This window comes from Apodemus sylvaticus, chromosome 23 (assembly GCF_947179515.1).
Source record: "Apodemus sylvaticus chromosome 23, mApoSyl1.1, whole genome shotgun sequence".
Taxonomy (NCBI): domain Eukaryota; kingdom Metazoa; phylum Chordata; class Mammalia; order Rodentia; family Muridae; genus Apodemus; species Apodemus sylvaticus.
In genome coordinates, this window is record NC_067494.1 from 24,489,269 (window position 1) to 24,633,447 (window position 144,179).

Sequence of the window (144,179 nt, forward strand, 5' to 3'; positions counted from 1 at the left end):
CTCAAGGAGCTAAAGGGGTTTGCAACGCCATAGGAGGAACAACAATATGAGCCACCCAGTACTCCCAGAGCTCCCAGGGTCAACCAAAGAGTACCCATGGCTCCAAACGCATAGGCAGCAGAGAATGGCCTTATTGGACATGAAAGGGAGGAGAGGCCTCTGGTCCTGGAAAGGCTCAATGCAGCAATGTAGGTGAATACCAGGACAGGGAAGTGGGAGGGGAGGTTGATTGGGAAACAGGGGGAGTGGAAGATGGCTTATGGGATTTTCCAGGGGGTGGTACCAAAAAAAGGGACACCATTTGAAATGTAAATAAAGAATATATTTAATAAAAAATAAAATAAATAAAAAAGATTAATATATTTATTTCCTTCATATCTCCTGTTTTAAGGAGGACATTTGAATAATAAGACATATCCCATATGCTCAATAAAAGTAAGAATGTTCACTCTACTTCAGACTGTTTTGCACCCTTCAGTTGATTTACTATTGTTCTTTGTACTTCATAGGTAAGTTTTGGGCTAATTTACCTTATTATCATCTTTTGGCAGTAAGAACTGTTTTTACTTGGTCTTTGCCATTGATATCTTTATAGGAAACCATTTTCATAAAATGTATAGGAAAGTTTTATAAAACATTTTATAAACATGTTTTTCTTACAAACATAAATGGATAAATTTTTACAAAATATCTCACAATTGTATTCTCTTGGACTCTAAATTCTTAGGATTCATAATTAATCTATGTATATACCCTTTTAGTTTTGAGGTCATATAAAAATATTACAGGATATATGCATGCATTTTACAGCATTTCATATATTTCTGCATACATGAAACTAAAAGAACAACTAAGACATATGTGAATGAGTCTTGTAATCTTTCCTATGTGTCTATTATCATCTTAATATTCTTCTTGGACCAAAGATTCTTTGGTCCTAGGTGATGATTCTACTGATTGCAGTGGATGGGCCTTAAAAGATTTGTAAGATGCTCAAAATTTACTTAAACTCTGTACACATTGTATGATATCATGGTAAATAGACCTGCAGCTTGCTTGAAGTTTGCATTCAGATGTAGACAGTCACAACTGAATGGCAATGGAGTAGAGGAGCATTCAATTTACAACGTGGAATCTGCTTCCATATTCCAAGTTGTCCACATGGCAGAACAATCTTCTCTAAGTTACTACCTACAGCTGAGACTCAATTCCCTAACTTATAAAATAAAGAAAACAAGAACTGCTTCAAAGGAGTCTTTTCCATGAAGTTAATGGAAGCTAAAGACCGGGTTTGCATTTCATTAATGTATTACCATTCTCATTTAATTTGTGGAATTGTGTCATCTCCGGAATCAAGATTCCCCCCGAATTTGAGCATCTATGTAACCTAAAAAATTGGCCCTATCTTTTATTCTTTTAAGAGTTTATTTGATTACATATAAAAGTCTGGTAATAAATCTAAAAAACAGCAAACACTTGATTACTATCTGTTATCATTCATATTATCAAATGCTGTAATTTGTTTACATTTATTTTTCAACTGCTGTGTCCAAATGATTACTTAATACCTTTAGTGTGGGTTAGGGATGTTTAAAGGGAAGCTTAATGTTGTAGAAAGTCACCTTAATTCATTTAGAAGGAAAGATGGCATGAATAAAGTCAAGTATTAGACATTTGATATGGGCTTAAGAAATGGGTAGCTTTTGGAGTTCAATAAAGACAATACTTTTATTTTGCTTACAAATGGAAAGATGTTTATTTGGAGAAAACCATGATATCATGCAGAGAAAAAAATTGCCTGAGATCCCATACACTTGTAAGCTGGCGATGCAAGAGCAAACGGTCATCAGAATTAAACAAATCTTATTATCTTTGCAGAACCAGTCAATTTGTAAGGAATTTAAGTGTTTACAGAAATTGTCATGCAAACATATAAGTAACAGTATTGAAATTTGGAGCATATTATATTTGTTTTACATATACAGGGAGAGTCACATTCATATATCAATTTATAATTCATAATTAAATACCATCATACTTTCCAGTACAATATCTAGAAATTACAAACCTTTCATAAATTATAATTATACAAAAGAACAATAAATATTCATGAGCAATGATTAAGCTCAACTTTGAGAATTTTTTCAAATTAAGATATATACATACATATATATACTAATTATGGATAAAATTTACTCAGTAGAATGATGTAATTTATATTTCAAATAATGGGAGTTTGATTATTACCGCTCACTAAATTACAGAGTTGTTATGGAAATGTTCTCTATGATTTAAGATAAAAGAAATCTAAAGTAAATATGCCATATTTGCTTGTTAAAACACCTTAAATCTCAAGGGAATTTGTAAACCAATATTAGCAGGAGATATATGTGAGTTATCTGCTTACAGTATAGACATGTATGGCGTAACGTAAAATTCTTTCTATTCAGACAAAAGTATTTGCTTTGCACTTGAGTCAATCATGAGCTCCCCCGATTAATTAGCTAGGAAGCCGTATAAATGTGGAGATGATTTAGTTCTGTTTTGCTCAATAATAATGAAAAATTTCGAAAATGGTATTTTCCAAGAATGAATTAGATGGTCTCCAATCACAATGCTATTTCTTGCTTTGTGCTATGTCCGTTGAGCAGAACAGAATTGGTCACCACATTCTTTGTGTTGCTTTTCAAGGAAGTCATTCTTACAGCTGAAGAGCTGAGGAGGTAACTGGTAGACCTCTCGGGGTAGGACTTTCGCCCGCAACAGAGCTGGCTGTTGAAGTGCTTCCGGAAGCTTTCGCTGAGCAGGTAAAGGGCAAAGGGATTGACACAGGAATTGCTGAAACTCAGAACCCGGGCCACTAAGGTGACAATCATGTGCCCGAGAGAAGGATCTATCTCCTTGTAGTTGAAAGACCTATACAAGTAGAGGACGTGGTTGGGAAACCAGCAAAAGACGAAGCAGCCCACAAACACCAGAACAATCTTAGCCAGGCGTTTCCGTGTCTCCATCTGTGAAGAGCAGAGACACCCACTGGTCAGAAGGAAATGGAGTCAGCTGCAGCCATAACTCATATCACAAAAGCAAGAAGGTTTATCAGGGCGTGAGGTGAGCCCAAACACAAGAATTGTTCCCTTACCTCATCGCCTCATCAAAGTGATTGTTCTAAGAGCTTGATCAGGACAATTTGGTTACCACATCATATTCTTCTGAATCTACTTACTACTTGTACAAGATCAGATGATAAATTATAAATGACTATCTTCATGTCAAAACAGTAATCTTAATAAATGCCTTAAATGTTTCCCTTTTACTTAAGATAGAACAATATTAGCAAAATCATAAACAAAATGCACTCAAGTGTATATATTTTCCAAATATCAGGGTATTTAAACATGACCTGTTGAAACAGGACTGATGTTTACTCTAGATATCAATATCTGTTTATCTGCTCTGCCCCTCTTTCATACAAGTACATAATAAAAAAGCAAACAAACAAATAGACATGGAGATTTAGGCTCCTAACCCACAAAATATTTTTTTCTGGGACTGGAAGATGGCTCAGTGACTAAAGTCATATGCTGTCAAACCTGACAAACTGAGTTAATACCTATGACCCACGTGGTAGATGAAGAACTCCCAAAATCTGACCTCAAATTGTTACAAATGCAAACACACACACACACACAAACACACACACACACACTGGCATAAATGCACATGCATGTTTATACACACACAGATAGATGATAGATATGTAAATGAATGGATAGCTATATATATATATAGATCATACATATATAAACAGATACATACATGCATATATACACAGATACATAGATACACAGATAGATACATAGATAGGTGATAGGTAGGTAGATAGATAGATAAAGATAGACAAAATAATTTTTAACTTCTAAAAAGTATCAACTAGTAACATAAACTGGATTATATTTTAGGTTTTTAAAATAATTCATATTAAATTAATTCATATTATGCTTACTGTTTTGTAAGAAAGTCCTAAGGGATGTAATAAGTAGCATTCAAAGTCAGACATTTAATTGATTTTAACCTAAGACCTAGAACACAGGATTTAGATCTTATTTCCCATTTTCTTAAATGGTTAAATGTAACAGTGTGAGTGGGGACAGTATATCAGAAGACACTGATAGCAGTCACCACATTCTCTGAGATGAGGCCATTAGTCAGCACCCAGAATACTCCAGAAAGAACTAGAAAGTCTGAAATCCAGCGCGAGTGTAGCTGACACTAAGGAATAGAGTACCGCGGTACTGATGGGGCATTCCGGTGGGCTGAGTGGGACAAACTGACCATTTCAAGATGTCTGAGTATGGTGCTTAGAATGCAGAGGGTGTCCTCTCTAGATGACCAGCATTGCTGTAAGACTTCCATGGCAGTCTGAAGCCAGAGATTCAACTTCCGGGAAGCTTTCAGATGGTGTCTTGGCAAGTGCCAAGAGCCAGTTACCCAATCGGGGCTTATAAATCTCCAAAGAGAAATTTGCAAAAAATAAGATAGTACTGATGATTAAAAACAGAAAAAGAAAGCTGTGGGTATGCAAAGAACTCAACTTAAAAGAAATTAAAAAAAAAAACAAATATCAAATATCCCATTGTAATACAAATTGGATTACAGAACTCTGAGTAAAGTATCTAGTTACATAAAGGGCACAATGAACCTACAGGATTGAGATTTGGTTTCCAGGATTCCAGATATATGGGTAACAAATCATTCATTGATCTGAAACATTGAGCCACTATCTGAGTCTTTAAAATGAATGTCGACTCTTCATGATGACAGTTCTTATTTAATGAAGGATATTCTGCACCATGGCAACCTCAACCATCCTGATCAGTGATCCTCCACCTTCTGATCAGTGGCTCACAGCTCCATTCTTACTCCATCGAACCCACCTCTAACATTTTGGTAATCTTGGACTAAATTTGTTTGCCTTCAAATTGGCAGCAAGTGCCCATCACCTCTCTGTAACCTTTGTAATTTCAGGAGCTCTGACCCATTGGATTTTTCTTTCTAGGAATATAGCAATATACAAGGAACTTTCACAACAAAACATTTGTTCACTTTTGCTTTCACACAAATAGCATTAACCAAAATCATTAGTGCATGCTCTTTAACAACAACAACAACAATAACAACAACAACAAATGTAGCTAATCTTCATGTTACCAATTTTCAACTCCTTTGTGTTCTTTATGGGAAAGGTTGCAGTTACAATAGGCCAAGGGTCCCAACCACTAGCTACCTTTGGCTTTGCATTCATTCTCTCTCCTTCTCTGCAGTTTCTAGAGCTTCCTCGTCTGCTACCCACTCAAGCCCCATGATCAGTCCTTGGCACTGCCCCATGGTCATTAAAGAGACACACTACTTTGCTCTTCCTGATGCCCTTACAGGGATACTAGAAGAAGATTTCTTCTTTACACTTAAAATGTGAAATTTTCAGAATGATGATCTTGAACTTTATAAAATTATTTTCATGCAAAAAGTTTAAATTCAAAAAAATTGATTTCTTTTCATTTATCATCCATTCGTGTGTATGCGTGTGTGCATGTGTTTATGTGTGTGCATATACACATGTGTGGAATTCAGAAGCTGGATTACATGTATTTCATGCTATCATTATATACTTTATTTTTATAGATTGGTTCTATCACTGAAACCTATGCACACATAGTAGATTAACTGCCCTGAAAGCTCCAGGGAACGCCTTGCCTATATACAGAGTCATACTGTCCATGGTCAAGTAAATCTCTTCACTATGTTACACAACCACATGTAAGAAATTACCCAAGAGTCCTTTCAGCTAAGGCAAATGAATGCCCAGGCCTGTCTTTGTATTTCATGGGCTGGGCAATGCATAAAATAAAACAGAAAATAGGAGTCACTAGTTTTTGACTAGAACCCTTATAAACACACACACACACACACACACACACACACATCCTGAATCAGCTTACCTGTTTTTTTGGTATGTTCATTGTATTCTCCAGGAAGATTGTGTGCACTTTTGATTAAAGTCTTTGCAATATGATAATAATAAATGCTGATGATAGCGAGTGGTATGAGGAAATACACAAGAAAAATGAGCACTGAATGAATCTTTGGATGTAGCTCATCTGTTTGTGGGTAGGGTATGCATGCTGTGAAACTGGTGTTATCCGAGCTACCAATGCGTGCTACTTCTGAAAACACAGCTTCAGGGACTGCCAACAACACAGAAACCACCCAGATGCCCACGGCCTTCAAACTGGTCCACAGCACTACACCAGACGTCTGCATGTCCATAGGGTTCACGATAGCTCTGTACCTAGGATGAAAGTCTCAGGTTACTTTCTAGTAAGGGAGGAAGGAGAAAGGGAAAAAAGGGGGAAGGTAGGAAGTGAGGGAAGGAGTGAAGAAGAGAGGGAAGGAAGAAAGAACAAAGGGTGGGAGGGAGGGAGAGATGGAGGGAGGGAGGGAGGGAGAGAGGGAGGGAGGGGGAGGGAGGGAGGGGGGAGGGAGGGAGGGAGCAAAGGAAGGAGGAAGGGAAAAATAAATCTCACTGGCAATAGAGATACCAACACTTTTTCTTCGCTGGCCATTTCCTAATGTATGGAAGATACAAATTCCCTGGTATATCAGTGCCTGCAATTCATTGCAGGTTTAATTGGCACAGAACACAAGAAGAGAGAAGAAAATATTTAAAAATGGATTTTTCTGAGTAGTAGAAACTGGCTTTTTCACAATGATTTTACCTTAAGTCAAGGTACAGTATATGCATCATCTTTTCATTGAATGTGACCAGCTATTAGACATTTTTATTTAAATGGCTTCATTTCCAACCTATCATCATAATTGCTATCTGAAGAAAATAACTGAATTACTAAATGTCCACAAAGCAATGCATTTGAATTCTTCTTTGATTCTATCCTCATAGCTTCAGTGTGTGGGACTTGGAACGTTTATCCTTAGCATTTTCCTAACCAACAAACCTTAGACACTAGTCCAGAGTGAGATTTTTCTCCATAATCCAGTTGAGAGAACTGATAGCTGAAGACTTCTCTGTTTTTATAGATTGATTTAATTGTTTTTGATTATATAGAAGTTTCTCTTCTCGTCTCCTGTGTGTTGGTGGTAATGTGCAGTAGGATCAGATTGTACAGAGCTCACCTTCTGAAATACTGTGTCTTAATCCCTAACTCACAATGGCCAATTCCACACTTTAGAATAGTGAGAACTCAAGCAAACTAAATTGTACAAAAGCAAGTTATATTTGCCTTTAAAGGTATTTGAAAGTATATCTAAGAGATAATAATATATAATAAAAAGTAATTTCAGTCAAACTAATTTGTTATTCTCTATTATATCATTTAGAAAAGAAACTTAAGTCCTTTTTTTTATTTTCACTGTGATAAAAACATCTCCCTCCTGACAGTTGATTATCTATTGACTGATAATGCTTATCGGATAACTCATAAGGGCAAATTACCAAAATACATAAATATATAAATAAGGCAGCTGAATGTAATTTTTTTAATTAAGGAGGAGGAATAAGACATATAATCAGTCTCTATAACAAGCCTTCTTTTAGATAGCAAAGGACCAAAAAGGATATCCTCAATGCTCTTCAAATTTTTTAAAAAAATAAAAGGAAGATGCATCTCTCTATAACATAACTGGTAATACACTTTCAGAGATTTAGTCATAGTGAATTTAAAATACTAAATTAAAATACCCTAGACTTGGTGAATTATGAACCCCAGAAAGTTTTTGTGCAGTCCAGGAGAGTGGAAAGTCCAGGTTGAAGGTTTTGACAGATTCAGTGCCTGGTGAAAGTGTCTTTCCTTGATGGCAAGTGTTAGATCCAAAGCAGGCCCCCAAAATGACAGTGCTGGTGACAGTGTCCTAAACAGAAGAACTCTGGCTGGGTAAACAGAAGGTTTTTATTGGGTAAACAGAAGCCTAAATTCAGCATTCCTCGGGAGTCTTTTAAGGCTGGTTTTTGTTACCAGGAAAGCCAGTACCTCCCTCCTCCCCCAACAGTCAACTACCTGGACTACCTAGGCAAGGACATCTCACTCCTGATCAGACTGAGCAACCTGCTCCTCTCAAAGACCCCATTCTGCTGACTGTCATATAAAATCCACTTGCTTTCCAGACCAGCTGCTAGCCTCTATTCTCAGAGGCAGCCTGGCAGCTTGTTCTTTCAAAAGGCTTTCTTTCTACCCACAGAGGGGTCCAGTTGTACCCTTCTGCAGAGTACATAAGCAGTGTCTTCTCCTGGGTCCTTCTGGGGTATTTCTCACAACAGCCCTACTCTAAAAACCTAATCACACCTCTAAGGTTCTACCATTGTTTTGTGCGAAAAGATTTTAATTTATGAATGTTAGGAGGACACAAACCTTCAAATTATAATTTGCACGAATGCCCCTGGAAAGATGGTGAAGAAACTTAAAACAGTTGTAAAATGTATAAACCTTTCATTATGAATAACATTACTGGCTATAGGCCAAAATTCGTTTAGGAAAATAAATCCAGGAGGAGAGTGGGACAAAGACAAGAAGGAACAGAGATGATTCTCTTCACCTCCAGCAAGAAAGGGGAGTTATAGCTCAAGAAGTCTCTTAATAATATTCAACAGAATGAAAAGACAGTAGTGTAAATTCTATAAACAAAGAATTACAATACAAAAAGAACAGATTACCAAAGCTATCAGTGCTGTAATATAGCTTACAATTATTGTTTGTGTTTGTTTGTCTGTTTTGTTGGGGAGATGGAAGTACTAGAAAGTACCAGGATATCACCAATGCAAGGCAAGCAAGTACTCTACCTACCACTGATCCACAGATCCAGCTTGGAAAGAATATTAGTGCTGCTAGTATATCTTTCAAAGTATATAAAGAAATAAGTAAAGCCATCAAATGCATACTAAAGTTGAATGTTTCATCATGCTTTCTTCAACTATTTACATAAAACATGAGAAAGATATCCCTCAGGATAAAGCTATCCAATTCAACCCTATAGCATAGCAGATATGTGTAAAGTGTTATATTTTCTCTTACAAATAGTCTCAGAGAGATATTCCTAATTGAAATCAGAATTAAAGAATAGCTAATCCAAAGGCAGATATAGAGATGTATAATCATCATTTATTTATTAAGCATCAATGAATAGATTTACTCATCAATTTGAATCTCATTTATGTCTGCATGTGGTATACATTTTAGGGAAATATAAATTTGAATTTAATCATAATATAAATTGGAGAATTCGATAATTTTTACTTCTTGCAAAAATCATCAAAACATCTCAAAATCTGTTCCTTTAAGCGTGTCTAAACTTCCCTCTGTTTCCTTGTTGAGCTTTATTATGCAGAAAGGAGGCCAACAAAAGTCCAGGTGTGAACCATATGTTGACAGAAGCAAAGCTATTTCCCATTATTGCTTCTCTAGTGCACAGGAGCATGCTCAGAGCACACTGTGGCTTCTCAGTAAATGGTTGCTGGCTTGAGTAGTAAGGACATCATTCCTAAGGAGCACTTGTGAGCGGAGCTGTTCGACACTGGGTTAGGATAGATGGGGGGTGTACAATGGACACTGTCTAGTCTTATTCTATGTACATCTAGCTTCCAAATCATCTATGACCCCCGTGTAATGAGGAGGATAGACTGGGCTTTTCCAATGACTGAATGATAGAGTCTCTAAGATGAGAATTGAGAGATTCTGCCATTTACTTTACTAATATTTTTCAGAGCTGCACATAAGTCATGCTTAGAAACAATTTTCAACAGGACTGATGCAGCAATGAGCATTTTTGCCTCAGGCTTCCTGCAAGCTGTCCTGGGTAGGGGGTGCACAATCACAGTGAATTTCTGGAAACAACAGAAGTCTGTTATTTAGGGAAGCAGATGCCTTCTCTTAAAAGCATCATGTCGCTATTAGCCTTTTTTTTTTTTTCTAAATAGGTAAACGGTAAGTTAGGAGCATATGTTTGTATTATTCTATCATACCTTTCCAGGTAAAATATGTATAAATAAAGGCAGAAGTAAAGACCCAGCTGCAATAATACCCAACCTGGTACATTGCCTCCTTACCATGTGTGGCACAAATAAACAAGTAATCATATAGCTATAACTAAATCATAGGATCAATATTAATACTCAAGAACAACACAGTGGATCTTAAGTCAATGATGCTCCTACTAAGAAGAAGGAAAATAGAAGCAAACTAACAGTGATTAAAATCATTGAGTAAAAGACACAATTTGCTGCATTCTGACACAATATAGCATATTTTATTTAATAATAAAGTAATAAATTAGGTGCAGAAATTGCAGTTCATTCTGTGACTGTGACTCTGTAAAAATCACAGCTGGATCCAGACTATAAGAGGTAACTTTTCTTTTTGAGATGACAGTTCAAAAGTTCTCAGAAACAATAATTACCTCTAGTGAAAGTACAGGTCACCCTATATTTGTTTACTTTCATTTTCCCTATATCTGTTTTCTTCCCTTTTTGTCCTTGTTATATGGTTTTTTTGACGGTTTTAAAACTTTTAAGTTTCAAAAAAATTGAAAACAGCCCAAATGGTCCAAAAGAAGCAATTCTCCGGTCTTTATCATCATATCATAATCCCCCTGGTATGCATATGATGCTCTCAAGAAGTCCTAAATACAGGAGACTCTACAGCCTTTGGTCTCTGAGCCAGGCAAACTTGTTTCCATGACAATACACTAGAAAACTTGTTCCTAATAAACTCAAGCTTTGACCTTGCCACTAATGCCATACTTTAAAAAGGATGTCAATCATTTTTTATTTTAAAAAAAAAAAAGGATGCTTGGTGTAGATTTCACTAATGGTGTTTGCTAAATATTGTGTTTTATTCTAATTAAGTTTATTTCTCTAACTGTCTGATTAAAATAGGTCACCTGACGAAGGGCAGCCAAGCTTCAATGCCATATTTTAGCTTTGATGTTCAAGTAAAACTTTCTAAAAGATAATAGAACTAGTGCCAACAAGACAAAATAGGGTTCACATGGTATTTAACAATTTTAACCACTTTTCCACGAGCATTTAAAAATAGCACATTTCATAAAATAAGTATCTACTTAACAACAACAAAAGACACTCCACTAAATATTGTCTTACTTCCAATAAATATTAACTCTTCAATTGCCAATTGAATTGGTACAAGGACGTTATAACCAGTCCCAAGAAACTAAAATCCAGACACATTAATGATTCAATGTGCAAATTAGTAAGGTGAGTGAAGATCACTTTCAAGTTAAATGGTTTAGCTAAATAACTTCAGTCTGTCCTTAGTTCCCAAGGCAGTGAAAGCACAGCCAATCTGATACCTAATGACATACACTGCCTCCGGTCACCCATCCCTTCCTGAAAAGACCTGAAAGCAGGCAGCCAGGGATAACAGCTGCTGTAGCTTCCTAGATTTTCCTCCCAGAAATCTCAGGAGGACTTAAACTATCCGAACCTCAGGATCCCCACATGGAAAATGACAGCGTTGAACCAAATGACCTCCCAAGTAGAATAATGGATACATCACACTGCTAGAGTATGTGGAAGCAGATTTATTAATGAAGGTTGTGTTCATAGCACTTTTTTTTGTTTTTGTTTTTGTTTTTTTTTCAAGACAGGTTTCTCTGTGTAGCCCTGGCTGTCCTGGAACTCACTCTGTAGTCTAGGCTGGCCTCGAACTCAGAAATCCGCCTGCCTCTGCCTCCCAAGTGCTGGGATTAAAGGTGTGTGCCACCACCGCCCTGCAGCACTGTCTTAAGATGTCAACATTTAACATTATGGGGACAGAGGAGGAAATCACTTGATTTCAGCAAGAAATAGAAGACCATAATATTTCTATACAAGATGTGAGAGTCTATTTTTTGAAGAACACCTATTATTCTAATGGTTTCCCTTGGACGAATATCTACTTCACATTGTAAATGGTGCATAGGCTGCACTAAGCAGCTTCCTAAAGTTAAACTTAGTGTTCTAACACAGCAGAATGCCACCCTACTGAATCAGTAAAGTGCACTGTGCAGGTTTGGATACACGGAGAGAGAAAAACAAAAAGCCCAGGACACAATTGAATTTTAACTGGTTTTATGCGGTAGATCTACTGTGCATAGTAAAGTTCCAGAAGTGTGTGGTGGAAAGCAGGCGAGTTTAAAGTTGGTGCAATTTTAAGTATTAAATACTTTTTGTAATTTTAAACTCCACTTCTCATTCTGTTTCAACTTACTAAGCTTTCCTTATATACATATATTTCCCTTCCCCCACCTCTACCCTAACCTTTCCTAACATCCTTTTCTCTGCGGGCACACTCCCAATTCCCAGTCATCCTAGCCCCAAGCCCCTGCTCATCTCTTTTCCAGTCCGCCCCCTTTTTTGCTACCTGAATTTGTTTACCTGTCAGCGCTGAGGGCAGTGAGAGTGAACACGGAAACCCCCACCGAAGTGAGCTGGATGGCCGGGATGAGTTTGCAGCCCAGCTTGCCAAACACCCATTCATCAAAGAAGTAACGGGAGGCGTCCACTGGGACGCAGGTCAGCAGCAGCAGCAGGTCCCCAGCCGCCAGGTTAGAGATGAAGATGTTGGGGACACTCCGCATGGCGCTGTTGGTGAGGAATATCTTCACCAGCATGATGTTGCCCAGCAAACCCACCGAGATGATGATTAGGTAGAGGGATGGTATCACACAGCGGATCACCAACTCCGCGGTGGTCCCATCTGAGTCAGGCAGGAAATCCTTCTCCCAGACCTCCGGAACCAACTCGCTTTCATTCGCCTCGGTGGGAAAGGAGAGGTTGGGGAGAGACCTGGGGGGCATGGTTTCTTTTCCCGGGGAACTCGCAGGAGTTTTCACGCACCCGCGTGTCTCGAAAGTGCAATGAACGCAGACGTGGGTTTAGCTCGTTTGTCTCTGATCCGGGCAAGTTTGTGGCTCCTGGGACTAAGCCACCGCGCCGGTCTAGCAGAGAAGTCTGTGCGCGCTGCGCTCTCCAGAGCTTCACCCTGGGAGAGATTTCCCTTCACTGCCGCTGGTTTGTGATTTAAACTCAAAACAAAAAGCAAAGCAGTGGAGCCTTTATTCTATCTTTAAAGCTTAGTTTCCGCTTTAGCAAGCGGGGGAACAAAAGTCAGTCCCTGTGGGACCCAGAGCCCTACCTGCCCAACTGGTCCACCCCCCCAGGAACGGAAGTCATCCAGGGGCTACCGCACAGCAGCTGAAAAGCTGCCGCTAACTCCAGGGTGTCTTGTGGTCTTGTGTTCGCCACACAGCTTTGCTCTTCTCTCCACTGTTCCTGTTGTGCATCTGTGTGGAACTGAAGGGTGGCTGAATCTGTTTTCATTCTGTGTGCCCATATACATCCATCCTCAAGCGACTCCAAGCAGGAGGAGCCCACGCAGGAAGTTTGTGAGCCTCTGATGATTGGAGATCTGAGCTGGCAGGTCCCCAACGCTGAAACACTGGATTTAGCAAGCCAGCCAGGGACAAAAGACTCCTCTCCACTTTATTCTATCATCCTCTGACTACCTCCACCCCAAGTCTGGAAACTCTTTCCTATAGTTGATGCATCTTTAGACTTATATTTTATTGTGATACAGTATGTGTAAAGGGCACATCTCTTAGATGTATGCTATACTATCAAGACAAACAGTCTAGCATGTCTGCCTTTACCTTAGTTGGTTCTCTCTTGAGAGAGAGATAGAACTTTTCAGAATACAGTCATCATCCGACTTGGTCCCTCTTACATTTGTGGGAAGTACGCATGCTCTGAGATGAGCAGATGTGTTGTTTTGTCCATCCAGAAACGGATTAACCATTACCTATCCATTCTCACGTCCCCTTACATTTGCAAGTTTCACAACTTTAGCTGATTTAAATGCAATTTCTATGAATATGTTTGCACATGGTTTCTGGTGCTCATACTTGCATAAATTCCAGGCTTAAATTTGCTGGTCTCAGAACTCATGTACATCTTATAAAACTTAGAGGGTTTTTTTTTTTAATATTAGTCAGCAACTTGTTTTTCCTTTCAAATTGGTGTAATATTAACACTATCTGTGTGTGTATGTGTGCGTGTATACATACATACATATGCCTATAGTTAATAATGCCAGTCATAAATTTAGACACTCAACATCTAATATATTCATTTTCTGAAGTGTAATGTTATATGTCACCCAAGGTGGTCTTGAGTTCTCCGGCTCAAGTGTTTGATTCTCTTGCTTCAGTTTCAGGAATTTGGAACAACAGGGCCTAAGCCTGCTGCCAAATTGACAGTTTAATAATCGGTCAATAGAAATAACATGATGTTCTCAATAACCTCCACATCAGAATTTTAAAATGAAAAGACTGCTCTGGGTCAGTGAGTTAGCTTAGTGCATAAAGCGGCTGTAGTGTAAGACAGACAGACTGAAATCATCCTTTGACCCATGTAAAGTATGGGAGGAAAAAAGCAACTGGAATGTACGGCTTCTGACTTCCCACAGCATACCTGATTGAACAAGAACAACAGCAAAAATAAAAAATAACGACGATTATAAATATTTTAATTAAACTGACGAGATATAATGGCTCCAAAATTAAACAAATAACAGTTTTGTCATCGGGGAACAAATCTCGTGTGTGTGGATTTGAATAGTAAAAGGTAAAATTTAACAACTGGAAATCAGTCAGGGATCCCTTTAATGACCTAGCCATGAAGTTGTGATATGTGCACATGTGCACACTTGTCAGTGAAGTGGCTTTTCAGACTCCACCTACCAAAGGAGACTTCACACAGAAAAGTGGATATTGGGATTAAAATCAATTTTTCCTAGCTCAAATTCAAGTATTTTTTTTGTACTTTTAAACTTCACCACTTAGTCCATTGCAACATTTAGATGGGTTAAATGGAATTCTCATGTACATTTCTTTCAATAAAGACTGTTTCTAATTTTTTACATTATATTTTTGTAAAATAATTAGCATTACAGGTGAATTTAAATATGTCTCTCAAATTGTATCTCCAACATTCAGTCTCATTGGGCAAAATAAATTTTTAAAGACATCAGAATTTTGAGAGGCCTCAAACTTTACAGATGTAAAGATGTATTCTGTTTTATTGCCTTTTTACTTTTAATGTTTTCCCTTGCAGTAAAATTGTATCAGATGCACTCTCAACTCCTCTCAGGTTGAGATCCTCTTTTTATTTTATTATACTTATTATATATATGTGTCCACATATGTATAAAATATAAAACATGCTGAGTCCAACTGAGTTGCTTGTGTGTTTCAAGGTTGACCACTCTCCGCTGGAAAACCAGTAAGGGTGCTTAACTCTGATAGAGACTCATTGTGTCTCTCCCAGTAATCATTAGTCGCTTGTAGTTCTTTGTCTAAGGGCAAGACTCTGTGATGTTTTTCCTTTCCTCTAATATTATTATTTCTATTGATATTGCCATGGTTGTAGTATTGTTTGTGCAACCATTTTAAGGAAAGACTATGTACAGAAGACTTCCTGATAGTCTGGCTCTAAGATCTTCCTGACCCTTCTTCCTTGATGTTCCTTAGGGCACAGATGCGGGAGCTGTGATATATGTGTAATAAGTGGGGCTGGGCTCCCCGTGGTCTCTGGGTTGTGTCCAGTTGTGGTTTTCTGTGATGGCTTCCATTGCTGTGAGAAGCTCCTTTCATGGGTCGGAGTGGGAGTGGTGGCTACTCTTATCCATGCGTATAAGGATAAGCTTTAGAATACAATATGGAATCAATGCTGATCTATCAAAGTGGTAGCAGTGGATTCTCTCTTAAGTCTATAACCTCACTACAGAAGCTGGCTACATTAATACCAAACGTAATTTCTCTCCCTTGGGTGGGCTTCAAGTACGATTAGATAGCTGTTGGTCGCCATATACATGTGAAAGTTACTTCTTGCAGTGATCAATATCTTACCACACTGGTAATTGTCATGGTTCACAGGTGCTGTGGCTATTGAACTGATTCCTTATCTCTCTGCCTACATAGTATTTTTGGGAACCCAGGAAGCTATACCAAAGGAAGAGACTGTAAGGCCATTTCCAGATTGAATTATCTGGATTGTGCATCCTAAATGTGTGGTATCTTCAGCAACTGGGGCCCACCCGCAGCTGTGTTAGCAACTATCCAAGTAAAGGGATTCATGGAAAGAAGGCTTTTGTATTGAATGATAATTTTCATTTTGAAAAAATATATATATATACTTAGAGGTCCAAGGTTTATGGTAGACAAGATTATAGACCAAATCTGAATAATGATTACTTTATTATTTAATTATTTAAATGATTACAACTACAAAACTATAAGATGTACCACAAAATTTCAAATAAAATATGGATGTTATCTAACTTTTCAATACACATCAGAAATAAGCATGCACTGAAGGACAAGCTGTTTCTTTCATTCAATGTGCCATCCTTCCCCTGAGAGTCACTTATCACTGGTAGGAATAAACAGTCTTTGAGGTAAGCATTTAAATAGTATATTTTACGGTAGACAACTAAATGAGTGAGATAAGGTGTGTTTAATTCTACAAATATCTCAATAAAACTGCAATGTCAAAACTAATGCTGTGAGCTCAAGGTCTGTTATATTTCTTTGTTTCTAAAGAAAAAATAACATAGATAAAACCATTAGAGATAGGTCTTTGGGTAAAGTGTTTGCTGTGGAACCATGAGGAGGAGAGTTCAGAACACCAGTAAATGCATAAAACCTGGGCATGAAGGCACACATCTGTTGTATCAGCATTAAAACAACAGGCAGATCCTGCTGTCTTCTTGAAGGGAAAATTTAGTCAAAATAGAATATTCCAGTTTTGATGAGAGTTCTTGTCTCAAATATTCGGTAGGGAGTGATTGATTAAGATAACTGAACTCCTTGTAGGCCTCTACGTACTTATACATAAGAATGTATACACACACACACACACACACTCACACACACATACAAACACACACCACATATACTGCACAAAAATAATTAATAAAAATTAAAGAGATTAATAGCTAAAATGATCATTAAAAATAATTCCTATATAAGTAAAGGATAAGTTTTTAACCCTGAAGTATTGAATCTTCATAAAATATGCATTATAGTTTTACATCCCCAATACAAAAACTGTAAAGAACCATGTCCTTGTTTCAAATTTGTCAATATAATTATCCTATAAGTGAGTTTAAACAATTTGAAATTTATATTACTTTCTTACTTTTTATTTATGAAGTATATCAATTTAATTCTGTATATTATTATACACATACATACATTTTGTATATATACAATATATGCATATATATATGTATGTATTTATGTGTATGCAAGTGCCTTTGTGCCTTTGGAGGCCATATGAAGGTGTCAGGGCCTAGAGAGCTGGAGTTAAAGGCAGTTGTATGCCATCTGATATAAGTTCTAGAAACTTGAATGTGCCCTCTGGAAGAGTAGAACATGCTTTTTTTATATATAATGCTATGAATATTCTATGATTTTTTAAATTTTTTTCCACTGCAGGTGGAAATGCTAGTTGGTACAACCACTCTGGAAATCAGTCTGGTGGTTCCTCAGAAAACAGGGCATGACACTTCCAGAAGACCCTGCTATACCACTCCTGGGCATATACCCAGAGGATTCCCCGGCATGCAATAAGGACACATGCTGCACTATGTTCGTAGCAGCCTTATTTATAATAGCCAGAAGTTGGAAAGAACCCAGATGTCCCTCAATGGAGGAATGGATACAAAAAATGTGGTATATTTATACAGTAGAATACTACTCAGCAATTAAAAACAATGAACTCATGAAATTCCTAGGCAAATGGATGGAACTGGAAAATATCATCCTAAGTGAGGTAACTCATTCACAAAAGAACACACATGGAGTGTAGTCACTGATAAGTGGATATTATCCCAGAAGCTCTGAATACCCAAGACACAATCACATATCAAATCCTTCCCAAGAAGAAGGAAGGAGAGGGCCCTGGCCCTAGAAAGGCTTGATGCAGCATTGTAGGGTATTACCAAGACAGAGAAGTGGGAAGGGGTTGATTGGGGGAATGGGTGGAGGGAAGAGGGCTTAAGGGACTTATGGAAAGGGGGGAAATGGGAAGGGGAAAATCATTTGGAATGTAAAAAAATATAGAAAATTTAAAAAAAGACAAAACAAAAGAATATTACTTTCACATTTCTTTATCTATCCTACTTCAAAGTATTATGAAGAAGTCAAATCTTATACATATTACACATTATAACATTTTACAGATTCCCATTTAAAACCATTGGAAACGCAAATGTATCTACAATTATTATTGTGATGTAATAAATAGAGGCTACTATAATCAATGTTTCAATAACAAAAGTGAAAATGTCTAATGTTTGAAAAAAATTAGATGGTGATACAAGTAGCAATCCTTCAAAGAAGGACCTGGCAGCATAAGAATGAAAATCAATGGAAATGAACAGGAAGCTCAAAGACAATTTTGTCTACAAGAAAACATGTATTTAAAAGCATGTTGCAACAAATGAAGGATAGATTAATTAACAGGCAGTACTTGGAAAATCAGTTCACATTACAAGAATGAATTTCTAGGTAACACTAAATTTCAGTGAATTGTCCCATGAGTTGTTGACCAGTCATTTTTGAAGTTATTTCATACATTTGGTTAAGTATAAAGTACCTTCTCTTCCCTTTGTAATAAACAGATTTTTAAATTTTTTCGCATGTTTTTCCCTTGAAGTATTTCTACTTGAAGTATCAGTATCAGTACTTACATTCTTAGTATCAGGAGTATAAGTAACATTTGTATACTCAGAGACTCTGTTACAGTACTCTGAAAAGTGTTATGTCTAAAGTTGGAAAAAAATTAATGATAAAACAAGGGCTTTTCTGTTCTGTCCTTTCAACCAGAAAACTGCTAATAAAGATGGAAACTCAGCTCTACAAAATTAAACCAATAATAATATGGGTGATATAATAGTGGATGGATAAGGAGAATGAATGAATTCTTTTTAATTTGGTCAGAAAAGAAAAATTTATCCTAAGAAAATAAGACAGATAAGCGATGACTACTGTACATAAAAATATTTCCATTATAAAAAATGAACTTTATACAACTAGCAACAGAAAAAAAATCATTGCTAGGGAAAACCAATAGTGATTCCCAAGATGGAAATATATGCTACTTGATGAAATAAAATGCAGATAGAAGACTTAACTTTAATTCAATTTTTAAATTAAATTTAATAAATAGAATTTCAGACATATCACATACCACGGAGTATCTAATTAGGCTAATATCACTTTAATGACGTGCCAAGAAGTGGATGAAAAGAAACAGAAAATAATATTATTGAAGAAATACTGCCCCCAGGTTTGTGTATTGATTGAAAGCTAAAATCCATGATAACACAGGAAGCTTAATAACCCCAGAGAGAACAACGAAGATGTATTTATCACAGCCTGAAATCTGTAACTTTCTCACTAAGATCGGTTCTAAAGGACAGATGTGCCTCCTCTCACCATGCCTGTGTAACACTGTTCTAGATGTCCTCAGCCATGCAATAGGACAAGAAAGAAAAATAATCCAGGATGGAGAAAATAAAACTGCTCTTGTTCACAGATGAATAGGAGTTGTGTTAGAAAATTTTGGATAATTATTGCCGACAAGAAAATAATGCCTTCTTGCAAATAATAATGAGTCACAGCACAATTTCAAGACTTAAAATTAATGTACAGGTGTCAATTCTTTCCTATACACTGTTACCACTAAGTGGGTTTTAAATTCAAAACAGGAAAACTTTTGCATTGGGTCTCTGAAATGAAATACATAGATGCAAAACTATCAAAACATGCACAGTATTTGTAAAAATTTAGTAAATGAAATCATAAATAGATAGAAACAACCATCCATATTTGTAGATAGGAAGAAAGACTTGATTTATCCATCATCACACCTGGATCTCCAGATTCAATGCTGTCCAACCAATAGCCCAGAAAGGTAATGTGTATGCATCAACAAATGACAGTAAGGTTTCAATGGATTTTTTTGAAGACCAGTAATAGTGAAAACAATGTTGGGGGTAAAGGACAAAATCAGAGAGCTGATTCTACCTGAAGCCATAATCTGTAGTTTTCAAATTGTGTCATGATGGTGAAAGATTGAAAAAGTGGTCAGCGGAACAGAAGACAGGTCCTGAAAGTCCTCCCACAGGAATACAAACAACTATTCCTTGACAAAAGACTAAAGCGAACGCCAATAAAACATAAACTTATTAGCACATGGTGACAAAACAAATGCACATCTAAGTACAAAATATTCATCATCTTTATCACCACCACCACCATCATCATCACCACCATCATCATCTTCTTCATCACACCATCTTCATCATCTAGACATAGATCCTGTATTAAACACAAAAGTTAATTCACAGTAGATCACAGGCTTGAATGTAAAACACAGAACCACAGAATTCTTCCATAATCACATGGGGAAAATTCCAAATTACATGGACATGACAATGAGTTATTTTAAGAAACTGGTACATTGTACTTACCAATTTAATCAAAATGCAACCTTCTTCTTTGTAAAAGCTACTGTCAAGAGGATACAAAGAACAGGCACAGACTGATTAATGTCAGTTAACTAAAGTATACCAATTGTGATGAAACTGTTGCAATTACATAGCCAGAATACACAAAAAAAAATTTTATTTGTACATGGATTTATTTATTTATTCATTATTTAGTATTTATGTATTTATTTATTTAATGTATGTGTGTTTTGCCTGCATACATCTACCTGCTCTAAGTACATGCCTAGTACCTGTGAAATCAAAACAGGGTATCAGATTTCCTGAAACTGAAGTTACCATGTGGGTGCTGGGAACTGAACCTGGATCCTATGCAAGACCAACAAGTATTCTAAACTACCAAGTCACTATTAACCTCCATGTACACAAAGAATTTTTAAAGCTAAACAATAAAAAAAAAATCTGACCCGGTTTAAAAAAATGAGTGAGTCATACTTCTTCAACAAAGAAAGACATATGTATCTCTAGGTTTCATAGCCAATCACTCTCGCCATCCGTGAGTACCAGGTTCAGGGAGGTACCCTTTCAAAATAAAGGACAAAGTGATAGGTGAAAATACTCAGTATCTTCCTCCACACACATATTCATTTATATAAACAGATATAATTCACAAAATAAAAAAATAAAAACAAAAAAACATAATTATAAAAATCAGGGCTGGAAAATGGACACTTGTCTACAACCCCACAATTGATCAAGATTTCAATTTTCCTCATCTTATTGTATTGATAACTTCCATGGAATGCCGTAAGAATCCACATCCTAGACTCTTTTCTTAATATAAAAGTGGTTTATGGGTCAATATATGATATTGCTCAAAATGAATACTGAGCTCTAAGGATTAAAATTTGATGGTCACCCTTGTTTTCTCCCGTCAACCTGATACAAATCTAAGAATACAAGGCATTCTGGTTGATAAAGACTCATTAATCTTACTCATGTGATTACTGTGTCTTAATTAAAGGTGATCCCGAGGCTCATATATTTAAATAGTTGGTACTCAGGTGGTGGAAATTTGTGGGAAAAATTAGGGTGTGTGTTCCTGATAGAAAACATGTGTCACTGGAAATTGGCTTTAGTCCCAGTGAACATTCTGCTCATCAAGATTTGAGTTCTCAGTGGTTCTGTTCACAAGCATTTTCTCCACTGTCATGGACTTTAACACTACGAAATGCTCAGCCCAATTAAATGCCTTCTTTAAAAAAAAAAAAATCAGGGCCGGGCGGTGGTGGCACATGCCTGTAATCCCAGAACTCTGGAAGGCAGAGGCAGGTGGATTTCTGAGTTTGAGGACACCCTGGTCTACAGAGTGAGTTCCAGGACAGCCAGGGCTACACAGAGAAACCCTGTCTTGAAAAAAACCAGATCCAAAAAATTAAAAAAAAAAAATCAGGATAACAGGTTTCCATATGATCTTAATTTTTTTAAATTGTCATCCAAGTTTAAAAAATAAACAAATATGATCATAGAGGAAAGTAGAATGCACATGAGATAAATCAATGGGGGAGGGGTGGTACTTAGAGTTAAAGGTTTAAATGTTAATGGGCTGGAAGGGTTAGGGATAGCAAGGGCTAGGGGTAAGCTAAACAAACTGAAGATATAGAAATTAGGCATATGTAAATCTACTAGTTTGTAAGATAATGACAAATATTACAGACAATGGGGCTTGGTTAGTTTTCCAGGAAGACATGAGTTATTTGTGGAAACTTCAGTACCAGGTGCAGGACACCTCAAAAAAATACCAAAATAATGCAGGCTATTGCTACTGTTCTTGGCTGCCCATTACCATTAAAAGGCCAGACTCTGTGGCTGAAGACGCTGCTCACTTGGGTTTCAGGAGCTTGAGAAAGCAATCACAAGCTGACCAAGGAGCTCCGTGCTTTATGTGTTTTCTGTGCTGGAAGGTGCTATTTAGGCCACTGTGGAGAAAAGTTGGTCATGCATATCACTCGATGGTAAATGCCTCAATACCAGCCTGCCAGGCAAGCTGTGTCCACTGTCACAATATCGTCATGGTGGTTGTGAGTATAACCAACCAATGTTCTGGTTGGACTGGGGCTCTCCAAACCACAGGAAAGATTTCATTTCTGGTCAAAAGCTCATGGTTGGGGAAATCATAGGGCCCAGTGGCAAATCCACTGGTGTTTCACTTAAAAATCATGTTGCCAGATGCACCATCTTCTCAATATTCATGCCTATGCCAGTAGATGTGTGTGCTCTCAACTCTGGGCACAGAGATGCAACTTCTTTCTTCTTCTTCTTCTTCTTCTTCTTCTTCTTCTTCTTCTTCTTCTTCTTCTTCTTCTCCTTCTCCTTCTTCTCCTTCTTCTTCTTCTTCTTCCTCCTCCTCCCCCTTCTCTCTTCTTCTCTTCTTTCTTCTTCTTTCTTCTTCTTCTTCTACTTGTTTTTCTTTCTTCCTCTTCCTCTTCCTCCTCCTTCTTCTTCTTCTGTTTCCCCCTCCCCTCCTCCTCCCCATCTTCCCCTGCTTCTCCTCCCCTCCCTCTCTCCTCCCCCTCCCCTTCTCCTTCTTCTTCTTCCTGGGTAATGATGCAGACTTATAACTGATAAACTAAATGACTTGAGAGCTCAGCCACTGATGGGTTATCTATCTCCACCTCTCTATCAAGGCTCTGGGAACATCACAGAAGAGAAGATGAAAAGAATCAAGAGCTGGAGGATGGTGAGAAGAGCTGTCAAATATGGTCATCTCTGCATGAGTACTGGGTAAAAGACTTTTCCTTCGGAGGAATAACATACAAGTCTACACAAGACAAACAAAAGTAAGTATTTGCTTCAAAATCCAAGTTGATGAAGCAGTGAGCTTTGTTTGAGGTTGTTAGCAGGAGCTTGGGTGAATGGGGACTTGCAAAAGCAGGGATTACACAACAACACTGGTGATGACTCATAAATGTTGATCCCTGAAGCTCACTGCAATTTAAAGAGTGCTCTACAGATCCAAGAGACCTCATCTCAGTAAAGTTGGCAGGTCAGTCTCCTCTAAACCAAACCCCACTAGAACCCACTCACAGCTGTTTACTGCTCTTACATAATGCTGACTTTTATATATTATATTTATTATTTTATATATAAATGTTTAAATATTATAATATATAGTATTTATATATCATATATTATTTATATATTATTAGCTTTATATAATTTTACTTGGGGGATATGACCACTTATAGATGGTAGGTTGTTCATGTCCTATTCGATTATCTCATGCCCACTTGCACATGATCAACACTAATCTGATTGGGGGGGGCATGGTTAGTAGAACTATCAGTATCTCTCCAGCATCATGTCTGCCTGCATGACACCATGCTTCCCACCATGATGATAATGGACTAAACCTCTGAAACTGTAAGGAAGCTCCATTTAAATGCTTTTCTTTATAAGAGTTTCTGTGGTCATGGTGTCTCTTCGAACAATGGCTAAGACAGAAGGCTATTAACCATGATGATAATATTTTTAAAGGGCATATTAAGATGGAATTTTGAGCCCTGGGAAAATCTGGTAGGATGTAATAAGGTATAACTCAGACGAAAACATCTTATATACATGTAGGACATGTTCAAATGAAAGTCAGAATAAGAGCCTTAATCAGAGGGACAGGGTTACTAAGCCACAGTCAAATTTTATGACCCAGAACTGTTTCTGTCTAAAGAACTTCAGGGACAAAAACTGAGAAGAGACTGAAGGAAAGGTGGTCCAATGACCAGCACAACTTGGGATCCATCTCATGAGGGGGATCCCAAGACCTGACACTATTACTGATGCTATGATATGCTTATAGATAAGAGCCTAGCTTGGCTATCCTCTGAGAGGCCCTACAAGCAGATGACTGAGACACATGCAGATACTTACAGCCAACCACTGAAGTCGTGGACCCTTATGACTGAATTAGGAGAAGGACTGAAGAAGCTGAAGGAAAGAGGGACCGTGTAGGAAGACTAGCAGCCCCAACTTATCCAGACTCCAGGAAGCTCCCAGAGACTGAGCCACCATCCAGGAGCATACACGGGCCAGTCCAAGGCCCCTGAAACAAATACAGCAGAGGTCTGCCTGGTCAGGCATTATTGGAAGAAGATGTCCTATATCTTGGAGAGACTTGAGGCCCCAGAAAAGGGTAAAGTATGGTGGCAGGAAGAACCCTCTCAGAGGCAAGGAAGAAGGAATGAAGAACTGTGGGAGAGGTAATGGAGTGGGGGCAATGACTGGAATGTGAAAGAAAAAAGAAAAAATCGAAAAGACAAAAAAAAGATAAAAGAAGATAAACAGGTAAAATGCCACATGTAAAGATATACATTATATCTTTTTAAGGTATAGAAAATTAAAATAACAATTATTTAACTGATACATATATATATATATATATTAGAATGACTATAATCCAAAAGCCTGCTTACGTTCTAAATACTAATGAGAATTTGCAACAACCTGATCCCTCATTAATGGATACAAAATATATAATGCAAAAATACAAACCCATCTTGTCAGTTTCTTGCAGAACTGAATAGATTCTTAACATATGATCTAAGTAATGGTTTTGGTGTTTATCCAAAGGAGTTGCAAAGTTGCGCTCTGTGGATTTTGCTTGACCTACTGCTGCCATCTTGACTTGTAGCTGCCATGGTTGCCCCAGAATATCCCTACCTAGGTTTTTCTGAATAGTTTTCCAACAAACCATATAAGCAGACTAACTTTTAGAGCAGAATATTGAGCATTACAACCCAGACTGCTGATACAGAGAGGTGCCTTGTTCATTCTTATTACCTTACAACATGTTGTGCACCTACACTCAAGCTACAATAATGTTACTTTTGCTCTAATCCAAATACAGGTGCCTTCTTCTCATCCAAAATGTGAGAACTCAATTGGTCTTATTAATATCTAAGACTATACTTCCACCAAGTAGTATCTCAATAAATTATATTCCATGCAGTGCAAGCTCAACCAGGCTCTCTTGTTTCAGGTTTACCACATTGTGATGTCAGGCCATTTAAACCAGACTGAATATATCCAGAAAATATATCTGTCTCAGTGAGGGTTCCCATTGATGTGAAGAGACATCATGACCAAGGCAAGTCTTCTAACGGAAAGCATTTATCCTGGACTGGCTTACAGTTTCAGAGGTTCAGCCCATTATCATCATGGCAGGAAGCATGGCAGCATGTACGCAGACATGGTGCTGGAGGAATCAAGAGTTCTACATATTGATCTGAAGGCAGTCACAAGGAAAGATTCTCTTCTGTAGGAAGCCAGGAGGAGGCTCTCTTTTCATACTGGAGACCTCAAAGCCCACTCCCACAATGACACACTTCCCCTGATAGCACCTCCTACTAATGCAACTTCCCATGGGTCAAGTATATTTAAACTACCACAATATTGACAAAACAAAACAAAAACAAAAACAAAACCTGCCCATGGATGCATACATGGGACATACTATTGTCAAAATTTGGAAATAATCAAGATGCCTTTTTGTAAGTGAATGAGACAAAAGCAAAGGATGATAGACCAAACTTTGGATGGTATTCAATGATAAAAATAAGTTCTGAAGTGCTAAAAAAGTCAGAGACCACAGAAGATATATATAACAAAGGCAACTTGAAAAGGATGCACACCATATTATCCAAAGCATAGGGAATTCTTCAAAGGGCAAAACTAGAGGCAATAAAGATACTAGGGGCTGCCAGCTGGGGCAGGAAGTGAAATCTGAATTTTCAAAGTACAGAGGAATGTAGGGTAATAAAAATACTCTGTACAATATCATAATGATATTATCTAATGCATATAGCATTCAGTGCTAAGAATGACTCCTAATATAAATTAGAGTCTGTGTGGTTTGTAGTATTTAAACATAAGTTCATTAAATTGTTACATAAACACCACTCTTGTTGAATACACTGGTAAATTATATTCTATTAATATATAGGCAGGAGGGATATCTCTATGGATCAGGACATCTTTTAAGTTGTGCCTTGTCAATACTACTTTGCTATGATAGCAAAATATCATATGCTGGATTATTTCTCTGTATTCTCAAATGGAATCAGAGACTGACAAGTTTCCTGGGCTTCTTTAATAAGTACTATTGCCTCTTCTCTAGTGACCTAGTCACCATTTCAAGGTCCTATCTATACTGCCTGATACTGATACTAAGTTTCCACATATGAATTTTGGAAGAATACATTCAGACAGTAATACAAATATTCTTCCCTTTTAAAAAACAATGTGGAGGTCACTGAAGCCAGGAGACCCATGGAGATCACATACAAACTTCTAGTACTAGAGATACTATCTGTAGTCTAGGTAGTCTATAGAAAACCCTCTAACACACACAGATAATACTAGTACAGTGAAGGGCAACTACTGTCAAATTATTTTCACTTGAGAAACACTTTTTTGTGTACAACTGCTTCTGAACTTCAAGAAATTATCACACAGTGGATACAGCATATATATTAGATCAAATAAAAATTCTACTACTAGATTGAAGACAATCTTAAGGTGCACAGTAACTTATAGCTAATAGAATTAAGCAATAGAATTAGGGAAATTATCACTAATAGGATTTGCGTCAATGAAGAGATACATTCAGAGGAAGGGCAGGTCTTGGAGAATAAGATATCCCACAGTTATACTATTCTAAAGGAAGGGATGGAAGAATGGAGGCGAGCTTCTAGGTCTGATACTGCTTTTTTTCCTTTCCCTAATGGTAAGAGGTGTTCTGATGAAGATGTGGCTCATCAGTACAGCACTTGCCTACTTGTATGCATAGTGTCATGTCTTTAGCCCTCTGTCCTTAGGAGAGAAGGAAAAAATATACAAGAAGTGTTCACACGAGGTGAATTATTAAAAGAATTAGAAGAAGGAAATCCTTCAGATGAATGGTCAGAAGTAGATACAGAAGCAGCCTTCTGTGAGAATACACCAAAAATAATGCTAGACGGAGCTCCATAGACCTATCATCCCCAGGGGAAAGCAGAACTAGCTGGAGAACATCAGTAATCCACATAACCATTAATAACCTTAGACATTTTCCATTGTACAAGAAAAATGAAAAGATTGCCCAAAATACCTGCAAAAATTAAATAAAATCATAATAAGATGGAGGCATTTGAGAATCAACCCATCACCTCTAGTCCTCATAAGTCCCAATTAGTGTGGTATCTTTTTCCTGTGTCTGAGCAGCCACAAACAGGAGACTCCATCTTTCCCTGCTCCTGGCAAGGCTACAATTTCCTCCCAGGACAATCAGGGTACCACTGGTTATCAGTCTCAACACACCTGAGCTCTAGTCCAGCCAAGAGCAGTTGATTAGTCCTGAGCAATCTAACTCCATGATCTACCACCAGCAATCAGAAGTGATACCCTGGGTGTAGCCATCCATAAATCCTGGGGTTCTGCTCACCTGCACTCCATCTCTCTTGAAGAGAGAGGAGCAAGGCAAAAAAATTAGTCTACCACACTTGCCCATTGCTCTGCCTGTAAAGCAGTGGTGTTACTCATATAAAATAAGCCATTGCCCTGTTTTTAGAGCTGTAACAGGAGTTTTTACTAAGTTGGGGTGTCGAAAATTACCAAAAAATAAATAAATAAATAAACCAATACTCAAGGAAACTAACACTGGAATAAAACACAGGGAATTTCAAGATGAAGGACATGCTTCAAATCAATAAAGATTATGATGCCCTGAAGCTTCCAAGAATAATAAGCTAAATCACAAACTGCCTACTTACTTCACAAGAGAGAACCACAGAAACAGGACAGAACAAAGCTCAAATGCTGACCTCAGAGTCTACCCTATGCAAAGGGTACTGAATTTAATTAAATCGCACTGTGAAGCATTTAATGCCCCCAAGGTATTATTAAAAACAATAGAGCATCAGTCAGCAATTAGTTGAAGCTAACAGCTGGGTATGATGTTTACTGAGGCAGATAGATTAATAAAGAGTTCAAGGAAATGGCTTGGTACTTCAGAATGCTGACTGTTCTGGCTTAGGACCAGAGTTTGATTTCTAGCTCTCCAAAGCACCTGTTACTCCATTACAAGCAATCAAATGCCTTTAATCTCTGAAAACACCTGCACTCACATAAATATATAGACACACATACTTATGATTTTGAATAGAAATATATAAATGTTTCAAGATTCAGGGACAAAGACGATCAAAACAATTCTGCTCAGATTCCTGCACACTAGAGTGACTCTAACTATTTAGGACTACACAGCTTCCATTTACAAGAAGTGACATCAGTGGCTGCACACTGTGAAGAATTAGAACATCACCCACATAATTCAATCTAGTTAAAAATAAATAAGCCAAAAGGTTTGGTGGTCAGAACAGAGAGTAGATACAATGTATCACCTAAACTGTAAAGTTTCCAATGGAAAGAAACAAAACAGATATGGGAAAGAGCAGACAAGAGAGTGAAACATCAACTGTAACATGTGAAACATTCAAGTTAATTATTTTATAATGATTTTTCTATACTCTATGAATATAATTATTAAAATGTTTAAATAACTAAGCAAGCCTTGGTTTAAAAGAGAAAAAGGATATAGGATGTCTCATTAAGTATAGCATATTTAAAAAGAGACCTTCTTTTCTTTCTAAAAGAACACCAAGTAACTGGGTTTGAACTAGCAAAAGGCCAATCAAACTGAAGATGGCTTGTAGTGAATGTGTGACCTGGAGACGAGAGACAGAAAAAGTGAAAGTGAACAGACTTGGAAAAATCGTCGCATGTCATTAAGTGTGCAGTATAAACAATATCATACTAGCAGACAGGTAAAGAGAGGCATAAAATATTGAAACAAATTTTTCAAATATGTTTCAGTAAAACATATTTAAGACACATTGAGAAAAGCTCCCATAATCTATCTCCCAATTGGATAGCACAAAAAATATCTGTACACAGGCATTTTCAAGGATATGAAAATATTCAAAGATAAAACAGTGAAAGCATCAAAGAAAAATGACTTGTAAAGTTCAAGGGAACATCTGTAGGGTAACAGCTCATTTTTTTTTCTTTTGAAAGAATAGAGGGAGATTTGTGCTCCAATGGGCCATCATATTCAAATTAATGAAGGAAAACCTTCCAGACAAGAATCTTATAATCAGCCAAGCTATCCTTTAAAAATGAAGGCACAGATGGCTGTGGAGCTCCAAGACCCAATTCATATAACAAATGATGCCCAAGAAGAAGGAAGAACAGATAAACTGGTCCTTCTTAGAAGGGGGAACAAAATACCCACAGAAGAAGATACACAGACAAAGTGTGGAGCAGAGTCTGAGAGAAAGACCATCTAGAGACTATCCCACCTAGTGACCCGTCCCATATAGTTACAAAACCCAGATACTATTATTGATGCCCACAAGTACTTGCTGACTGGAGCTGGATATAGCTGTTACATGGAAGGCTCTGCTAGTGCATGACAAATACAGAGGGGGGCACTCTCAGTCAGCCACTGAACTGAGCACAGGGTCCCCAATGGGGGAGCTAGAGAAAGGATCCAAGGAGTTGAAGGGGTTTGCAGAGACATAGAAGGAAGAACAATGTGAACCACTCAGTACTCCCAGAGCTCCCAGGGACAAAAACATCAACCAGATAGTATACATAGTGTTACTCATGGCTCCAGACGCATAGGCAGCAGAGGAAGGCCTTGTTGGACATCAAAGGGAGGAGAGGTCCCTGGTACTGGAAAGACTTGATGCAGCAGTGTAGGGGAATACTAGGACAGGAAAGCAGGAGAGGGTTGATTGGAGAACAGGGAGAGGGAGATGGGGTTTTGGCGGGGGGGGGGGGGGGGAGCAGGACCAGGAAAGGGAAAATCATTTGAAATGATTATATATAAAGAATATATCTAATAAAAAATAAGTAAAAATGAAGGCAAATACATTCATAGACAAAAGAAAAACCAAAACAAAAAAACAGTACTTTTCAGTAGCAGCATTTAAAAGAAACACTAAGGACATTTCTGTGGTAGTCTCTACTGGAAAAAAAAAAGCTTATTTGATAAGGCATATCCTTATCTTTAACTATAAGGATCATTTTTTGAAATGTACCTAGGAATTATACTGGTTTAAGGGAATGACACTAGTAGGTTATCTCCAGAGAACCTAAACTTGTCAGCCACAGGTAGTTGAATTGGTTTAGAGTACCAGGCAAGAATTATCTCTTGTTGAGTGGGCCTTAAGTCTAATAAGATGGCTGCTGATTAGCTCCAAAATATATGCCGCTTAGCATCCCAACTGATGCGTATATAATAGTACCCCTTCACCTAAGGCTCACAGAATCCCAGAGAAGAGGGAACAGAAAGACTGTAAGAGACAAAGGACCAGGACATCTGCTCTAGAATAGTAAGGAATCCTCACTCATGAAATATTGACAATGTGGTCTCCTGAAAGAAAAAAAAAAAAAGAACAGAGTTGCACATGGCACCACCAGTTGCCATCCTGACACACAAGTGGTGTGTCACAATGTCCGATACACACATGAGGAGCAATGAGCAATTAATGGATTCTTCTCTAAGGACCAAGTCCACTGATGGAATAGTCAACCCAAACTGTGATGGAAATTCTCTAAACAAAATGAAACATAAGAAGGAAATATACATCTTTAACAATTCATTATAGGCTTTAATTACATTTTCCCACAATACTAATAGGTAATTTTATTGTCATTATTGTTGTTTTTTGTTTATCATATAATTATACACATTTATAATTATATAACAAGTTGAACAAATACATTGAATATGAAAAAAAGCTAAGAAAATTCCTCAGTTGGTAAGCAACTGACAGCCATCCAAATTTCCATGAATTAATATAACAAACTCTATAATTATGTAGTTCCTCTTACTCCTCCCAGTTTCATTTTGAAAGATTACAAGACATAAAAATTGCAACAATGTATTATTGGGCTAATAACATATGTAAATTACATGTCTTTGATAATACTATCACCAAAAATTGGACAGTGTCTACATAAGAGTGTCGACTTGAATTTGACTGTTGGGATTCACAAGGTAGAACAGAGTTGTTCTCTGACCACCCATGTCATATGCCATAGCATGCAGACACACAAACACACATACACAATGTAATTTTAAAATAAAAATTAAACAGTAAATAAAATTATAACTTATTGAAATTGTTCATATACATCTGAAGTGAATCTGATAGCATGCATATAATACTTCATAAGTAAACACTAAGAATATAAAACAAAAACTCATAAAATTAAAGAAATTGACAACCTTAAGACAGAAAATAGACTAGTTCCTCACAACCTGTGAAGTTATGAAGAAATGGAACATTTCCCCGCTACAGATGACATCCAATGTGGCAGGCAAGAATTCACTAAAAATTTAAGATTCTTGGCCTATGAATTAGAGATTTAGTTAGAAATTTGGAGGTTTGGAGCAGAGTCAAGTCACATGACTCAACCCCAGGAACCTTGAAACAAAGAAAGGGCTCTGAGGTCCCCTGCTGTGAAAAGACACAAGATGGCTGCTCTGAGTCTGAGAGCTGGAGAATGGAAGCTGCCTACTTCTTGGGGCCGATATTGATTGAAATGTGAATTTACAAAACTGGGATTATTTGCTTTTAGGGTAAATCTATATATAATCTTTTTCCGAATACATGGGGAATTTTGCCCACAGTTCAGAACTAGAACAGGGAAATTTTACTGACTCCTAAGTAAAGAACAGCGATAATTGCTTACTATGAACAGGTGTTGATAGATGTCTGTGGCTCAAGGTAGAGAGCATAAGAGATAGATGGTATAAAAGATATTAATACATAAGAGACTGTCACTCCAGGTAGAGAGCAGAACAGATAGATGGTATATTAAATTCTATAGGAAACTCTTATTCTTTGTTTGTGGGATCCACAGGAATTCGTGGTGAATTTCCTGACATGACAGAATTTTTTAATAAAGCCTAAAAATAAGCTCATACAATATTTTAGTTTACTTCATTTGTTTTAGATTGTTTTAATTTGCAAAGTGGGTGTGATTTTTGAGCTTTGTAACCATATTATTCCTCTGGGAGAGAGGTCAAGCTAAAGGTTTTTCTGGTTACTGGCTCAAGGATATGCTGATTTGGCAGGAAGGTTTTGTCTTTGCGTATTTTGAAAAGGTGATTAGTGTCCATACACCTTCCTGAGTTATATGGATCAGATATGACAGAGAAAGACCACCTGAAAATAGATTCAGGTGAATCAAACAACAAACAACAAAAATATTCTTTGTGTCATTCCTCACATGGCATGAATGAAGACTTATGAATGGAGCAAAACTTTATCCTAACTAGTCTAAACACCCTACACAGACTAGTACAATCCATACAGATATCTTGATGATACTAAAATTTTGTTTTGAGGTTTGTATATTACAGAATATACAGCTTTGGTGAGTATGCTGAACTGACCTGCTTGAACTCCTGATATCTTGGATTTTCAGCCACATCTAGTGATGACACTGACATCAGAGACTAATATAATCATTGGTGTTCCCTTCTTAACCAAATCCACCATTTTCCCTACCCTGCTCTTTTCAAAAAGAAAGAAAGAAAGAAAAAGAGGAGAAGAAAAGGAATGAAGGAAGAGGAGGAAGAGGAGGAGGAGGAGGAGGAGGGAATTGATAGTTACCTTGAAAGAGCCCTCCCTTTGGAAAAATTTCATTTTAATTCTATAAAACAATAGATGTGTCTATATCAATGCTTATAAAACACAAGGGACTTAAATTCACTGAGGTGTGACCTGTGACATGTGCTGATAAATACAACTGAAGCACCAACTTGAGAAGAGATCATTCCTGTTAGAAAAAAGGAAGAAATTCAACAGTCAAAGTTTTTATATGTCAAATTAAACATGTCTTAAAATAAAAAGTTGCTTTGGCTATATTATTATATTGAGCTTACTATTAATATTACTTGTGAAAATTAATAAGGTTGTTACTTAAAACATGGTAATATTAAGGAACCACTATAAAATAGATTTTTTATTGGATATTTTATTTATTTACATTTCAAATGTTTTCCCTTTTCCAGGTCTCCCCTCTGGAAACCCCCTATCCCAGGCACCCTTTCCCTGCTTCTGTGAGGGTGCTCCCCAGCCCACCCACCCACTCCCGCCCACCGCCCTAGCATTCCTCTACACTGGGGCATCAAGCCTTCACAAGACCAGGGCCTTCCCTCCCATTCATGTCAAATAAGGTCCCTTCAGCTTTGTCAGTCCTTCCCCTAACTCCTCCACTGGGGCCCCTGTACTCAGTTCGATGGTTGGCTTCAGGCAGCCATGTCTATATTGGTCAGGATCTGGCAGACCCTCTCAGGAGACACTGTATCAGGCTCCCGTCAGCAAGCACTTCTTGGCATCTGCAATAGTGTCTGAATTTAGTATCTGTTTATGGGATGCACTCCCAGGAGAGGCAGTCTCTGGATGGCCTTTCCTTCCATCTCTGCTTCACTCTTTGTTCCTGTATTTCCTTTAGACAAGAGCAATTCTGGATTAAAATTTTGGAGATGGGTGGGAAGCCCCATCCCTCAGGCAGAAGGCCATGCCTAAACTCTAGACATGGTCTCCACAGATTCTACCTCCCTTTGTGGGGTATTCAAGCTAATGTCATACCCGTGGGGTCCAGGTAGGCTCTTGCTTTCCTGGTTTATGTTTAGTTGCTACCCCCAGTTCCCTAGACCCCATTGCTAACACCTCTGTTCAATTTCCAGACCCTCTGTACATCTCCTCCACCTTCTCCCCTACCTGATTCTTCCACTCTTTTCCCCCTCTTCCCCTTCTCTTCCTCCCAAGAACCTCCCACCCTCTACTTCCCTTGATTATTTCATTCTCCCTTCTAAGTAGGACTGAAGCATCCACTCTTTGGTCTTCCTTCCTCTTGAGCTTCATGTGGTCCGTGAGTTGTATCATGAGTATTCCACGCTCTTTGCCTATTATCCACTTATCAGTGAGTACATACCATGTGTGGTCTTCTGTGACTGAGTTACCTCACTTAGTATAATATTTTCTAGATCCATTCATTTGCCTTGGAATTCGTGAAATCATTGTTCTTAATAGCTGAGTAGTACTCCATTATGTAAATACACCACATTTTCTGTATCCATTCCTCTGTTCAAGGACATCTGGGTTCTTTCCAGCTTCTGGCTATCATAAATAAGGCTGCTATTAACATAGTAGAGCACATGTTCTTTTTATATGTTGGAGCATCTTTTGAGTATATGCCCAGGAGTGGTATAGTTGGGTCCTCAGGAAGTACTATGCTCAGTTTTCTGAGGAACTGCCTGACTGATTTCCAGAATGGTTATACCAGCTTGCAATCCCACCAACAATGGAGGAGTGTTCCTCTTTCTCCACATCCTCATCAGCATCTGCTATCACATGAGTTTTTGATCTTAGCCATTCTGACTGGTATGAGATGGAATCTAAGGGTCTTTTTGACTTGCATTTCTATGATCATGAAGGATATTGAACATTTCTTTAGGTGCTTCTTGGCCATTCGTTTCCTCAGTTGAGAGTTCTCTGTTTAGCTCTCTTCCCCATATTTTAGTAGAGTTATATAGTTGATCTTTTGCCAATCTGTTGGTTGCTGTTTTGTCAGTGTCCTTTGCCTTACAGAAGCTTTGCAATTTTATGAGGTCCCGTTTGTCAATTCTTGATTTTAGAGCATAAGCCATTGGTGTTCTGTTCAGGAAAATTTCTCCTGTGGCCATATGTTCGAGGTTCTTCCCCATTTTCTCTTCTATTTGATTCATTGTATCTGGTTTTATGTGGAGGTCCTTGATCCAATTGGACTTCAGCTTTGTACAGGGAGATAAGAATGGATCAATTTGCGTTCTTCTACATGTTGACTGCCAGGTGAACTAGCACCATTTGTTGAAAATACTGTCTTTTTTTCCCCACTGGATAATTTTAGCTTCTCTGTCAAAGATCAAGTGACCATAGGTGTCACCTTAAGTCTCACCAGAGACTATGAAATCTAGAAGATACTAGGAAGATGTCATACAGACCCCTAAGAGAACATAAATGCCAGTGTCCAGGCTACTATATGCATCAAAAATCTCAATTACCATAGATGGAGAAATGAAGATATTCTATGGCAAAACCAAATTTACAAAATATTACTCCAAAAATCCAGCTCTACAAAGAATAATGGATGAAGAACTCCAATACAAGGAAAGAAACTATACCCTAGAAAAAGCAAGAAAGTAACCTTTCAATAAACCCAAAAGAATATAGTCACACAAACATAATTCCACCTCTAACAACCAAAATAACAGCAACAATCACTATTCCTTAATATATCATAATATCAATGGACTCAATTCCCCAATAAAATGACATAGACTAAGAGACTGGATATATAAACAGGACCCAGCATTTCGCTGCTTACAGGAAACACACCTCAGTGACAAAGACAGACACTACCTCAGAGTAAAAGGCAGGAAAACAATTTTCCAAGAAAATGGTCCCAAGAAATAAGCCATTCTTATATGAGATAAAATCAACTTTCAACCAAAAGTTATCAAAAAGGATAATGAAGAACACCTCATACTCATCAAAGGAAAAATCTACCAAGAAGATCTCTCAATTTTGAACATCTATGCTCCAAATGCAAGCTACCCACATTCACAAAAGAAATTTTACTAAAGCTCAAAGCACACATTGCACCCCACACCATAATAGTGGGAGACTTCAATACCCCATTCTCATCAATGGACAGATCATGGAAACAGAAACTAAACAGAGACACAGTAAAACTAACAGAAGTTATAAACCAAATGGATTTAACCAAATGGACCTATAGAACATTTCATCCTAAAACAGAATATACAATAGTTTAATCCAACCACTTGTTTCAAATAGTTTCAAAAAAAGGTGAATGGATATATTTGTTCAAACCAGAGCATAGAATTGGATGAGACTGACTATTGTCCAAAGAATATGAAAAGTGAAAATCTTAGGCTAAGAAAAAAGCCAGTGTTGATGTAACCCGTGTGGAACTGTAGCTTCAGATATCACAAACTAGTGTGGCCTCAATAACGACTCTTACTCCCCATTTAAAACACAACTCTTATTGTTGCACTGGCTCTCAGCTTTCTCAGTAATAGTCTGGTAGCTTCCAACACAAAATCAATGTTTTGAAATTTAATTCTTAAACAGACAACATAAGCAAATGCTTCACTCTGTTAACATTAACTAATTTTTTCTTGGTTTAGTAAATCCACCGAATGCTCACTCTGCTTCTGTTTTTTTGTTTTGTTTTGATGTTTTTTGTTTTGTTTTTTCCTGAATGTACAGTGAAATTGAGAGAGAGAGTCAGTTTTTCAATTTGGAGCACTCACACCTCAAAGATAAACAAGATAAAATGTTCCTTCTAGTAGCTGCCATGACTCTCAGGTCAAGGAACACTTGCCCCTCTGGAAGGGAGAGGCTAATTAACATTCCTCAGACCACAGGGTGGGGGATCCAGCCTGCCTGTGGGGACACATTCCACACAATAAGAGAGACTTCAACACCCCATTCTCATCAATGGACAGATCATGGAAACGGAAACTAAACAGAGACACAGTGAAACTAACAGAAGTTATAAACCAAATGGATTTAACCAAATGGACCTATAGAACATTTCATCCTAAAAAAATGTTCCTTCTAGTAGCTGCCATGACTCTCAGGTCAAGGAACACTTGCCCCTCTGGAAGGGAGAGGCTAATTAACATTCCTCAGACCACAGGGTGGGGGATCCAGCCTGCCAGTGGGGACACATTCCTCAGGAAGGACCCTTGGCCACCTACAGACAAGGGAGGTCCTGGCCATCTCATTCCCTAAAGACTAATCAGTTTAAAACGCCACACTGTTCTGCCAATCACATTGTGCCTAATGGCAGCAGCCCTGAGAACTGTATAAAGGCCTGCTGGATGGGCTGTGCATGGTCGTTCTCTCTCTCCATGTGCAGAGTGACCCCAGCATGTTGGAACAAAAAATTTCTCTTGCTTTTTACATTGAAAAATAAAATCAAAGAATTCATCCACACCGCAGAGTTCCCCCACCCCTTGCAATGCATGACAACAAGGATCTCTTCATAGGTTAAAAAAAAAATTCTTATTTTCAGCAAAAGAAAATGGCTGTTTTTATTTTCTCCAAATATGAAATGGGCAAAAAAGGATAAACTAACCTTCCAATTTCATATATATCAGGAATCAGACAGATCACAAAACCCCTTGCTACACTGTAAAGATTCCCCAAATGAGAGACAAGGTGGCTAATCTATCCACACCCTCAGCATTCTTACTGCTGAGCTTCATAATTTAACTAGCAAACAGATTACTGGCAGAAGTATTTGACAATTAAATAATATGTGTCTCATTAGCGCCATCTACTGAGTGCTGGTTTTCCTTTTCTAAATCTTGGAAACAGACTAAAACCAAAACATAAAATCGGTGCAACAAAAGACTGGCAACGGGGACTGTTCTGTGGCCAGAATGTCATCCCAGCCATTCTTTTTTAAGTACTGGTGAATGTCACAGCACAGAGGAGCTAGTTTGAAATTCCATCCTTCTCTAAACCTTGTTTAATTATCATAAAACAGTGTGAAGAAAAGTAAGGAAATAACTCCATAGGTCATATTAACCACACACTGATAACACAAATGGAACATCAGTTTAAAGAGTCACGTTGTAATTTTTTTCTTACCTATGATACACAAGTATAACAAGCAGATCTTCTCATTTGCCATTCTGCTAAGTAGGAGTTATGGAAAGATAAGCTTATCTGAGGAAGGAGGGAGGGTCAATGCTAGTCTCCTCTGCTTTTCGCAATTTGATTTGCATATCATTTTTCCCTAAAATAAATTTATGGAAAATGCTAAAAAAAAAAATAGAAAGCTTTTCATGGAGTAAGACTATAATGAGAATTCTTAGTCTCAGTTTAACCCGTGAGGCACCTACAATAAAGATGTTACTTCAAAATATTAGCACTGTATTCAGATAGTCTAGATCCCATTACTGGTTCCATATCTTTGCATATCTGTAACTTTGAGAAGTCTTTGATATTATGATTCAGTTTTTTGTGTGTATAATGTGGACAAAATTATGTAACTTAGAGGGATTGCTGTGATGACTAAATAAAATAATTCATGAAATTTATTATAAAGTATCACTAGAGTTCTAGCACATAGGAAGTGCACTGTAAATCAGGGCTTGTTACCTTACTGAGTGTTCTGTTGTGATAAAGAGACATCATGACCACAGAAACTCTAGAGAAAGAAGCCATTTAATTAGGAGCTTGTTTATAGTCCATTTTCACCATGGCAGGAAGCATGGTTGGGAGCATGACAACATACAGGCACACAAAGTGCTGGAGAAGTAACTGGGAGTTCCTTTGTGCCCTGTATTAGGAGCAGCAGCATGTCCAGTTTTCATATTGTCTCGAAGTATTTTTGTCCTTGGTTCTAATCCTGATAATGTATTTCTATAAGCTCCTTACTATTTCACTTTTCTTTGCTGTTATATTTAGGTGAATGTGAAATAAATAGGAGTAGATTGCCTCTTTCAAAAAAAAAAAAAAACAAGCAGATCTTCCAAATTTGAAAGTGTGATCATATATGTAAACACCGAAAGGATTTCCATAAACATAAAAGATAATTGTCTACAACACTACCTTTACACATGGAGGCTTTCATACTTGCAAATATAAACATACTCAAAATACTGGTATGAAGCCCTCTCTCCACAGCGTATATGTTCTTGCTTAGTGGAGATCACCCTGTGGTACAATCCTGCTGCATTGTCTCACCCGTGCCAGTCCCACCCCCCAAGTCCCCAGAGGTTTCTAGCATGGAGATCTCAATTATGAAATAGTTCCCCTCAAAGTCAATATGCACAGTCACAAAGTACTCTGTGGAGGTTAAAGGGCTGATAGGAATTTGGTCCACTGCATATAACCTGCATGATTCTGCCAGAAAAGACAGGAATTTGAATGAGCCCAGATGGAAAATAAATTGTCTTGTCCCTTCAGAACAGTCTCCACTGGTCAAGGCCATGGCCTTTTCCTTTAGGACTATAATCATCTCTCACCCTTTTTCTTTTCCTCCTTACTGATAGGTATATTATCCAGGCATTTTAGTGAGTAACCTGGTCTTTTATCAAAAATTGTCTTTGAAACAATGAAAATCGTTCTCGATACAATGGGAGTGATAAAGCATACAAATAAAGTTCTTAAAATTCTCCACCACTAAATCAAACTCAGTTTATTAATAAGAATGCTTCCTTTATCCTTCATTGTATTTACCTGTACCCTTTGTATTCACTGAGGACACTGTGATATTTCAATTTCTTGATATTTTAACTCATATATAGGAAAGTGTAATGATCAGATAGCTATATGTCTTGTTGATGTCAGTAACAAAAGAAAACAACACAGTAGCTGAGAAATTGTAGTCTGAGCAGTGTTCATTTTACAAGTACCAAGTTGATAAATGGATATTAGTGAGCTCTCAAGTTCAAAAGTATATTTGTGTCTCTAAACATATTGAATTAAATGCCAGAGAGTGCAGGGAGAAAAATAGAAAACTTTCTTGAGAATAAGAAGCAAAACGAAGGACAAACGTAACAGTACATTTACAGTGCATAAAATTAAATGGTTCCCAGGCTGCAATCTCATGAGCTGTGAATACTACTATTACTACTACTAATACTAAGCTACTTTTTCTTCTTTCTAAAGTACTCATCTGAGAAATTTTTGTTTCAGTAGCAGAAACTGAACATAACGTGATTATTACATTTGTGTACAAATATCGAACTGCTGAAGTACTACATGTCAACCCAAAATTATACTAACAGACTGGATACATAAACAGGACCCTACATTTTTTCTGCTTACAGGAAACACACCTCAGGGCCAAAGACAAACACTACCTCAGAGTAAAAGGCTGGAAAATAATTTTACAAGCAAATGGCCTTAGGAAACAAGCAGGAGTAGCCATTTTAATATCAGATAAAATTGACTTTCAACCTAAAGTCATCAAAAGAGACATGGAAGGACACTTCTTACTGATCAAAGGAAAAATCCACCAATAAGAACTCTCCATTCTGAACATCTATGCTCGAAATGCAAGGACACCCTCATCCGTAAAAGAAACTTTACTAAAGTTCAAAGCACATATTGCATCTAACACAATAATTGTGGGTGACTTCAACACTCCACTCTCCTCAGTGGACAGATCAAGAAAACAGAAACTAAACAGGGACACCGTGTAACTAATTGAAGCATTGGACCAACTGGATTTAATATAAATATATATATATATATATATATATATATATATATATATATATATATATATATGAAACATTTCATCCTAAAGCAAAAGAATATACCTTTTTCTTAGCACCTCATGGTACCTTCTCCAAAATTGAACATATATTTGGTCACAAGACAGACATCAACAAATATAAGAAGATCAAAATGATTCCATGCCTCCTACCAAATCACTATGGAATAAGAGTGGTTTTCAATGGCAACAAAAACAACAGAAAGCCCACATACACATGGAGGCTGAACAATACTCTACTCAATGATACCTTGGCCAAAGAAGAAATAAAGAAAGAAATCAAAGACTTTTTAGAATTTAATGAAAATGAAGGCACAACATACCCAAATTTATGGAACACAATGAAAACAGTGCTAAGAGGAAAACTCATAGCCCTGAGTACCTCCAAAAAGAAACTGGAGAGAGCATACACTAACAGCTTAACTGCACACCTGAAAGCCCTGAAACAAAAAGAAGCTAATTCACCCAGGAGGAATAGAAGACAGGAAATCATCAAACTCCGGGCTGAAATCAATCAAGTAGAAACAAAGAGAACCATACAAAGAATCAACAAAGCCAGGAGCTGGTTCTTTGAGAAAATCAACAAGATAGATAAACCCTTAGCCAGACTGACTAAAGGGCACAGAGACAGTAGCCAAATTAACAAAAAGTTTTTCATATTTTAAAGGGCACTTCTTCCTGGTCAGTTCAGAGCTGTTATCTCACTAAGCTGTATGTCTCTTGGATTTTTCTACCAACTAAAGTGTTGGGGTTTTTTTTCCAACTTACACAAAAACATGAAGTGGCCTTGCATTTCCTTGGATGCTGTCAAGTGTTCCAAACATCCAGAAAGAAAGGTCTGCTTTTAATTCAAATGATCAGGTGATCAATTAATAAAGTTAGTCATGGAGATAACAGTCTACATTGATTGATTGATTACTCTGTACACATGTGTGTGCGCACTCACACACACACACACACACACAGAGAGAGAGAGAGAGAGAGAGAGAGAGAGAGAGAGACGTATGTATATGGGTATGTACATGGAAAGATCATGGAAGTCTGAGGAAAACTTGTACGAGTCGTTTCGTCATGTGGGTTCTGAAGCTCTAACTTGGCTCATCAAGCTTGGCACATTTGCATGTTAAGCCACTTTGCTGGTGAAAGAAATAGCTTTAATAATTATCGTTGCCCCCTTAGCCTTACAAGAATATACATCCCATAAAACACACATCTAGGCAGAAGTGCTCATTGAACTTAGCCACAAACTTCTTGTAGAACATTTGGCTGTAAGGGAATATGTAGTTACTGAAGTCTCATTTGAACACAAAGACCTGAAAGTGGTCCTATCCCCACACCCTTTGAGAAAAGATAAATAACCTAAGACCATCCATCGACTGAGAAACAGCTTCAACATTTACAAGGTTGATGATGTTCCTACATGTTGAAATGTTGCTACTCTAGAGAAATCTCCCATGCTGTCTCTGAGATAGCATTTGATTCCAAACTGCTCTGTGGACCAATTCTAAGCAATTCATTCTGCTAGGATCTTATTTTTGTTCAAGGTCCCTCTACATTATTTTGCAGTTAATGAGATGTGTTTAAACAAGCAACACTAGAATACATTTTTTTAAATTTCTTGCCCATTCATGTTTCTACTAAGGGTTTAGCATTATATTTTACTGCAATAAATTCATTGGCATAAATAATCATTTGGCTTACTATTTTTAGAAATTTTATCTAAATATTGAAAGTTACCATTGTCTTTAACATAGTGGCCTTTAACTAGTTATTAACTTCTGCTAGCATCATTATAACATTGTTAGCAAACTCCTACCTCATAAATGAATGAATCACATATGTATGTGTGTATTTTAGATAGTAACATTGCTATTAGAAACTTGCTGCATAATTTAGGATAAACTCATATCCTAAATTGTTCAGAACCCAGTTATGAGCACAAATTATGGGATTGGTTTCCATTCATGTACAACAAAGTTTGCTATGAATAAGTCACTAAAGGACACTTACAGAACTTTTAACTGCGTCTTAAGAAGTATTACTGACAAATCTGGGAAAACTGTTCACTCTGAAACTGTGAGAGAACATGGGATGCTTTTAATTTTCTTAGTCTATATGACTCAGAAATCTCAAACAATTATAGTACATATAACATTGATATAATCATCACATGTATGGCTCCATATCATAACAACTCCTATACCTACATCAGACGATTTCTATTAATATTGTAAAGAAAAATTAGCACATTCCCAATGCATAATGAGTAGAAATACATAGAAAATTTGATGCTAAATTTTCCTTACAAGAGAGAACAAACGTGTTCATAACAGAGAAAAGCATTAATCAGCTTTAAAAAAGTTAAATGTGTCTTGACTTCATTATTATTTATGGTGGATTTCATCTAGTAACAAGTCATGGAGGAATAAGGAGCAGATCTCATGATAGCCCAATAACTTACTATGAGATTTTTTAATTCTGTAATCTGAAGGTTATGCACATACAAGACTGCTTACATGAACTAAAGTTCAATTCTAGAAGTATGTCATAAATTAAAGACATGTTCTGTGTCTCAGGAATTCAAACTATGATTCCATATTTCCAAATATTGAGTCATTGCAGAATAATGTTTTCTTAAGCTCGAAGCAATCATTAGTTTTCTCCACACTAAAGCAGGCAGCATTTACAATCTCTCATTAGGTATGACATTTGAAAATGACAACAAATCAATAGCATAATGATATGAATTAATGGCATATAGAATCTACATTGATGAAAATTGAAACTAGGTCAGATACAAACGCCAACAAAGAAGAAGCATTAAGTGTAGTTAGGTACTCAAGTTTGACTTATAGTAAATACTTTTACATTGGACATCAGAGATATATAGTTCTATAGATATTCAGTTTGTCAAACAATGAAAAAATTGAACATTCACAGATTTAACATTTTATTATTTGGCACAAAAGAAATGTGATTTCTTTATCAATGAGTCTAAGTGATCCAGGTAAGGCACCATAACCTCAATAGCTCTTTGGTTATTACAATGATTTGAAGTTATATGAGAAAAATCTAACCATGCTGGAAAGAATAGTTGATACTCCAACTCGAATGCATCCTCAGCTCTCACTAATTTGCAGTACTTACATTCCTTTGAAGATAATGTTCATGTATCACAACCCACCTTAGGATCAAAAGTCTTCATGTGCCAAGGTTAACTTGGGTTTGCTTAAGATAAAAGCTCTCCAAGATCAAGTTTATATTCAAGACCCATTATCACGGTAAACGTGGATGATTTTCTTCTTATGTCCCTTCAGGCTTATGTACTCTAGGTCAAAATGGACCAGAGTGTCCATTTCTCAAGACCTTCAGACTTATAAGAACTATTCTCAATGATCAGTCATAGACGATGGCATGGATCTGAGAAATGGTCTCTCTTCTAAAGGGTAAGGCCCTCTATGGCCTAGAGCTGTTAGCTTGTGGATTCTGAACATGACATCCTCATGCTTGCCCTTCTGTCTACACGTGCTTCTTGGCCTTTCTCTGTCTTTCTATGTCTGCCTGAGTCAGCAGACATAGAAGTATTCAGGAACATTGGCATTGTGAATATCACTTGAAGAAAAAGTACAAAACATTCAAGACTTATTAAGATGGTAGAGTCTCTGGTTAAGAAAACTGGATAAGAAGACAAATCAACTGTTTCAACAATTGCTCAACAACTGTTGTTCTAAATGGAAAGATTGTATCAAGTTTTATAGAGAACTAAGCAGAGGATGCATACATTCAGAGTATAGTATCTCCTCTCTTTTTGAGCATGTCACACTCATGCTCCTTGTGCAATATGGTTTGGATATCCCCAAAAAGGCTGAATCCCCTGTGTGGCATTGAAAGCAGGTGGCAAAGCCTGGAATAATTGGGACCTACTAGCAGGTTATCAAGTCATTAGCAGCATGGCCTTGAAGGGGATAATAGGACTTCTCCAACCTGCCTCTCAACCTCTTTCAACTGCAATTTGTTTTGCTACATAATTCCTCCAGAATGTACTGCCTCACCACTCACGCAGAGCAACAGAACCATGATAGATTGTAGACTAAATTTTACCATGAACCTAAATAAACATTAAAAACTGACTCTCACATATATTTGCAAAGTGAAAGAAAACTAACCAATCAAAAAAGTCTTAAATTTACCTCCATATGAACATACTCTGAGATGAGGATGTGTACAGAATATTTGTTGAACAGTCCTGTCAAGAATTGGATGCAGAATAAAATGGGGAAGATTGGTCAAAGGAAGAAACATCTATGACAAGGTTGGCACTTGGACAATACAAAGAGGTTGTATCTTTGGAGTTGGGATAGCCCTTGAGCATTGTTCTGAACTGTTTTTGAACTGCACTAGGATAGCATCAGCACAGAGGAACATAAATTAGTACATCTGGCACAGAGGAGCATAAATTAGTGTAACAATTCCTTGAAAGATACTTATGCTCAAGAAAATATGTAACTGTCCCTATCACCAGCCAATATCCCCACAGTAGTAGGGTACTGTGGAGGTAGAGGACTTTTACCATTCACCACACTCAAACCAAGTTACCCTCATAGCATAGGGTTATCTTAGCAACCAATAGGTTGCTGCTGCCTAATTCTGAGAAATGATCCAGATGGTGATAGCCTGATAAATTTTTCTGATTTTTCAGGACAAAACAATCCCCGAAGACGCTAGATATAACAGACACTTAAAAGCTTTACTCTCCAAGTCACATTGGAGAGTAAATGATCAACTTTCAAGTAATGATCACAAGAAGTCAACAATATTACTTCTTTACTCATCTGGTACTTATATTCACAAATGAAACTAAACACTTGACACAAACTATCTCATGTAATCTTAATGGAAGCCCTATGAGGTACATCATACAATTTTTTCCTGTTACAGACTATAAGCTGAAACTGGGGAATAAATAGAATACAATGTTTTCAGTATAACTGGGATGTTTTCAGTATAACTGGGAAATAATCAGATATTGAAATACAGAACAACTGTCTTGGATGTCAGCTTAGCATTCCCTAAGTGAGGGGTTAACTTTATGTAGGACAATGGAGAACATACTAAACAGTAAACTGTGCTCAGTATTCAGGATTCACATGGTGAAATCGGGAATCAACTTCTGAAAATTTTCTTCTAACATTCTTGCGTGCCCTATGGTACCTCTCCAAAAACAGCAAGTATACTGAAATAAAGATAGTAAAATTCTAATGATGAATTAATTGAAATATCTGTGTGCTGGTCCTCCAATAAAATCTCCATTCCTTCTTAAAGGAAAAAAAAATAGTACATACCAAAACAGACAATCAATAACACTCAGAACAAGAAAGAATTTGGTCTTTTTTTTTTTTTAAACAACCCCTACAGCTTGGCATAATACTAACCATATACCCTTTTACCAAATTCCTCATTTTAGCTCTAGGTCTCACCTGGTATATAACAGATATTCTTAAATTGTATTAAATTTGTCCTGTGATTGCATGTCCTATATAATTGTATTATATTTGTCCTAAGATTGCATCAGCAATCTTAATTCATTAGAATACTTAGAACCACAAAATCGATTTGGAGGGTCCTCTGTTTAGGGAGAATTGTAGTGCTATAGATGGGTGTTTTGCTTTCAAAACTGGGATATTATATCAACAACAACAACCTTCTGTTACAATCACTGCAAAAGACTCCAAGTCTTTATAAAATAAACAGCACAGAACTTCCCTAAAAGAGAAGAAACAAACAAGCAAACTGTGAATACATCCGCTTCTGTCCATCTGTTTCCAAGCTCTTTCAGGAACAGGAAACTCTAGCAGAGCTTAGGCATCTCCATGAATTGAGAACGCACAAGTTGATTTAGTGGAATGAAAAGGTACCTACCTGGTGGAAACCTACCTGGTTTTCCAAAATTAGAAGGTAGGAGTAGCAATTAAGCAGAAGGATCCCGGAGACCTACAAACAGGTCTGCTTGAAGCTTCTGCTAAGGGCTGGCCTCACATATGACAACAAAAGCTACCTAAAACCTGAGGAAGAATTGGTATAAGTTCTACCTCCCACTACCACACAGACAGACAGACAGACAGACAGACAGATGCCTATTATAGACCACAAACTTACAGAAGCATAGGTTGCTAAGTGGCAATGTCCTTTCCCCAAAATAAAAACAAAAATATTTGAAACACAAAGGACTAAAAGTAGTTTATGTCCTGAGACAGTTTGTATTCTTGGAACGAAAATAACTCATAATTCAGGATGTGCTTTATAGATACATTCATGCACTGAAAACTACATTTGGGTCAATTATGGGCCATTCATATAACAGTGTCCCCATAAGATTAAATCATCCAGTGATATAATCATCTTAGTTGGTTCACTGTAAATATACACTATAATATTTGAACACTGATTGAATTGCATTAGCTGTGTATATCTCAGGATTTCTCCCTATCCCTAATTCATGTGTGACTATGCTCAGTAGAATTTTACTTTAATTGTGAGTCTAAATTTTCCTCCACTCTAAGCAAATCTAAACCTACCCCAACAGTGTTTAAACCAAGCCTCAAAACTACTTATCACAATCTAATAAATATAACTGCATGCCAGAGCAAATTATAACCATATTTAAAGGAAGACTATAAAGTTCAACAATCAACAAAATAAAATTTGCAAAGCCAGGCAATCAGTTAAAATCACCAGGTTTATTAAAAGCTACAGCACATAATTAATAATGATAAAAATCAATCATAAGAAACAGACCTAATGATAAAAAAAAACATGAAAGCAGAGAATATATTAAAACAGCTACTAAAATATATTCTGTCTGTTTAAAAAGAAGAGGAAAAATATTGACATCATTACTAGAAAAAGAAAGGATTTTTTTTTTTAAGTCCTAAATTCAACTTCTAGAGCACGACTCACTCTGAAAGGCCTACAAGCTATTGCTTCCTGATCATGGTAAGTGCTTGATCTTCATGAACCACTTAATTGCTGCCACAATGATTCAGTACTTATTTTATACTAAAGAACAATTGAAGAAAATAAATAAATAAATACATACATACATACATAAAACAGTGCTTCAATAAACCCCTATTCACAGAGGATATAGCAGCTGCCCAATTGACCTCTTCATAGAGATAAAATATGTCTATAATGAAAATTTCTAGAGCTTATACGTTAACTATTTAAGATAAAAGATATTGAAAAAAATAAATAGGGATCAGTTACAGTCCTTGTTTTCTATTGCTATGACAGAGCACATCACTTCCGCCTTTGGAGATTTTATTTTTCAGTTACTGTTACCTTTGGTTAACCGCTGTCCAAAGCTATTACATGGAAAACCCCAAAAGGAAACAATTTGTAGGCTTTAAACTGTGAAGCACCCAGAGTAGCATGACGACATCTCTCTTGCCTCATCACTTCCTGCTCTGTATGTCAATCATCCTTCCATCTGTGTGCCTTCTGTGTGTGTGTTAACTTTGCATTAGTCACTTAGCAACTGCCTCTGCTACCAGGTCAACCATTGTGTCAGTATCTAACCTAACACTAACGCGCATGCCTGAATTGTTTCCTGCACCTCACCCCATCATCTAGGAGCTGAATTATCTCATGTAAAGAGCACTGAGCACTCTACATATTTTGTGAGAAAGAATAACCACATCACAAAACTTTTACCAAAAGATACAACTACATTTTCTATTTAGTTAGAAGTTATTATAAAAAAAAACCTCTCACTGTGCCTAACTTAAATTAAATTTCTTCATAGACACTATGTTTAGAAACTATATTTAAAGAAAGAACACAGTATAACAAACGTAGGATCATAGTCCAAGAATGGAACTGTGAGAGAATTCTGAGCGCTTGTGAGAAAACTCCAATTAAACTAGAGTCTAGTGACCTCAGTTTCTTCAAACTATGGAGTTGTTCTTGGAATGTGCTTGCATGCTTCCCCCTGGCATAGTAAATAAGGATGAGTTTACTTCAGATTGGTCATTACAGCTGGCTACTGTTATTTGATTATATGCCTCTACATTTTTGCCTCATGAAGCTTGCCCGGCCACCTGTAGCTTGTCACTATGATTGTACATTTTACTCCTGTGACTCTTCTTAACCCGCAGAGTATAAATTGTCTGATGCTCTGAATAAAGTTGACTATTGCACGAGACTTGAGTCTGCCTCATTCAGTTCCACTCTCCCAGGTCCCACCTCCCGTAGAGAGGTAAACATACAAGAACTTAAGTCTAGGTTCTATCTGTGGTTTCAGGACTCTAGACTGGAAAAAGTAGACCGAGGTGCCACAAATTACCTAAATTACAATGTATTTAGTTCATAATACTGCGAGCTTTGTAGTTTAAAAGAATAACTCCAACATCAGGCAAGGGCTTACATCCTATGCTGTAAAAATGGTAGGAAAACAAGCAAGTATGCCTGAGACAGAAAGAAGAGCAGTGATGTGTCCTTGTCATCCCAGACCCACTCTCTAAAAAATTCACCCCCTCCCACTATAGCCTCAATCCATTTTCAAGGACAGAGATCTCAAGACTACTTGGCATAATTCCTGCTAATAGATAGATATTCCTGATAGAATGAGGAATCACCTCCAAAACAGTAGCTGAAGTGTTGTTTATTGAGAAACCAAGTATATATCTGACAGATACCATTCAAGGAAGTACATAATTCACAACTCTGATCATAGCATCTCTGTTCAGAGTTGCCTTGTCCATTTTAAAGATGGAGAAAAAGAACAAAAGATTCAACATAGACAGTTAAATAATAGCAATACCAGGAATGAAGTATAGACTTAGGTCTTCTGGATTTTTTTCCTTGGAGTTTGATCAGAATCATGAGGAATCCAAAAAGGAAGAGTTGCATGTATAATGAAAGTATAAATCAGATAATCTAGGAATATTCAAAATACAAACTCCCCAGAACAGGACCTTCTGTTCCAGTCTTAGAACAAGAAACTATTGGTACCAAACAAATAACTGTCAACAAATCTCAAAATTGAGCAATAATCACAAGTATGGTAGTAAATACTTAGGCTCATAAAACAACAAAATTTTGAAATTACTTAGACTGTAGTATCCAGTCCCTTCCTATTGGAGAAATGGAGGTGTAGCTCAGAAGGTTAAATCAGTTACCCAAAATAACATTGCTGGTTATTGGCCTTTCCACTAAACCATCCTCAATTACATTCCAGAAAATATAAATTATTCATGTAGAAAGACAAACCCAATTTTGGCAGGTCAGAGATTTCAGTGAGATATGAATTGGTTAAGGACCATGATTTATGAATCTCGGCAGCTAGCCAGATTGCCTTATCTCAGCTGTCCTTCTGGGAAGCACGCTATTGTGAGTACCTAAATTGATCTCTATTCTACCCTATTCAACAGTCACTGGCTATCATGTAAAGGGAAATGTAAATTACTGAGACACAATGCAAATACTGAAAGTCAAAAAATGTTAGAGAGGAAATTTATATTGAGATTATCTCCCCTTGTTTGCTAGATACAAAATTATCCAAGATAATTCATGACCATATTCTGAAAGATTAAATACAAGTCATGTCCTATGTTAAACAAACCCTCAGCATGTTTTTAAACACAAACACACACACACATACACAAACACACACACACACAGAGAGAGAGAGAGAGAGAGAGAGAGAGAGAGAGAGAGGAGATACCAATAGCCATTCATTCTTCATTTAAGGTTTTGTGTTATGTATGTCAGTATTTTGCCTGCATGTGTATATGTGTACTACATACATGTAATGCCCATGAAGGTCATAAGGGTGCATGGGATCCCCTGGAGCTTAAGTTGGGGTGCTAGGAACTGGGGCATTTGGAAGAGTTGCGAGTTGTTCCTAACCACTAAGCCATCTCGACATCCCTGACCTACATGTTTTTTTATCCTTGTAAGTTCTTTGAATACATGGACTACCATTTTTTCAGATATTTCAAACACCTCACACAGCAGCTGATACTATATGGGCTCAATGATTACTGAATTAATGAAAAAATTACAGAATAACACACACACACAATAACAGGGATGGAAAGAAAAACATATTAACAACGTACTTTTTAAGGAATTTGGGAACTAACTGTATTTATTTAAGGTGAACAACATGATGTTTTCATATTTACAAATGTTGTTAATCACAGTGAAGCTTACTAGTGTATTCATGCCTGCCTATATGATTGATGTGTGCTAGCAAGTTCCCCTGCTACAAGTGTTTAACTTTGGCATGTTTGTAGTTATATTGCTATTAAGTCACCTAGTTAACCTTGCAGAATAGATACTGTAATCTTTCTCCACACTTTCCCTTTCATTTGCCCCCCATTGGCAGCCACCATCCTACTGTCTATTTCTATATATTTAACCACATTAAATTTCATGTACAAGAGTATTTATCATCCTGTATCCAGTTGAAAGATTATTCATTTTACATAATGTAAACCCTCCATTATTATCCGTATGGTATTATGTGGCAGGATTTTTTATTCATTTAAAATAAGAATAATTTTCATTTGGGTCCTCTGTGTGTGTGTGCGTGCGTGTGTGTGTGTGTGTGTGTGTGTGTGTGTGTGAGAGAGAGAGAGAGAGAGAGAGAGAGAGGGGCAGAGACAGAGACAGACAGAGACAGACAGCGACAAAGAGAGACAGCGGCAGCGAGAGAGAGAGAGAGAGAGAGAGAGAGAGAGAGAGAGAGAGAGAGAGAGAGAGACTTTTTTAATTACATTAAGCTGACCCATATCTTGGTTATTGTGAACATTGGCATACAGAGGATTGAACAAGCTATTAATCTCACTTGTTAGGAAATACCCTGAGTTTATGAATCATTACAGCAGTTGTGGTTTTAGATTTCGAAGGTCATTCACACCCTCTTTTATAATTGCTATTTGAGGGTACACGCCCATCAGCAATAAATAGGGGCTCTCTTTCTCCACATTTGCCGACATAATAACTACTCTGAGAAGTGTGAGGTAATACCAGTCCACTTTCAGCTTGTGGTTCCCTGATCATGGTGAACGCTGGGCACCTTTCCACATGTCCTTTGGCCATTTGCATTCTCTTTTGATAAGCGTCTAGGTAATTCTTCTATCCATCCTTTAATCCAGGGATTTGGTAATTTGGCTATCAATCATGGAGTTATGCATTCTCGATTATCCCTGTATCAGAGACATAACCTGAGTGTACGTTCTGCACTGTGGGTTGTGTTTTAGTTTTACTGATGGACTGACTCTTCTGCTGTAGAGATCTTACTTTGGTATGTTACCACTTTCTGGTTTTGCTTCTCTTGCCAGTCTTTACTGTTACATCCAAAAATTTGTGGCCAAAGCAATGTCAAGAAGCTTTTCTTCTGCTGTCTTCTGGCAGTGTTATAGTTTCTTTTAAAATCTTCCACCCATTGTAAAGTTGGGCTTTTCTTGAGAGAAGAACCCTGTCTTCTTCCTTCCATGTGTATCCATCCAAATTTCTTACTCATAGCAAAGACTACTATTTCCACCCTGTATTTGTGTGGCATCCATGCTGAAGATTGACATGTGCAAAACCCACAGATTCTGTATCTGGCTCACGGGTTTCTATGTATATGGTTAATGCCAATTCATGCTGTTCTTTTTGCTATTAATGCTTTGTATACACTTTGAAATTACGGAGCATACTGCATCTAGCTGTGTTTCTCTTGCTGTGGACTGCTTTGGTATTTAGTGGGCTTGGTTTCACATTTCCATATTTTGTTATTTTTTTAATCTTACTGAGATTATGTAAAATCTATACAACAACATGTGTCATGTGGATATCTAAGCACTATCAATCATTCTAGTACCTAAATATAAGTTATCTTCATTTATCTCCAACATTTTTAATTCCTTCATTGGTATTTTATAATTTTCTTTTTTACATAATTTTTATTTTTACCAAAATAGCTTATTTTCTCACATAATATATAGTGGTTTGGGGTCCCCCCCTCTACATTTTCCAGTTCCTCTCAAAAGCCCCTCCCATCTGCATGCATCCTCTTTATGCCTCTCATTAGAAAATAAAAAGGCTTAAAAGTGATAATAATAATAAATAAAAATAAGATAAAACAAAAACTAATACATTGGAAGTAAACAAAACAGACAGAAAAAAGCCAAAGAAAAGGCACAAGAAACAGACATAGACACAAACACTGAATCATTTTTACACACAAGAATCCCATAGAAATACTATACAAAAATATATATACAAAGGCCTGTATGGTAAAAGAAAGAAAGACAGACAGACAGACAGACAGACAGGCAGGCAGGAAGTAAGGAAGGAAGGAAGCTATACAGATAAATACTAGATAGATGACAGATGCTATTTTTTTCTAAGAGCCCCAACATGAATGATAAAACAAAGAACTTCCAATGACATCAAGTTCATTTTCTGTTGGCCATCTAGAGCTGGGAATGAGCCTACATAAATATAAGAGTAGCTTGTTTCCCCAAGTGAGATTCCCTCAAAGAAAACTAAACTTTCATTTACAAATGGCTGTCAATTGAAAATTACAGCCTGGGTTACAGATAGGAGCATGTGTTCATTTCTCTTTTCGGTTCTAAAGCCACATTTGGAACAGACCCTGCATGCTGCTTCCATCTTTGTGAGTTCCTAACGTTCATTGATCATGTTGTCTTAGAGGGCCTTGTTTTCTTGGTGTCCTCTATTCCCTATGGTTTTTACACCACTCCAGGCTTCTTCCCTGCAGGGTTCCTTGAACAGTAAAGGGAGAGATTTGAGGCAGAAATTCCCTTTAATCATGAGTGTCCTAAGGTCTCGCATTCTCATTCTGGAAAATGTCTGGCTGGGTGGTTGGGGGGGTTAGACTTGTTCCCACCTGCTGTAGGAGGGAGCTTCTCTGATGATGGCTGACCAAGGCACTGGTCTATGAGCATAGCAGAAAGTCTTTGGAGTCATTCTAGTGCTTTGTTTGTTCGTTTGTTTTGGAGCAATGGGATATGGATTTACCCTGGGTCTCTGGGCTATCTAGTTTTAAGTTCTTGATCACCAAACAAGCAACATCAGGTATGGTTTGCATCTCATGAAACAGGTCTTAAGTCAAATGAGATATTGGATGGTTGCTCCCACAAGCTTTGTACACTAGTGTATCTTGCAGGCACGCCACCACTGTAGATCCGAGGGTTTATTGATGGGTTGGTGGTTATGTTTCCTTTTTGTAAGTATACAGAGTACCTTCTTGAACCAAAGATGCTAGCCTGTGGAAGTAAAGTCTCTGTGTAGGCACAAGCTTAACTTTTCCATGTGCAATGAGTTGTGTGTGTATTGCCATCAGCAAAGGGTCATTGTCACAGTTTGTGGAGAGCAGCTTATTGCCTTGACAACAGCCTGGTTCATTTGGGGTTCCCATGGGATCCCTTTGTCTAACAACTGCATTAGATCTCTGAGCTTCATTTGGTGATAAGACATGGCCAGTTAGATAATTGGTGATTTCACTTAGATCACCTTCGTATATGTATATATTTTACAAAGTTTCAACTGTATTAGACTTCCATACGGTCCATCACACAGCCTTTAGCTCTGTCTCTCTCTGTATTCCCTCCCTCATTTCCCTCCTTGTGCCAACTTGATCTCCCTATTCTAGCCACACACCCCCAATCATCTATAACTATCTATTCTAATTCCTTTTCTTAAGGATATTTACCTCCTCCTGGCTCGAACCAAGTTCCTTACTCTAACCTCTGTGTGTGGTTGTATGGATTGTCGCTTGGTCATGTAATGCTCATGTCTATTAGACAAAAGATTGCTAAGAATCTTCAAAGCATTGTCTCACAAAAAGTTTATTTCCCAAACAGTAGTAAATACATATAAGGACAGAAAAGGAAGGATTTAAGATGTTATATGACTTATTTAAAAAGTAAGCATATGCCATGCAGTGGGGGCACACACCTTCAATCCTAGCACTCCAGATGCCTAGATACTGAGATATCTGTGAGTGTGTGGCCAGCCTGGGCTACAGAGCAAGTTCCAGGACAGCCAAGGCTACATGGAGAAACCTTGTCTTGAAGAAACAAAAGAAAAAAATAGCTAAGTGTATAAATCTGATACACAGATACACAGAAACAGGGGTGGGGAATTAAGAATGTAACAGCAGAAGCTGGAGAGATGGTTTAGCACTTTACCGCACTTGCTGTTCTTGCAGAGATCCTGGTTTCCCTTCTCAATATCCACATGACAGAAAACAGCAGTCCATCGCCAGTTCTGAAAAGTCTGACAACAGTTCTGGCCTGTGCAGGTGACAGGCATGCATGTCATTCACATACATATGTGCAGAAAAAAAGCATTCATATACATAAAAGAAGTAAAAAAAAGTATTTAAGACAGCAGTAGCTAAAGCATTGCTAGCCTGGGTTAAAGACCTAGATCTTGGTCAAATTATAAGACTATTTGTACCCTGGTTTTCTCCTGGCTGGCAGCAGTTAAGGAAACCATTAGGCTTCTAACACAACCACTGTTTTCCTAATAAAAGAGGGAGGATGCTTTCAGCCAAGAACAGAGTACAGAGTTATAGGCCATTGAAGAGCTACAAACCGTAGCTAGCTGTGGATCTGGGAACCATTTCTGTTAAGCAATAAAGTCTCCAACTGGCAATACTTTCCCATGTGAATTCCAAACTTGTTGTGCAGCAGTGAGGGCTATATTCTCCTGCTCTTTCAGGTGGTGTAGAAGAATCAATAGATCACAGGTGTGCTTCAGTGTTCTCTGTGGATGGTGAATGAAAGAAGACATTTCCCTTTGCATCCTCTAACTCTAGAACAAGGAGAGTAATCTCTTAGCCACACCCAGGCATAACAGATCAAGTCTGCTATTACACAGGACATCCTGGCAAAATACTGAAAACAGTGAAAGGGATCTAAGTATCTGTGGTAGAATGTTTATAATAGAATATGAATTTGGGCACAATTTTTTTCTTATTTTAGTACCCATACCTCTGCCCCATGACTGCAGATGAAACAGTAGAAGCTATTTCTCACATCTGGGTTTTCATAACTTGCATTACTTAATGTATTATTAGTAAACATGCACTGGGCAGGTGCCTAGGCACTGCTTAAGCTGAGTTTTTAAGAATCTGCATGCAAATAAACCCAGATGATCACCCAACAAACAACCCTACCAAATGTTGTGTGAGGCCCCTCTCCCAAGAAGTGCTCTTACCTGGTGAGTTTAACATTCCTCTGGAAGGTAAGAGTAAATATATAACATTTATAGATCAGGACTTTCCCCTTGTGAGCCAGTAGCTCACACAGGGATGGCAGGGATTCACAGATGGCACTATATGTATTTAATGAAACATTATCATTTATTTCTGTCCATTGACAGACTCCAAAGCAGGATCCCCTTCAAGAAAATAACTGTAAGAGTTTTTACACTCCACTTTCTAGAAAAGAATTAAAGTATACCCATATGTTAAATCTGAAGAGATAAGAATATGACTTAATTTTCAAAACAACCATGAAGCTGCTCATTTTGGCTGTTTGGTTGTTCCTACTAGAACAGCACCGCTACTCAAGAATGTAACTGTTGCCGGGCAGGGGTGGCACACGCCTTTAATCCCAGCACTTGGGAGGCAGAGGCAGGCGGATTTCTGAGTTCAAGGCCAGCCTGGTCTACAAAGTGAGTTCCAGGACAGCCAGGGCTACACAGAGAAACACCCCCCCAAAAAAAAAATAAAATAAAAAAGAATGTAACTGTCTTTGCCATTCCATACAATGTCATTTCTCTAGTGTTGCAAACAAAAAGCCTGAGTCAGTCTTCAGAACGTCATAAGAGAAAAGAAGATGAGTAAGGAACTAGAAAAGAGCCATCGTGTGCATTCCTCCTGCTCTAGAGAAAGTAACAGCATTCAGCTTAGATAGACATAGTTACTTGTCTAGATACCTCTGCACCAATACCAAGATCTAGTGGACAGAGTATCTATTAAAGAGCAAAAGGAAAAGATAGATCGTTATGATTTAAGCTAGACCCTAGTCTTATCTTGATTATCATCCTCCATATGACTTTTTTTTAGAATTGAGACCTAATTGCATCTTTTTCTACATCTCTTGCAAGCATTCAGCAAAGATGAATATAACGACATACTGATATGATTCAGCATTGGAGCAACGATCATAAGCCTGTATTTACAAATTCTTAGACCTCCTAGAAATGAGAAATATGTTTTGAAGGTCAGCCAGAAAATATCAGCACTCTCTCCATGCTCTTCGGCACACACCACGAACCAACCTAGAGTACACGGTGTGCCAGTTTACATCTAAGCAATTCTCAAGAGACTGCAGGGCCTCTGGGCGCGCCGGGCATCTGTCTGCTGGCCTGCTTTGCTGGCACTCCTGGCTGACTGGCCGGCTTTGCTGATCTTGCAAGCCAAGGGATTATTAGACTGACCACATGCCCTCTGCTTTTGTTTCTTTGTTTTTGTTTTGTTTTGAGATTGGGATGGGAAAGTTGACTAGGCCCCCAGAGATCTATGACAGGGGAGGAAAAAAGAAAGGAAAAGGAGGAGGGGAGAGAAATTTGCAGAGATAGGTGGTTTCTGTTGTACAAGTCAAGAGAGAATGTAAAACTTTGATTCTGGTGGAAGCAATCTGACAGTACAACTCAACAACAGCCCACGGGGATGCCAGGATAACATCTCCCGAAAGATGTCTCTAAATTACATCAAGAACTTCTATGAAGGATGCGTAAGTAGCAAGCGAGAAAATCAATTGTGTGAGGGTTTTGTCTGTGGATTTTAAACCCATTGGCATGTATGGTACATTGGCGTGTATGTATTTATTGTACATTTGCTAAGAAAATAAAATAACAACCATCTGCTGTAAAATTATTCTGAATTATTTTAAATTACAGGTAGATTTAAATTATTTTAAATTACAGGTAGATTTAACTCTGGACATTCATCCATTGATGCATTAAAGTAGCCCACACTCTTAATTCACTATTAAGTATGAAAAAAAAACTTACCAAAACTAAACAAATACTTTTCTGTCATTACAATAGTATGTGTTCTAAGTTTAATGTTGTATTTGTCATCTCATTTTCCAAAACAGGAAATCAGACATTCTAAGATACTTATGATTTTATTTCCAAGGAATTACAAGGGAAGGAAGTATTCCTCATATTCAAAGCTGTTTAAAGTATTTCTAAACATACCCGTGTGGTTGGCAATCGATCCGTATTTGACGTCTGTACTTTATAATTTATGAGGACAGTGGAATAACAATGTCATATGCAGACTTAACAGCATACTTGACCATCTTAAAGAGTCTCTCTTGCTAAAAACTTCTCAGATCTCGACATTTCTTAAATTCTTTTTTAAATGTGATTAGAAATACATCCTTCTAATTGTCCTTTTTAAACGTCTGTTTCCAACCAATTTCCCCCATTCCAAAAACAACAGGTTAAACCTCCGACCGTGATCGGCCAGTTCCACACTCTCTTCTTCGGCTCAGTGCGGATGTTCTTCCTTGGAGTGCTGGGCTTTGCTGTCTATGGGAATGAGGCTTTGCACTTCAGCTGCGACCCAGACAAAAGAGAGATAAATCTGTTCTGTTACAATCAGTTCAGGCCAATAACTCCCCAAGTAAGTTTTCTGGCTTGCGCACAAACATTGATTCTCCAACACTCATAGTTTCTTCTTTTATAGTTTTGAGAACTGTATTATGATTTTAATTAGATGAATAGTTCAAAAAATGTTAACTTGAAGTCCTCAGAAATGTCTTCCAATTCCAATATTCTATTATCTATTGGTATATGTAGCATTAAGCAGCTATTATAATCAAGTACTTTACCATTTCTTTAGCATATACCAGTATGATTTCCAACTGCCATATGTTAAAAGTTCTAAAATCTTAATAATTAAATGATATATGTCAGCACCAGTATGTTTGCTCATCGTATTTCATTTTTATAAGGTATTTGCAAAAATGTACAATTTTTAAATTAGCCCTTGGTGAAGTTGTAAATTTTCCATGTGTCTTTGGTTGTTGTTTACTGAATTTGACTAAAGTAGTTCTGATATGCTTTAGGTGTTCTGGGCATTACAGCTAGTGATTGTCCTGCTTCCTGGAGCTATTTTCCACCTGTATGCTGCATGCAAAAGCATCAATCAAGAATGCATTCTTCAAAAGCCCGTGTACACTGTGATTTACATCCTCTCAGTCTTGTTGAGAATCAGCTTGGAGGTATTAGCATTTTGGCTTCAGATTCACCTCTTTGGCTTCCAAGTGAAGCCAATATACTTGTGTGATGCTGAGTCTCTTGGTAAAAAAACAAATATTCTAAAATGCATGGTCCCAGAACACTTCGAAAAGACCATTTTCCTCATTGCAATGTACACATTCACTGTGATCACGATGGTATTATGTGTTGCTGAGGTTTTTGAGATCATATTCAGAAGATCATGCTTCCTTTTTAAACAATGACGGGGCTGATTGCCTATTATCATGCCACAGTGCCTATTGATCATTTATATTTAGTTTTCCGATCGAGTACTTCAATTCCATGTGTTCTTTAAACATTAGTGTGTCTATAATTTATGTATACTAGAAAATAGGATACCAAGTTCTAAACTAGGTGTTTTTGCACAAATATTTCCTCCTATTGTAATTTTACAACTTATTATATAATAATGTACATGTAAGCCTAATGATAGCTCATTTTATAAAATCCTGAATTTATAGGCTTCTCTCACATACAGTACTTTAAGTGATCAATTTATTTTTGGCCAAAGATACTTCTTATATAGATTAAAGACTGGAAAATTGACGTTTAGAGATGTTATTTTATGTGCCACATCACACAGCCAAACCAGAATCCAGGTGTTTCCCTATACACTTAACAATGTACCTTTACCTTTGAGGACATAATTATCTTTGCATTTGTGCAAAATATACCTTTAAACACAAAATATAAATGAATTAAGAGTCACATAATTTAATCACTAACTCAAAGAAGATGAGCAATTAATTTTTTAAAAATATTTAACCCAAATTGTTTTGCTGAAATCAATATTAAATGATTATGGAGATAGTTGCCAAATAAATTAGAGTTGCCATGAATAACCCTGTGTGTGGTTTCCTTGGTTTTTGTTGTACCCATACACCCTCTGCGACAATTAACTTCCATATTAAAAGTATTGAAATGGAAAACTTGTTTCCATGAAACTATAATTCCTCAACAGTTTTGGGATCATGCCATTGGAAATTTTACAGAATATCAAAGCACTTCTTTCTATTTGCCTGCATTATCAACAGTCATCCTCACCTGATGTCATTTAAAATCCTTTATGTCCTACTGCTTTATGCTAGCTAGCACTTTGGTAGGAAACCACCCATAGTCAGATACTGAAATTTTGGAATTTTTATTGAGAACTATTTAGCTTATACTTGATAGTAAAAATTCTGTATTAGGCTTTTAAAACCATTGATTTAGCTCCACATAAAAGCACAGAAGAAAATCCAACTTTGTTTCACTGAAAAAATAGCTACTGAGGAACTATTATTTAATAGGTACTACATGGCTAGGTCAAATTTAAAAGCAAAAGTCGATACCCAATGGAGGTCCCGTTCTATTGTTCAATGATGTATTTAGGGAGTAGTGACCTGTCATATTAGAAGTAAACTGTAAGTAAAATAAAAATAAGCTGTTTAGCAAATGTCTAAAAATTTCAAAAACAAATGCTGATAAATTTATAAAATTCCATGGAATAAGGAAGACATGGCATCAGAAATTAAAATGTATAATAACCAAACGATACCAAAAACGGAATTTACTGAAATTTGTTTAAAGAATTTAAACAAATTCTTTAGCGGCCTATAAAATTTCCGTATTACTTCACTAAAAATTATAAATATATTTATCTTCTCACTCCAAGAAATTAGCAAAACAACCAGCTAAAAAAGATTAAGTGGTATACGGATGAAACTAAACACACGAAACATAGAAAGATGAAGATGAAAGTTAGGTGAGACGCATTAAAAGAAGCTTGGTAAAACTAGTAAGTTTTTAGTTACACAGTTTTAGATGACAAAAGAAAAGAACTCAGCCTTATAATAAATGAAAGGTGATAGCTATTGACGTGATCCTAAGAGTATTTGACTAACAATAAGTTTGGTGGGATGAAGAAAGTCTTTGAAACCCATATTACTTAGGAGAAACTGATAAAATACATAAAATAATAAATATTCTTAAGTTTATTTTAAAAATTCAAATTCAAATTCCAATCCTTTCCATAAAGAAAACTCCACATCCAGTTGCCCTCTCTGGGGGAAATCATCAAATGTTTGAGAAAGAGATAACACTGCAAGGAAGGAAAAAAAAAAGGAGACTCCTAGCTTCTTGGGTAAGGTTGTATTGGAATGAGTGAAAAATATTTCCATTTTATTTAACTAGAGCAGCTTAATTTTCTATCATAATTTTGGTATCAAAATTCCTAGCAAAAAATAAGCAAAGGTAAGCCAGCTATGTATGTACAAATAAAACATGTCCAGGTTGGGTGTATCCTGCAAATAAAAGAGTTTTTTAACACTTACAGGGAAATTATGTGATTGAACTGTATTAAAAGAATAAAGGAAGAAAACACACTGCCATCTTAACAGATACCAATGAATCAGAAAGTTTCTGATTATATTTAACAGTCATTCCTGATATAATAAACTCAAACTTTTCACTTAATATGAAAAAACTTAATATATAATATATATAATATTATATATTATATATAATATATAATGTATAGTATATAATGTATAATATATAATATATAATGTATAATATGCAATACCACATAATATTGAAATAATGAACAATTTTCCTCATGATTTGATCAAAGAGAAAAATTTCTACTTTTACTGTTTTGCTTTAATTTGAACTTTAGTTTATTGAAGCAAAAACAAAAAAAAATGTATACGTACTGAATGATTCCTTCGGTAAATTTAATAAGACCAAAATAAAAGATATGCAGATATTCAGTTTAGAAATCATCTCCACTCATACAGCAGTACATAGAAAATTCTAAAACAACAAAAAACCTACAGGAATAGTGATATGCATCAAGAAGACACTGCATCAACAAAAATCAGCAACAAAATACTTAAATGTGTAGAAGAATTACCTTTTAGAATAGACTAAAATATAGCAAACACATAAGGGGGAAATCACACAGTATTTGCTAGACAGGCATAAAAATAGTGTAGCAATCTGGAAAGAATCTTTTTTAAAGAAAGCACGCCATAGCCTTAACTATGTTGGTAGCCTTGATCACATAAAACTTCTGATACTGACTCAAATAGTTCTCTAAGTCCAATATAATCTCAGTAAATTATTATAAATATCTGTAAGTAGTTTCTAAATTTCATATGTAAATACAACTGAAAGCAAGTGATAGAATAATTTTTTCCTAAAAGGTAAAAATCCATTATTTCAGTACAGTATGCATAAATAAATAAATAAATACAAGCAAGTAAACAAACAAACAAAAGGCTCCATTACTAATAGGGGGAGAAGAAAAAAATGACCTAACACGTCTCTGGGAAAGTGACCTAGAGACTGAGATTCAAAGAACATCAGCATAAGTAGTAAATAAATAGAAAGAAATCATGTTGTTGTAAGCAAGCCAAGAGACTTCAAGTCAAAATTAACAAAGACGGCCATTATATACTAGTCAAGTAACCCAATAATGATTTAACAATTGTAAGTGTACCAATGCATTTACTGAATATTTGAGCCTCTAATTTCATAAATTAAACAGTAATGTGCATTAAAGGTCAGACATATGCTGAGACAATCAATAACCCAGATATCAATGCCCTATTTTTACTCTCAGAAAATCCATTCAAAGTAAAAGTCAGCAAAGAAAGTTCAGACTTAGACCAGTCGGAATTAATAGATAGCTACAGAAAATTCTACCCAATGTATACAAAGCATGCATCCTTCTACTCCTCCCTCAGAACTTTTTCTATCATAGAACATATTATAGGTCATCGAGTGAGTCCAAATAAATACAAGAGAGTTGACATAATGCCTTTTATCTCTTGAGACAATGGAATAAAACTAGAAGAGTGCCACAAATACTTAAAGACTGAACAATGCACTCTGGAAGGAACAGTGAGTCATTAAGGAAACGAAGGAAGAAACTTTACAGTTGTTGGGATCGAGTGAAAACCACAGCACAACTTACCAGAACTCTGGGATACAGATAAAACGGTTGTTATTGGAAAGTGTGAAAATATATAGTGGAAGGCATAAAGCTGTAAAGGCCCACATTAAAAAGAAAATTCAAGGAGATCACGAGTAAATAACCTAAAAGTATCCTTTAGCCAGTCTACGGGAAAAAGAAAAAGCCAAACCCCAAAGAAGTAGGCACTGAGAACCAATGGAGAACAGGGCAGAAACTAAGGAGCCATTGGCTGCAAGAGTATCACTATATCAGTTCAAAAGAATGTGGTTCTTAGAAAAGATACACCAGATTGAGAAACTCCCAGTCACCCTAACCAGAGAGACAAACAGGAATCAGAGATGTAAAACAGGTTGTTAGGAAAGAATGAATGAAACTCACAGAGTCACTAGAAAATGTTTTATGTCAAAAACTTATATTCAAAAAAAAGCAACTGAAATATCCAAAGGAAATAATTTCCTTGGAATATATAACTCACCAAAATTAGACATAAATTAGACAACTTTCAAAGGTTCGCAACCAGAAATTAAAATGAAGCAATATGTTTTCAAAAGTTTGTCCACAAAGCAAGAATGAATAAATAAATAGATAAATAAACCAGTAATGTTTACTACTAGGTGTCCTTCTATTCCCCCCAAGACAAGTTTCTCTTTGTAGCTCTGGCTGTCCTGGAATTCCCTCTGGGGACCATATTTTCCCAGACCTCGGAGATCCACCTACTTCTGCCTCCAGAATGCTGGGATTAAAGGTGTGCAGCACCATGCCTGACACTACTGAATTCTAGTGAATCTTTATGGAAGAACCTATAGCAATACTTCTCAAACTATTCCATGTATAAAAAGGGAAACGACACTACCAATTTCATTCAGTGATACTAGTATTACACTGGTGGCAAACCACATAAGGCAAAAGAACACTATATACCAATATTGGCAATGAACAAAAAAAAAGAAGAGTTCAAATGAAATGTAAATCCTTAAGGATAATACTATGGAATGAAGAGAAAGCAATAAATAAATAAATAAATAAATAAATAAATAAATAAATACATAAAATCATGGCTATAAAGAAAAGGTGGGGTATGCCGTAAAATGTGTGAGTCAGAAGTCCTGAATCTCCTGGACTCTATCTTGTCAAGTATTAGCACTAATACTTTCCCAATGTTCATCATCTTCCTCCATTAATCAACTTGCACAGTAGTAGTTTACTAAAATATACACTAGCTAGATCAGAGAAAGTATTCAATTTTTATTAGTTCTTATGTGTTTAGCTTTCAAGATTGAAAAGGACTGACTATTTAGTTCAATATTTGAACATGAAAATTTTAATTTAGTATTTAAACATAGTATTTCTCATACAAGAATCTGAGACTTCTAAACTAAAAGCAGTGGTTGTTTCCAGTTCCAATCTCCTTTACATACATATTTCCAATATCTCTCTACAGTTTCTAGAAAGGCTACAGCGTGTACTTTTTCTGTGTGAATGTATAAAATTTTATTTTGTGATCATTTGCTCTATTAAAATTAATGACACTTCTCTCCCCAGTACCCCCCCCCCAAAAAAAACCCACTGTAATCTCTCTTACGTAAAGGATTTCAAATCCAAAGCCCGCTTTGGCAGTTTAGTGAAACACAATCTCATAAAAAAGAAAGAAAAGGGAAGGAGGGAGGGAGAGAAAGAGGGGGAGGGAGGGAGGGAGAGAAAGAGGGAAGAAAGGAAGGAAGGAGGGAGGGAGGGAGGAAGGAAGGAAGGAAGGAGGGAAAGAAAGAAAGAAAAAGAAAGAAAGAAAGAAAGAAAGAAAGAAAGAAAGAAAGAAAGAGAAGAAAGAAAGAAAGAAAGAAAGAAAGAAAGAAAGAAAGAAGGAAGGAAGGAAGGAAGGAAGGAAGGAAAGAAAGAAAGAAAGAAAGAAAGAAAGAAAGAAAGAAAGAAAGAAAGAAAGAAAGAAAGAAAGAAAGAAAGAAAGAAAGAAAGAAAGAAAGAAAGAAAGAAAGAAAGAAAGAAAGAAAGAAAGAAAGAAAGAAAAGAAAGAAAAGAAAGTAAAGAAAGTAAAGAAAGCTTGAAAGCTGAGAACTAGTAGCTTTGTAGTATATACTGCTTGCCTAAAATGTTCCCAATAAAACACACACACATGAGACAAAGAGAGTGGAGGGAAGTTTTCTTTTATTCTAGTCAATTCTAGTCATTCTTATTTCCCCCTTTTTTTTTTCCTTTTGTTCCATGCTAACAAAGAAAAACTAAAGTTAAATTTAAAAAAAAAAAAAAAAAAAAACCGCTATCTTCCTCTTACCAGCAGAGGGCGCGGGAGCCGTGTGCAACCTAGGAGGCTCTCATTCTCCAAATAGTAACTGCCTTGAGCTGGGCAGCCAAGTTTGTCTCCTTCGAGCATCCGTCACGGAGAAGCGTCTCAGCAACGGAAGCGTGGGTGAGTATTTGCCCCACTCGAAGGCGGAAGCGGAAGTATCTGTGACCGGCTAGTAGGAAGTAGCGCTTCCGGGAGTGGAGATGGCCGCGCTGGCCCCTCTGCCGCCGCTGCCCGCGCAGTTTAAGAGCATACAGCACCATTTGAGGACGGCGCAGGAGCATGACAAGCGGGACCCCGTGGTGGCCTACTACTGTGAGTCCCTCTGAGTCTCCGTCCTCCCGCACGCTTACTCCCCGAGCCCCGCGCCTCCCTCAGTTCTGGAGGCCCGTCCCCGCCCCCTGGCTTTAGACCTGAGCTTGACCTCTGGCCCGCCCAGGGAACCCCGAGCACCAGAGTCCCCCACCCCACCCCGAACCTCCTACCCCACCCCCCCACTCCCCACCCCACCCCACCCCACCCCACCCCAACTCTCCTGCTAAAAGCCTCGGACCTGGACTGCACCTCCTCCTGGGTACTCTGCACACGCCTCCCGGCTTTTCTGTGTGTACACCAAAGCTACCTGTCTTCTGGGAATGATAACCTCGATAGTCGATAGGGGTGAAAACGCTTGTAGGTTTCCCAGAGATGGGCAGGAAGGGAGACGAATAGACAACATAACAAAAACTGTTACCTTAATTTCGAGGGCTTTCAGGTCCGTCCCAGAACTCAAATACAGTTCAGTGGGCAGTGTCTACTACTGAAAAATTTTTAATTCAACTCTTCTTGACTTATTTTCCGTACTCCTCATTACCACCAATAAGAGTTTTGAGTCATCCTGTAGCTATCCTGAAAGTTAAGAAGTTTAATAACAATATTCCTAACTTGGGAGGTTTATATTTCTGTCCCGCTGAAGGGGAAACAGGTTGAACTCCATTCAGACATTAGGAGTTGGTGAAGTGGGTAGGGCGAGTAGTTTTATGTGAACTATGATTTAGGTGATTATTATACTCATATCTTTGTTGTAAGAAATGGCTGTACTCAGAGTTTCTAAAGAACTTAAGAATAGAGAAATGATGTGTCCTTTATTGCCTTTATTGTGGATATTGTAAGGACATTGTTAGCAAAAATCTGGACCAAGGCAACCCATCCCTTCTCGACATGAATCTCAATTCTCAAATGTGCGTGGATGCCCCATCACCAGTAACTGCCTTACTCCACTTGATTTAAGATCTGAATCCCCACCTCTTCTGCACGCCACAAGGTGACTATACTTCATTTTTATAGAAATCGTAAGAGTATTGTTTCCACCATGCTTGTTCTTTTGAAGATCTTGAAAAGATAATTACTGCGCCTTTTTACCTATTGCCAAGCATTCCTTAAGTACTGTAAAAAACAAACAAACAGCACCTGTGTTCGTAGGACTACTGAGAGAGGAGGGTATTTGAACAGTACTTGTGCATTATATAAAGTAAGCCAAGAAGGGGAATAGAAGTACCACAGTACTGTAGAGGGGACCTCATTTTCCTGTGTTCAGAAACACATTGCTCAGTTGACAATTGAAGCCAGACCTTTGTATATAATTGGTGAAGGCTATACCTTTAAAAGGAATAAAAGTCTGAAGGTAGAGACAAATTTAAATGAGGAGGAGCTAGGATATGGAGAGAATAGGGCAAGAGAGAAACTGGTATACTACAAAGACGCTGACTGCAGACTGTGAACCAGGGCCCTTTGTCGTCCCCCCCACCCCCCACCCCCAAGCCACCACTTACTGTGGACCTTTGTGACCTTTGTGACTACCCAGAATCTTTTCCTTCCTGTGTTATTATGTTCATTCCTGCCCTTTATTCTAAGCTTGTTCCTTGTTTTCTTTGTTTAAAACAACAAAAACAAAGCAAAATTTTAAAAAGTAAAATAAAATAAAACAAGAGAAGTGCTTCTCATGTCAGTCCCCTAAAATTAAGCCCTACAGCTCCCTGTCATAGGTAAAGTTGAAATGGGAGTCCACTCCTGTCCTCACTCTTTCCTAGTAAGGTTCTTTTCACCTGCCATCTCTATTTTTTATGGGTGTTTCTATTTCAATAGAATCCCCTTTCCCTCAAGTCATGAATGGGCATTTTCATGACAAAGCCAGTTTGGCTGTAATGCAGTTTCTGTTATGAGACCTGCATAGCATCCACACAGAGTTTAAGGAATGACAATTTTTTTTTTTGTTAAACAATTTTTTTTTATTTGATATAATTTATTTACATTTCCAATGATTTCCCCTTTTCTAGCCCCCCCACTCCCCGAAAGTCCCGCAAGCCCCCTTCTCTTCCCCTGTCCTCCCACCCACCCCCTCCCACTTCCCCGTTCTGGTTTTGCTGAATACTGTTTCACTGAGTCTTTCCAGACTCAGTGAAACAGACTTACAAGAAGAAAGGAGGAGTGGCCCCTGGTTCTGGAAAGACTCAAGGAATGACAATTTAAGGTGTAAATGTACTCACATTTGGTGTTACTGAAGTTTGAACCTTGGCTAGTTTGGTGGGTGTGGATGCTACTGTCTGAAGTGATATTTGCAATTCTCTGAGTCTTAATGAGGTTTGACGTCTATTCATATGCTAATGAAGCGTGTGCTTTTTCTTCTGAGCTGCCTTTTGTTGCTTCTGCCCCTGCTTCTGTGAAATGTCATTTCCTAATAAGATATACTAACCCTTTGTTGCTTCTATCGCAGCTGGTTTCTCCCAGGTCACAGTCTGGTGTTTTCTTCAAGAAGTCCTTTGTCCAAAATGCTTGCTATAAATTGTCTGTCAGTAACTAGAATACATTCTAGTTTGCTGGGCCTTGATTTCTTTTATGTCCTCACTTGGGATTTTGTTTCTTAAGACTATAACTGGATCACTTAGCAACTATAGAAACTTTTGTTGTCGATGCTATTTTATTATCGTGACATTTCTATTACATGTGTGTAATCCTTTTCCTTTTAACTGCCTTCTCTTAATTCTCTCATATATTTCATTTGTGGTATGTTGTGTAAATCATTAAGGCCTTTTCTTCCACTTATCTGTTGCTTAACACGAGTTTTGAGCTGACATCAACATTTCATTTTTATTTCTGAGTATTGTTTGTTTTCAAATCTGTCTGCCCACTTCTGGTAGTTTCTTAGTACTAAGTTCATCTTTAAACCTTTTAAGTTACATTCCTACACACACACCCTATAGGCTCTGAAATCCAAAAGGATGTTAATGTCAATGTAATGGCACAAGTAAATATATTTCACACTGAGAAACATTGTCTTATGCTTCAGACTATTGAAATACATAAATTTTCTCCCATGCCAGAGAGATGGGTGCTGGAGAGATTGCTCAGTAGGTGACGTGCTTCCTATGCAAACATGAGAACTGAGTTCATACCTCCAGCACCTGCACAGAAGATAGCAAGATGTAGCATAAAAGACTCATGAGTCTGGGAAGCCGGACAGGTAGATAAAAGAGCTTTCAGCCATATGACCCAGCCAGTGAGGATAAACTCCAGGTTCAATGAGAGACCTTGTCTCAGAAAATGAGGTGGAAAGCAACAGAGGACAACTCCCATCTCTGATCCCTGCCTTCATATATGCCTGCAGAAGGATACAGATATACGTGCAAAAAATTATCTGCAGTCTCTGTATAGAAAATACGTACGAAGTGAAACTATGCATTGACCCGATCCCTAGTACAGATACCATTATAATTGAGAGTTTCTAAAAATTGAAATCCAAAATCTGTTATGTGTGTTATATTTATTCTTGAGTAATTAAAAAAAAGGGGGGATTCCTGGACTTAATAGGCATTCTCTTATTTTGTTTTGTTGTTGTTACCTTAGTAGACTTATATTTCTAGGTTGTTTTTGTTCTTCTTTTAAATCAGAAATTAATGCTAAAATCTATTTTAGATTATTTTTGTCCCTCTTTAGCAGTACTTAGGTATTTATTGTTTACTTGCTTGGACTATTTAACATAGTCATAGCAAAATAGTGAATTCACCCTAGTTGAAAAATCTGTCCGTTCCAAGAAAGAATCCTGTAAGTTTGTCTTGTGATGGTGTCCGCTTTTCAACCGTAGTCTTGGTAGCTCTGGTTTCCCTCCAACTCAACAAGACCCACCTGAGTGCCGAGATGGCCGGTGTGAGATGCCATGGCCAGCAAGATCATCTTTAATTAGGAGTTTTTCTTTTGAGGTCACTTTTGATCCTTGTGCAGGTGTAAGAAATAATACAGAGAAAGTCTGTTGTTCCCCAAAATGCCATATGACATCGTCGCCAGAAAATTGAAATTGGTACAGTCCACCAATGTTTTTTTTTTCAGATTTCCAAGTCTTACACATATTTACTTATGTGAGTGCACACTTAATTCTAAGCAGTTTGGTCAGTACTGTTTCCTATTCTTACCACCACAGTCAAGATGCAGCAGCCTAAGAATTCATCTTGGAAAGCATGACCTATTGTCAGTGAGTTGTTTGGCAATAGGATGTCCAAACAGGATTTGTCCCTGGAATACACCTGATTTACTCTTACAAATATTCCTTATAAAATCACGATAATATCCAAGTTAAATAGGCATCTTCCCACGCAGTGAGCAACTCATTGGGCAGAAATACTGCTGCAGGGTTGCAATGGTGACTCTTCTGCAAGGACTCCTAGAGCTTACTGCCTCCACCCACATCCACCATGAAGTCCTTCGGTTGTGGCAGGCTGTGAGGATGGCACTTGATGGAAGGAAGGCCTGGAGCTCCTTGAAAACATAGGCCAATTGCTAGTGTCCTTGAAAACATAGGCCAATTGCTAGTGTCCTTGAAAACATAGGCCAATTGCTAGTGTCCTTGAAAACATAGGCCAATTGCTAGTGCTGACAAGTGGGACCGTGCTGCAAAGTTCAGTGGTCGCCAAGGCCATCTCTGCATAGTCTCAGGTCCTCCTGCCAATGAGCATCAGCACAGAAGCTAGAGAAGCCGTGCTTGGGAGCAGTGTGATCCGAGACAGCCTGGTAGCTTTGTGCTCTCAGGCTCAGAGCTTGGGACTGGTTCACTAGCACTTCGTCAACACCTTGGAGGTATGTCACTAAAACATGAAGGCCTGTTCTGAGCTGTTCTGTTCTGTGTTCTCCTGTCTTTAAGGTATCTCAGCTGCCAGGTAGCTTGCCTAGCGTTGACTTTTGAGGTATAGCTCTTAACAGAGATGCCTGATTGCAAACTCAGTCATCATATTATTTCAGGTCACATAAAATGGTGTCTAAGGTATACAAAGTGGTTTGTCTATGTTCCTTAAATCCATCATGGTGCACTTTATCATATCCACCTTACTCTCCATGCATGTATGGATACGCATACAGTCTTTTTGTGTTTACTACTACAGCTTAGCAGTTTAACTGATGAAGGACATTAAGGTCACTTCCTATTAACATGAATAAAGCTAAAGTGCTCTACAGGGATTTCTTGGAGATTAAAAAAATAACTGAAACTGCAATCGTAATTCCACTTTATCATAATTCCCACTTACTCCCAGTCTGAATGGCAGTAGGTGCTGGAAATTTGAACTTAAGATCCCTGTGCTTGCACAAGAACTTTACCATTGAGTTATCTCTCCGTCCCCTATTTTTACAGATGTAAGGTCCCTGTGAATAAGTAGACAAAAATGCAAACTAATGAAGGTCAGGGTGCTAATTATTAACAGTTAGCTTAATCAGTGTCCCATTTGGTTTTTATATCGACTTGACATGAGCTATAGGCATCTGGGAGGAGAGAACTTCATTGAGAAAATGCCTACATAAGATTCAGTTGAGAGAAGGCCTACATCACATTGGGCTGTAGGCAAGCCTGTAGGGCATTTTCTTGGTTAGTGTTTGATGAGGGAAGGCTCAGCCCATTGTGGTAGTGCCATTGCTGGGCAGGTGGTGCTGGGCTCTTTAAGAAAGCAGGTTGAGCAAGCCTTGGGAAAGAGCCTGTAAGCAGCCTCTGCAGCAACCCCTGCTGCCTGGGTCCTGCTCTGTTTGAGTTCCTGTATGATGCTTTTGGTGATGAACTATGAAGGAAATAAACCCTTTCTTCCCAAGGTTGCTTTTGGACATGGTGTTTCATCACAGCAATAGTAACCCTAACTAAGATAATCAGTAATAAGTATAAGTTAAATGAATACCATTTTTTAATATAAAAATTGAACTTGGTGCACGTTCAATGACACAGCTGAGTGAGTTGGCACAAAGTTTTTGAAGGCTTTTTGGGAAAATTAAATCTGTTGTTAAGTGGTTCCAGTTTGGGTATATTTGTGTTTAGGAAAAAAAAAATCATGAATATTGCTTTTAACAGAATTCCATGAAATATATATGATATATATCTTTTTTCATTAGTAAATCCAGAAAAAGGCATGAGTCTCCCTACAAACAACAGACACTGAAATATTTTCGACAGTGCTGGATCTGCTCCTTTGGGAACCCTAAATGCAGGAAGATCGTAACGTTCTCATTAGCTGAGCATCAGCATCTGCCTGTAATCCTGGCACTCAGGTGACAGTGAAGAGCATCAAGAGTCCCAGCCAACCTGGGCTACGTGGGAGCGAGCGCCTGCCTCAGAAAGAGAGCTAGGGAAAGAGCTCCCGGGTAGAGCTTGCCAGGCATGGGTGGGGCCCAAGGACTGCACAGCTTTGCTGTAAATAAAGGTGTCAAATTTCAAAGCACAGAGTGTGTGCGAATATATCACAGATATACGTATGAAAATAGTAGAAATTATTGATAAAAATGGCAGAGTGCATTTTATAAGATGACAAGTTATATGAAAATGTAGGACAAAGAATCTCATATGTATTCATAAGCAATAGCATGTTCATATATGGATGGAATTTTTGCTTTTGATTGCTTTTCACTTTCTCTAAGTTGACATATTTCATATCGTAAAAATAAAGCCATTAAAAACTGAAATCAAAAACTATTAAAAGGCATAGTTAGTGAGGAGCCTCATGCTAATCAAAAATTAGCAGGGTCTTTAATCTCTAAATCCCCCCCTTTCTTTAATAAAACCAGAAAATATTTGAGTCCTCTAACAGAATTGTATAATAACAATTTTGACACTACCAGATTTGATGCTATAGGCCAAATCCAGAAAGATCTCTTTTTAAGTTCACTGTAACTAAAAATGCAAACATTCCAGTTTGGCTTTTCAGGATTCCTCTAGGGGGTGGCATTGTAAAACCTTAGACCTTCAGTGACCTTGAAAACAGTTTCTTGAGACTCCATTTGTTTATGTGATTACAGAAAGATTGGGAAGTTGTGAATAAATGCTACTGTTTCAGTCAGATATGACATATGATATAAAAGCAGAACATTTTTATTTATTTTTTATACTACATATTTTATCCCCCCTCCTGTCCAACCTCCAACTAACTGTTCCATATCCCATACCTCTTTTCCATCCCCCTGTCTCCACAAGGATGCCTGTACCCCCCACCCCCACCCCACCTGACTCTAAACTCCCTGGGGCCTCCAGTCTCTTGAGGGTTAGGTGCAGCATCTCTGATTGAATACAGACCCGGCAGTTCTCTGCTGTTTGTGTGTGTGTGTGGGGGGGGGCTCATATCAGCTGGTGTGTGCTGCCTGGTTGGTGGTCCAGTGTTTGGGAGATCTTGGGGATCCATGTTAATTGAGACTGCTGGTCCTCCTACAGGGTCACCCTCCTCCTCAGCCTTCCCTAATTCAGCCACAGGGGTCACAGCTTCTGTCTGTTGGTTGTGTGCAAATATCTGCATCTTACTCTTTTAGCTGCTTGTTGAGTCTTCCGGAGTGCAATCCATTTTTGTGAGTGCTCCATAGCCTCAGTAACAGTGTCAGGCCTTGGGACCTCCCCGTGAGCTGGATCCCACTTTGGGCCTGTCACTGGACCTTCTTTTCCTCAGGCTTCTCTTCATTTCCATCCCTGTGATTCTTTCAGACAGGAACAATTATGGGTCAGAGTTGTGACTGTGGGATGGCCCCCCCTCCCTCACTTGATGCCCTGTCTTCCTGCTGGAGGTGGGCTCTATAAGTTCCCTCTCCCTACTGTTGGGCATTTGAGTCCTGAGAGTCTCTCACCTCTCAGGTCTCTGGCGCATTCTGGAGGGCCCCCGCCCCCCCCCCACACACACACAACCTCCTACCTCCTGAGGAAGTTGCCTGTTTCCATTCTTTCTGCTGGCCCTCAGGGCTTCAGTCCTGTTCCCCCCAATATCTGATCATGTTCCCCTCCTCCTTGTACCTGACCCCTATCCCACCCAGGTCCTTCACTCCTCCCCCCGCCCCCCATGTTTGCTTTCTTCTTCTCTCAAGTGGGATTGGGGCAGCCTCACCAGGGCTCATCAGCTTGTTAACCTTCTTGAGTTCTGTGCATTATATCCTGGGGATTCTGAACTTTTTTGGCTAATATCCACTTATTAGTGAGTGCATTCCATGCATGTCCTGTTGGGTCTGAGTTACCTTACTTAGGATGGTATTTTCTAGTTCCTTCCATTTGCCTGCAAAACTAAGGATGTCTCGTTCTTAATAGGTGGGTAGTATTCCATTGTGTGAATGAGCCACATTTTCTGTATCCATTCTTTTGTCATGGGACATCTGGGTTGTTTCAAGCTTCTGGCTATCACAAATAAGGCCTCTGAACATAGGGGAACACATGCCACTGTGGCATGGTGGGGCATCTTCTGGGTATATTCCCAAGAGTGGTATTGCTGGGTCTTCAGGTAGATCTATTTCTTTTTTTTGGGGGGGGGGGGGGACGACAGGGTTTCTCTGTATAGTCCTGGCTGTCCTGGAACTCACTCTGTAGACCAGGCTGGCCTCAAACTCAGAAGTCTGCCTGCCTCTGCCTCCCAGAGTGCTGGGATTACAGGCGTGCGCCACCACCTCCCGGCTAGGTAGATCTATTTCTAATTTTCTGTGGAAGCTCCAGATTGATTTCCAAAGTGGTTGTATCAGTTTGCAATCCCACCAGCAATGGAGGAGTGTTCCTCTTTCTCCACAACCTTGCCAACAGGTGTTGCATTACTTTTTTTGTGTAAGTATAAGGGCACCCATGTTTTGTTCTGTAACAAGTCATCTTAGTCATTTGAATACTTTCCTTTGTTTAAATAAAACTCTTCAGAAAAAAAGGCTGGCATTGCAGGAATACAGGCTGTGCAAACCCTCAACTTTCATTTCCTCCTTTGCCATCCCAGAGAATTCAAGCCAGTTGGTACATCATAGTTACTTTTGACTGCTCAGAGGTGAAAACCTGCATCCTTTGTGAACAGCAGCAGACTATCTATAGTAGGCTTCAGTAGACATGCTTGCTAAATTCTGCTTCATTTAGCTGTTACAATTGCTTTTGTTTTTCTATACTGGGCTTTTCAAGTTTTGGGGAGGGGTGCTTTTGTTTATTGAGACTCAGTTTATTACCATTTCCTTTTGGAAAGAGGGCTGGGCATCGTGGAAGAGCAATTCTTTGTTGACAGGACTGCCTGGCACATTTTAGAAAGTCATCGTAAGTGGCTACAATTCCCCCACACTGCATTCACTGGGAGAGTGGCTCAGTTGTAATGTGCAAGCATAACAACCCAACTTTGAGTGCTAGCACCTACATGAAGGCCAGGCAAGACCTCGGTCCTCTGTAATCCCAGCACTCAAAATGCAGACGGGTGGATATCAGCAACTGAGTGGGCAGCCAGTCTGTCTAATCAGTAAGCCCTAGGTTCAGTTAAGAGACCTTGACTCAAAAGAAAACAGAAAAGCAACCAAACAGAAATATGTGCTAGACATTGAAGGTGAACACCAATATGGCCTTTTTGGTGTTCATCTGCACATAACTCACAGTGCACCCCATGGTTCCCTGCTCCCTCTAGAAACAACAGACAGTACTGTTTGTCACCTTTGAGAAACAGTGAGCTGGTCAAAAAATGCATGGGTTTGTTTTGTTTTTTAGAAACTTTCTAATATTTACAAAAGAATAAAGAGTTGCACAACTTCCTAATTATAATTATTACACATACTATTTGCTTGAAGTGACTAAAATGTAAAACCATGTGCACATTCACACCCGCTGTCTTCTGTAACTTCATGTGCCAACTGAGATCCTTCAGGTCTTTTGAGGGAAAAATGCTTAATTATGTCTGAAGGGAAGGCTACCCTGTGAGGAGGGAACCCAGGAACCCCGAAGCTCTGAAGTGGGACAGTGTCCCAATGGAAGGGCATCCTGAGACACAGGAGCCTAGGAGCCACACAGCTCTGAGAGGAATCCTCCTCAGGAAGCAGAGATGTTACAGCTCCATCCTGATTTTTCTGATGGTTGTACTTCTTTACATTCCCATTCACAGTGCATGAATGTGATCCCCACAATTACCAGCATCGTTGGGTTTTGACATAGCTGTTCTGATTGAGATAAGGTGAAGAATCCTCAATGTAGTTTTGACTTACATTTCTATAACAATGTTGAAATTTTTTATTTGTTGATTGACTCTTGAGTTGTTTTGAACACCACACATTTGTTCACATATTTTTAGATTTTTTTAATGTTCTATATATCCTGAATATTAATTTCTCAGATATATAGATAGCAAAGATTTTCTTGTGTTCTGCAGATTGTTTCTTCTTTGGTAATTACTTTGCTGTGTAATATTATGTAATTAACATTTGTCAATTCTTGATATTGTTCCCTAAGCTGTTTTGAATCCTGGTCTTAAAAGTCTTTGCCTATGTCTCTAATGTGAAGGGTTTCCCCTATGATTTCAAGACTTTGATTAGGGACTTGGATCCATTTTCAGTTGAGTTTCAGAGCCATAAAAATAGAGATTGACACTTATAAAAAGTGTCAGGTTCCTGGCACTGTTTAAGAGTTCGTCTTGTCTCTGACATACAGCTTTAGCACCTTTGAGAATCATATGTCAGGAAGTGTGTACTTTATTAGTAATCTTAGGCCAAAAGTAACATCAGCGTCACAATATTTTTATGGTGAACTACTTTGATATTACCATTTTTAAATGATTATGTAGGTACATGATTCTTAAATACTCACTTAATGCTAGTTATCTTTAAGTTACTATTACTCCAGATCACTGGTGTCTTGAAGAACATATATTCTTGAGTCTTATATTTTTATTTAGTATGGTAACCTTCACCTTTTAATTGAAGTAAATCATTTGTTTTACTAATTACTAATGTGCTTGAATTCAAATACTCTTGCAAAAACCAGAAAACTCAAATACAACATTGATAGCAAGAGTGTTGTATTTGCTCTTTCTGGTTTTGTTTCTTTCTCTGACTCTTTGGCAGATAATTGAGGTACGCGTTGGTGTGGTGGGGGGCAGAGGTATGTGTGTATAAGTGAGTGTTTTTATCTGCCTGTTTGTCTGGGTAGCATATGCATGCAGTGCCTGCAAAGGCCAGAAGAAGGCATCGAATCACTTAGAATTGAAATTGGGGAGTGCTGTGCTCCTCCATGCAGGTGGTAAAAATAGACCCCAGATTCTCTACAAAAACACCTAGAGTGCTTCGGACCCCTAAGCCTTCTCTCTAGTCCTCTTGGCATTTGTTTTTGTTTTGTTTGTTTAAGACTCTGTCGTTCTTCCAATAATGTGTATATTATAATTAATAAGTATTTCTTTTTTTTAAGATTTATTTATTTATTATATGTAAGTACACTGTAGCTATCTTCAAACACCCCCAGAAGAGGGCATCAGATCTCATTACGGATGGTTGTGAACCACCATGTGGTTGCTGGGATTTGAACTCAGGACCTTTAGAAGAGCAGTCAGTGCTCTTAACCACTGAGCCATCTCTCCAGCCCAGTATTTCTTATTTATTAATAACCATTATAAAGTTTGCATTAAGGCATTACAGTCTGCCATCTTATGCTATATAACTTTACACATAAAGTATTAGTTTTTTCCTACCTTTTGCCTATAGTTGGTATTGTGTACATACATATGTACCCTGTATTTTTATGTTAATTTTGATTTTATATTTTTTACATTTTTACCTTTAACCATTCTGTTTTATACAGTGAGAAGCTCATTTTCCTGTGTTTAACCACGTGAGCACCATTTTCACCAGTCCCCTTCCTCTGTGAACAGTGGCATTCCTTTTCTCTCCCAGAGCTCAGCATTTCCTACTCCATTCGACGCTGAGGCTGTTTCAGCCGCCACTGCAGGAAGTAAGCTTTCCCCTCAGCCTTTCTTTTTGACAGATGCACTTGCAGTGTACTGGACTTGACAGGTTGTTTTTCCCTTCACCTTTTGGAGACCTTACTGACTGGATCCCTTCATTTGGATCTAGTCACATGTAAGCTAGCCACTTGACAGTTTCCTGGACCACACAGACTGGGTTTTAAGTTGTTTGTCCTTTTTCTTTTTTAAGATTGTTTTCTCCCAGTTTTATTTTGGGTGGTTTCTAATGCTATTTCTAAGGCTTACTAATGCACACACAGACACATACACACACACACACTTTCCCCCTCTCCCTCCCTTCCTTCCTCGTTCCTTCTTCTCTGTCCATCTCTCCCTCTCTTTTGCTCTGTATGTTTATACTATACTGCTAATCATATCAGGTAAACTTTTTACTTTGGATAATTTTTTTTCTAGGTGTTACATTTGAGTCCCTTTGTGTATATTTCTATTTTTCTTCTCTTTACTGTCTCTTTTTTAATGCTTTAATATTAGTTTCCCAGTATTTGATTGTCATCTGATATTTCCTTCATTTTAACATCGCTTGATCTGCTTGAAGTGTTGGCTTATTGCTTTATTTGTCATATTTTCACACCTGTATGCTTAGTAATTCTTGCTTGGACATAGGACGGGTTGAAAAAACATTCAAGGTATTTGTGGTTCCTTGGATCTTCTGTGCTTTGTTCTTTTGTTTGTTTCCCAGTGTTCACCTGTGTTGTTTCTGTTCTGTGAGGAGCATGGGTACAGTAGCCTTTGGAGAGGATAGATAAAAGAGCTTTTCTTTAGCAACAGGTTAGTCCCACTACTAAAGTATGGATTCAGAGTCTCCAGAATATTCTGGGTAAGTATCCAGGTCTCTCCACAGTCTAGTTGGAACATAAATGTATTCTAGCACTGTGCGTATGCTTGGGAAGGAGACACGCATACCCTTTGTGCGTCCTTTAGCCCTGTGGAGTTTTCCTCTGCACAGACCTGTGGTAGTGTTCAGCCAACTTCAACTATGTTTAGCTGTGCAGACAGTGGACTTCTTTTTGTATAGGTCCTCCAGGTTATTACCCTGGCCTTCAGCTTACAACTGCCTCATCTCCCTGAACTCCTTCTTTGTTGTTCTTATTCCTTTTTTTAATGTAATTAATTATTTATTTTACTTATTCACTTTATACATACTGCTCACTACCCATTTCCTGGTCATCCCCTCCCACAATCCTCCTCCCATCCCCCACTCCTTTCTGGAGATAGAGAGGGAGCTGAGGGGGAAAGGGGATAGGGAGGAGAATGGGGAGAATGGGGCTTCAGGATCAGGTGTGGGAAGGGACAGGAGGGATGGCCAGATGGCCGTGAGAATGAATGGAGATCTACACCTAACAGGGCAGGGAGGTAGGCACGTCTCCAGGAAGAGACAGAGCCCTGGGATAAGGGAGGCTCCTAAGTGAACTCTGTTTTCCCGGTTCAATTTCTCCGGACACCATGGATTGTTGTTTTTGCTGTTAGGAAATGTGTTTTATGGAGTTTGTTCAGATTTCTTTCTAAGGCCTAGGCTGGCCATATCTTAGAGTCCAGGTCTGCTCCACCCAGTGCAGCTTATGGTGTCCTTTGAGCAATCAGTTGCCATGTACCGCCTGCTGGGCATCCGCACAGTGCTACTCTCCGCAATCGTAAGTGTGAGCATTGGCTGACCTTGTACACATTTTAAAATCTAGATGTATTAATTCATATGTCGAAAGTAGTTGTATCATGACGGGAGCTACAAAATCCTCTTTAATGAAGGGTGGATGTATACCCTTCAGTAGACACTCTCTTATGCTGCTTCCTTGTTCATTGTTTTGTTTTGACTTGTAGTCAAACTGCGTATATTGGCAGGGGAAGAGGTTTTACTTTGAGAAGTAGTAAAATTATACCTGATATAGAACAGTGCATATAATTCAGTGTTTGACTCAGTAGATGCTGCACAAAGGCTGATACTGAGCATCTAGCAGGTACCTATTAAAATAGTGTAGTATTTCAGTTCTACTTTTTGAAATAAATTTTGTTTTTAAATGTCAATATATATCCTAGTATTTCAATGCCATGTTCTTTTAATATAATATTTTAATTTAATAAAAATGTATTCTTCACTGTGTGTGTGTATATACACACATATATGCATAGATATTAAAATTTTATATTTACATTTTTACATTTCTCTAGGATAAGCAAGATCTGTTAGGATATTTATGTTCAGAGCCTGGAACCTTGAATAATGCATACTTTCATGATTAGTGAATGTTTGTCTCCCGAATGCCTCACACTAAAGTTGGAATGGAAAGTACTTAATCCTTTTGCTAACATACCTCATTACTCATCATCAAATAATATTTATTTATAAAAACAAACAAAAGGAGACCATGAATCTGAAAAAGAGTGGGGATGGAGGTGCATGTGGAAGTGCGGAGAAGTGCCATTATAATCTTTGAAAACAATTCAATTACCCATCTCTCTCTCTCCTAAAAGAAATTCCAGTATGAAATATTCTTGTAGACGACTTTAGCTACCCACACATTTGGTCTACCTTAATAGGTGTTTTCAGTGTTGCACAATTAATATTATATTTCTGTTTCTTCTATGAATTGCTTATCTCAGGCATCTGTTTGAAAGTTGTGCTTTTTTCTATCCATGTAGCAAAAGATGCTTTCTAATTTTCTCTCATACAGAGATTTAAGGTTTTTGTTTTTTGTTTTTTGTTTTTTTTAATCAGTATTGGAGAATGTATCTTCTATTATTTATCTCAAACTTCATATTGTAAGATACTTAACGAATACATAAATGTCAACTGAGAGTCTGAGAAGATCTAGTAAGTCCCAGGCCAGCCTGACTGACATTGCAAGACTCTTATCTCAAAAAGTCAAAAGCAAAATGCATTGTAAAGTTAAATGTGGTTGCAGAGATAGCTGGACGAAAACAGATTGTAATTTAAAAGTGGAAAGAGTCTCAAGGACTGGAAGCCTGGAGTGCGTATAGTTAGATGTTAGAAGACAGAGGACTGCGTTCCCAGATCTGTGCTTGACAGGCTCCCTTCCCCGTATGTCTGAGCCGGAGATGGTGGCTCGGGTGTGGGGTGGCAATGGGTAAGCAGAGCGTGCTGCGGGGTAGAGGTCAAAGTGCCACGTTACACTTGAATTAGATTGGCTTGCTTCTTGCAGAAGATGCAAACTAATAAGTAAGGATTTCCTCCCTGTTTACAAGAAAGACTTGTTAGCAGTACGCATTGACAGTGAATCTCTATGAAGTTACTAGGGCCCCAAGCTAGTGTAGTTTCAGAGCTAGCAACAGCACATTGCAAAGGCTGCATATAGTCCAAGGTGACTGCTAGAGTTGAGTTATGAGGTGGCAGTTAGTGCTCTAGATGGCGGGGAAGAGGTGAAGGAAGTGAGTGAGGCCTTTTCCTATGATTTATGGCTGGAAGGAAACTATGAAAGTCTCTCTCAGCAGTTTCTAGTTCTGCAAAGTTAAATTTAGCTCTCATACAAGGCTGTACTTATGTTTTGAGCATTGCAAAATGTAATGCTCATTTCAAAGTGTATACATGTCTGCATAGCAAAAAGATGGGAGGCAGGCATAGGAGAAGAGAGGCACCTACGGTAGTCGGTAGTACCCGTGTAAGCAGGAAAGTTTCAGGAGTACCCCAGGTGGACGGGGAAAGGCGCTGAGCTCCACAGGCATTGCAGACATGATAACACTGGGTGGCAGAGGACACAAACAACCTGTGAGAGTTGGGAAGACACTGGAGGAGATTAAAACTGGATCACAGCAGAATTTGTAAAGCCCAGATAGGCCATCTGTGGGAGAAATTAAGAAATAATGGTTACCTGAGGACTGTAGTCCTGATGCCCGGAAGTGATAGCAGGTTTTGATTAGGACAAAGCATGGGACCAGAGAAACACTTGGTGGATGCTAATTCTGAAGCAGTGTGTGCAGAGAGGCTTGGGCTACATACGGGCCAAAAAATATTTGATTGGTGGAACAATTGGTGTACAGTTTGCCACATTTTTCATCTACCCTGAAGGACTAAAAATATCGATTGAACACCAATCTCCAATAATATTGTCTATAATTTCTTAACTGCACATTGTTGTATAAGCTTTAAATGAATACATAAAAGTAAATATTTTAGAAGACTGAGATTAAAATGTCATTAGATGTGCTTATATGATCTTCCCACAGTCCGTCCCAGCTGTTTTGCTGACACAGGTTCGTGTGCATAGGACGTTTCCACTTTGGCGTAGCTGAGGATGGTGACTGTTGAGAGAAATGAAATGTAAGCAGTCTGGCATGGACGCGGGCACTGAGCGGATTCCTTCCTTGTGGAATCCTTACTCTAAAAAATAAGCACAAAGACACTTAATTACCCCTAAGAAACTTTAAAAATACTGTAAAACATGGATTAAATTTAGGAAACAAAAAGGCAGTGTCATTTGAGGACATTATCATAGTGTTTATGAAGCCATTCATCCAAGATTTCAACAAACTCAAATAAGCAGATAGTATACAAAGTAAAATAAAGACTCATAGATCACTGAAATAGAAAAGATAATGTATTAAGTGATTTTCAGCTTTGAGTCACTTAAAGGTAGACTATAAGATAGAGTTAAATTTGGAAAATTAAGCCATAAGAAAACCAGAAAAATCATCTAGCTGAATTGTAAATATATGTAGATAAAAGAAGATCCCAAACTTAGGTTCATTTGGTAGAGAAAAATCACAAATGTAAGTCAGTTTTTAAAGAGGGCCCAAAGTATTTATGCCTAACATATTTCTATCTGAAATGTGTAATGGACTTGTGAGAAGAAATCTCACCAAACCCTCTAAGAGGACATGGGCAGCTCATTTAAAAAAAAAAAAAAAAAAAAAAAAAAAAAAAAAGGTCAGAATTTAAGTTCAAGTACAAAAGAACTAACTAAACTAGACCCAAGCTTGGGCAACTAAAAAGAAACAGAAGTGGTTTAACAAGGAGATAGTATTCAACCATTTTCTAATGGGGTTAGAGTGAATGAAGACTAACTAAGGGATCTTCCCAGATAACGCCCTGGACAAGTTACTAGAGAATAGGACTGGTTTGGGGGTTTGGGGGACAAGAGAGAAATGTAGTCTATTGCATCTTTTGGTGAGAACATTTCTGTCTCATCTCAAGTAATGTGTTCACCTAACGTGATATCCTGGTTTTAATCTCTGCCTCTTCCTCCCCACTTCCCAAAGAAAACCAAAAACAATAGTTCTTCAAACTAATTTGTCACAAAGAAAACATGTTTGGTAGAAGAATTCATATTGAAAGCAGCCCTGATTCATAAAGTAGAAAACCAAGATGTCTAGGAAATATGTAATGCCAGTTTAGTCATCAGGAAACGCAACAAGAAACAACTCTCAGTCCCAGGATTGACAGGGTTTTGTGTTGAGTATCAGCTCTTGTGAGTTGAAGTACAGGTGGTTGCATATATCACAGAGGTATCTCTATAGTGGCACTTTGTTCTAAAACACACCTCAAGTATCTCTCAGTGCAGACAGCACTGAGAATGCTACCTCTCGATTTTCTCTTACCCAAGGAATTTGTAAGTCTGTGCATAGGAAGCACTGTAACACAAAGGTAATTATAACAGTTAGCTTTTAGAAATGCCCCAGTGTGTATTTGCAAGAAGAATCCATGCGTGCTGTGAAACAGTAGAGACCCGCCATCTCCAGGACGTGCTGAGTTTGTAGAAGGAATTACACACTTTGTGTATGTGTTAATCTTGTAAGTCACCACCATAAACATTTCTAGTTCTCCACACTGGAAACTGTTGAAACTGGGATGTTTGTTAAAGAGGGCATCAGTTTTATCCCTATCTCAAATGCTTTTATTAGTTTTTAAAGACGTTTAGTTGTTTAAAGGGAAAGAGTACATTGAAATGACTGGACCAGCTCTCCCTACAAACTTCAGCGCAAGCCTCTGTTGGCACCACCCTAACCTAAGGTACCTGGCAGCTCCACTAATTTGGCAAGCACTCTTTATGTGGAATTGTATTTTATGTTGTTTTATCTTGTCATGTCTTGTCTTTTAATGTTTTGACTCACCAGTTAAATTATATATTCTTTCGACACCATTGGGCCTACCTATTTTTTTATCTGTTTTTAACATGATGGGAAAAGGCCTTACTTGTAAAGATGTATTAGTGTGATGCCCATCTTGCATTTCTAGGTAAGATTTTGTGGTTTTATAAATAAAATCCATAAGAAATTAATCTTTATTTTAAATTTGTACAAATTTTGAATTTCTTACTAGGCAAAAAGATTTTAAACATTCAGTCACTTACAAGAAATATTTAAAGTATAAAAGTTGAGCTGCTTCCTGTCTTATAAGCTGGTGCTTTAGAGATCCAGGAAGCTGGACCAAAGGTAAAGCCCAGAGCCAGGAAAGCGGTGTGGTCGGCGTGTTCCAACAGGCAGAGCACAAGACAAGAATACGCAAGATCCTCGTTCCTAGTCTCGCTGTGTATTCTTGAAAGGGCATGTAGGAGAAGACATACTCAGCTGCTAAGTTATGAAGACTCAGACAATTCACAAACCAGTTGCTGGGAACAAGAATGGTGGTTCTTAGCAGATGTCTGGGTGTTTTTTTCTAGTCAGGATATGATGCAAAGTCTCTTGAGCCTCAGGGGCTAAAAAAAAAAAAATCAAACAGTTGAAATTGATCAGAAAGCTGTGGACTCATGACCTATACATTTTGCCAAAAATCAAAGCTATTCCCCAGGCCCAGGTCTGTGGGCTGTCCACTTATATTCTAACCAATGGAAGTTATCCCCAAGAATTGGTGTTATGAATTTCTTGACCATGGGCCTAATTAAATAACTGATGGATGTTTTTCTAAAGTATAGAAATTTAAAGCCAACATATTTTTCTTTTCTATGTAGGTCGTTTATATGCTATGCAAACTGGAATGAAGATTGATAGTAAAACTCCTGAGTGTCGTAAATTTCTATCAAAGCTAATGGACCAGTTAGAAGCTGTAAGTTACACACTAATAACTTTATCTCTGGCTGTTTTATATGGCATATTATTTTGTCTGTTTGTGCATGTATTTTCTGTTATTTCAGTTCTTCTCCTGGCAACACTTAGCAATGTCACATTATACCTGGAGAAAAATGAGGAAGCTTAAAAACTCACACCATAGCCAGGGGAGTTTCAGATAGGAAGTAGGCCCGATTATTGTTGAGTGCACATTATCATAAATGGCTTTCTGCTCATCCTTTCATGAGTAGTAAGGCCTTTGTTGCCTTCCTTCACATAATCATGTGGCTTGTTGATTGAAGAATTCTTAATAGCTCTTACTGTAATAAAACGGGCTGTTTAGTGAAAGGAAACATGAAGAGACAGGTAGCAATTACGTATTCTCTTTCCCTTCCTCTTACTGGCAGACCACATACCCTCCTCCACTTGTTTGAAGGGGGTGGGGCAGCTGACAACTCTGACCCTTCAACAGGGTTTAACTTTACAGGTTACTGTGCGGGTCGATTAAGGGAAAATGGAGTTGTTGAGATTGGATGTCATTGGATAAAGAATCCAGTGCCAACCTTTAGTAGTCTTAGTAATCAGGGTCTAATCCTTTGCCCTGCTGTCCAGGTGTTATGGTTAGTTTGTATTGGCACTTGACATAGCTTAAGTCATGGAAAAGAGGGAAATTCAGTTGAATTGCTTTGATTCAGTGGGCATGTCTATGGAGAATTGTCTTGATTAATAATTGATGTAGTAGGTCTCAGCTCACTGTGGGTGATACCATCCTAAAACAGATGGGTGTGTAAGAAACTTACCTAAGAGAACCAGAGAGCAAGCCAGTTAGAAACATTCTTTCACAGTTTTTGCTCTAGGATTTTGCCTTCAGTTCCTGCCCTGATGTCCCTTAAAGATGGATTGTGGCCTGAAAACGTAAGGCAAATAAACCTTTCCTTCCTCAAGTTGCTTTTGTTAATTGTTTTTATCATAGCAACAGAAAACGTAGAGCCTAGTTGTAATTGGCAACCATAAATATAGTGCCCGCTCTGACTTGCTGTGGCTGTCTCCTGGTTTCTAGTGTTGCTTCCATGGCTGTTAGGTGAATTAGAGGACTATGGCAGAGGTGCTGCTGGGGAAGATGGGAAGTGACTTTCACACATAAAAATCAGTTTGTAAAACTCCACCGTTCACAGACAGCCATTCAGAAAATGTCTCCTTCACACTAGTAATAACAACTAAGATAAAAATTCAGGATAAGCAGAACTCAGTTCTTTGCAATTCGTATAGTCACGTTTATGTAGGGATTCACCAGGAGTTTAAATGACATCAGTTAAGTTCATTTGTGTGAATGCATATCTCTGTGATACGTTGTTTGCATTGTACTCTAAAGCTGTCAAATATTTCGTGATTTTATCAAAATGTTTTGCTTGATGAGAATCAGATAAAGTGGCATATTTTCACTAAGTTTTTAGAACTAAATCTGGTTTTCGGCTTGAACACAGTGAATGGTATTCTGTTGCCATTTGGGTGTTTTTCAGAATCAGATTAGTCAAAATCACCTTAAATTCTAACATTACATATATCACTTCTGATCTTTAAATTATTTTAATTTTTAAAATTTTACTTTATCTCGCTTAGTAGCCAATCCTGATATCATATGTGTGTGTGTGTGTGTGTGTGTGTGTGTGTGTGTGTGTGTGTGTGTGTGTGTATATGGACGCACACAAGTATGATTGTATGCATACATTTGTTCCACATGTGTGTAGTACCTGCAGAGGCCAGAAGAGGGCATCAGATCCTCTAGAATTTGAATGACAGATTATTCTAAGTCACCATGTGGGTACTGGGAATTAAACCTCTGCAAGAACAAGTTCTCTTAATCCCTGAGCTGTCTCTCCAGTCAGACTCTAATAGAAGCAGTTGTAATAATATGGTTGCCTGAATCTGATAATTCCTGAAAATAATTTTATTCCAATAATATGGTTCTAGACAAGAAAAACAGAAGCTTATTTGATTGTAAATATTTCATATTGCTGTATATGCAGTAGAGGGATATGCAAACTAAAAATATGCATAGTTGAAGTTCTGTGGACATGGACTGTACATCCTTAAGTGTAAAATAATCTGGTAATGAGTTTGTCGCTGTAAATCTAGTTCGGCGTTAGCTCTCCTTTGAACTTGTTCTGAAGGCGCTATTTTAGGGCACAGTGATGCTTCTAGTCTTTTTTATATTTGATACAAACTGAAATGGGTCAAAGTTAATTTTTAAATTATGTGCTTGAGAAGTTTCTAGCTCCATTTTAGGGTAGTTGTTAGCGACTGGGTAATATTTAGCAGGTTTTGATTCTTCACCAGGATACGTGGCAATGTTGTCTTTTATTTTTGGTTGTTTTTATCTTTAGACCTCAATTGGACTGCTACATTTTCATCCCTGTGTGGGAACTGGGCTTTTGTTTGAATACAGAAGGCTGGTGTGGACCTATTTTTATTTTTTATAAGATTTGCTATTACAGCTTTTATTGAAATGAATGTAATTTACTTAAAGTAATTATTAGAATTACTTGTGCATATGTAGACCCTTCTGAGAATACAAATCCTGAGCTATGTGTCTGATTTTATTTTAGCTTAAGAAACAGTTGGGGGATAATGAAGCTGTTACTCAAGAAATAGTTGGTTGTGCCCATTTGGAAAATTATGCTTTGAAAATGTTCTTGTATGCAGACAATGAAGACCGAGCTGGACGATTTCACAAGTGAGTGAGCACAGGAAAATGCAAACGCTTTTACGAGCTTGTCTACCTTCTGACCAGCTAGACAGCTTCCAGCTGAATTCTTTCCGACCGCCCGAGGAATGGTTTATGTAGTATGGAATTGTAAATCCACAATGGATTTTGGGTTACAGATGTTATGGGCCTTTCTATTTAAAGAATATAACTTTTGGAATGAACTAATTCAAGCTTATTTCTCAGTAAACTTATCCCAATTAGCCATTCTTTACATTTAGTAAAAATAGTCAAAACAAATTTGTCCTGATTGCAGTAAATTTTAAGACCATACCAGTTTACCTGGGTGTGGTAGCACATAGCTGTTTTGAGATAGGATCATCAACCATTCAAGACCAACAGAGGCTGCATGGCAAGATACTGCTTCACCAAACACAAAATCCAAGAAAGAATACTAGACCAGCCAATTTAGCTGACTGATTAGTCTCTATGGTAATATTTAAAACCATAGAAATACATTATGGTTTGATAGAGATTCCGGCCATGCTTGACATTCCTAAAAGAAAAAACAACAAACTCCACAACAAAAGCTTGCAGCACTTACTCAGAGTGTGTTAGCGGCCTCTGATAATACTAGCAATTGATTCCCACCTGAGTTCTTGGGACAGATTCTGTTTTAAAAGTTAATTTCAGTGTTTTTAACAGTTTTTTTTTAATGGGTACATGACTACATTTCAATGTTTGTTTGTTTTTTAATTTAAATTAGAATACCCTTTCTCTTCCAGAAACATGATCAAGTCCTTCTACACTGCCAGCCTTTTAATAGATGTCATCACAGTGTTTGGTGAACTCACAGATGAAGTGAGTATATGCTTTTTCCTATCTCACGGCTGACAACAATTAATGTCACTTGTTATCAGTTTCTGATTGCATTATTTATTCAGAAAAGCATGTCTATCAGAATGGTAATGGAAACAAAAAAAAGGTAATCGTTTTTCCTAAATATATTTTGAAAGTCAAATGAAACGCTTTCCACGCAGGATAGCAATACTTTGAAAAATACTTGATTTTTCACTTAAAAAAAGGAGACAGACAAACCAGAAAATAATGTAATTGTATATTCAAGTGCTTAAAGAAAAGAATGGGTGTGGGGGAGCAGAAATTAAAAAATTGTTCACCAGAATTCTATAAGTAGCACTTGATATTCACTTGAAAAAAATAAAGATATGGGCAGGAGCAACAGCTCAGTAGTTAGGTGCACTGGCTGCTCTTTCTAAAGTGAAAGGCTAGAAAAGAATGTGTCTGGTAAATACTAAGTGACCAAAAGCCAAGTGGCAATACTAAACAGAGTGAGCTTTAGAGAGCATATTAGTGATGGCAACACAAGGTATCTCATAGTAGTCAAAGGTCACAGGAAAGAAATGTACAGTTACAAATGTCTGTATCCTTAATAATAGGATTTTCAAATTACAGGAAATCCTTAACAATGTGTCATCATTGTTGGAGATTTTAAAAACCTCAGTACTGATTAAAACAGCAAACAGTTTCTTTAACAGTCACCAAAATTAACCAAACAAATAAAGACCAGCCCTGGAATGGTTAGAACGAAGAAAAAGCAGACCTTTCAGACTTGCTTGGTGGAAGTGTTAGGTGTTAGGTGTTACCGCTGCTCAGCGGGGAGAGTGGCGGGTTTGATGGAGTTAAACACACGCCCACCGTTTGACCCAGCAGATTAAAAACATGTCTAGAAAAAGAACTTGTCATTGGAAACTTACTTATAATAGCCAAAATCTTGACACAACATGGATATCACATCTGAATAAATGTTAAACAAATTTGTGATGTTGCTCAATATAATGCAGAATTGGCAACTTATGTAGCCTAGGATATGGATAAATCTTATAGAAATGCTGATCAAAAGAAGAATCCCCCCCCCCCAAAAAAAAGAAGAATCAAGTGATGTATTGTGCATGGCTATAGACAAGCTCATTCTAATAAAAATGAAAAATACTTTCCAGGATGTTTTTTTTAGGGAGACAAGGGAAATGGATCTAGAAAAGGCTGTAAAAAGTTTTGTTTAGTTGGAAATTATGTATATTGAGAAACATATGATTTACATTGGCATCTTTTTATCAAGGCTATAATTTATATACTTAACAGTTGTACATCTCAAATTATATATCAGTCTTATTGCAAAAGTTTCATTATTGAACGATTTCAAGGCTGATGTGGGGTGGTTGTTACACGGCAGCTTACTCTGTGTTTGAGCAAATAGGTAAATACAGAGGGAGGCAGGTTAGTTACTGGGAGAAACTAAGCCTGAGAAGAGAGAGGCAGGTGGACTGTGTTGCAAAATTAAAGGACCTTACTTCATGCCTCTGAATACACTGGATTCTATTATACACATTCGTGCATATGTATACATACTATGATCTATGTATATAGTTAGCAAGTTTTCCTGAATATGTATTTACAGTGTGTATGTAATAGGTACAAAAACATGTAAACCTAGTTCCTATTTCTCTATTTAAAGACAGTCTAACAACAGTAAAGAACCAGAAACAGAGAACACCCTGAGTACCTGATTTGATTTTGAATACCAGCCTGTTCTAACATGAACCAGTGCTCTTGTACAAATGACTGAATGATAATTCAGGTCACAAAAATACTGCATTAGGTTGGACCTTCTTGTGCTAACAAATTATAAAGTATGGGCATTATTGAGAGACCCGGCAGCCTCCTTAAAAGGGCCCCATTGTCTATATAAAGAGCAACTTCAACTGAGCCTGGGACATACCTATGATTCTGCACTTCAGAGTCGAGATAGGAAGAGTGTAAGTTGGAGGCCACCGTAAGCTGTGTTGAGCCCCAATCTCTGGATGGATGGATGGATAGATGGATGGATGCGTGAGTGGGTGGATGGAGATGGATGGATGGATGGATGGATGGATGGATGGATGGATGGATGGATGGATGAACAGATGGACGGACGGGCGGGTGGATGGACAGACGGATGGATGGGTGAATGGATGGACGGACGGACGGACGGACGGACGGACGGACGGACGGATGGATGGATGGATGGGTGGGTGGGGTAGAAAAAGACCAAAAATGGAGCATCAGTGCAAGTCTGATAATCATGGACACTAACCTATGTTTACAAATCAATGGGTGCATTATGCTAAATATAATAAAACAAGTGATGGAAGAAAAGTTCTTTATAGTATTAGATTCTGTTAAGTACCTACCCTCATATACATTGTTTCAAGAGGAGAATGGAAGTATAAAAAAGAAAGGAACCAGACCTTGAGTACAAACTCCACAGCCATTCCTACAACACCCAGAGGAAGCTCCACTCCCAGGCGCTCTATCATGCCCAGGATCATAGGATCAGAGGTGAGGAGGACACAACATCTGTCCCACCACCAGGAGTAACTGGGACCAGCGGGTTACACAGGAGTTCCAGGCACACAAGAACTTTGCATGACCAGTGACACAGGTTTCTTCTGGTCTAGAGCAGATTTGTCTGCTGAGCAGACCTTGGGCACAGACTAAGCACCCAGTCCCACATCACCCAAAGGAAGCTCCACTCCCAGGTGCTTTAGCACATCCAGGACCACAGGATCTCAGGGTCCCAGAGGCAACTTGACTCCTAGGAGCTCGGACATACCCAGGATCTCAGGATCACAGGCTCCCAGAATCATAAGAACACAGAGTCAGCCTGACTCTGAGAAGCTCTGACACAACCAGGATCACAGGAAGAACAGGCACCTCGAGGATATAGCAAGGGCTGGTATCACTAGAAATAACCAGATAGCCGGGGTGGGGGTGGGGAGTGTGGGGCAAGCATAAGAACATAAGCAACAGAAACCAAGGTTACTTGGCATCATCAGAACCCAGCTCTTGCACCATAGCAAGTCATGGATATAATATCACACTGGAAAAGCAAGATTCAAATCTAAAATCACTTCTCATGATGATGGTAGAGGACTTTAAGAAGGACGTAAATGACTCCCTTAAAGAAATACAAGAGGACATAGGTAAACAGGTAGAAGCCTTTAAAGAGGAAACACAAAAATCCCTTGAATTACAGGAAAACCCAATCAAACAGGCAAAGGAAATGAGCAAAACCATCCAGGATCCAAAAATGAAATAGAAACAATAAAGAAATCACAAAGGGAGATAATCTTGGAGTTAAAAAAAACTAGGAAAGAGGTTAGGAGTCATAGTCAAGCATCACCAACAGAAAACAAGAAATAGAAGAGAGAATCTCAGGTGCTGGAGATACCATAGAAAACATTGACACAACAGTCAAAGAAAATGCAAAATGCAAAAAGCTCCTAACCCAAAACATCCCAGGAAATCCAGGACACAATGAGAAGACCAAATGTGAGGATAGTAGTTATAGAAGAGAGTGACGATTCCCAACTTAAAGGAACAGTAAATATCTTCAACAAAATTATAGAATAAAACTTCACTAACCTAAAGAAAGAGATGCCTATGACCATACAAGAAGCCTACAGAACTCCAAATAGACTAGACCAGAAAAGAAATTCCTCCTGTCACATAATCAAAACACCAAATGCATTAAACAAAAAAATAATATTACAAGCAGTAATGGAAAAATATAAACATCAAGTAACATATAAAGGCAGACCTATCAGAATTATACCAGACTTCTCACCAGAGACTATGAAAGCTAGAAGATCCTGGGCAGATGTCATACAGACTCTAAGAGAACACAAATGCCAGCCCAGGCTTCTATACCCAGCAAAATTCTCAATTACCAGGCAATAGACAGAGAAAACAAATATTCTATGACAAAACCAAATTTACACAATATCTTTCCACAAATCCACCCTACAAAGGATAATAGATGGAAAACACCAATGCAAGGAGGGAAACTACACCCTAGAAAAAGCAAGAAAGTAATCTTTCAACAAACCCAAAAGAAGATAGCCACAAAAACATAATTCCACCTCTAACAACAACAACAACAAAAAAGAACCAGGAAGTAATCAGTTTTTCTTAATATCTCTTAATATGAAAATTAATATTACTGACATATCCTAATCAATTGAAATTCCAAAATATGAGGACTTTGTTGGCTAGCTGGGCAGTGGTGGCACACGCCTTTAATCCCAGCACTTGGGAGGCAGAAGTAGGTGGATTTCTGAGTTCGAGGCCAGCCAGGTCTACAGAGTGAGTTCCAGGACAGCGAGGGCTATACAGAAGAGGAGGAGGAGGAGGAGGAGGAGGAGGAGGAGGAGGAGGAGGAGGAGGAAGAGGAGGAGGAGGAAGAAGAGGAGGAGGAGGAAGAAGAAGAGGAGGAGGAAGAAGAAGAGGAGGAGGAAGAAGAAGAGGAGGAAGAAGAAGAAGAAATAATAATAATAATAATTTGTTGGCTGTCACCCATGTTGGCTGTCACCCATTGGTCTCTCTAATTTGGTAACTGGAGAAATATGTCGAATATTGTACAATCCATATACACTTTTCTGCTTGTTTCTGTACACAGTATCTTGCTGTGTACCACATAATGGTATTGAAATCATGCTTCTCCTATCTCAGTCTCTCTATTAGTAGGATTGTTTATTTGATGTTTTTATACTATACTATGGTTTTCAGAGCAGCTTACATATTTCAAAATTATTTATACAGCCAAAAGAAATGTAGACAATATGGGAGGTAGAGGCTTGTTAAGAGAACAACAAAGAGTAAAACTGAATGTTTTGCTTGACACTTAACAATTGTTGTATCAGCTTTGAAGATGACCTTATAAGTTACTCTCTTTCTGAAACAAATGTTCTTCAAAATCATCACAGCCAATGAACCAGAATCTTACCCTCACCTAATGTCTGTGCCACCCTCCATGCAGAACTATTATTCAGTGGAGCAGATGAAGAATGACTTCATGGACAGACCATCTTAATACAGACACCATTTCTGTTCCCTGTGGGCTGAGAATAATGACAATCACTCAAGTCAAATAGCTTTGACCACAGCAGGAAATCTGTAAGCAAATAACTGTGCCCATTCCTTGGCACAGCAGAACTGTCAGCTCTTAGCTTAGCTACTATGGAGGTAAAATCCTTTGGTGATGTGAGAGACATTGAAGTACAGCCTTATTACAGTGAACTCCAGTGTCTAAAAAATGTTCTTATTTTGGGTTTGTACCACAGTAAGAGACAAGATTTTAAGCATTACTAAAAACAAAACAAAAAGACTTTATCTTTTTTATGTTCATTTAATAACCTGTCCATCATTTTTATGATTGGTGGGAAAATATATATTATATTGAATATAATAATAAAAATAAATTAAAAATAAATGTATCTCCCCTCAGATTAGTTAATAGCTTCGAAGGGAAAAACAGTATATTGAAAAGGAAAACCATGGACCTTTTTAAGCAGGTTATGAAACCTGCCATCCTTAGTATTGGAGCAAGCCAGCACCACCAGGAGCCTATTCAGTATTAATAGTCTATGGCAGTGCTGCTTAAAATATATAACCTGAAGCAAACATGAATAAACAGCCAACAGTACTAATCAATATACATTTTATAACTGCTGGCATTTCTTATGTTGGGGTCAGAAAAAAAGAGCCTTTATAGATTGAAATTAAATCATGATTACTATGATTACTAAATATGACTAAATCATGCATGTTTCTTAGATTCAGTCTCTGCTATGTGGAAAAATGACTGCAGAGGACATTACTGGCTCAGTTGACAATATATGGCTATGAACCACACAGTACTGTTGTGTGTGAATATTCCTGATCTTGATGTTTCTTGTATATGATATTGTCTTCCATCTGACGAGAAAAAAAAAAGATATGAAGAGAGTATCTTAAACAATTAAAGAATGATTACAAGATATGTAGAATATCTTGACTAGATATAACATATCTATATAATATGTAGTATATTATGTTATTAAAACTTTCCTATAAGTTTAATGGAGCTATATTATTAAATAGTTACTTTGTTTGAAAATGGATAATAGAGTAGATACATCCAAATATGTGGATTGAAATTTAATTATTTTTGTAGTAAAAGCTTGCTCTCCTCTATAAAATCTTGTTTACTGAAACCAATAGAAAAGAAACTGGGGAAAACCCTTGAGGACATGGGTATAGGGGAAAAGTTCCTGAACAGAACACCAATAGCTTATGCTCTAAGATCAAGAATTGACAAATGGGATCTCATAAAATTACAAAGTTTCTGTAAGGCAAAGGTCACTGTCAAAAGGACAAAATGGCAACCAACAAATTGGGAAAAGATCTTCACCAATCCTACATCCCATCCGATAGAGGGCTAATATCCATTATATACAAAGAACTCAAGAAGTTAGACCCCAGGGAACCAAATAACCCTATTAAAAAATGGGGTACAGACCTAAACAAAGAATTTTCACCTGAAGAAATTCAGATGGCCAAGAAGCACCTTAAGAAATGCTCAACATCATTAGCCATTAGGGAAATGCAAATCAAAACAACCCTGAGATTTCACCTCACACCAGTCAGAATGGTTAAGGTTAAAAACTCAGGAGACAACAGGTATTGATGAGGATGTGGAGAAAGAGGAACACTCCTTCACTGCTGGTGGGATTGTAAGATGGTACAACCACTATGGAAATCAGTCTGGCGGTTCCTCAGAAAACTGAACATGACACTTCCAGAGGACCCTGCTATACCTCTCCTGGGAATATACCCAGAGGATTCCCCAGCATGCAATAAGGACACATGCTCCACTATGTTCATAGCAGCCTTATTTATAATAGCCAGAAGCTGGAAAGAACCCAGATATCCCTCAATGGAGGAATGGATACAGAAAATGTGGTATATGTACGTAATGGAGTACTATTCAGCAATTAAAAACAATGAATTCATGAAATTTTTTAGGCAAATGGATGGAACTGGAAAATATCATCCTGAGGGAGGTAACACAATCACAAAAGAATACACATGGAATGCAATCATTGATAAGTGGATATTAATTAGCTCTGAAGCTCTGAATACTGAAGATACAATTAATATATCAAATGATTCCCATGAAGAAGGAAGAAGAGGGCCCTAATCCTGGAAAGGCTTGATCCAGCATTGTAGGGGAGTACCAGGACAGAGAAAAGGGAGGGGGAAAGATAGGAGAATGGATGGAGAGAAGAGGACTTATGGGACATATGGGGAGGGGGGAACTGGGAAAGGGGAAAGCTCTTGGATTGTAAACAAAGAATATAGAAAGAAAATATATATATATATATAAATCTTGTTTTGTAAGATTATGGTAGCTTTAAAAATTATGCAACTATAAAACTCTTGTCTAAAGATGTCAAGAAATAGATGTAATAAGTAATTATGAGTACTCCAGTATACAGTTGTCATTATTATTTGCTTGTTTTTCAAGTATTTCTTACTATATTATATTGCTCCTGGCATTATATAGAACACTTATTGTTTGTCTGATACCTCTTAAGGACCAAAGGTAAATATGCTATAGGCACTAAGAGATTATTAGTCATTTTTTTCCTTTTTTGAACTTCTATTTATAACTTGGGGATTTTAAAAATATTCTCAATACTATCCACTGAACCCCAAGTCAGACTATGTATTCAAGTTTAATAAATTTGTATTTATTATATTTATTAGCAAAAGAAGTGCACTGCCATATGTGCCAGGGGTGGTAGATAGATATACTCTAAGCCAGCACTCAGGAGGCAGAGGCCAAAGGATCAAGAGTTCAAGGCCAACCTAGTTTAAGTTTAGTACCTCGGAAAACAGCAAAATTATAAAAGAATTGTCATGAGAAGGAACAAATTTAGTGAGGGCATGAGACAGTGGAGCTGAACATTAAGACTCTAGACACATATGGCAGTGGCCAGCTGAAATACAACATTGAGGTGTATGAAACTATTATAAGTTGGTACTATAAAAATCATTTGGCACTATAAGGAACTTATTTCTTCAAAAAGAAAATATTCTATAGTAAAACAATAGGGGTGATTGGGGGTTGGGGCGGGGCTGGCATATAAGGAAGGCTATAAGTCTACAAGTGAAATGTTGGGTTAAACAGTTTAGTATTGAGGGGTTTGGAATAATCTGAACAGAAGATGTAAAGTTGTGTTGTATGTTGTTAAAGGCATTATGGACCAAGGCAAATCTTACAAAGCAAGCATTTAAATTGGGGCTGGCTTACAGTTTCAGAAGTTTAGTCCATTACTGTCATGGCTGGAGGCAGACAGGCATGATTCTAGACAGTAGTTCAAAACTTTACATCAGGCAGTAGCAGAAAGAAAATGCAAACCTGGACCCTGGCCTGGGCTTTTGAAATCTCAAAGCCCACCCTAAGCTACAAGCCTCCTCCAACAAGGGCATGCCTCCTAATCCTTTCAAATAGGTCATACCTGGGCACTAAGTGTACAGACATGAGTCACGGGTGCTGCTCTCTTTTCATGCCGGGTAAGAGAAGGAGACTAAGTGGGAAAGGACAAAGGACGGTATCTAAGAACTAGGTGGTGGCACTCCAGGCCTGGCGTAACAACGAGCAAGGACTGATTGCAATGCCATCAGGGTAAAAAGAAAATTAGGAAACCTGGAGAGCCAATAAAGCATACAAATGGAGGAGAAAGCAATGGGAGTGACACAGCGGGGCTCAGGATCCAGAGAGTGGCATCTGAGTGCAGAGGTGCTGAGTACAGCAGAGGTGCCGAGTACAGAAGTCTCAGAAATAGCTGACCTTGACAGTAGCGGTTAGCTGGAGATGAGGGTATCTGTAATGTCAGATCTAGTCGGCTCAAGACAGAAAGTCACGGAGGAAGAATTAAGGCAAGTCAGTGGACTCCCCAGAGTGAAGCCGTGTATTGCCTTTTGCAAGTTTGCAAGTTTGGCATGGATATGTTTCTTGTTTTTAAATAAATCTCCTTTCATTCCTGTATGTACTTAGTTCAAGACCACCTGACCCAGCTGTGTTTTCCCCCAGTCCAGGCGCTGAGGGCTAGTACCGGCAATGAATTGAGAACTCAGTGGAGGACCTTTGTATCCGCTGCTGACCCTACTAGCTGAAATTTGCCATTGTCAGTGATTTTCATCAATTCGGTTACAAAACAGGAACTTGGGGCCAGGGACAAAAGTAAAAGCTCCTTTTACAATTCCTGTTTCCCAGAAAGGATGTCTTAATCAGCCAAAGGAGTGAATGAATTTTACAAATATTGACATCTTATTCTTCTCTTAAAATACAGTGTATCATCAATGTTATTTATTTTTATTGCAACAGTATTCGAATGTGCATTAACTCGTTAAAAACTGTCAGAAATTTCTGCTATATATTATTTATACCAAGGCTTTGGAAAATAAGGAATAAAAACAAGCATTAAAGAACAAAGATTTTCTTTTTTACTATGAGCATTTTTTTCAATGTTTACAAAATAGACCCTCTTAAGCGTAAACTAATATTTTCTTAAAACTTTACATATTTAGTAAAAATCCCATAATGGTTTGAACTCACAATATGAAATCTTAAAGTCATAATATAACTCTTCCACTACATCTACAGACAAGGTTGACTTCTATAAAATGCAATTTATTTGTTTGCAGAAGTATCCTTTTTTTTTACTACTACTGTTATCTTAAACATGCATTAAGTAATTGACCTTCTAAAGTCATTTCCCTGTAGTTCATATATTTCCATCTGAATTGCAAATTGTATCATGATCAAGATTGTTGTAGCTTACAAAATCATTTCTAAATAATATGCCTGGCTTTATTACTAAAATATCATCATTATTGATAGCTCCATAATGATGAAATTAATCAATCCTAAAGGAAAAGGCAACGAAGTAACTGTGTTTGGATAAGATCTCTCCATATATCCAGGTTTTAGAATGCTCATTTCCTCACATCCAGTGCAGGGGAGTGGTAGGGCCTTGTAGAGATATTTCAGGCCATTGAAAACACGTCTACCAAGGATACTGTGGAACCCAGGCCTTTCTTGTTTCTTGGTGGTAAAGTATGTGGTTTCCCTCTCCAGGAGGAGCTAACTAGAACTTTGATGGCTTTTACTGCTGGCCTTCGTGTTGGAGTGTATGTAATGTTTGTGCTGTCTCCTTCATCCTGTCTCCCTCGGCAGTTAGCACAGTGTCTGCCTTGAAGAGACTTCCTGCAAGCCAGGGAGGCTCTCTGAGAGGAAGACGTAGGCTGAGCCTGAAGGAGATGAGGCATTTGACCACACAGTGAGGAGGAGCATTGCCTCTTGTGGATAGCTCGCAGGAAATGTCGTGGATGGGACTGAAGCAGAGTCATGAATGTGGAAGGCATTGAGTGCCAGACCAAAGTGGGATTTGTTCACCTGGTCCCACAATGCCTCAGTCTTCGAGAAAGTAAAGTATAACTGGCTTGCTCTGCAAGGTGACTGTGAGGACCAAACAGGAAAGTGTACAAGTGTTTTAGAACATGCGGAGTGGTACATAGTGTTTGGCTAAAACTTGCTTTGGAGTTCTCTTAATCCAACTCATTCATGATCTTCTTATCCAAAACAGATTTGATTTTCTGCTCATCCTGCCATCTCTTTATTTCCTCCTTTCTGATTACACAGACCTTTATTTCTCCCCAGTCTCTCCTGCCCTCTGCACCTTTTTATATAACATTTGTCTTGGAAGACCAAACCAAAGTAACGTTTCTATTACCTGGCATCTTTGATCAGTATTTTTTTTCTTTCTAAATTGTTCAAACAAGAATCAAGTTTAATGCTTCTACTTGTTATAACAAGAGACAAGTTTAATGTGTCTACTTGTTATAGCTGATGTATTGTGCTTCCTGTGTGTGTAGCTGGATAATTAGCTCCAAGGGGCAAATGGAAGGTACGGCTTACTTTATATTTCTTTGCTTGCTAATTTAAAGTCTTAATAGCAAATATTTAATAAGCTATAAAAAAATCTATAGTTTCTACATATATTTAAAATAGGTAATTTTAATTTTACAACTGGATCATAAGATAATGAACGTTTTAAAATAATGTCATTTGTAGATATGGGATTCATGTGGACATCTAAAGCTAGAGGTTCTTAAGTTACATAAGAACCTTTGTCCACCATCAGTCCCAGTTTATTTGGATTTTGAAAACTTAAATCTAAAGGAAACTCAGTTCTTTGACTTTTTTATTATTGTTATTTCATATAATAAAAGAGAAGGGGGACAAAACAGCAACCAATATCCTGATGATGTTTCTTTAGGTCTGAAACTGTTAGTCTCGTGTTGTGGCTCATGCTATAATCCCATCACAGGAGGATGAGGCAAGAGAATTGCCCAGCCTGAACTGTACATTGAGTTCCAGCAAGCCTAGGCTTTGGAATGATACTCTGTTCCAAAAGTCCTCCCACAAATGTTCAACAGTCAATTTTGGGAAATTTCAAATTTCTCTGTATAACTACACAATTGATTCAGTTGGACTTTCTAACCTGTATAATACATACATAGCCAAGCAACTTACTACATTAGTGAAGAACAAGACAGTTTCTGTTAGCATCTACTCATTGGATGGGAGATGCTGTTAGCCAGCTAGTATGTGCTAGAATAAAACAAGATGCATGGCACAGAGGGAAGACAGGAATAAACTGCCTTTGGTGATATGAGTGTGTTGATAGGCAAGAAAATATTTTATAAACATAAACATATAATGATAAATTATGGCAAATATTATTAGAAAAAATAGATTACTTAGTTGTTTTAGATTTGATAGATCAGGAAAACTTTTGTGAGGCATTAATATTTGATACACCCCATAGGGAATAAGTAGAATAAATATACCTTGTGAGAAAGGTAGAAACAGACAGAGATCGCAGCATATGTGGACCTGGACTTGTTTAGAAAAAGAACTATCCAGAAAGAGTTATTATAGAGTTATTATTATTAAGAGTTCTGGAGTTATTATAGAGTAAAAGGGAATAGGAAAACAGAACCTCAGACAGTCATGACCCAAGTAGAAACGACTTTTATAGCCTAAGTGCATGGAGAAGCCACTGAGAAGATTGGTATCAATGATGTTATAATTTAGAAGATTGATTGAGCACTGGATGAGGAAAACAGGAGGGGAGGGGGGGCTAAAATACAGAGATATACTAGGGGACCACGGGGACCACGGAAGTATTAGAGAGAAACGTCAGGTAGAGAACTGAATTCTTGGTGAGTTAGATGGACGTTGCCAAAGATAAGATAGGGGTGCTCAACATGACACACACACACACACACACACACACACACAGAGAGAGAGAGAGAGAGAGAGAGAGAGAGAGAGAGAGAGAGAGAGATTGATTGATTGATTGATTTCTGGCTTCAATGAATGAAGTTAACTGGAAGGGGAGATGGGAGAGAATCAAGGAAGCCATTTGGGCAGATTATTTAGTTGTGTATGTGACTTCCAAATAAAATATCACATCATCAGTACTTATCAAAAGCAAATTCAGACTAGTTGTATGCATTTAAGATTAATAAAGATGACAGAAGCTGTATAAATCAATATGGAGACGGACAGAAACAAGTTGAGTGGCTGCGGTTCCGATGCTTGTAGGAATTGCAAGAGTAGAATAAGGAAGGAAGACAGACTGCTGTGAGGTGACAAACTGTACCTAGTAATGCTAAAGATGTGTGAGCTTGGGCCGGCAGTGGGAGAACAGGAGAGATGTTATATGAAATCCGCATAAGTGTGCATCTTCCGAAGGAGCCACCACACAGCTCAGCAGCTCAGTGTTTCAAGGCCTTCATTTCTTAGGAAATTAGAAAGAATAGATTTCTGTCACTTTGCTATTACTGTGGAAACATAAGTAATGTTTGTGACTTTGACTGCTCCACTGGCTTGCAGTCTCTGGTAGAGCAAGAGCCTTCTGACTATTCGAAGGCTGGATAGGGGCTTAGGAAGTGAAAACTGAGTTAGGAGAAAAAGTATGGCACAACTGGGACTAAAGGTCTAACAAACAGAAGTAGTCCAGGTGAGTAGTACTGCTGTGAGGTTTGACAAGGGGAGGCTGGAAATGGTCGCTGAACTTACCCAAGAGAAATAGGTTATTGGTGACATTATCAAAAAGAAAAACAGCTCCTGTGATGAGGTACAGAGAATGCCACTAAAAGTATAAAGGGGTGGGTACATTCAGACTGTGACTTTGTGTATGAATGGACAGGATAGGAAGGAAGTAAAGGGAAGGGGAGGGAAGGGAAGGGAAGGAAAAAGAAAAGAAAAAAGAAAAGAGAAAAGAAAAAAAGAAAAGAAAAGAAAGCACACATGCCAGGGAGATGGAGAGCCCCACCTGGGGAGGAAGCAGGTAGGGAAACCAGTCTTTGGGGCTAAAACAGGGAAGTGTTCCAGGCTCCTTAGTTGAGTGGTGTTTTGGGTTTCTCTTTAGACAACAGAATGAGATTCTGGTTCCCCCCACACCCTTGAGAACTGAGGTGGTCAGATCAGGTAGGTAATATATAACAACATAGAAATGAAATTAACAACCCTATCATTTTTATCATGCAAATCTTATTTTTATTTTCAAGGATTTGTATATATTTTTGCAGGACAGTTAGCAGTTTCTTTTATATTTTATCTTAAAATTTCATTTAACCAATTTCTCTAGGTACCCCAGAATTAGAAATTTCACTGGCAAGACACACATCTGCTTCCCTTGCCGACTTTGTGGTGCAATGTGATGCCATGGTGATCTAATGAAAATACCTTCTCATGGAGTCTGCCAGTTCCTGACCACTAAAGAATCAGCAGTAGAATAGAGAGATGGCCAGACCCTGAAAAATGTGGCTTAGCCCATGTTAGGTACTTCTCTTTTTAATTTTACCATGGTCTAATGGTGCTGCAAATGTGTTTCCTTTTAGAATGTGAAACATAGAAAGTACGCAAGGTGGAAGGCCACATATATTCATAACTGCTTAAAGAATGGGGAGACTCCTCAAGCAGGCCCCGTTGGAATAGAGGAAGAGAACGGTATGTATTTATTAATCTAAGTTTTAGTAGAAATGTTTTAGTAGAATCTTAAGTTTTCAGAGATTTCAAAATTTTAGAAGGTACTAGCAATTTTTTTCATCTATAGTAATTATAAAACCAGGAATTTAGGGACAGGTAAGATTAATGCTTTCCATGTTCTGCCTGTCCATGTTAGCTAAGTGATTTAGCTGACTCCTCTATCCGTCCAGATTTCATCCCTGCACAGGAAAGATGATCCACTTAGAAGTGTTCCTAAACTGCAATGAATATTGTCTTAGTGCTGTGATATTTCTATGTATTTATTTGATTTGTTGTGTATTGGTAGGATACTTCACATGACTCCAAAATTACAGAACATAAAAAAGTGGCAAGGAAAGTTCTCATTTCTATATACTCGTCTTCCTAGATCCTACCAAGACTCATAGAGTAAATACTGTAGCTTTTGTTTATCTTTACAGACATTATTTTATAAATTTTCAAACAAATAGGATGGAATAGATAAATGGATGGATGGATGGATGGATGGATGGATGGATGGATGGATGGATGGATGGATGGATGGATGGATGGGTGGGTGGGTGGGTGGGTGGGTGAGTGGGTGGATGGGTGGATGGATGGATGGATGGATGGGTGGATGGGTGGATGGGTGGATATGCATACATAGAGTCCTCACTTTCCCCACACAGTTTATAGTACAGAGTTTTACCCTTAATTTATTAAAAATAAAACTATATTCAGGAGAATTTTGACATTATTATGTAGTAATTTGGTTTATATTATTTAATAATGAAAAATAGAAAAATCTTGTTATCTTTACTTGTCCTGTCAGTTAATATGGTATCAAAAAGAAAGGAAAAAATGTTTCTCACTTTAAAAAAATTATTCGACATGTAGTCAATAACTTAAATTAAGAGAGAATAACACTGTTCTCTTAACTGAAAAAAGTCCAAATGAGCCTTGCACTTTATGAAATGATTTGGGAACATCTGTGAAGATCATCATTTATTATAGGAACCATAAAGGTTCTTAAAGGATTAGGTAATATATACCTTAAGCTTGTGAACTTCATATCCTTATTGTAGATGTTCAGTTCTGCTGTTACAATGGAGAAGTGACTGTGGGCAGTGAGGAGAAGGTATATGTGGTTATGGTCAGTATCATGTTAGCTACAGTCTAACTTATTTTCTCATTGTATTGAATGGGATGATGAGACTGTCCAGCTTTGAAATAAGTTTTCATTGTGACTAAATCTCACTTGTCATGATGTTTCTTATTACACATATGAATTCAATCACTGTTATTATTGTAATGAGAATATTTGCACCAATGATATTTATAACTAAAATTGACCTAGAATTTAGAGTGGATTAATATATTATACACATGGACTGCCCCAGGAACGCTTATAACCCCAGCTGCAGGTTCAGATTCAGTTCCTCAGGCCTCTATGGCCACCTACACTCACTGGGGCATATATGACACAGACGCATATACCTGTAAATAAATATACTTCGTAAATAAAATTTGAAATTTTCTCATCCATTTTTTTATTCTTTGGAATAAATAAATAGTCTGGCAGTTATCTGCTCTTTCAATGCTTTGGAGAAATTTTCTGTGTAGCTGGGTATGGTGGCCAATGCCTGTCATTTAATTGTAGCACACTGGCAAACTGAGGCTAAAAGATTTCTGGAGTGGTATCTTAAGGAGGTATGACCTTGTTGGAGGAGGAGTGTCACTGTGGGGGTGGGCTTTGGAAGTCTCCTATGCTGAGGCTCTACCCACGACAGAAGAGAGCTTCTCCTAGCATCCTGAGGATGTGAGTCTCTCCTGACTGCCTTTGAATCATGATGCAAAACTCTGCTCCTTTAGCACCATGTCTGCCTACATGCTACCATGCTTCCTAATATGCTGATAATAACTAAACCTCTGAAACTATAAACCAGCTCTAATTAAATGTTTCCCTTTCTAGGAATTGCTTTGGCCTTGGTATCTCTTCATAGCAATGAAAATCCTAACTAAGACAACTGCGGACAGGAGAATTAGTCTCTCCCAGGGATAAGCCTATCATTGATTCAGTGCAAAATGGTCAGCCTCGAAACAATATTCACACAAACAAAAACAGACTCAGCGGGTTGATTTATATATATTTATGCATACGCATGGGTGTGTGGGTTCATTTCTGGATCTTCAATCCTGTTCCATTGATCCTCCTGCCTGTCACTGTACCAATACCATGCAGTTTTTAACACTATTGCTCTGTAGTATTGCTTGAGGTCAGGGATACTGATTCCCCCAGATTTTCTTTTGTTGCTGAGAATAGTTTTAGCTATCCTGGGTTTTTTGTTGTTCCAGATGAATTTGATAATTGCTCTTTCTAACTCTGTGAAGAATTGAGTTGGGATTTTGATGGGTATTGCATTGAATCTGAATATTGCTTTTGGCAAAATGGCCATTTTAACTATATTGATTCTACCGATCCATGAGCATGGGAGGTTTTCCCATTTTTTGAGGTCTTCTTCCATTTCCTTCTTCAGAGTCTTGAAGTTCTTGTCATACAGATCTTTCACATGTTTGGTAAGAGTCACCCCAAGATACTTTATACTGTTTGTGGCTATTGTGAAGAGAGTCATTTCCCTAATTTCTTTCTCAGCCTGCTTATCCTTTGAGTATAGGAAGGCCACTGATTTGCTTGTGTTGATTTTATAACCTGCCACTTTGCTGAAGTTGTTTATCAGCTGTAGGAGCTCTCTAGTGGAGTTTTTTGGGTCACTTAGGTAGACTATCATGTCGTCTGCAAATAATGATAGTTTGACTTCTTCCTTTCCAATTTGTATCCCTTTGACCTCCTTATGTTGTCGAATTGCCCGAGCTAGTACCTCAAGTACAATATTGAAAAGATAAGGAGAAAGGGGGCAGCCTTGTCTGGTCCCTGATTTCAGTGGGATTGCTTCAAGTTTCTCTCCATTTAGTTTGATGCTGGCTACCGGTTTGCTGTGTATTGCTTTTACTATGTTTAGGTATGGGCCTTGAATTCCTGTTCTCTCCAAGACTTTAAGCATGAAAGGATGCTGAATTTTGTCAAATGCTTTTTCAGCATCCAATGAAATGACCATGTGGTTTTGTTCTTTGAGTTTTTTTACGTAGTGGATTGCATTGATGGATTTCCGTATATTGAACCAACCCTGCATTCCCGGGATAAAGCCTACTTGATCATGGTGGATGATCGTTTTGATGTGTTCTTGGATTTGGTTGGCAAGAATTTTATTGAGTATTTTTGCATCGATGTTCATAAGGGAAATTGGTCTGAAGTTCTCTTTCTTTGTTGGATCTTTGTGTGGCTTTGGTATCAGCGTAATTGTGGCTTCGTAGAAGGAATTGGGTAGTGTTCCTTCTGTTTCTATTTTGTGGAATAGTTTGAAGAGTATTGGTGTTAACTCTTCTTTGAAGGTCTGATAGAATTCTGCACTGAAGCCATCTGGTCCTGTGCTTTTTTTGGTTGGAAGACTTTCTATGACTCCTTCTATTTCTTTAGGCATTATGGGACTGTTTAGATGGTCTAGTTGGTCCTGATTTAATTTTGGTATTTGGTATCTGTCAAGGAAATTGTCTATTTCCTCCAGATTCTCCAGTTGTGTTGAGTACAGGCTCTTGTAGTAGGATCTGATGATTTTTTGGATTTCCTCAGTTTCCATTGTTATATCTCCCTTTTCATTTCTAAGTTAGTTAATTTGGATACTTTCTCTGTGTTCTTTGGTCAGTCTGCCTAAGGGTTTATCTATCTTGTTGATTTTCTCAAAGAACCAGCTCCTGGTTTTGTTGATTTTTACTTGGACACACATTGTTGTAATCAAATAGAGACTATTGACTTGAGGGTCTGGGGTGTGAAAGGTGCTGAGATAGAGGTAGCTGAGAGTGGCTGGGGGGAGGAGGTGAGGAGTGATGCAGTTCTGTCTTAGCTCAAAACATTTAACAAATAAAATAAGAGCGAACAGTAAGTCCTAGTGCTACATAAGCACTAGGAGCAAATGCTGAAATCATTAATTAGTGGCAAAATAAACCAAAAGAGAGCCCGTGTACATACTAAAATCTAGAGTATTCATAATGACTGTCAAAGTGCTGGCCAAGCTGCTGACCAGCTGTAACTCAGGGATTCCTTATGGAAAAAGAAAGCAAAGGTATTAAATTAAACATATACTTAGCATAAGACCTAGCAGTCCAGTTATTTCTCCTATCGGACTGGTTCTCCACCAGTAGGTCACAACCCATTTGAGGGTCAAAGGACCCTTTCACAGGCGTTACCTGAGACCATCGGAAAACAGGGATATTTACAATATGATTCATAACAGTAGCAAAATTACAACTATGAAGTAGCAACAAAAATAATTTTATGGTTGGGGGTACTAACTGGATTAGTAACTAACTAATTGTAGGAACTAACTGTATTAAAGGGTCACAGCATTAAGAAGGTTGAGAGAACTCTGGCCCTAGAGAAAGGCAAAGGACTATATGTGAATGAATGTAAGAATTTTATTTCTAATTGTTCAGATTGTAGAAATAACCTAGATAATACTAGTTTTTTTTTAACAAATTAGCCACAGAACTTCTTTGTAGTTGAATACCACAGCTTTTTGTTTTGTTTTTGGCTTATGGTTTGTTTTTTAACTTTCATTAGTTGTTTGACAGTTTTATACTATACATAGTGCCTCCTCATAGGTTATCACTGCTACACTCTCTAAACTCCTCCAAATACCTCTCACTTCCAAATCCTTTTCTCTCTATAAATCTCTTCCCATATTGGTCTATGGCCATGTATGTGACCAAGGATTATAACTAATCATTAGAACCTGGTCAACTCATCAGTGAGAGTATAACTGAAGATGTCTTCTCCTCCCCAGAATTTGTTAGTAGTCCATCACTCAAAAAAAGAAAAAAAAGTAGTATAGAGCCCTGGGAGCCCAGTCCGTGATTGGCTGTTGACAGCCCAGTCATGTGCATGTCCATTACAGGTAGCCCTGGGGTTGTGAGGTCATGAATGATTACAATTGCTCTACCATTCTCATAATTTAGAATTTCCCAGACATCCCTATTTTCCTGATCTTCAGATCTTTTCTCCTCTTCATGATGTTCCCTTAGTTTTTCAGGGGTGGTATAAATGTCCTGGTCAAAGTAAAGTACCTAACTATCACTTACTCTTAGCAACTCAAGTAGCAATGAGTCTTCTATTCGTAACCTTTCATTGTAAAGAGAAACCATCTTGGATCAAGACTGAGAGTAATATTTTTCTGTGAAATTTTATAGTTTCATTTCCCTTGCTGTGGCAAACCACTTTGACCAATTTAGGTTAATTTAAGGAAAGGTTTTATTTCAGCTTATAGGTTATTCAGTCCACCAGTGTGGAAAGCGAGGCCAGGAGCTCAACAGGGCCTTAAAAGCAGAAGCCATGGAAAAATGTTGTCTGTTGGCTTGCTTGGAAGCATATACTTATTTTGCCCATGACCCCTTGCATGGAGAATAATGCTGCTGCCCACATTGGACTGGACTCTTCTATATCAAATAATAATCAAGACAGTCTCTGACAGACCGGCCCACAGACCAGTCTGATATGAGCAGCCCTTGAATTGAGACTCACTTCTCAAGTGACTTTAGGCCATATCAAGTCGACAGTTAAGGCTACAATGACAGATATAAATGTAGATATTTTGAAGGAGGCATGGTATGCTAGCACCATGACAATTAAGTTAATCAGCCTGAGATCACCTGAGCCACAGGATTTTTGTTGGACTTCATTCCCAGGCACAGGTTCTCTGCTGGGAAGCTGACCTCATATGAGGTCCTATGTTGAGGTCCTTGACCCATTTGGAGTTGGCTTTGTACAAGGTATTCATTAAGGATCTATCTTTATTTTTTTACATGCAGCTATCCAGTTACACAAGCACCATTTATTGAAGATTCTGTGTTTTCTCCAGGATGTTTTTTTGGCATTCTTGTCAAAAATAGTTGTGTGGGGCTTAGGGCCTTATTTCTGGGTTTTCAGTTTATTGACCACTGTCTATCTGTCTCCCTCTCCCTCTCCCCACCTCCCTCCCTCCCCCTCCCCCCTTTCCCTCTTTCTTTCTCTTTCCCTCTCCCCTTCCCCCTACTCCTACCCCTCCCCCTCTCTCTTTTTCTGTTTTCCTAATATCATTTTGTTTTATTACTAAAGCTCCGTAATACAATCTGAAATGTGGAGTGGTAATATTTCCAGCAGTTCATTTATTATTCAGAGTTATTTTAACTATACTGAGATTTTTTGTGTTTCTATATGAAGTTGAAAGTCATTTTTGTTGTTATTGTTGTTTAGTTTCTGTGAAGCATTGTGTTGGGATTTCAATGAAGATTTTCTTAAATGTGTAAATTGTATTTCATAGGATGGTCATGTTCACAAGATTAATCCTACTGATCCGTGAGCATGGGAGATCTTTTCATCGTCTATTATCTTGAGTTTCTTTTCTCAGTGTCTTAAAGTTTATATCATACAAGTGTTTCACTTGCTTGGGTGATTATCCCAGTATATTTTGGGGTGCTATTGTGAAAAATACTGTTACCTTGATTTTTTTTCCTCAGCCTGATTATCATTGGTTGATTTTTGTGTTGACTTTTTTTAAATACTACTACTTTACTGAAAGTATTTTTCAGCTATAGAAGGTTCCTAGTGGAGTCTCTAGCATCTTTTATGCAAAATATCATATCTGTGAACAAGGTTACTTTCCCTTCTTCCTCATTTATATCCTTTTGCTCTCCTTCCTTTGCATTATTGCTCCAGCAAAACCTCAGGTACTTTCTTGACTAGGAAAGTAAACAATGCCCTTGTCTTGTCCTTGTCTTGTCCTTGTCTGATTTTGGCGAAAGTGCTTTGAGGTTCTCTTCATTTAAGTTGATGCTGGGTATGAACTTGTAGTTATTTCCATTTACTATGTTGAAGTATGTCCCTTTTATCCCTAGCCTCACCAGTACCTCTATCATGAAGGGATCTTATGTTTTGACAAAGGCCTTTTTGCATATAATGAAATGATCATGTGTTTTTGTCTTTCAGTCTTGTTTTATGGTAGTTTACACTTACGGACCTACGTATGTGTGAATATGTATGTATCTCAGGATGAAGCAAACTTGATCATGGTGGATAATCTCTCTTAAATTCATTTTGCAAGTATTTTATTGAGAATTTTTTACATCTATGTTCCTAAGGGATACTGCTGTATAATTTTTTTTTTTTTAGTGTGTGGTTTTGGCATTAGTTTAATAATGGCTTCCTACAAACAGTTTGGAAATGTTCTTTCAGTCTCAGTTTTATCAAATAATTTGAGGAAACCTGGTGGTAACAGATCATTAAGTAATTGGTATGAGATGTCTTCAGTTTTTTGATGTAGCATTTAGTGCTATTAATTTGCCTCTTAGAACTGTCTACATTATTCCCATAAGTGTGCGAATTTTCATTTTTATTTAACTCTAAAACATTTTTAATTTCCTACTTCATTACTATAATGACCCAATTTACATTCACTAGTGAATTGTTTGGCTTCCATAACATTGTATACTTTCTGTCATTCCTTATGTTGTTAATATCCAACTTTAGTCCATGGTAGTCAAATAGGATTCAGTTCTTCTATATCTGCTACCACTTGCTTTGTGTCCTAGTATTTGTTCAGTTTTGGAGAAAGTCCATAAACTCCTGAAAAGAGGGTGTATTGTGCAGTGCTGGGGTGTAATGTGCTGTAGATTGTGTTGGGTCTGTGTTTGACTTACAATGTTACTAAACTCTAGCATTTGTCTGCTTTGTTTTGTCTGGATGGTCAGTCTATTGATGAGAGTGGGATATTGGAGTTAGTTTCCCAATATCAGTGTGTGACGGTCAATATGTAATTTGAGAGGTAGTATGTTTCTTCCATGAAATCCAGTGCTCTTGTGTTTTATGTGTAAATATTTAGAATGGTAATACCCTCTTGGTGGGTTTTTCCTTTAATGAATATGTAGTGTCCTTCCCGATCTCTTCTGGTTAGTTTTGGTTTGAAGTCTGTCTTATCAGATATTAAAATGGCTATATGTTATTGTTAAGAATTCTGGATATAGAAAAAGGATTTCAGTATATTTGAAGTATTAATATATTCACAAATTATCTAGAAAAATGCTTATCTCAGGGTACTATTTGATTTTTAAAAATAATTTACATTAAATTTGTATATAATTAGACAAATACTTGGAAATTTGATAGAAAGCAAAATATTGCATTTTAAAATTTCATAGATCTAACTTTGCTATTTTAAATCACAAATTAAAGGTAGCTAACTCTCTCCTTGAGTGTACTGTCAAATTTTAACTGTCTGATGTTTGTTTTCAGAGTCAGTTAATGATAAAGTTTATTTTAAATGTGTACCTTTAACGATGAAGTCTAGGACACCTATTATAATATAGATATATGAATGTAAAATTTCATTTTAACTTTTGTTTATTAACCTTTGAATAATAGATAATCATTTAATGGCCTACATATAGCAGATAGGGAATGAAAGACGTTTAGCAAAAAAAAAAAAAAAGTAAAGTTTCGATTGCACAAATGCAACCTATTTTACCAAAAATGTCCTTAGTTTTCATTTGACTTTTTTTTTATAGAAATAAATGTATGCGTAAAGAATGTGTAGGCCTGTCAGAAAGAAGTGGTATTCATTGTCAGCCACAAACTTTTTAAAAAATAAAAAATTAAAAATTGTAACAATGATTTCAAGAAATAGCCTGATATTAGCTATGTATAGGTGGAATTGTATTTGTAGATTCCCTCTGTCATGTGAAAGTGGAGGAAAGTAAAAGTATTTGACAGTTGTATTTCAGAATCCCTGCTTCAACATTTTACATGTGTTATATACAGATGTTGAAGAAAATGAAGATGTTGGCGCAACCTCTCTGCCCACTCAGCCCCCTCAGCCATCATCATCTTCAACGTACGACCCCAGCAACTTGGCCTCAGGCAGCTACGGTGGGATACAGATCCCTCCAGGGGCACATGCGCCAGCGAACACCCCCGCAGAAGTGCCGCACAGCACAGGTATGAGTGCAGTACTCATAACAACTGCAGGGTTCTGAAGCTGACATAGCTTCGTGAGTAAGAGCTATGTCCTCCACAGTTATGGGGACCTAAACACCCACATAACAACCAGCCATGACCACATGCGCAGCCATTACCCCAGCACCAGGAAGCGAAGAGACAAGAGCATTGCCGAGGCCTGCTGGCTGTTAGCTTCAACCCAGGCTTTTTGAGAGATCCTACCTTAATGGAGGACAGAGAAGAACAGAGCACCGGAGACCCATTGTCCTCCTCTGGCCTCAGCGCACGCCCATTCACATACACTGCATATATGTAGACCACATGCGAGCACCATGTTCACACACATGCATACACCGTGCACATACAGCACACACTCACACTTAGGACACACTCAGGCTTACACACACAAAATGTTGTAGGAAGGAACTCCACGGATATGCAGTAGGTCCAGGGTACACTTTTATCAAAGGGAAATCCTCCAGAGAGCTGAACAGAAAGAGCAGTGTCTACTCACTCTCAAGCTTTAGCTCCTCCCCAGAGAAGCAGTGGGTGCAAGGAGGGTAGGAATGGAGGTTGTTTGCCCCTGTGCCCAGCCACTGAGCAGATATCACATGGAGACATTAGTCTCTTGAAACTCAAAACGGCTGCTTTTGTAGGCTGTATCACAGAAGGCTTTAGCAGAAAAGAAAACTCGGTAAAAATGGTACAACTGTATTATTACTGCTCGCCTTTTTTTTTTTTTCCAGAGACAGGGTCTCACTATGTCACCCTGGCTGGTCTGGAACTCTCTATGTAGATAATCTGGCCCCTAACTCACATTTATACTCCTGCCTCTGCCTCAGGAGTACTAGGATTAAAGCCGTACACTACCACATCCAGCCTCTGCCAGCCTTTTGACCCCTCACCTACTACCCCGCAAACCTGAGCTCGGTGAGGAACTGGAGGGAGAAGAAGCTACGCTCTTGGGTTCTGTGAGCTGTCATCTGCTCGCAGATATCCTGGCCTGTGCTTCTCTCAGTGCCACTTCCCCTGGTTACATGGAAGATCTGTCATATCCGCTCTCCTACGTTCTTACCTTTGCTTCTGGTGTTCTTTGTAGGTTAGAGTAGCTGTGTCTTCCTACCTTTGCTGGGCCCCTAACTCCACGCCATTTCAAGGTTCTGTTCAAAGCTGGGAGACAATCCTCCTTAGCTTCCTAATCAACTCTTACATCTCCCTACTCAAGAGTTTCTGTGCCATTTAGCCTGCAGAAGAAGATATTACTTACAAAAAATGCTAGGGTGTCCTTAAACATGTATGAATGCATTCTAATATGCTGCACAAGCGTGGCTCAGAAGTTACTTTCTGACATAACACTTTATTGCCTTTTATTACTGAGTAACATAAAGGACTTAATGTCCAAACTCACTGCTTCCTCCAGGAGTGTATAATAGAAGGATCACCTCACTCCAACATATACTACGAAAGTTGTGATCATTGTATAGATTGTCCAGAGTGTCCTATCCAGATCCGGAACAGAGAAAAAATAACAGATTAGAGCACCTAGTGAATAAATAGTAACCTAGAAAACATTACCAACTTACCAGGTATTTCTGAGCTTACGTCATTCCAGTATCCTAGACTCCTGGTGGGGGCAAAAGGGCTTCAAGACAAACAGGAAGCCACATGTCCAGACTACCCTGCCTCAGGCATGGATGACAGCTGAATGACTGACCAGAAACTTAGTAACTCATATAGCCTTTTAAAGCATTAGTCACATGATATATCGCTGTAGAGCTAAGCAGCCTCTGGGAATCCTACTGTGTTCTCAAAGTGGCTTGTTCATAGGACTTGTACACGTAATTATTTAAAAGTTAAAGGCCATAGAATGCTGGCCAGAAAGTGTGCCCTGCCGTGACGGAGTCTGTTGAAAGGTTTACTCTGGAAGGGTGTGAGCGGCTGGGGAAGGGGTGTGACCTGCTTGGAGGGGTGCACACAGCCCTCCTGGGCGTCGCAGACAGGCCCTCTCAGCTCCTGTCTCACATGTTGTTTTTCACTTTGTCTTTCATTTTGTTTTGTTTTTCTGTTTGTGGCCCTGGTTGGTCTGAAACTGAAAGAGATCTGCCTGCCTCTGCCTCCCAAATCCAGGAATTAAAGGCATGCTCCACCATGACCTGCTTTCTAACATCCTTTTTAATGTTAACTTGATACGTGTTTTTAAAAGTTTGTTTGGAGCCAGGCAGTGGTGGCGCACGCCTTTAATCCCAGCACTTGGGAGGCAGAGGCAGGCAGATTTCTGATTTCGAGGTCAGCCTGATCTACAGAGTGAGTTCCAGGACAGCCAGGGCTACACGGAGAAACCCTGTCTCGAAAAACCAAAAACAGACAAACAAACAAAAAGGTTTGTTTGGAAAAGTATGTCAAATGCTAATTGCTTAATATACTTTGTTAACCCTCATCAAAATTAAGCAAAAACTCACCAAATTGTGCAGCATAAATTTCATGTCTCCTGGCTTTTCAGTAGCAGGTACATCCACTGTAGTTCTGTGTGTCATTTTTTTTAAGTGGATTGTTTTTTAAATAGTGATTTTAAAAAATAGAAAAGAAGGAGCATTATAAAGTCATTTTTTAAAAAAAGCAAGGATTGTATTGTTAATCTGGAATTGCAGCTGCTAAGCCATATGAACAGCAAAGTAGACAGTCGTATACTTAATTTTATTTGCAAGACACATGCATACAGAATTTTGAGTTCGCAGAGATCACTTGGCTTCTAGAATTAATCAGCTTCTCTTTATAAACTTTCCCTGCTGATGAATCATTACAGTCTTGTAAGATTTCATTGCATTCTGCCAATTTGTTAAATGAATAATAGTCTGTACCTGGAGCACAGTGCTAGATACTCATTGATATGAGAACGTCAGGTCTTAACAGAAAGTCAAACTAATCGCTCATTTACCTATGAAAATACCACCTTAAAAACATTCGCTGCAGTTTCAGTGTTCAACTTCATGCAGTTATGAACTGAATTTTTCTGCTGACTTAAATCACAATTATGTCTCTTTGACCTGGAATACTTACAGAATAAGAGATTAAAAGATAGGAAGGGAGGTTTTTCCTTTAAAGACCCATGACAAGCTTTAATTAAGAAGCCGTTGACCACTTGATCATATATGTGGAACTTATATGATGTGGGATGCGTAGCCATTACTATGTTTATGAATATGAGGATATGTATGTATATATATATATGTTTATATATACATAAATACATGTATATATTGTAACAACAATGAAAAAGAAATAGCAAATTTGGGAGAGAGGAAGAGAGTGCATAGGAAGGGTTAGAGGGAGGAAAATGAAGGTGGAAATGATGTAATTAAATCTTAATTTCAAAGAATAAAAAAAATTGACCCACTAGTCATGAAGTTTAACACTCATATTTTTAAGTGTAAAATAAGTTCAAATTAATGCATCAGAATCACGAATATGTTGAAATAGTGAAATAATTGCCAGCCCTTGACTACTTTCCTGATACTTGATTGGGGAATGAAGCACGTTCTGCATGTCTCTGGTTTGATTCACAGGTGTAACAAGTAATGTCGTCCAGCCTACTCCGCAGACTGTCCCAGCCGTCCCAGCCATTGACCCTGACCTGTGCACAGCTTCCCAGGGTGAGTCACCTGGCCGGCTGGAGGCTGCATGGGTCTCCATGTTCGGGTGGTATTTGTAATTGTTCCTTGAGTGTACCCTATAATTCAAGTATCTAGGTTATTGAAAACAAGATTTTTTTCACCAAGTCTTCTAGAATGTCCTGGGAACCAGGATTTTGGTCCTGGGCACCCAAATCCAAAGATACTAAATTCCCTTTTTCTTTCTTTCTTTCTTTCTTTCTTTCTTTCTTCCTTCCTTCCTTCCTTCCTTCCTTCCTTTCTTTCTTTCTTTATTTCTTTATTTCTTTCCTCCTTCCTTCCTCCCTACCTCTCCCACTTTCTTTCTTTCTTCCTTTCTTTCTTTCTTTCTTTCTTTCTTTCTTTCTTTCTTTCTTTCTTTCTTTCTTTCTTTCTTTCTTTCTCTCTTTTCTTTCCTTTACTTCTCTCTCTTTTTTGTTTCTTTACTTTTGTTTCTCTTCTTTGTTCTGAACTGGATATAATGACACTGATGTCTAACCACAGCTACTGTGGGAGCTTATGGTTACTTTGCTTCATCTCAAAATCACTATGCGTTGTCATTGTCATTTTTCTTTTCTACACTATGCTATTACATTATCCAAAAAGGAAAGAGCTAACCGTGATAAAAAACCAGCATCACTGTCTGCTGTTAAGTGTTTGGTTTGCTCATACTTTAAGTGACAGGCATGTCGATGTAATCTTTTACTTTTTTAATTTCTTTCTACTTTTCTGCCTCTAGTTGAATTTGAGGTTTATCTTAACTTTTCATTCAGAGTTTAAGTCTTCTTATGACTCATGTAAAACCAAAGAATGGTATTAGCAAAAACATATACACCAAGTAACAGAATAGCTGCCAGGAAAATTAACTTAGATGTCTGCATCTCTAATTAACCTATTCTCAACAAAGGAGCCAAAACACATTGGAGAAAGACACCTCTTTGGTGATCAGTGCTGGGGAAAGTGGATATCGTACAGGTTAATTAATGCCTTCCCTTCCTGACCCCTGTAAGAAATCAAACCAAGATTGTTTGAAGGCAAGACTTAACACTTGGGAATCACTGGAGGAAAACAGAGAGGAAGTACTAGTAGACGCTGATAGGCCAGTGACTTTATATCTGTATGGCTCCTAAAGGACAGGAAATGAAAGCCAAAGGTGATAAATGGTATTAACCCAAAGGGAAACAATTAGCAGTGAGAAGACAGCCCTTGGGATGGGGACACATTTCCTAACTAGTCAATTGTTAAATTAAGTTATAATAAAACAGGGATGAAGTCATTTAAATGGAGGGAAACAACTTCAAAAACTTTTATTCAAAATAACTACATGCCCAAATGTAGAAAGGGAGTCATTCCCCTTGATGTTTATGCAAAGAGGTGGAGAACTTGTCCACACAAACCAGGGCACCCACCTGTTGATGCCGTCCTTATTCAGAAACTGAGATGATCTCTATCACTAGGGATAAAGTGTTGAATACTCCATGATACAATATTCTCCTGTGTGAAGTGCCAATGAGCTGCCCAGCCTTTTAAAAGATGGAAAAGAAAGGAAACTAGTCTATTACTGAATGGAAAACCAGCCAGCCCACTGTCTACCTAGTCAAGTGTTTCACTAATCTAAACGCTCTGCCACAGTCTATTTATAGGACCCCACATTGTCAGGAGCTAGGATGGGTGTTTGTAAAGACAAAGAGCAAAAGTTTCAATGTATGAAAACTAGACCCCTCCATACCTCCGTGGTGAGACTGTCCTTGCACCCACTTTCTGATGGGCTTCTTACTCAAAGCAGTGCTTGCTGCAGCACTTGAAGAACCAAGCCAACAAAGGCCAAAGGGCTGCATACCTCCTGATCCCCACCTCCTGATCCCCACCTCCTGATCCCCACCAGGGCCCCAAAGAGGCAGAGAGCAAAGGCAGGGGAAAGATCAGTATTCATCAGGTGTGGTGGGAAAAGCAGGGTAAAAGGGTAGAGAACAAGAACTTCACTGCTGTAGGAAGTATTTATAAGGGTTTGACAAATTAGTCCAAGCTCTTCAAGTGCACAGACCAAAAGGGAACCACACAGCGGCCTCGGGGATCTCACTGTGTCAGTGAAGGCTCATCAGTTGAATCACTGTTGGTGGTGCTGGAAATGGAAGGGCTTTGCTTGTATGCAGGAGGTTATGAGAAAATCTGTGTTTCTCAGTTTAGCTGTGGACTGAGAACTGCTCTAAGAAGTTGTCTATTGTCAGAGCAGTAATACAGGCTTCTGTCGACTCCTGCTCTCATACCATCTGGACTCCCTGTTCCCATGCCCGACTCTGCTTTTTCTTAGTGTTTAATAACTACCATGTCTCAGAAGTATATCTGGTGTGCTAATGTGCAAATGCATTCATATTAATGTATAATTGGGAGTTTGGGACTGACTCCAAAGATGAAAATTGATAGCCAAAAAGTTTCAAAATCTAGCATGGTTTTTACCTCACATATTATAATTATATGAATTAAAACTAATTTCAACATTTTTTGAGTGTTAAATGTTGTAATATCTGAAAAATACTGATACTGTCATATTCAGTTACAAAATATTAGAATAATGAAACTACCTATATCCATGATTCATTCCTTTTACCATAATTGGCATATTTTAACAATGCCTTTTTATAAGAATTCAGAACTGTGTTTTTCTGTTTTCTCTGCCTGTGTCATGAGTGTCGCATTCAAATCAGTAATGGAGTATATACTGGTGAGATTAGACAGAGCTTTAGACATACTAATTTGTAAAACTACGTAAATTGGAAATATTTCTGGTTATGCTCTACAGTGCACGTGGTCCTGCTCTGAAGGGGAGAAGCGCTCCTATAATAGGGTGGTCTTGGTCCATCTTCCAGGGATCATAGATTACCTGAGAGACATGCCAGGTTAGACCACCTGGGACCATGTGGTGCTTTCTCACCTGTGCTGCCTAAAACAGCTTTCATTTGGTACAGTGAGACTATTTATGATACTGAGTAAAAAGTTAGATACACTGATATTAAACTGTCTCCTCTCTTGTTGTTTCTACCTTTGCTATTGAAATTTTATATGATAATTTTCAGGAATCATAAGTAGGTGACAAGATTTTATTTTTAATTCCTATTAAAAGTTGAGTTCCTGTATTTCATTGTGGACAACTTCATTATATTTCTTAAATTAAGGAAAGCTTGATGTGTTACAGAAGTAAGTGTTTGGCCTGGCTTGCTTAACTTCCTTAAATTATTGAGAAAAAGCCTTTGCACTGAAGTTTACGAAGATGGGAGGAAAAGCTGTCAGAGAGGAACCGGGCAGTGTTGAGGTGCACTCAGTCTTCAAAACAGTATTGTAAGGGGGTATGCATATCCAAGTGGCCAGAGCCTTAGTTATTTTGAAAGACCATTGAAGAATCCTGTAGCTATTTTCAAGCAAAGCATAAACTGAAGTGCACCTTACAAAATTGTGAACAGAAGTGAAGGTTAGTTTATTGTTAGTTCTTAGTTTATTGGGTTGGTGAATAACAAACTACTGAGAAGTGGTAGTGGATTATGCTTGAGTGTTTAATTTAAAATTGTAGTTTAACCCATCTGTTGATTTGAATTACTTTTAAACCAAGTGAAAAATTCAAGGAAATTAAAAAAAAATTTTCTGATAAAATAAGACTAATTACTTAATGTTTTACTAATTCAGTGATTATTTGAAGGCTTATTCCATGTAGCACCGTGCATTTACTATATATAAATTTGTAAGCACATTGTCTTAAAATCTGGGATTTAATTAGTATTTAACTGTTCATGAGTTATGTTTATAATGTGGGGAATTACTGACAACAAAGGCAGCCTTTCCATACTCAGTGAGCACTGGGCTGATAGCCACCAGCTGCCTCAGACAAATGAATACTAAATGTACATTACTTGTATCAGTGCTTGCTTTGGTGATATTGGTTAGGATTTAGTGCCAGTCTGCCTATAATTGCTACCTTCTTACTAGGTAATGTCATACTTTGCTATTTCCATCAATGGCAAAAAAATAAAAAATAAAAATAAAGACCATTTAAAAATAACCTGTGATTCAATACAGCCTTTAAAATACCTGAAGTAAGCCTCCTGCTCATCTCTCGGTGCTTCTGCCTTCTTCTCAGGAAGTGCGCCTTGCCATCCTCAAAATCTTGACACAATGAATGGATGAAGGAATGAATGATCATCTTTCTTTTTTCCAAAGACAGTATACTATGTCTGCTTTTATCTTACCATAGAACATATATACAAGGACACCCTTGTATCTTAGATTAAATGAAAAATGTATTTCTACGAAAATTATTTAGTTAGGCTCATGTTTTGTAATGATTGTTTTCATGTTTAGTCATATGATTTAATGATAAAAATGTGGAGGTGGCCTTAAGTGTCTTTTTCCATGGACAAAGCAAAATGTAGAGTATATTAATGTTTAAAAAAGGAACCATGTTCTGCGTGGATTATGTCATCCCCACCCCCAGCGCACACATACACTTTCTTTGGAGGATATATTTGTGTTCTAGATCAAATGAGGGCTGAAAGGTTTAGTCTGGTTTTGGTGTTCCATGAAGAGAGCTCAGCAGTCCAGGGCAAATACCAAACTGCTTCTCTTGTTTCACACAACCAGATGTTTTGGTTTATTTCCCTTCGCAGTTAATTTACTAAAATACAGACTTCTGGTTTATTACTTATTGACAGAAAATTATATGCATATGAGTTATTTTTATTAGCATGTGTCTGGTTTTTATTAGTAGCAAAACAAAAATTGGTCTTTCTGCATAAGTATAAATACTTTGTTGCCTATTGAGTTGAAATAGGTACCTAAGTAACAACAGCACAACATGATGTAGTCTAGGCTGTGTCTGACCTGAATGTGCTTCTTTTAGGGGATATCCGCCTGACCCCGGAGGACTTCGCTAGAGCTCAGAAGTACTGCAAGTATGCTGGCAGTGCCCTGCAGTATGAAGATGTGGGCACCGCTGTGCAGAACCTCCAGAAGGCTCTCAGGCTGCTGACCACAGGCCGGGAGTGAGGCCTCTGTTCACGGAACCGTGTGTTTCCCGCATAGAGAACTAACAGTCCATTACACTTTCCTCAGCCTTTCAGGAGCATGGTTTTACAGAAGACCTCAGTTCCCCTGAGTAAGACAATGACTCCTGTGTGTTTCAGAAGCATTTATCAGCTGCCTCAGCGAGTTGTCATTGAGTGTGTAGAGCTGATGTTAGCATCGAACCCTGCTATGAAGTGTCCCTGTAGAAAATCATGTTGGGTATAATATGCTTTTTTAATTTATACACACTAAAGGAAGTTTTTGAAAAATCTGTAATATTTGGACAAATAAACCATATTATGTTGCTTTAATATTCTAAATTAAACTTTTAATAAAGATTACCAAAATATTCTGGGTCAGAGATCCTGACTTTTTCCACCCCTTAGGATTTGCAAGGCAAATGTGAACATCCAGAAGTGGTAAATGATAAGAGAGATTAAACGCAGTTGATATTCATGTTTAGATATAACTGTAAACATCAAAGATCATAGAAGGAAAAACCATGTGCAGAAGTAGACTCTCTGTGCTCTGGAACATCACACCGGCTTCCTGGACTCCTCCCGACCACTGTCACATGCAGCCGGTTGCTAGCTTTAGCAGCAGGTGACTTATGTATTAAAAAGTGAAGAAAAGAATTTTGTTCAAATGTTTGCATACTCGGGGCTCTCAAGATCCTCTCCTGCTCTTATGGAATCGTAGAGTGTCGATGGGACAATAAAGAAGGCTACGGACTTGGATTCCTGCTCAGATTGATACGTTTTATAGGGCGTATGCACTGCTGCATGTGTGCTCTGTGAACATGAACACAAGGATTCTTTTAACTTATTTGCTGTACTGTACAGCCAGCCATGTTTTGATTTGTATAGTAGACATATCATTTGTATTAAATGTCTTTATTTGACAGGGAAGTTTGACAGATTCACCTGAAATTTTTCTGTTATGTGTCACATACACTATTTGGATTGGAATTCTTTAGAGTTGAGCACATACTCTTTTTTGTTTGTTGTTTGCAACACGGTTTCTCTGTGTAGCCCTGGTTGTCCTAGAACTCACCCTGTAGACCAGGCTGGCCTCAAACCCAGAAATCTGCCTGCCTCTGCCTCCCCAAGGGCTGGGATTAAAGGCGTGTGCCACCACTTCCCAGCAAGACTCTTATTTATTATAAGGATGGCAGGCCCTGGTCTGTTAACATAGAGGGCATCAGGACATGGCCCATAGACTCTGTTAACATAGGGGACAACAGACCATGGCTCATACTATGTATTTAACACAGGAAACAGCAGGCCTGTAGACGCCACCTGTCATATACAGTTTTATTTTAACAACATAATATCCATTCATTTATATTTTGTCTAGATGGTTTTCAGAGTTGCAGAGTTATATCATTTATGTTTATTACTAACTAGCCCTTTTTTAAAAAAAAAATGACTTAAAATCTAACCTACTAGAGAGGAAAAGTCACCAACTTTTTATAATTTGTGTCCATTTTCCTGCACATCAACATATTACTGTGCACAGTTTGATAGAAGAGATATTCATAGTGACTGAACTGTCAGCATCATCACACAGAATCCTCGGAATACATCTCCTGGAAAGTGTTCTCATGAAGTAAACATTACTCTGGCTCAGCATTTTGCATCTGGAAATCCAGTACTCTGGTATGGTCCTATAGAATATCAGAATTAAAACATGACTTGGGTGATTGATCTTCCCAACAGGTGTAAATATAGTGTAGCAAATTTTATTGCACACCTAGGCATATTTGCTCATGGGAATTTAAACTGCTGCTTCCTGTTTCACTCCTCGTTAGCAGAGTAAATGGAGGTGAGGAGGCACCCGTGAAGTTCACTGATATAGACCAGAGCCCCTCTGTAAGATGACAGGGACACCACTGGAGTTTGCTGTAGAATTACATGCCGTGCCATGTAGGGTGCTTAGCACACAGTACCACTTATGGATTTTCCATTCGGATGCTTTAAAATTATTTAAGATACTAATGATAATTTGTTTTCCAAGTATCAAAAATATTTCTTTCATGAGGGAACTGAACTATATCTTCACATACATTCCTGTAAGTCAGGACACATTTTCTGGTGTAAGAGGATAAACATTTTTCACTTACTTAGCATGTATTTATTAAGCTGCTGCTTTGTGCCTGATGTTGTTCTTTCAAGAGGAAATGGCAGAAAAGTCTGCCTCAATTTACATTCTAAAGGGAAGGAAATGGCCATTCTTAATAAAAGTTACCACATGTATATTTTTGATGAGTGTTTCTCAAGGATGCTTGTTAGAAATGTAGTTTTTAGCTGCTACCTCAGCTGTATCAATCAGAAATTCCAAACAGTGGGAGGCAGCCTTCTGTGCTCTCCAGGTACTTTGTCTAATGACCCCACAGCTTAAGTGGGTGAGACCTGTCTAGATGAAAAAGAGTGGGCAACAAAGGTGAAATCAACAAAGCTATACACCCTGAAGATGCAGGCCCTGGTCCACAAGACATCAGAAACGCCTGGCACTAGTGAGAAAGTTCATCTAGCTCATTCAGGAAATTTCCACGTTGTAGTTGTAAATGTGGAGAAACTAAAGTGTGGGCTAGGACACTAGGTATGTGCAGTGTGCATATTTGACTTGCTCATTCAGATAGGCCTCACCAAGGAAAGTAGAAGCTGTAGCACACAGCTACAGTGCTGGTTGATTGATGAGAGGAAGAAACAGTGTGACGGAGTGTATGTGGGACGAAGACTGGCTAGCCAGAAAGAGCCTTGGGAGAGCGTAGGGTTAGTATAAGTAACTTGGCTTGGAACATGAAGAGCAGCAGGCAGGTGGTGAGGAGAAGCGTGGTCTACTGTGGTGACAGCAGTGTTCTCAGTATTTATTCCCTTTGCATCCCGATAGCAGCCCCCCCTCACTCCTTCCAGTTCCACCTTCCCAAGTTCCTCCCCCACTACTTCCTTCCCTTTTCCTTAGAGAAGGGGAAGCCCTCCACCATGGGTACCAACCCGCCCTGACACATCAACTCAAAGCAGGACTAAGTCCATCCTCTCCTGCTAAGGCCAGACAAGGCCGCCCAGGTAGGGGAAGGGGTTCTAAGGGCAGGAAACAGAGATAGCCTATAATGGCTTGTCCCCTCCCCCTCCAGCATTGAGCTAGGCTTTTTAGCCTCTTTGGTCAACCTGAGACTTTCCTGGCCACCAGCCTGCCCCCACCCCCCCCTTTCCGCTTGTGTTATTCCTGGCCTTTGTTCTTCAGAGAACAATACAGCTGCTTTCACCTGGAAGTCATGGTAGCCTCAGGGCAGTCTCACCTGGAAGCATCCTGGACCCGTTAGACTGGAAGTGTTCTGATCTTAGAAGTCGACCTGCTGAGATTGGAGCCAACGAGTTCTCGGATCTCTCCTTGAAATTTGGGGGCAGGGATTTATTCCAAAGGCTATATATTGACTAAATATTATTAAAGCTTGGATCATGAACAGCTAATGTCGTCCTGACTCAGTTCTCTTTCGTCGCCTCCCTGTATATCCCCAGAATTCTCTTTCAGGTCTCCGGTTCACCTGTAGCTGCAGACAGCAACAATGGCTGTTCCTGGTTGTCAATTTGAATATATATGGAATGAACTACAATCCAGAATTGGAGGGTTCACCTGTGTGATCTTGAGGCTGGAAGACACAAGTGTCTGACCTGAATCTTGGCATGGACATCTTGAGGCATAGTGGCCATGAAAAGTTTAGGCCCAAGCAAAGCAAAACGTGCGTTTAATTCTAGGTGACTAGGGCAAGGAGGTCTCTGAGTTCAAGGTCAGCCTGGGATAAAACAAGTTCCAGATTCAGGAGTAGTGCTACACCTTTAACATGGGCCACACCTGCTGGAAACCGACATAAGGACATTGCAAAGAAGAGAAGATTCCTTCTTCACCTGCTTGCACTTACTTGCCAGCACATGTGTTGGAATCTACTTCTACAGAAGACCAGCTGAAACAACTAGCCTCGTGGAACTGAGAAACTACTAGATTCTTGGACTTGCCATTCACGGCTGATCATTGTTGGGGTAGTTATGTAAGACCCCAAAAACCGAGGGTGCCCCAGCACCCCATGCCCCGGAAGTCGACACCCAAATCACTCGCGAAAAACTGTCTTGATGCAATAACATGAGGGTTTCTTTATTCCAGAATTCTGGGTTCCACAGCCGTACACCACGCAGGGGTAGAGGACTGAGGACCACGAGTGCCAAATTGCGACAGCTTTTATAAGTTTACGACAAAGCCCAAGAATCACAAACCAATCATTTCTTAGCATGGAGAGCCCGCGAAATGCGAGCCAATTGATTTGTACCACTCCATAGCTTTTAGGCCAATCAGTTTAAATTATCGGAGCCCGCTCTCAGTGGACCAATTAGTTTCCTATTTTCTTGAATGTCTATAGCTGCGTGAACTCCTGCATAGGGGTAATGGAGTAAGCAGTTTACAGAAGCAAGATAAGCTTAGCCCATTTCCAGTTACCCTCTGGGGCCAGGATCACCTATTCAAGGCCTTTCTGCTAGGTCTAAACAAAGGGCGGGCTCTGGAATGTGACCTTTTACCTAGTTTCTAACAAAGCGAGATAGCATTTTAAACTTCTGACTTCTTGGGGTCATTAGAGTTAGGCTGTATTATTTTCTATCCTTTCAGTTAGACTATAGACTGTAAGTCATCATAATAAATTCCCTCAATATAGTGAGACATTCTATAAGTTCCATGACTCTAGAGAACTCTGACTAATACACAGCCCCACTTCAATCAATTGTCAGGGGAACCACACAAGCTGCACATCTACAAATATGTAGGGGGCCTAGGCCCAGCCTAAGCATGCTCTTTGGTTGATGGTTTAGTCAACCAATGGGTCTCTTTGAGCCCCACAGGGCCAGGTTAGTTGACTCTATAGGTCTTCCTTGACCATCCTGGCTCCATCACTCCTTCCCCCAACTCTTCCACAAGACTCTCCACCTATTTTGGTTGTAGGTCTCTGCATCTGGACAAAGCCTCTCAGAAGACAATTAGGCTGGGCTCCTGTCTGCAAGCTTAGCAGAGCATCACTAATAGTGTCATGAGCTGACTGTCTCCCATGGGATGGGTCTAATGTCAGGCCAGTCATCGGTTGGCCATTTCCTCAATATCTGTTCCCTCTTTAATCCCTGCACATCTTGTAGGATGGATACATTTTGGGTTACAGGTTTTGTGGGTGGATTGGTGTCTCTCTACCTCCACTGGAGGTCCTGCTTGGCTATAAGAGATGGCCCCTTGAGTCTCCATGTCTGTCAGCAGCTGCTTGGACTCTCAGCTAGGGTCACCTTCATAGACTCCCAGGAGCCCCACCCCTAATCCCAGCTCTCCAGCTCATCCCAGAGAGTCCCCCTACCAATTTCCATTCTCTCTCCCAATCCTATGCCTACCCCACTCCCATTCTCCCCACCCTTCTTCCCTCCCTCCCTCCTCTTCCACTCAGTTCCCTCCCTCCACCTCTGTCTATTTTATTTCCTCTTCTGAGTAAGATTCAAGCATCCTTCTCTGAGCCCTCCTTGTAACTTTTTAGTTTCATTGGGTCTGTGAATTATAGCATGATTTTCCTATACATTACGGCTAATATCCGCTTATAAGTGAGTTCATACCATGTGTGTCTTTCTGGGTCTGGGCTACCTCACTCAAGATGATATTTTATCGTTTCATCCATAAGCATGCAAGTTGCATTTTGACTTTGTTTTTAATAGCTGAGTAGTATTCCATTATGTAGGAATATAACATTATCCTTATCCCAGTTGAGGGACACCTAGGTTGTTTCCAGTTTCTGACGAGAGTGAATAATGAATAAAGGGACTATGAACAGTTGAGCAAGTGTCCTTGTGGTATGTTGGAATATCTTTTTGGGTATATGCTCAGGAGTGGCATAGCTGGGTGTTGAGGTAGAACTAGTCCCATTTTTTTTTTCTGAGAAACCACCAAATTGTACAAGTTTGCACTCCCACAAACAATGGAGGAATGTTCAACTTTTAAAAGGCTCATATAGCTATTGCCATGAAGAGAGGCTAGGGAGAGAAGGAGTGGGAACTATGAGGCCAATTAATAAGAGTATTGCATTGATTGCTGTGTGAGAAGTTGGCTAGCCACCAGTAGCCATAGCGTATAAGATGCAGTTGTATTAAGTAAATCCGTGGGATTTCTGTAAACTGGGAGTGAGGAAGAAAGGAAGTGAGTTAACCCGAGTTGAAGTGAGGTGTTCCTGAATTCTTGTGACTGTCCCAAACAAAACTGATAACACTGTGTTTTACCAGTGACAGAAAGGGATGAAAAAATAAGATAAATTTTCTGTTAACAGTGATTGTTGTGAATATCTCACCAGGCCACTGCTCAGCTGAAGCCAGAGCCAAGAACGGTTCCCATGGCCAGCCTGACCGAATAGGCCTACTGGCCTCACAAGCATACTACTATAGGCCTACTGCACCTAGAAAGCATCCCTCCACTTAAACTTCTGGAAATTGAATATCTTAGGCTGTGAACCTACTGTGTATATGATTCGAACTTCTGCAAATGGGAGGCTTCTCTGTATTCACTAAAGGTAGAAGCAGATTGTGGAAAAGATCTTCAGTTCTGAAAGCAAAGAGGGCTGAAGAGCTTTGGTTATCCTTGGGGCACCCCTCTTCATGCATCCCCGCCCCCCCCCCCCCACCTGTTTGTTAGCAACTCATTTTGTACAGCACAGCAGTTCCATCAAAAGCTTCGAGTTTGGGCCTATTCAAACTTTTGCCGATAGAAACCTTGTGTTTTTGAAAGAGGTCACAAAATTCTAAGGTTTGGTTTTTTGTTTTGTTTTGCCTTGTTGTAGAGAAGTATGTTGACACCCTTCCTCGTGGTTTTGCATATGTAAACTCACTTCCTCTTTCCATCTGCCAGCCCTAAGAGATGGGTTCTACTGGCAAGCCACCTACAGACTATTTCAGACAAGAAGTATTCCTATAGGCCACCCACCAGGACAATGAATGAATTCTACAATATAAGTGTGAGCCACCAGAATTGTGAGGGAATTCCACAGTATGGAGATCTGTAGACAGTTTCTGTTCGGGGCAGTGGAGGTGGCGATGTGTATACAGAAGCTATTTTTTTTTCCTGTCTGAGCCATATCCTGGGTAAGGTGCTGTACTTGAGAACAAAAGATCGTTGTAAAAATGAATTCAAAAGTCCTATTACACCTACATACTTAGGACACACACTACACTGTGGTCTAAAATCAAAGACTCCAGGAATATAAAGTAGGTTTACATAACTGGTACAGTAGGCTAGTGTGTTGTCTTAAAGGTACACCACATCACAAGACAATTCTGAGCTTCAATTTGCCAGTTTTCTCTGATATTAAAGAACAGCACTGCTTTTCCTCGTTAGCCTTCAAATATGGGTCAGACTGGGGTGTGGGCTTCGATATAAAATAAGCAAAAACTTTTGTTATTAGTTGCTCCTTTTATTTAGTTTCCATCTGAAAGAGCAAGGCTCTATTCAGATTCAGTTTGGAAAGAAAAAAATTGAATTAATAGTATTATCTATCCCATGTCTATCATTATATGGAAAATTGGTTTCATACCTGAATGTTCTTGGTAGAAGATATAAAATGGTTAAGTCACTTGAAAAATAAAGCACTCCGAGAGATCTGCTATCGAAGTTTAACAGGGTGACACTGCCTTAGATGTTGGTAATAGTTCTTAGTGTTGCTATATTTGACATTAGGTGCAAGTCATGGTAATGGTGCACTAGAGATTGGGACTGGGTATGTTAATGCCACATTGGAAGTTGGGTATGGTGCATGGTAATGTCACATTCAGTGGTGGGTGTGGGGCATGATAATGGAACATTGAAAGGTAGGTGTAGGGGCCAATAATTCTGCATTGGAGGTGGGGTATGCAGCATCATATTTCTGCCTGAAGAAGTCAAGAAAGATTTTACAAAACACGTTGAATCTGAACAATTCCAGAGCAACAACGAGCAAACAGAGGTTATGAATAGAGGAGAAAAATGGAAAATTCAGGAAAATTGATTATTTGGTGGTATTATGCAGAGACCAGGAGTTATAAATGTTGCAGGGGAAACTAAGTGTTAGGAATTTACTTGTATCCCTCCCAGATTCTTTGGAAGGTCTAACTCCCAGTATGAGTGTTTAAATTTAAGGTTTTAAAGAGAAGAATTAAGATGCTACAAGAGCAATAAGACCCAGTCCTATGGGGTTGATATCCTCATAAAAATGGACACGAGAGGCTCTCTGCATAAGGACAGAGGAGCCATATGAGGTGACATCATGGTTCTTAGCCATAGGGGTTGCCTGCTTGATTAGTAACCAATGGAATTTTCTTCATCCACAACCTTGCCATTTATGTAGGTATAAGGAACATTTGCCACTCCATGAGGAAGAAAAGGATATTTATCCATGATGCTGGGTATACATTATTTTCTAAAGTCAGTGAGGCTCCTTTAACGGTAACTTGGAAAAATTACTACTGCTTCCTAACTGGACATAAGTTGAATACTAGTTTATGTTTGCCCCTCCCTCACATGGTGAGCCGGTTGGTTTTAAAAGCTATTCACACTGGTGTGATTGTTAGTAATTCACATATAGCCTGGTGCATATTTGCTCACCGCAACCATGAACGGGTGAAAGAATTAAACAGAAATCAGCAAATACAAATTGAATGTTCCAAAACCTACCGTCTCGAGTATCACAGTGTGAGATCAATTATAATAATAATTGCATCTAAAAGTTCTGTATCTGGGCTGGATATATAGTTCAGTGGCAAACCACCTGCTTAGTATGTGCAACCAATTGGCTTTCATTCCCCAGCTCTGGGACTGGTAGACAACGTTTTGAAAGTACTTTTAAAAATCCACAAGCATATACATACATACATATTCATGTATATACATATACACTCAAGCCCACAGGAGTCACCAAACTGTGTAATAGAAAACAAGAAAACCCATTCAGATCACAGGACATAGTTATTCAGATCAGAATATAGTTATGACACCTGAAGAAATTAATAACATTTTTGTAGATGAATGGGCAAATAATTTAAAAATACAGAAACTACCGTGGAGCTTTGAAGATAGAAGTCAAATGTCCTTTGATTATTTTTCACATGAGTATATAATAGACTGCCCACAAGTTCAAAGCCAAGCAATTGGACAGGAAGTATGGGTATTACAAAGCCGTGGGGGAAGGAAAGGTAATACAATATCCTAGTATCAGGAAAAGTGTTCTCTTACCCTCATTGCCTTAATCTGTTCTGCCTAACTAAAGAAGATTTCCCTCCTGACCCCCCGCCCCCACCAGGTTACTTTCTTCTTAGCTTGCCCACGTATAAAATGAGTCTGCAGAATTAAATTTCTAGCATCTCTGGAAGAACTGAAATTCAAGTCCAAATTTTTGGGTTTCAGTAAAGGAAACTCAGATGAGGCTATGTCCCTTGAGCCACGTCTCATTGTAACCAGAAACATAGCATATTTTCAAAACCTAAATCCTGGCATAAGTCCTAGTGAGTAAGTAAATAATCTTGAATGCCTATGATAATATGCCAAGAATTCGGTCAATAAATGCCTTTGAGGAAAATTGAAACCATAGACCGTGACAGACAAAAATTTGCTCTTTGGGAGGCAGGGAGGTTTTTCTGCCAGGGTCCAAGCTGCTAGAAAGTAAGTCTGATGAAGGTATTAGAGCAAAAATATTTAAAGTGTTATATCATAAAGATTACGCGGTTGATTAATCAAGTCAGCCAAAGAAATACCATCCCCCTGTTCTTTCCAAGACTTTCATAATACGTAAAGCAAATACTTTTCAGGTTGAACACCCCTGTTCTCAGAATATCCCAAATCAAAAGTGTAAGTGGGGTTATCTTGAGGGAATACTAGTGTGTCATTGGGAAAATTATTATTTCTCAAAGCTAGATAACTGCTATAAAACATAAAGGTATTTCTGAGAAACCATGAAGAAAGTCAAGACACAAAACAAATGATACATCCAAAACTTCCTATGGTTTTTGTCTTCCCAAATCTAAGCGTTATATTCCAATGCTATATAGAATGAGCAGGGATCCAGTGGAGGACGTTTGATGATAGTTAAGAATGACAGGGGAGGGTTAAAGGAAAATGGTTTTTATGAGAAGGTGTATGACTTTACAACTGCAGCAAAATGTTCATTTAGTCCTAAGGCAAAACTTCGTAGCAGAACAGGTACAATGGGTCACACTGTTCCCAGTGAGTTAGGTAGCAATCTCAGTGTCCTCGTTAGTTTATAGATCCATTTAATGTATCAGCAAATAACTTTCGGAAGGAAAATCACTTACGTTTTATGTTTTACTCATTTGAATGTTCAAGTTCACTCACTGCCAGGTCATAGACTGCAAAGCTGCAACCTCAGAATAATTGTATACAATAGAAATAGGCGATAGCTCTGGATCCTGGCAAGTCCAAGATCAAAGCACCAGCCAGTGTCTCTTGCTGTGTCTTCCCATGGAAAAGAAGTAACAGACTCCACCAGTTGTTAGACAAAAATCACTAATCCTAAAGGCCCCAACTCTTTATACTGCTGCCCTGGGAGGTTTATTTAATGTACTACTTTGCAAAATGCAAAGTTTCAGACAATAGCTTGTCTACAGTGTGTACTTTCTGTACATAAATTTAAGTTCTTTGTGCATCAGAAATAGTGTGTCCATTTTCATAGCTGTAGTTTTTATTGTGTCAATAAAAGTGAATGTTGCCTTTAAAAACAGATACACAGCTGAATGTTCTTAGCCAACATCAAGAGAAAAACAACATACATTATAGATACAATCAACTGTACTCTTATCCTCCCTAGAGCTGAGCTATATATTCCAATGTTGTGGAGTCTCTGCCTCCTAGTGACCTCCACCCTTCCTGGTTTGTGTCTCTAAGGCATCTTAATGTCAAAGTAAGCAATGGGTTGTAGCCTGTGAAGCAGGCAGAAGAACTGGAATTTGGGGAAGTGGATCAAGGGGTGAAATATTCTACGAAGGACCAGAGAAGACAAACATACATGTGTAGTTCAGTCCCCACCCTCTCTAGGAAAGTCAAGAAGTCTTCCCTTAACAGGTTTTTGTTGTGCAGGAAGGACTTAGGGACAATCTAAAGTCCTACAATAGTTCTTAAGAGAATGATAAATTCACAGCATGCATTTCTTTTAAAATTGAGAGCTGGAGACATGGCCTCATGGTTAAGACCACTTGCTGCTCTAACAAAAGACATGGGCTTGGTTCTCAGCACCTACATGGTAAGAATCTAACATCCTCATCATGCCTCCTTGGGACTAGGCACACAAGCAGAGCATGTAGATACCTATAGGCAAAACACCAATGCATATTTTAAAAAAAGTCTTCGAAAGAAAACCAAGGACTTCCCCAGCTAACCAACCTTTTTACCTTTTTGGACTAGAGGTAGAAGTTTTTAACAATAAATACATATTTCATTACTGCTGTCTGCTTGGTTGGCTACTTGTTTGCTTTTTGAGATAGAGTCTTGCTCTTTGGTCCAGTCTGGCCTCAAACTAAAAATTCTCCTGCCTGCAACTACAGGCCTGTGCCACCTAGCACAGACAATGGGGATCAATCTTAACAGAGGTGTATTTGATATAGTCACAAATGATTTCCCAGGAAATTTGCAGTGTTTAAGCACTTCCATTGTTATTACCTGAAGTAGTTCCATAATCTTGGAAGTTTTAATTCAGTCCTAATGAATGAAGTGTTACAATGATGTTGACACTGGTTCACAAAAACTTCAAGATGAAGCCACCTTAGTAATGAATTAAAAGCTTTTATTTAGTATGGGATGGAACCGACAGAACGGAGGCAGTTACTGGCTCAGTATCACAGAGCCATTGGGAAGAGAGAAGATGAGAAACACATTGATAACCCATGAACAGCCTTGACCCATGAACAGCCTTGAATGGTGGTGCTCATTTCTAATCCCAGGAGTATCGGGACTTAGAAACAGCAAGATTAGGAGTTCAAGGCCAGCATCTCATCCATAGCTAATTTGAGTCCAATATGGACCAGATGAAGAAAATAAAAATTGGTAGTCAACAAATAAAGTAAGCCTGGAAATTTGCTGTTGTTGCCAAAGTATGCATGCAAATTCTGTGCATATCTTTAACTGGTTAATTTCTTAATCACTTGATCACTTAAATCACTTGATAGTGAGTTAATTTCACTCACTATCTTAAAATGCCCCCAACTCTGGAAAGGATAAAGGACATATCAGATATTACTTCAACTTGCAAGTCTCCCAAACTCATCAGGACAGGAAGAAGAATCCACATGAACACATGCTTCTTTGGGTCTGATAAAACACCAAACTAATAAACAAAATTAAACACACACACACACACACACACACACACACACACACATAGCTTGAAGTTACTGTTCTCCCTTACATGTGTTCATGGCAGCAGAAAACAGGCCTTAGATAGAAATGGATTTTCCTAACTTTGTGGGAATTCACTAGCCTGCTGTCAGGAGGACATTGCTGTAACATCTCTTGATGTTTCTTTCGAGCATAAGGGCAGAGCCCCACAAGGAAGACTCTGATATAGGATAAGGGCCAAAGAACATCTTGAATGCTTTAAATCTTTAAATCTGAAGCAGCATTACCTACAATCATAATTAAAATCATCAAAGTGCTATTCATCATTTCTCTAGCGATCCTCATCAGGTTATTATAGTGGAATATTCATTGTAGCGATTGCTAACATGGTCTAGTTCTCCCGCCTCCTTAGCGCTGAGATGGCAGCCCTGTTGGCTAAGCATCTGCTTTCTTGAAAGCAGAGAACTTTTCCCAGACTTGAGCAGAGCAGAGTGGGTGATTTAAGAAAGACTGATCTGCCTTTGTAAGACTTTGACGATGGAAAAGGAGACAAAGAGCCAAGGAATATGGGTGGCCCCAGGAAGCCGGGAACCACAAAGAGAGAGTCAATCATATGTCTTCCAAGAAACTCAGCCTTGCTGGCACTTCACCATTAGCTCCGCCCCCTGAGATTTCTCTCAGACTGATCTCCAGAACTGTCAGATAATAAATCCATTCTGATTAATTCACTAAAACTGTGGGACTTGTTAGCGTGGCAACAGAAAAGGAGTATACTATTCATTTTACTGTATTGGTATACAAATTATTCTGAGGAACTTGAAACAAAGTTGTTACGGCACGCATTATTAAACAGCAACGACAAAAGAACCTGTCTAGGAATATCTGAAGCTACAATGAAACTAAAATTAAAAGTAAATTTGTCCTAATCTGATACTGACATAAATGTTTAGTGCAAGCTAAAAGTGTGTTGTGTGTGGTGTGTGTGTGTGTGTGTGTGTGTGTGGTGTGTGAGAGTGTGTGTGCTTGCAATTTTCCAAACGTTTTGGATAAAGCTTCCATAGTAAAATCACAAGTATAATTTTTACCCAGGCCCGACCGTCCCTTCTACTTTCTCAGTGATTCATATTTGTTCTGGCTTCTACCATTCCCGCATTTGGATTACATTTATATATTCAATTCATTCACGCAGGAATGAGGGCCAAGGGAAGAATGACGGTAATCCTGTTAATCGGCATTATTACTTTATGAGCTTCCAATGAGCCCATCGGTTTTCACAGTATCATTCTGGGTAATTGCTATAGGGAGACATACTCCAGCAGTGACAGGGTCTCTGGACATTTCTTGATTGGCATTCTTGGGACCATCCTACTCTTGTTCTATTACTGTCAAAATAAACTTCTAAAACACTTTCAATTCTTCTGTGAAGGGTAAATAGCACTTTTTGAAGTGTTTGGCTGAGTAAAATCAACAGTTATCCCTGAGTGTCTTATATTTCAGGAATTCTTTGTATAACTTAAAAGTGCATTTTCCTAGCTAAAGTTTATTTTATTTGGGTCTCATTTATTTCTGTTGAAGTAAGATTTGTTTTTAAACATATAAGAATGTGTAATCCTTTCTAAGGCAACAAAACACAACCCATTTGAAAACTGAGAATATAGGTCTACGGTAGGGAGCTGGCAGAGCCTGTGTAAGGCCCTGAATTCCACCCCCACCCCCATGCTGGGGAAAGAAAGTAGGGAGAAGGGCAGAAGAGAGGGGAGCGGGGGAGGGAGAGAAGAGAGGGAGGGAGGAAGGGGAGCAAGTAAAAATCTTGTCGAAAGTAGGCTCACAGGTCATTAGAAATGAAAAAGGACAAAACTCAAACTCTCCATGCGAATGTGGCAAACTGAGAGGTTATTGGTCAAGTTGCTTTAAAAGCCATCCGCACTGGAATATAGTTCTTCTTTCCAAGAATTGCCAATGAAAGGCAAATATGCTGCCAGTGTCTGTAGCCAGGTCAGGAGTATGCCATGTAAGATACAGTGTGATATCTGGCCCTTGCACCAAAGAGAATCACCACAGGAATGTTGCCAGCTTTTCATCATGAGGGGAAAATAATTAAACAGTAAAATTCTCCTTTTCATACTTCAGGAACCTAAATGTCCTTCCAGGCATTCAAAACTAATACTGATTACTACTTTGAACCCTCATCATTTTTATTAAATTGCACATGACACACTTACAGAATGTCTCACAGAAAACTTTCTTCGAAAAGAAAAGTGATGCTTAGAATTCACTTTGAAGATTTTCAAAACATGGAGTTGTTCATCATAGAGTTTTCAATTTTTTTTTCAAAGAAGTGGCCTATACCAATACCTGGGAGGGGAATACCATGCCTCTTAACCCCCCTCAACTAAGATGGTCTGTTTGGTTTTGCTGGCTGCAGATCAGTTCATGTCCTGGCTTGCACTCAGCAAGTTTGCTGCCGCCAGACTAGCTCCCCAGCCCTTACTGTTTTTCATCTCAACAAAAGTATTTCCTGCAAATATGAATGCTGTAGCGATAAATAATATAAAATAACATTATATTTGTTTGTGACAGAATTAGTTTATAATACCCACTGAGTTCTAACTGATCTAATTTAATTAGTCTAATAAAGGATATAGAGTCTCATAATATTAAAGAAAATCTTCAGGAGTTCATCTTTGCTAGGATGGGTTATTATATATGGGTTATTATACTAGAGTATATACACATGCTTCAAAATGCATCACAAAGGGCTTATCAGGATTATTTCTCTTATTTCTGAAGATGCAGAATGGGCACATCTACTTAGAAGTTGACCCTCCTACATATGGCAAATGATCTTCTGTCCAGTAGAGTTTGTCACGTCTGCTCAGACTTTGTGAAAATAATCACCTGTTACAGTTAAACGTAAAGAACCTGGGAAACAGCATAGCAACTCTTTTCAGAAGCATGGAGAGATTCATATTTGTTACGTTCAATTAGTCGCTCGATGCCTTTCTCATAGCAAGGCAAGTGAGAAACAAGATCTCGTTGTGCAGCACTGGCTAGTTTGGAGTTCTTTATCCTTCTTCCCAGAATACATGTATGGCCCAGAATAAAAGGAATCATTTTTAAATCTAGTTCCAACTAGTATTAATGCTATTTTAGGTTGATCTTCATAGTTATCATCATAGATAACTATCATCTTAGAAAAATAATTTATTCTCAATGACAAAAAATCTACACTCTATAGAAAAAAATAAGGAAATGAACATTTTCTTAACCCCAAAGAGATTCACTATACTTACTTAGATGAAATCTCTACTTTAATATGTGTTTGTATGACAATGTGTGTAAGAGTTGCATTAGACCTAGATCCTGATCATTTTTATTTATGAGCGCCTGTTGCTTTTTCATAGTAACTATTAAAGAAAATCTTCAGCAGTCCACCTGAACTATATCACTATTATGTGTAAAACTCACTATTTGGTTTGATTTTCATGAGTCAGATAATTTTAATTAATCTCTTTCCTTTATCCTATTTTTAATTAAATTAATTATTTACAATTTTATACAATTTACAATTATTAACAATTATTTAATTACAGATTGGATATAGCCTGAAACATTTAGGGTTAGTTTCAGGGGTTTGTTGTCTTCTACTTGCTCACGGTGAACAATCTTCTTAATTCATTAGAATTGACTCACTTGTGTTTTCTTGAGGAATTTTTGCATCTTGGTTCAAGATATTAGGGTGTAGTTTTCCATCTTAAGTTGTTTTGATATCAGGATAATCCTGAGTTTATTAATTGAGTAAGAAATAACTCTTTTTTTAAAGAAGGATAGGAATTAGTTTCTTAAATGTTTGTTAGAAGTCTGCTGAGAATCTGATTTCATGATTTTGTTTAAGAAGGGGCATTATTGTAATTCACTCATATTCCTTGTTAGTGGTCTGTTCAGGTTTTTGTCCATTTCTTTCACAATATTGAACTGAGTGAAGTTGTTCAAACTAATACTAAATTGTCTTTTATATTTATGTATTTGTGCTATCTCCCTTTCCAGCCCTGATTTTGAGTCTTTCTTTTTATCTTAGTCTGACTTCAGCTTTGCCAATTTTAATATTTTTCTTTCTATCAGCTTTTATTAAGAAACATCATTTTCAAAAACATTTCTCCATTAAAACATTTTCAACATTTCTAAATTCTATGTTACTATTTTGCAAAGCACACATTTCCTTTCCCACCAATGGAATGTACCTCAACTAATTCTGCACAGATATGTTCCCACTTTGCTTATCTTGTATGCTTGTTATAATCTGATTTTTAAAAACCCAGACATTAAATACTAACTCTTAAGTGTCATCAAATGTTTTTTTTAATTTTTTATTTACATTTCAAATGATTTCCCCTTTTCTGGGTCCCCACTCCCCGCAAGTCCCATAAGCCCTCTTCCCTCCCCTTGTTCCTCCATCTACCCCTTCCCACTTCCCTGTTCTGGAATTCCCCTATACTCTTGCACTGAGTCTTTCCAGAACCAGGGGCCACTCCTCCATTCTTTTTGGACATCATTTAATTTGTAGATTATGTCTTGGGTATTCAAAGTTTCTAGGCTAATATCCACTTATCAGTGAGTGCATACCATGATTGATCTTTTGAGACTGGGTTACCTCACTTAGTATGATGTTCTCCAGCTCCATCCATTTGTCTAAATTTCATGAATTCATTGTTTCTAATGGCTGAATAGTAGTCCATTGTATACCATATTTTTTGTATCCATTCCTCTGTTGAAGGACACCTAGGTTCTTTCCAGCTTCTGGCTACTACAAATAGGGCTGCTATGAACATAGTGGAGCATGTGTCCTTATTGCATGCTGAAGAATCCTCTGGATATATGCCCAGGAGTGGTATAGCAGGGTCCTCAGGAAGTGTCATGCCCAGTTTTCTGAGGAACCGCCAGACTGATTTCCAAAGTGGTTGCACCATCTTGCAATCCCACCAGCAGTGGAGGAGTGTTCCTCTTTCTCCACATCCTCGCCAACACCTGCTGTCTCCTGAGTTTTTGACCTTAGCCATTCTGACTGGTGTGAGGTGAAATCTCAGGGTTGTTTTAATTTGCATTTCCCTAATGATTAATGATGTTGAACATTTCTTAAGGTGTTTCTCAGCTCTCCAAAGTTCTTCATGTGACAATTCTTTGTTTAGCTCCATACCCCAATTTTTAATGGGGTTATTTGGTTCTCTGGGTTCTACTTTCTTGAGTTCTTTGTATATATTAGATATTAGCCCTCTGTCGGATTTAGGGTTGGTGAAGATCCTTTCCCCATCTGTTGGTTGACGTTTTGTCCTTTTGACAGTGTCCTTTGCCTTACAGAAACTTTGTAGTTTTATGAGGTCCCATTTTCAATTCTTGATCTTAGAGCATAAGCTATTGGTGTTCTATTCAGGAACTTTCCCCCTGTGCCCATGTCCTCCAGGGTCGTCCCCAGTTTCTTTTCGATTAGTTTCAGTGTGTCAGGTTTTATGTGGAGGTCCTTGATCCATTTGGAGTTGAGCTTAGTACAAGGAGATAAGAATGGATCGATTTACATTCTTCTGCATGCTGACCTCCAATTGAACCAGCACCATTTGTTGAAAAGACTGTCTTTTTTCCTCTGGATGCTTTCAGCTCCTTTGTCGAAGATCAAGTGACCATAGGTGTGTGGGTTCATTTCTGGGTCTTCAGTCCTATTCCACTGATACACTTGTCTGATATTGTACCAATACCATGCAGTTTTTATCACTATTGCTCTGTAGTAAAGTTTAAAGTCTGGGATACTGAATCCCCCTGAAGTTCTTTTACTGTTGAGAATAGTTTTAGCTATCCTGGGTTTTTTGTTATTCCAGATGAATTTGAGAATTGCTCTTTCTAGCTTTATGAAGAACTGGGTTGGGATTTTTATGGGGATAGCATTGAATCTGTAGATTGTCTTTGGCAAGATGGCCATTTTAACTATATTAATCCTGCCAATCCACGAGCATGGAAGATTTTTCCATTTTCTGAGATCTTCTTCGATTTCCTTCTTCAAAGATCTGAAGTTCTTGTCATATAGGTCTTTCACTTGTTTGGTTAGAGTCACCCCAAGATACTTTATGCTGTTTGTAGCTATTGTGAAGGGGGTCATTTCCCTAATTTCTTTCTCAGCTTGCTTATCCTTTGAATATGTAAAGGCTACTCATTTGCTTGCGTTGATTTTGTAGCCAGCCACTTTGCTGAAGTTGTTTATCAGCTGTAGGAGTTCTCTAGTAGAGTTTTTAGGGTCACTTAAGTATACGATCATATCATCTGCAAATAGTGATAGTTTGACTTCTTCCTTTCCAATTTGTATCCCTTTGACTTCCTTATGTTGTCTAATTGCTCTAGCTAGGACTTCAAGAACTATATTGAAAAGATATGGAGAGAGGGGTCAGCCTTGTCTAGTCTCTGATTTTAGTGGGATTGCTTCAAGTTTCTCTCCATTTAGTTTGATGTTGTCTACCGGTTTGCTGTATATTGCTTTTACTGTATTTAGGTATGGGCCTTGAATTCCTGTCCTTTCCAAGACTTTTAGCATGAAAGGATGCTGAATTTTGTCAAATGCTTTTTCAGCATCTAATGAAATGATCATGTGGTTTTTTTCTTTGAGTTTGTTTATGGAGTAGATAGCATTTATGGATTTCCTTATATTGAACCATCCCTGCATCCCTGGGATGAAGCCTACTTGATCATGGTGGATGATCGTTTTTATGTGTTCTTGGATTTGGTGGGCAATAATTTTATTTAGTATTTTTGCATCGATATTCATAAGGGACATTGGCCTGAAATTCTCTTTCTTAGTTGGATCTTTGTGTGGTTTTGGTATCAGCGTAATAGTGGCTTCAAAGAAGGAGTTGGGTAGTGTTCCTTCTGTTTCTATTTGGTAGAAAAGTTTGAAGAGTATTGGTGTTAAGTCTTCTTTGAAAGTCTGATAGAATTCTGCACTGAAACCATCTGGTCCTGTGCTTTTTTTGGTTGGAAGACTTTCTATGACCCCTTCTATTTCTTTAGGGGTTATGGGTCTGTTTAGATAGTCTATTTGATACTGGTTTAATTTTGGTAATTGGCATCTGTCTAAGAAAATGTCCATTTCCTCCAGATTCTCCAGTTTTGTTGAGTACAGGTTTTTGTAGTAGAATCTGATGATTTTTTTGAATTTCCTCGGTTTCTGTTGTAATATCTCCGTTTTCATTTCTAATTTTGTTAATTTGGATACTTTCTCTGTGCCCTTTGGTTGGTATGGCTAAGGGTTTATCTCTCTTGATTTTTTCAAAGAACCAGCTTTTGGTTTTGTTGATTCTTTGTATGGTTCTCTTGGTTTCTACTTGATTGATTTCAGCCCTGAGTTTGATGATTTCCTGTCTTCTTCTCCTCCTGGGTGAATTAGCTTCTACTTGTTCCGTTAATCTTCTAGTGTATGCTCTCTCGAATTTCTTTTTGGAGGCACTCAAAGCTATGAGGTTTTCCTCTTAGTACTGCTTTCATTGTGTCCCATAGATTTGTGTATGTTGTGCCTTCATTTTCATTAAATTCTAAGAAATCTTTGATTTCTTTATTTCTTCCTTGACCAAGGTATCATTGAGTAGAGTATTGTTCAGTTTCCATGTGTATGTGGGCTTTCTGTTGTTTTTACTGTTATTAAAGACCACATTTACTCCATAGTGATCTGATAGGAGACATGGGATTATTTCAATCTTCTTATATTTGTTGAGGTCTGTATTGTGACCAACTATATGATCTGTTTTGGAGAAGGTACCATGAGGTGCTGAGAAAAAGGTATATTCTTTTGCTTTGGGATGAAAAGTTCTATATATATCTGTTAACTCCAATTGGTTCAAAGCTTCAATTAGTTTCATTGTCTCCCTGTTTAGTTTCTGTTTTCCTGATCGGTCCATTGGTGAGAGTGGAGTGTTGAAGTCACCCACAATTATTGTGTTAGGTGCAATGTTTACTTTGAGCTTTAGTAAAGTATCTTTTATGAATGAGGGCGCCCTTGTATTGGGGCATAGATGTTCAGAATTGAGAGTTCTTCTTGTTGGATTTTTCCTTTGACCAGCAAGTAGTGACTTTCCATGTCTCTTTTGATGACATTAGGTTGAAAGTCAATTTTATTTGAAATTAGAATGGCAACTCCGGCTTGTTTCCTGGGACCATTTGCTCGTGGAATTGTCTTCCAGCCTTTTACTCTAAGGTAGTTTTTGTCTTTGACACTGAGGTGTGTTTCCTGTATGCAGCAAAATGTAGGGTCCTGTTTATGTAACCAGTCTGTTAGTCTGTGTCTTTTTATTGGGGAATTGAATCCATTGATGTTAAGAGATATCAAGGAGTAGTGGTTATTGCTTCCTATCATTTTTGATTTTAATTTTATACTTGTGTGGTTATCTTCTTTGGGTTTGATGAAAGAAGCTTAATATCCTGCTTTTTCCAGGGTATAGTTTCCCTCGTTGTAATGGTGTTTTCCCCCTATTATCCTTTGTAGGGCTGGGTTTGTAGAAAGATATTGTGTAAATTTGGTTTTGTCATGGAATATCTTGGTTTCTCCATTTATAGTAATTGAGAGTTTCGCTGGGTATAGTAGTCTTGGCTGGCATTTTTGTTCTCTTAGAATCTGTATGAGCTCTGCCCAGGATCTTCTAGCTTTCATGGTCTCTGGTGAGAAATCTAGTGTAATTCTGATAGGTCTTCCTTTATATGTTACTTGCCCTTTTTCTCTTACTGCCCTAAGTATTCTTTCTTTGTTTAGTACATTTGGGGTTTTGATTATTATGTGACGGGAGGTATTTCTGTTCTGGTCCTGTCTGTTTGGAGTTCTGTAGGCTTCTTGTATATTCATGGGCATCTCTCTCTTTAGGTTAGGGAAGTTTTCTTCCATAATTTTGTTGAAGATATTTGCTGGCCCTTTAAGTTGTAAATCTTCACTCTCATCAATGCCTATAATCCTTAGATTTGGCTTTCTCATTGTGTCCTGGATTTCCTGGATGTTTTGGGTTACAAGCTTTTTGCATTTTGCATTTTCTTTAACTGTTGAGTCTATGGTTTCTATGGTATCTTCTGCATCTGAGATTCTCTCTTCTGTCTCTTGTATTCTGTTGTTGATATTTGCGTCTATGATCCCTGATTTCTTCCCAAGGTTTTCTATCTCCAAAGTTGTCTCCCTTTGTGCTTTCTTAGTTGTTTCTACTTCTATTTTTAGATCTTGGAAGTTTTTGCTCAGTTCAGTCATTTGCTTGTTTGTGTTTTCCTCTAATTTTTTAAGAGATTTTTGTGTTTCCTCTTTCATGACTTCTGCCTGTTGATCAAAGTTCTCCTGTATTTCTTTAAGTGATTTTTGCGGTTCCTCCTTATTGGCTTTTGTATTCTCCTGAATTTCTTTTAATGATTTTTGTGTTTCCCTTGTAAGGGCTTCTAATTTTTGATCCATTTTCTCCTGAATTTCTTTAAGTATGTCCTTCATGTGTTCCTGTACCAGCATCATGACCAGTGATTTTAAATCCAAATCTTGTTTTTCTGGTGTGTTGGGGTATCCAGGACTTGCTATTGCTGGAGAATTGGGTTCAGATGCTGCCATAATGCCTTGGTTTCTGTTAGTAGTGTTCCTACATTTGCCTTTAGCCATCTAGTTCTCCCAGGTCTTATTGTCACTGGCTGGCGCTTCAACCTACTGTGGATCTTTAAGGTTATCTCTGCAACACTGAATGACTGGGTTTCCTCTGGCACAGATTACTGATATGCTACCTTCCTCTTTTGTGCCTTTGGAGCCCTTCTCAGTCTTGCCTCAAGGGATGTTATACTTAGGTTGTCAAGGTCACCCAGGTGTTCTCTGTCTGCTCTATTATGGAGCGAAGATGTTGTGGTGGGGGTCACTCCCTCTGTTGATTCTCACATAGGACACAGGTCCCACGATGGACTGGCTTGCAGATGAACCGCCTATGTGCTCAGTTCCTGAGTGCAGGCAGACCCCTGGTGGTTTGTACCACCAGAGATCTAAAGCTCAGGACGATACAGTACCTAGTGACCTTTTTCTGTCCCAGCAGGCAGCAAGTATGGCCCTGGGGCTTCTCTCCTTCCTCAGCTCCCTGGGCAGGACATGGCCCGAGCCCAGCGGGCTGGCAGATAAACTGCCTATGTGCTCAGTTCCTGAGTGCTCAGTTCCTGAGTGCAGGCAGACCCCTGGCGGTTTGCACCACCAGAGATCTAAAGCTCAGGGTGATACAGTACCTAGTGATTCTTTTCTGTCCCGGCAGGCAACAAATATGGCCCAATTTTAATATTTTTTAGGAAACAATGTTTATATTGTTTAGAAACCTCTAATTCATTTGTTTCTGCTCTAATCATTATTGTTTCTTCAAATGATTTTATAAATTCTTGTTTCTCTACTTTCTTGAGATATAGAAATAGTCACTAATATTTGAATATGATATTCCTGTTGTTTCATATAAAATTTCCTCAATACTGTGTTTGCTGTATTCACTATATTTTCATTTGTTTTAATAATTTTTATGATTTTCTTCCTAACTTTTTCTGTAGTACGTTATTTTCTCATGAGTAAATAGTTTTATTTCCATGATTTTCAGTTTTGAGTATTTTCCTTCTTGATTTCTAGTTTTACCTCATTATGTTTAGAAAAGATATTGAATATGTTTTCAATTTTCAATTTAATTTGTTAAAGACCTTTATGTGATCTATCATACAATCTATCCTAGAGAATGTTTCATGTACTGATGAGGAGAATGTGTACCCTGCAGCCACTGGCTAAAATGTTTTGTAAATGTGTGTTAGGTCTATTTGTTCTAGGACACAATTTAACTATATTTAGTTTTCAGGTTTTTTTCTAGACAATCTTTCCATTGCTACAAGTAGAATATTAAATATATTTATTATTATGTTTAATATTAAAATCTTTAATACCATTCTCCAGTAATGTTTCACAAATTAGGTATTAGGGGGCCTATGTATTTAGAAGTGTTATTTCCGATTATTGAATAGGTCCTGTAATCATAAAATAATAGCTTCCATCTTAATTACTATTCTGTCACTCTGATAAAACATCATGACCAAAGCAACATATAGAAGAAAGTGTTCATGTCAGCTTACAGTTTCAGAGGGTTGACTCCATGATGGTGGAACAAAGGAGTAGATGAGAGCTCACATCTTGATCCACAACCACAAGGCAGAGAGAGACCACAGGGAATCACACCAATATTTTGAAACCTCAAAGCTTGTTCCCATTGACACAGCTCCTCCAACAAGGCCACACCTCCTAATCCTTCCCAAACAGTTCCACCAACTGGGGATCGAGGGTTCAAACATGGGAGCCTATGGAAGCCATTCTCATTCCAACCACCACAATGACTTCTTTGATTCTTTTGCTGCTTTTGATTTGACACTTATTTAGTGCAAGAATGGCTTCTTGTATTTCATATGGGTTTGGTTTGTATGGGGCATATCTTTTATTTTTTATTGTTTGTCTATTGATATCCTTAGAGATGAGACAAATTTCATGTAAGCAACACGTAGTTAAGTCATAGTTTTAAAAATTATGTT

General features: G+C 38.3%; 3 protein-coding genes across 5 annotated transcripts; 2 read left to right on the forward strand and 1 right to left on the reverse strand.

Annotated features, from left to right (window-relative positions):
• Positions 1-2,609: 2,609 nt before the first annotated feature.
• Positions 2,610-12,861, reverse strand: Nmbr (neuromedin B receptor). Its single transcript, XM_052169941.1, has 3 exons — positions 12,440-12,861; positions 6,002-6,346; positions 2,610-3,015 (listed from the first exon to the last, which is right to left on the reverse strand). Exons 1-3 carry the CDS (start codon positions 12,859-12,861, stop codon positions 2,610-2,612), a joined length of 1,173 nt encoding a protein of 390 aa, XP_052025901.1.
• Positions 12,862-57,718: 44,857 nt separating this feature from the next.
• On the forward strand, positions 57,719-59,497 carry Gje1 (gap junction protein epsilon 1). The gene is made up of 3 exons (XM_052170002.1): positions 57,719-57,757; positions 58,474-58,656; positions 59,102-59,497. The coding sequence occupies exons 1-3, from the start codon at positions 57,719-57,721 to the stop codon at positions 59,495-59,497; spliced, it is 618 nt and encodes a 205-aa protein (XP_052025962.1).
• A 6,204-nt stretch (positions 59,498-65,701) lies between these two features.
• On the forward strand, positions 65,702-120,567 carry Vta1 (vesicle trafficking 1). Of its 3 annotated transcripts, XM_052169377.1 has the most exons (9): positions 65,769-65,863; positions 66,701-66,851; positions 84,675-84,769; positions 87,378-87,505; positions 88,261-88,336; positions 102,335-102,443; positions 111,343-111,519; positions 115,083-115,169; positions 120,055-120,567. In XM_052169377.1, exons 3-9 carry the CDS (start codon positions 84,689-84,691, stop codon positions 120,198-120,200), a joined length of 804 nt encoding a protein of 267 aa, XP_052025337.1. In that variant the 5' UTR covers positions 65,769-65,863; positions 66,701-66,851; positions 84,675-84,688; the 3' UTR covers positions 120,201-120,567. The 3 variants fall into 3 exon arrangements, with proteins under 3 accessions (XP_052025336.1, XP_052025338.1, XP_052025337.1); XM_052169376.1 differs by lacking the exon at positions 66,701-66,851 and having other exon boundaries at positions 65,702-65,863; XM_052169378.1 differs by lacking the exons at positions 66,701-66,851; positions 84,675-84,769 and having other exon boundaries at positions 65,749-65,863.
• Positions 120,568-144,179: the final 23,612 nt, after the last annotated feature.

Coding starts and splice junctions, on each gene's coding strand:
- Nmbr (XM_052169941.1), bottom strand. CDS start 12,861: ATGCCCCCCAGGTCTCTCCCCAACCTCTCCTTTCCCACCGAGGCGAAT. Junction 6,347..12,439: donor ACTGCCCTCAGCGCTGACAG/GTAAACAAATTC, acceptor CTTTCATCCTAG/GTACAGAGCTATCGTGAACC. Junction 3,016..6,001: donor TACAATGAACATACCAAAAA/AACAGGTAAGCT, acceptor TCTCTGCTCTTC/ACAGATGGAGACACGGAAAC.
- Gje1 (XM_052170002.1), top strand. CDS start 57,719: ATGTCTCTAAATTACATCAAGAACTTCTATGAAGGATGC. Junction 57,758..58,473: donor AGAACTTCTATGAAGGATGC/GTAAGTAGCAAG, acceptor CAAAAACAACAG/GTTAAACCTCCGACCGTGAT. Junction 58,657..59,101: donor TCAGGCCAATAACTCCCCAA/GTAAGTTTTCTG, acceptor GATATGCTTTAG/GTGTTCTGGGCATTACAGCT.
- Vta1 (XM_052169376.1), top strand. CDS start 65,752: ATGGCCGCGCTGGCCCCTCTGCCGCCGCTGCCCGCGCAGTTTAAGAGC. Junction 87,506..88,260: donor CGAGCTGGACGATTTCACAA/GTGAGTGAGCAC, acceptor TTTCTCTTCCAG/AAACATGATCAAGTCCTTCT. Junction 88,337..102,334: donor TTGGTGAACTCACAGATGAA/GTGAGTATATGC, acceptor GTTTCCTTTTAG/AATGTGAAACATAGAAAGTA.